Below are 144179 nucleotides of genomic sequence, written 5' to 3' on the forward strand. Positions count from 1 at the left end.
AATGTCAAAGAACAAGAGGGATTTGGTTCAGCAGAGGAAGAAATCCCTCTCTAACTTAAACAAACAAATTAGAGATCTTGCCAAGTCCTCCAAAGCTAATTATGAAGCAAAAATAGCCTCCCAGCTAAGGATAATCACACGGCATTCTTTAACTATGTCTGAAATCTAAAATGGAATACCTAGCTATGCACTGAACTGGTTGTGGAAGGCGCCAAACATACTTAAATGAAAGTAATAGCTAACCTGCTAGCTGACAGATTTGGAGCAAACTTCACCATCCTGTCCCCTCCAGTTATCCCCCTAAGTATACCTGCCACTATTCCTCAGCCTATTATCTCAAGAAATCAGGTCATCTCAGCGCTCTCCAAGGCCAAAAATATGGCATCAATGAGACCATACAACATCCCAGGTTGCCTTTTAAACAATTTAAACATGACCAAGCAGACCCACTTGGATCCCTCTTTAACCACATCCTGCAAACTAGCTATGTTCTGTCAGAGTGGAGTACAGCAGTGGTAATCCCCCTGCACAAAGGGGGACCATCAACTGACCCTGGGAACTATAGGCCTATAAGCTTGACTCGCCTCATCTACACAGGCATGGAAAGACTCATCATGGACCTTATTAACAAGGACATAGGTAATCTCCAAACTCTGTACCCAACCCAGTTCAGTTGTTAAACGTAGATCATGCCTGTTAAACATGGCTGACTTCCTCAGGAAAGAACCAAGCCCCTAGATGAGAGAAAGACGTTGTATACCAGCTACCTTGACCTGGCCAAGGCATTTGACACAATCTCCCACTCAGGTATTATAGAGAAACTCTCACAATTGGGAATTAACTCCTACATTACCAGATGGGTAGCCAACTGGCTCACTGATAGGATATGTACTGGAAATGTGGGTGACTTCACCTCTAGCAAAAGAGCAGTCACCAGTGGCATACCACAGGTTTCTGTGCTGGTCCCCTTAATATTCAAAATGTATTTCTAAGATGTCCAGACAAACTTGGACAGCCTGTGCATGACTAAGTTCACTGATGATTGCAAATTGGGAGCAATCATTGATTCTCCCGGTGATATTAATATACTGCAGATAGAGTTAATGCAGACAAATGACTGGTGCCAAAATCACGGATTAAAGCTAAATGCAAAAAATGCATTACTATTTGTTTGTGAAAGCTGAAATCCCTGCTAATTACATTATAGACAACAACCCTCTAAGTGTAGACACAGTGGTATGTGATCTGGGTACTCAGATTGATAGCAGCCTGAACTTTGACCACCATGTATCCATAGTAGGAAGGAAATCTTCTATGTGGTACATCTTATAAGTAAAGACATCACAACTAGATATAAAAATGCTTTAGTTCCACTATACTCAGCCCTCATCAGACCAATAATTGAGTACAATGCTCCCTTTGCATGTTACTCACCAGACACCTGCAGCAACTGGAGAAACCACATAGGTTTCTTATTAAAAAATTACAGGTTAAACAAAACAAGTCTTATGTGGAAAGACTGAAAACTCTGTCACTGTATTCTGCCTCCTACAGGTTGCTAAGGGGTGACCTGTGCCCAGCTTATAGGGCAGTCTCTGACCCAGCCCTGATTCAAATACTGCACATTGGTAAATCAAACTACACGAGTGTCACTTGCTCCAGAGATCTTAACCTAGCCTCTGACATGAGCAGATTCATCTGGAGAGATAGATGCATCTCCCAGAGACAAACACTTCTCTGGAAAAAGCTTCCAGTTCATGTGAAACAGAGCCCCTCCCTGACCATCTTCAAATGCAGCCTAGATCAATGGAATGGTGACCTCAGATTCACTCCTGGGGTGGCAGATATGTCCCTCCTGGACAGAGAAAGTCATTACTAACTATCATGCAAACTTCACTCACCTAACCACTGACAATTGGGGCAACTCAGGATAAATATGGCTAGGCTTGTAAGGGCTGTAGGGTCATTAGCATAGTAGCTTTCTATGAACCTATAAACATATGACACACAACTGTCAAAAAATACTTTTAGTCAAGGGAAATTATTCTGCTTCCATAGATGGTGCATTACCAGCTCACATAAGGAAACTCACCATATATGTAGTTTTACTCAATAACCATAGTCATAAACATCAGTTTGCAAGAAGGACAACTACTCTGTGGAAGTGGTCTCAGAACTTTTGTTTAAAACTGGTGAATTACACAAAGTTGAAAAGCACAGGCTTATCAGCATTTCAAAACCTTTATCTAGAATACCAGAATGACTCATTCACAGTCAACTCGCTCATGCCATGATAGCTGGTGACAAAACCAGACCAACACATCAGGGATTCTGAAAGTCATAGCACAGGATAATGAATCTATTTCTAGAATTCAGCAAAACATTTGCCATAGTAAACCACCATTTACTGCTACAGAAACTATAGGAATTAGAATGCATCAGTATTGTTTTAGGCTGGCTCAGATCATGCCTCAGTAATAATAGGCAGAATGCTCTTTGCAACAGGTTCATCACCGACATGGTAGTCCCATAGGATCAGTCCTGGTTCCTTTCTGTTCACCATATTTGTAAGCAATATGAATCACATGGAGATGTAACCACTTTAATATAGTATGCTGATGACTGCACAGTCATCCACAGTGCAGACAGTATCAGGAAACTCATGGGGACATTCAGACAGCTGTCAGTATATTATAAACTTGGCTCATTGAAAGCCAACTAATCCTAAATTAAAAGAAAACTAAGGTAATACTCTTCAACATCAACAAACATAAACTCTCAGTATATTACAAACTTGACTCAGTAAAAGCTACCTAATTTTAAGTTAAAAGAAACACTTCAGCAATGACAAACGTGAACTTACAAAGGAACAAATATCCTAAGTCTTCTTGAAAGCATTTCTGAGATTAAAATAGTACAGGCATTAGAACCATTTTGGAATAACTATTTATAGTTACCTCTCCTTCAAACAGTACACTAAAATGTCATAACATAACCCTACAAGATGAATGATAGTCTGAGGCACATCCAACTTGCATACATCTTAAGTAAATTTTCACAGAATGTCCAGATTTTTGCTTCATATTTTTGGTTTGTTCCTCATAAAATGTGTGAGTTTCTGGCAAGTCATTGAGGACTGAATCCATTAAATAATGGCATACATTTGAGTTTCCGGATTCACGTTTGTGAAAATGCATGTTAATGTAAAACAAATTGTTCTATCAGCATTTTACAGTTATAAGATCAATATTTATAATTTGTCCCTGATTTTGAGCCTTTGTCCATCATTATTTTTATCTTTGTCCAGATATCTTGCACTTAGAGGTTGAGAAGTATGTCTACATGCAATAGCAGGAAAGAAGACAATTGAAGCGTTGCTGTTACCAAACATATTATGTAGAATCTCTACTACTGGAAAATGAAGCAAAATCTTAACCAGTCTATGTCTACAGCCTACAACAAGGTAGAAAAATCTACCACAAACAACTTTAGCTTGCTAAACCCACACAATGGATGTTATACAGAAAAAAGTATGAATAACTAACACTATGCCCTAACCTTGCATCCCTAAACAGGTATAACCAATAAAAACAACTACAGTCTTCAAACAGCTTTCTGCTAACTGTAAAAGATACCAGCATCAAACATGGTGATAGCTCATAGAACACATTTTACTAAACAATGCAGTATGCTGTCAAATACCCTGAATGCAAAATGCAGTATCACTTAACCTGTATATTTCTATGATCTAGTCACAGCATAGCTATAAAGCTCTAGAAATGTTTAGCCTGATGAGTAGAAAAACAATTTTTGGTAGGTTTGTACAATCAGTCCAGTTGCTCCCACATCTACAACCACTTGTTCCATTCATTCCTCTGGTTGGGTGAGACGCCTAAAGCCCATTTGCTCTCTGGTGGCGATATGACTTGGGTGTTAGGGAGTAGGTCAATCTGTCAGTCATGTGGACTGTCCCATCCCCTTCCTTTGGCAGTGTGTGTGTTTGATTCACAGCTGCTGCTTTTGGGAGGTGAATGCATGTTAACATGCATACAGTACGTCATGAGTAAACAGCTCACCACAGCGCTGGGAGGTGAATGCATGTCAACATGCATACAGCACGGCACGTCATGGGTAAACAGCTCATCACTATGCAGTGTGAGCATGCTAGGCTTCTTGTTGTGAGTGCTAAATGTGTTGCCAAATCAGTGGGCTCCTTTCGGAATCAGCAAGCCACCATCAACTTTTCACTCCCATCCTCCCTGGCCTACGCCATCAGCAGCACCACTAGTCAAACATGAGTCACTGAGATGCAGTCAGGGCTTTATGTGTCTGTGACACAGGGCAGGGTAATAAAATAGCTAAACATAAATTTAAAGTCACTCACATATCTGTGCATTTATACTTGGTACACTTAGTGCATAATAATGCCTGGACCCTTACACCTTTGCTTTACAAGCTACATGTTTGAGTTAATCATGTACAGCTTGCGCAGTGCACTAGCAACTTCATATAACACAGTGTTTTAGCTCTAAGAACATTTCCACAAGAAACGTACAACTTAGAAAAATATATAATATATATGCAAGGTTGTTTTATGTTACTTCTATAATGTGCTATTTTATCTCACACGAAAAGTACATCTAACTAGTCTTGTAACTCACAACTCATGCTCAACCCTAAAACAAAAAAACTAAACTACTACTTTTTTTCCCACAAATCCCTCTTTCATGACAAAACAAACTTTAAAGTCCTCTCTCTTGATAATACAACCATTGAAGTCACTTCTCATAGCAAACTTTTTGGGATGATAGTGGATGATAATCTTAAATTCGACTTGCATATACAAAACTGCATAAGAAAAACTCATCAAATACTAGGGATGCTTTACAGAGCCAAAAACGTCCTCAACAACACAACTAAAACAACACTTGCCAGTAATTATCTCCCCCACACATCTTTATGGCGCTGACATACTTACTAACCTCCAGTTCAAAACTTGAACACTTATAACAAAGTTGCTAAATTTGCAGAAAAATACCCCTTTCAGAGCACACCATTGTATGACACTAAAAAGCCTAAATTTGTTATGACTACCCCATCAATTAACATATACACAGCTTCTTACCACCTATAAAATTATCCAGAATACATCTGTCTGTCTAGCACTAAATAACATTCTAGACAACTACAAGTATGTTACCATTTGGTCATTATGATCCAGTGACCAAAAACTCCTGTCTGTCCACAAACTTATCAAATCTACTGGGTATTGTCTATACTCATACCATGTTACTAAGGCTTGGAACTTCTTACCTGTATCCATCCTTCAAAACCACTCTGAAAGACTTTCTAGACAAAAGATGGCTCTCTTCTTGCTCAACACCAGGATAAACTATATCACTAAATGTGAAATAGTACCTATTCATACCGTATACCCCCTTACTCTCCCTTCTTCACTCACGTCCTTGCTTCTATCAATTTATTTTCCTTGGCTTTCTCTCTAAATATACCATAAGCCTACTTTTGTCTAACTTCAAATTGCAATTCCTGTTTATATTATTCTTACCTTTACTTTCTCCATAAACTGGCTAAAATGTCTCTAAATATTAAATCATTGTCATATAACCTGTGTTTATTCTTAACAAATGTTTTCATATTATACCTAATTTGGTATAATTATTTAAACTGTAGATGTTTTGTATTATTTTTGAAGATTGTGAAATTATTGTTCTTAAAATGTTCTTTAATACATTGGAGCTTTTCTCCCTCGGCCTCTGCTGAAAATGGAGTCCTACTCAGTCGGACTTTTCCAGTACTCAAATGTCAACAAACAAATAAATAATATAGTATTCTCTTTCTAAAACTGTATTGAATTCACATAATTTGGGGACTTTTCCTGTTTAAATCCTCTATAAAAAAGTCTTAATCCCACTAGGGCTAACTAAATTAACAAAGCATAAACAAATAAAATAATTGTTACTCCCTCCCCAACATAAATGCTACAAGTGTATATAATATATTGAGTAAGGAAAGATTCCAGTAAGTTCAAATGTCTTTAACAGACTTTGGGCAGGATTCACGAAGGCTTGCATGGAGTCTAAGAGTAGTGTAAGACTTCATGCAGCCTTCGCGATCCAGGAACAGCCCTAAATCCCGTGTAAGAGACCAGCTAAAACGTCTCTTACACGGAGTGAGTGTGGATATGCTAATCACCTCACTTGCAGCTGAAAGGCATGCAAATGAGGTAGATTAGCGATCCAGGAAGCCCAAAGCAGCCCGTGTAAGAGCCGTTTTAGCTGCAGAAATGTACTCAGTTGACAACTGAGTACGTTTCTGCAAAAAACACAATGGAGCCATGTCAGATCTAAATAAAGGGTGCATATGTGTCAGGCAGCATGCCAATGGCCAAATATGTGGCCATTGGCAAGGTACCCCGATGCAAATATGAGAATTAAATAAACAAAACATAAAAATGAAGGTTATAAACCCACAAATGTGGGTTTTATGCAATACATGGATTTACAATACAGGGACCAGCAGACCAAAAACAACATGGCCACCGTTTAGTGGTTGCTAAGGGGGAAAGCTGAGTCTAAGACATGTAACTAAGCATTAGTAGGCAATCTGATGTAAATGAGTGTTAGGATACTGAATTCCACTGTCACATAGCAAATGAGTACATTCTGAGTAGTGTAAGAGATGCATAAGGGGGAGGAATAGAGTAGGAGATAGGTGACATCACAGGGGGGAATGGTAGAAAGAAAGGCAGTTCATTGGAGGTCAGTGTTACACGACAGATGTCAGACACATATCATGGAAAGTGGAGTGCCACAAGATAAGCATGGGAAAGTCAAGAAATGGAAGGTGTACACTGTTGCTTACACCAAAGTTTCTTGCTGGGCGTCTGCGCCATGAGGCGAGTAGGGCAGTGTCTTGGCGTGTAAGGCAGACTGAGCATGTGGGAGCCTGTTGGCAGACTTGTAAGACTGTTTGCACTGGTGTGCGTGCGTTTTAACCTGAATAAGCAGATTCTGAACTGTGTAAGCCTGTGTGTGTGTGTGTAAGCCACTGTGAGCGTGTTTCTACTGGTATGCGCGTTGCTCCCCCCTGAGGAAACAGAAAGGAAAAAGGAAGCAACAGAATTAGTAGGAAGCTAGCAGGGAATACTGCTGGAGCTAGCAGGTGAAAACAATTAGAAGCAGGCAATTACACAGGCAGAATAGTAGCTCAGCCAAGCACTTAAAACTCTGCAAACAGCAGTGCAGGATGTTTCTCTCAAGAGACACTGCAAGACAGGAGTAAGCTATTAGAAGTGAAAACTGAAAAAGCTGAACTCAGAGCAGAAATGCTAAGGGCTGCCATAGCTGTCATAAGGAGACATAGGCTACTTGCTGAGGGTGGTGACAATGCAAATGGTGCCAGATAACCCACAGTGAGGAGACGGAGGAGAGTGTACAGGCCCAGGGTCACCTACAATGGGTTACATGAGCTGGAGATAGTAGAGCACTATAGAGTGGACAGAGACCTCCTGCAGCAAATTGTCGAGCTGTGCAGGCCACGCCTCACACACAGAACCAACAGAGGGGAACCCATCCCAGTGGAAACCAAGGTATGTGTTGGCCTAAGAATACTAGCAACAGGTACCTTCCAGAGACCAACTGGTGATATGATGGGGATATCACAGGCATCATCCTCCAGGGTACTGCACCAGTTCTTGGATGCCATGTCAATACATGTCAGTGATCATGTATATTTCCCCAATGCCCGTGAGGTATTGGCCAGCAATATGCATCTCTTCCAGCAAATAGCAGAATACCCTGAGGTAGTGGGTGCAATAGACTGCATGCACATATGCATCAAAGCACCAGCTGGTGAGCGGGGTAGGGCCTACATTAACCGCAAGATCTTCCCCTCCATCAACTGCCAGGTCGTCTGTGATGCCCAGGGCATAATAATGAATGTGTGTGCTGGCTGCCCTGGGAGCTACCATGATTCCCATATCTGGCATTTGACGCAGCTGTACCAGACATTTGCCAATGGGGACATCCCACATGGACACCTAGTGGGGGATGCAGGTTATGCACTAGAGCCGTGGCTGATGACACCCATCAGAAACGCACACACACCTGAACAGGAACCCAATAATGAGGCACACGCACAAACACGTAATGTAATAGAGCGTGTGTTTGGGCTGCTCAAGTCATGGTTCCAGTGTCTGGACACATCTGGTGGAGCCTTGCAGTACTCACCAACTACATGTACCCAAATTGTCATGGTATGTGCTATGCTACATAATATGATCTTGCGGAAACAGCTGCAGCAGGACCAGCATAAGGCCAGGCCAAACAGCCCCCCACCATTGCTAAGGCCATCACAGGCAGAGCGTGACTCAGAGGAGGAACAACCTCAGCCTGCCCCAGTAGGCAGAAGGAGGTGTGCCCAGTATGCCCTGGCCTTGGCAAAGAGGCAACGCATAGCACATACACTGGCTCAGTAGGAACCCTGGGAATGATACCCCTCTCTGACTCACTCATATAATAACAGGGATGCCTAAAATGACATAACCTGCTCTCAAACATGTACAGGGAGTGTAGTATGTGCATCTGACAGAGGCAGCCCTGCAGCATCACCCGAGGCATGAATGCCATGTGTTAAGCAATGTAACACCATGTAGTATATGCACACTTGATGACCCTGACTAACATCCTACCCTCACCAAGCATGATGCCACAATATGAGGATGAGATGATCAATTGCAATAATTGGCTGAAGTATTGCAGTTAGTCAAAGGGGATCCAATGTGTGGCAGCCTGGGATGACATGCTGAGCATGACATGATGCTCCACCTGCTAGAGGTGGCGTGCACCTATAAGTCCAGGCCTTATGGATACTGGCAAAGGCTGCTGTTACCCACAGCGTGCCCTGAATAGGTAAGGCTCAAAACACAAACCCACCTCCATAGGTATCACAAGGGATAAGGACCTAGATGTAATGCTACCCAGTGCCAGAAGTCTAAACAGCAAGATGCATGCAGTCTAAACTCCCCCAGTATGGAGAATGTTGATATCTGTCCTGTAATAGAAAACTGGGTCAAGGCTCACAACAGCACCGTAACACTACCAGGTTACACCTCATACTGTGCTGTACAACATGGAACAAGCTACATAAGAAGGGTGATTAGCAATAATTGTCAAGGATAACCACACCCCCATGTTGGTACCACAACAAGAAGCAGCATGGACTAGCCATGGTCAAGTAGCAGTGGCTAAAACTGCCTCCCAGTTTATAGCCTGCTACAGACTATCGTCCTAACACCAGGAAATGCACCTGGCCTATGTTGGAATACATGAATATATCAAGCCCTCCAAACCACATTATATTGGGTGACTGAAAATACCCAGACATAGACTGGGAGCATTATACTAGCTCCAACACTGTAGGACAAAAGTTCCTAGAATCCATAAACCAAAATGCCCAGGAACAACGTACCACTCCCACAAGAGGGTTAAGCATACTGGATGTGATAATCAGCAACATGGGTACTGGATGGCAAGATGAGAAGTGTATCCCTCACTGGTAAGACCAGACCATAGAGTAATCACACTGGATATACACATCCTGACCACAGTCCCTGGCCAGAAAACCACAGTGAAAAACATGTGTAAAGCAAAAGTTGCACTCCTCCAAACTGATGTGGAATCCATTAAAGGCCCTGTGCAGGTGCAAAATATGGGCCACACCTCAGAACCTGTTATACAGGCATTCCATGAACACTGCCAGGAATGCTTGGATTATGCAATTCCAAATAAAACCAAGACACAATGCCATACACACAGGCATCTGGCATGGTGGACTCCAGCCATTACCAAACCATGCAAGAGAATGAGGAAGCTACTACATGATAGAGCAAACATAAAAAGGGAAGTAATCACTGATCAGTAGTATGGCAATAAAATATGTCCACACATACAATCCACTAAGGCCAACTACAACAAGTTGAATCTGTGAATCTTGAGGCAATGTTACACCTGCCCCAAGTACACAGACAACCCTCAACTCCCCCCAAGAAATACAAATATATGTGAGAGATGCAACCATATATCCAAACCGGAGACTGAGCTCCCTCAACTCAGTACTGTCAAAACTAGTCAGGAGGAGAAGGTAACCACACACACCACAAACCCAGTCCCACATAGACCTATCACAACTGCAAACCAAAGACATAAACACAGAAAAACATTCCTGGAGGCCCTAATTACAAACACACCACACCAACAGAGGCCTCCAAAGCAGACACCCAAGCAACCACAACCTCCAAACATAGCACATGCAACACATAGTACACAAAGCTGGTGTGCCAAACAGTCACAGGCCAGAAGGAGAAACAACATGCCTGATACAGTTGTAATAGGTGACTCCATAGACAGACACACTGCCGTCCTGTTCACCAGACTGAACAAGGGAAAGGGTACAGTAAGCTGCCTGTAGGCTGCTACAATACGCCACATAACACAAGTATGCAGGTCACCCCAAAGTAAGTAGAAATATGATGCAGTCATTGCCCATGCTGGCGTGAATGACCTGAGATGTACCTCCCTGGACTACATGAAAAGAGACATAGATGAGCTCTTCAATTATGTAGTCCAGGCCGGTATGACACTGACCATTTGCAGCATCCTACCCTCACCAAGAATGATGCCACAGTACAAACACAGAATGATCAGCTTTAACAAGTGGCACAATTACTGGTGTCAGTCCAAGGGGATCCAATGTCTGTCTGCTTGGGATGTCATGCTTGACAAGCCACGCTGCTGTTCCAGGGATGGCTTGCACCTGTTACCCTGGGCGTCTGGATATTGGATAAGGCTTTTGCCACCTCCATAGAGCCTTTCGTAGGCAAGGCTGAAAAGACTAACCCACCACCCTAGAAAACATAAGTGGAAAGAAACATAAGGGTAATGCTGACCAATGCCAGATGTGTAAACCTCAATATGCATGCTCCCGAGGCCCTCCCCAGTATAGAGAACATTGATGTCCGTGCAGTGACAGAAACCTGCAGCAAGCCTCCTGACAGCACACCAGCACTACCAGGTTATACCTCATATCATGCATTATGGCCCCAAAACCTGGACCAAAACATGAAAGGAGGGGGAGTATCCATACTCAGCACAGACACCCATATGTCCAGGTAACTGACAATGCACGAAGCATCGGAGACCACCCATGTGCAACTAACCATAGGCAAAACTGCTGTACAGTCTGTAGCATGCTACAGACCACACTCTCACACACAGGAACCCCACCCAGCCGTCCTGAAGACACTGGACAGTATGAATGTCCCACCAAATACCAAACTAGGTACTCACAAATTACCACATAGGTGGTAAACCATTATGTATGGAAGGAGTAATCAGGGACCTAGGGACACATGTGGACAGTAACCTATTATGTGACACTCACATTGCCAACATGGCTAGGAAGACTGTCTATATTCGACACCATACCATGAAAGGATTCACATCCACATCAACAGAAGTCATTGTGCCCCTATACTGTTCTCTTATCAGACCCATAATCTAGTACAATGCCTCATTTGGGATGTACCTTACCTGACACCTGCAGCAGTTAGAAAGACCTCAAAGGTACCTCACCAAGAGGATAAAGGGTCTCAAATACATGTCATATGCTGCCTGGCTGTAGACACCCCAGCTGAATGCAGTCACAAGCTGCCTACACAGAGGCGTTGTATGCCTGTTGTACAAGGCCATGTCCAACACAGGAGTAATGGACATGCTCCACCCCAGGAAACCCAAAGCCATCGGAGCTGTGAGAGTGAGAGATGTCAACCTCAACACATAATGAAATAGGATGTGCTGGAGGGACAGATACATAACCCTGAGGCTCCCTACACCCTGGAACAGAATCCCACTCCATGTTAGGCAGAGCCCCTCACTGACACTCTTCAACAGGAATCTTGCCAAGTGGATGGATGATTGTAGATGTACACTGGGGGTCTTCACTGTGTCACGTCCAGACAGAGGCACAGTAAAGTAAATCATAAATGGCCATAATATTCACATAGCAAGGAATGGCGAAAGCCACACACACTCTGGCTAGGCTTATAAATGCCCTAGGGTGGATAGCCTAGTATGAACCTATGAACCTATGAAGATACAAATTGTACAGGACACTAAGGATAATCACAAGGCTTTCTTAACTGATGGTAGGAACCTTGTTGGGAATTCACAGATATGCTCTGAATCACTCAAATATTACAAACAACATACCAAACACACACACATATTGCCAACATCCAACCTGACAGGTGCAGTGCAAACCCCCCCCCCCAGAATGCAAATTATCTATCCCAGCAGAATGCTGGCCCCCTGACATTGCAGATGCTGAGGTAACAGCCAGCATCTACAAAGCAAAACACACAGCAGCAATGGTATGAGATGGTGTCCTGGGCTGAGTCCAACATGGACTCCAAGAAGAATGGAATGCCAAATCACACTACTGCTCAATGTCAGCCTTACCACAGGATATGTACCCAAAGAGCAGTGTACAACAACAGTGGTCCTTCTCAACAAAGGTGTTGCCTGAATGGATACTGCAAACTACCACCCCAGAATCCTGACAAGCTTGGTCTGCACAGCTATGGAAAGGATCAGCATGTACCGCAGATATAAAGATATTGGGGACCTACTGACACCGGACCCTACCCAGTGTGGCTTTCTTATGTGCAGATCCTGCCCCTTAAACATGTTTGACTCTTTTGAAACAGTCATTAAGGTCATTGATGAGGGCAATGTGGTCCACACAGCGTAGCTGGACCTTGCAAAGGCTTCCATACAATACCTCACGTGTTCATTATAGATAAGCTCACCAGCTTAAATATAAACCCCTATGTCAGTAGAGGGGTTGCAAACCAGACCAAGGACAGAACTGAGATGGTCAGACATGTTGCAACCATCAAAAGGGACACATAGAAACAGACAACTGGTGCCATAGCCATCTTAGCAAGCTAATTGCAGAAAAGTGTATAGTCAACCCCTGTGGATATACAGTAAGTGCCCACCAATTACCACATAGATGTTAACCCATTAAGTACTTAACATGTAATGAGAGACCTGGGGACACAAGTTGATAGATATCCTGCATTGGACAAGCATGTGGCTGTAGTGGTTACAGAAACATACCATATACCCACCTAATCATGAAAGTTGTCAGATCTACATAAGGGGAGGTCATTGTGGCTCTGCAGTCATCCTTCATCAGCGTTACAATTGACTACAATAGCCCCTGTGGGATGTACCTCAGCAGACACCTCCATCAACTGTAAAGTCCCCAAAAGTACCTCACCAGGAGTATCAAAGAGCTTGAACAGATGCCATGTGTTGCCTGATTAAACAAACTGCAGCTCCACACACTGCCATACTGCTCACCTAGAGGCAAGCTGTGCCTGATGTATAAAGCCATGTCCAAGCTGGAATCAATGAACATGCTTCACCTTGTACAATCTGAATGGCAGTGAGCTATGCACATGAGAGACCTGAACCCCAGCACTGACATACATAGGACAAGCTGTACTGAATGATCCATAACACAGAAGCCACCCCCACTCTTGAGTAAACTCCCAGTACAGGTTAGCCAGAGAGTCACTCATTGGCTCTCCTCAAGAGGAATCTAGATGAGTGGATGGGAGATGGTAGGTTTACCCTGGGTATCACTGTTATGTCACGTGTAGACGGAGGCACAGTACACTACCCATGACATATGTCATGGCAAACTCCACTTACAATGTGTGTCGAAGGACAAGCACACTCTCCAACTAGCATTAGAAATGGCCTAGGGCACATCGCTAGTGTTTGCCAATGTACACCTATGTTGTGGAATACACTACCAATGTTGGACAAGCCTGGTTTAAGTAGTTCATATCTGAACATAATGCAACAAGGTCAGATGTGCACAACTGGCCCCTAACCAGGCTGTTGTGCTCACTATGAAAATGTAAAGCAGTGATAGGACTAAAGCCCAGGATACTGTCCACCACAGTGAAAGTACTGAACCAGTACACTATACGGTACTACAGTGTTAGGTCAGTATGAAAGGATGTTGACAACTGTATGCAAAGTATCCCATGCAAACCCTGCAGGCACAGTATAATCCCTGTTGTGTTCAGACACAAAGCAGTTGGACAGTAACTACACAACATGACACACAACACACAACCCTAAACGTGAGATATTGTTGAAGTTCACACTCATCCACAAATGTGGTGGGCTGCAGAGTTCAACAAATGGAAAGCTCACACTGGGCATGCTCGCACACTTTCATAAATGAGACATATGTCAGACAACATGCCATGGAAAACCTGAACTGGGCATGCTCACACACTTAGGCCAAATCTCAGTTTAGCAGTTGGCCACACATATCTGGTATTTGTACGTGTTATTCCAGGAACCAACCACATTACAGCAATCTGCCCAGTGCACACAGTTAAATGACTACATAGACATATGTGATATAGTGGATCCCTCTCATATTCAAACATCTTCCACAGATACACAAGTTGTTCATTGCAGCGTTTTTGTGCATAGCGCAACAGCGGGCAGTGCCGCCTAATTGGGTTTAAACTATTCCTGGCTCCACAAAGTCTGCTCTTCACTTTTTCCCTTAGAACTGCTCTATCTCTTAATTTAAACACCATATTCTCATTCTAAGGCCCTTCACTGGTCCAATTAAGTAATCCTACAAGTTAGCACTATTAAACCATAAGCACTACTTACTCTTATACTCTCTACGATTACCCTGTCCTCTATTGGTCCGTCTTAAATTCAGTTTCCCTATATTACTCTAGCATGTCCAAAGGTCAGTCAATGGTTTCCTCTCCAGTCCAGCTGGTGAATCTGGGAATTTTGAGGCAATGTTACAACTGTCTCATGTACACGGACAACCCTCTCCTCCTCCAAACAGGTTCAAATATATGTGAGAGATGCAACTATGTAGCCAAACTGGAGGCTGAGCTCTCTCATCTCAAAACTGGTGTAACCAGTCAGGAGAAGGTAACCTCACACAACACAATTCCAGTATCACATAGTCCCACCACATCAGTGAACCAAACACATAAATACACAAAAACATACTTGGAGGCTCTAAATAAAAATCTACCTAAGCAACAGAGACCTCCAAAGCAGACATCCAAACAAACGCTACCTCAAAACAAAACACACACAACACATAGCCCACAAAGTCAGTGTGCCAAGCAGCCACAGCCCTTAAGGCTGAATAACACACCTGATACTCTTGTAATAGGTGACTCTATTGTCAGACACACTGATGTCCCGCTCAGCAGGCTGAATAAAGAGAAGGTCACGGTGAGCTGCCTGTCGGGTGCTAGGATCCGCCACATAACGCAAGCACTCAGGTCACTCCAAAGCAAATACAAATATGACTCAGTCATTGTACATGCTGGTGTGAATGACCTGAGACGTACCTCCCTGGACTACATGAAAAGAGACATAGAGGAGCTCTCTGATCATGTAGCCCAGGCTGGTATGACCCTGACCTTGAGCAGCATCTTACCCTCACCTAGAATGATGCCACAGTACAAAGACAAAATGATCGATTTTAACAATTGGCTAAAATTTTGATGTCATTCAAAGGGGATCCAGTGTCTGTCAGCCTGGGATGACATGCTCGACAAGCCACGTTGCTTCGCTAGGGACGGCTTCCACCTGTCACCACTGGGCTTTCAGATATTGGCAAAGGCTCTTGCCACCCCCATAGTGCCTTTTAGGCAAGGCTCAAAAGTCAAACCCACCCCCATAGACAGCACAAGGAACAAGAAACTAAGGGTAATGCTGCTAAATGCCAGAAGTCTTAACCTCAAGATGCATGCACTCGAAGCTCTCCTCAGTACAGAGAACATCGATATCTGTGCAGTGGCAGAAACCTGGTTCAAGGCTCCAGAGAGCACCCCAGCACTACCAGGCTATACCTCATATCATGCTTTTTGGCTCCAAAACCCGGACCGAACCACAAAAGGAGGGGGAGTTTCCATATTTATCAAGGATATCCACACCTCCAGGTTAGTGGCATTGCACGAAGTATCGGAGACCATCCATGTGCAACTAACAGTGGGCAAGACTGCTTTTCAGTTTATAGCATCCTACAGACCACCCTCTCAAAGTCAGGAATCCCACTCGGCTTTCCTGAAAACATTGGAGAACATGAAGATCTCTCCAAACACCATTATATTGGGCGACTTCAACTACCCAAACATTGACTGGGAGCACTACTCAAGCCCCAGCACCTTAGCCCAAAGGTTCCTGGAAATTATAAACTCAAATGCTATGGAACAACTAGTCACCACTCCCACAAGAGGAGACAACATACTAGACCTGATCATTACCAACATGGGGACTCTATGCTCCACACCAGAAGTATATCCCTCATTGGTAAGATCAGACCATAAATTAATTTCACTGGATGTCCACATCCCAACCCCACCCCCAGCCCAGAAAACCACAGTGAAAAACATCTCAAAAGCGAACTTCTCACTTCTCAAAACTGAAGTGGAATCCTTCAAGGCCCCAAGGCCATTGGAAACTATGGCCCAAACTGCAGAATCCTATATAAACATATTCTATGGACATCTCCAGGAATGCATGGATCATGCTATCCCAAACAAAACCAAGACCCAATCATCCAAAGGCAGGCGTCCAGTCTGGTAGACCCCTGCCATAAATAAACTGTACAACAGAAGGAGGAAGCTACTACATGATAGAGCAAAATCCCTAATAGGGAAGGCATCTCTGATAAGTACTAGCAAAAATTACGATCCCTCATAAAATCCTCCAAGGCCAGCTTCGAGAGAAAAATTGCACAGGACACCAAAGACAATCATAAGGCTTTTTTCAGTTATGTTAGAAACCTGGGATGCAGCTCCCAGACTTGTTCTGAGTTGATTCTTAACAACAATAAATACACTGAACCCACAGACATCACCAATATCCTGGCAGACAGGTTCAGTGCAAACTTCTCCACCCCTCCCCCAAAGAGCAAGTATCTATCCCAGCAGAGGGCTGCCTCCCAAACATCTCTGATGCTCAGGTGAAGGCTGCCCTCTCCAAAGCAAAAAACACTGCTTCCATGGGACCAGATGGCGTCCCAGGTTGCGTCCTACATGAACTCCAAGAGGAACTAATCCCTCAAATAAAACAGCTATACAATCTCAGCCTCACTACAGGATATGTGCCCACAGAATGGCATACATCAACAGTGGTCCCACTCCACAAAGGTGGAGCCACTACGGACCCTGGAAACTATCGCCCCATAAGCCTGACTAGCTTAGTCTGCAAGGCTATGGAGAGGATCATCATGGAGCTCATAAACAAAGACAATGGGGACCTACAGACACTAGATCCTACCCAGCTCGGCTTTGTCAAGGGCAGATCCTGCCTTTTGAACCTGGTTGACTTCTTCAAAACAGTCACCAAAGCCATAGATGAAGGGAAGGTAGTCCACACAGCCTATCTGGACCTTGCAAAGGCATTTGACACAACACCCCACTCGGGCATCATAGATAAGCTATCCAGCTTAAATATAAACCCCTATGTCACAAGATGGGTTGCAAACTGGCTCAAAGACAGAACCCACAGAGTGAGAGTTGCTGGAGCCATGTCAGACTTGAAACCGGTCACAAGTGTCATCCCACAGGGTTCTGTCCTGGGACCACTCTTGTTTGGTATATACTTTTCCGAGGTACAGGCAAACATGGGAGGACTATGGCTCACCAAGTTCGCAGACAACTGCAAACTGGGCACCATAATCAACTCTCCAGCTGACACAAACATCCTTCAAAAAGGTCTCACAGAGACAGATAACTGGTGCCAGTGCCATGGTTTAAAGCTAAATGCCAAAAAAATGTATAGTCATACCCTTTGGCAAAAGCAATGTGTCCACAAATTACCACATAGGCGGAAACCCATTAAGTACAGAGAAAGTTATTAGGGACCTGGGGACCCAAGTTGATAGCAATCTCTCCTTTGAAAACCACATTGCCAAAGTGGTTAGAAAGACCTTCTACATAGCCCACCTCATCACAAAGGGTTTCACATCTAGATCAAGAGAGGTAATCGTGCCCCTTTATTCATCCCTCATCAGGCCCATCATAGAATACAATGCCCCTTTTGGGATGTACCTTACCCGACACCTGCAGCAATTAGGAAGACCCCAAAAGTATCTCACCAAGAGGATCAAGGGTCTCAAACAGATGCCATATGCTGCTTGGTTAAAAAAACTCCAGCTCTACTCAGTTGCATACCACCTACTTCGAGGCGATCTATGCCTGACATACAAAGCTATGTCAAATCCAGAATTAATGGACATGCTCCACCTCAGTAAATCTAAATCCCTTAGAGCCACATGCTTGAGGGACTTGAACCTCAGCACAGAAATAAATAAAACTTGCTGGAGGGACAGGTTCATAACCCAGAGGCTCCCTTTGCTCTGGAATAGAATTCCAGTTCATGTGAGGCAGAGCACCTCACTGAATCTCTTCAAGAAGAATCTCGATAGGTGGATGGGGGATCGTAGGTTTGTCCCAGGGATTACTCCTGTGTCACTATTAGACAGAGGCACAGTAAACTAAACCTTAAAAAGGGCACAGTATACTCAAATCAAGGGGTGGCGTAAGCCATACAGAATCGGGCTAGGCTTATAATTGCCTCAGGGCAGATAGCCTAGTATGAACCTATGAACCTATGAACCTATGAACCTATAAACAGGGAATGCTATGGCAATAAAGACCTGCAAACAGTCTATCAGCAACAAATATTGTGCATCTGACAATTAAACATATTGGTGTAGAGGCCAACACTAGGCTGTTTGCCCTAGGGAATGACAGCTTAGCCAGAGTGTGCTTGGCGTCTGCCTCCCCAGTACAGTAGGCTTCTGTGCCACTGTAAAGTAGGTCACATAAGGCACCGTGTGAGGCTAGTGTGCTGTGCTTCTGTCAAGCAGGGACACAGTGGAGATCACAGGGGTTGAATTTGCTAAGCCACATCCATGTTGTTGGTGTGTGCTGGAAGAGGGTTGGTCAGGACCTCTAACAGTAAGTGGGTGTCAATAACAGACTGAGGGGAGCCTTATCTGCATTGTCTGGACAATTTCACTGTCAACACTTTGTCGTGATGATTATGAGGGATTGAAGTGTTGTGCCAGTACTGTTCAGAGATGTCCTCCCTCTGTGGGCTACTGCTTTGCAATGTATTAGCTCACTCTGTCTGTTGGACAGCTCATATATGGCTGGTGTACACCTGACAGGTGTCCTGTTGTGGAGCAGTCATGGGTATATTTGGGATAGCATAATCAATGCAAACCTTCCACATGCTCATAGAATGCAATTGTCAAGGATTATGCAGAGTGGCCTGTATACTCCCCCAGCATGGGTCCTTTGAAGTCTTCCACCCCAGTCTTCACAAGTGTAAAGTCTGCTTTTGATAAATACACTTTGTTTGCAGTGACAACCTTGCCTGTGGGTGGGGATGGGATATGGATGTCCAGGGAAAGGTGGGTATGGTCAGATATCAACAATGGTGGTCTACCTCTGGTGTGGAACAGTGAGTACTCATGTTGCAGATGGTCAGGTGCAATATGTATTCCCCCTTGTGGCTGTGGTGAGTAGTTTTGCCATAGCACATGGACTCACAAATGGTAGTGGCTGTAGGGTAATGTTGTAGAGGCCTGAGTAGTTCCTACACACAATATACCTGTACCTGATGTTAACAACTGGAATGGTGTATGTGAACAGCTGCATATCTTGGCACTGTTCCCAGGGAAGCAAAGTGTGTGTCCTGGATGTGGGAGGGGTGGTCCGAACTGGTTGTGTTGTGTGTTACAGGTCCTGTGGTCATGAAGCATGGTATAGAACATAACCTGCCAGTGTGATGTGCATATCTGACCCTGAAGTAGGTGGCTGCAAATGCATATATATGCTATCCCCCACCTGACAGGTAGTACTAGATGTACATACCTCTGTAGAAATAATGATGTCAGCACCCTATAAATACTGCAGGTGCAGAACAGATGTCCAGTAATTAGGAAAGTGCGCTCCGCTAATGCGTCTGTCTCGAGTGTCATAACATACTTGCGTAGGGGTTTAAATTTTGCAAATACTCAGTGTATGTGGAGCAGGGTTGGTGTGTGTGCAAGTATGTGGGAGGGAAATGTCCCTTTTGGAAACTGTGAAAACACACTACAGGATGCACATTCCCCTTTCTAAACACTGATGATGTCAGCACCCTATAAGTACAGCCGGAGAAGGGAAACCTCCCAGTAATGCGAATAGCATGCTCCGCTAATGCGTCTGTCTCAAGTGTCATAATATAGTTAAGTAGGGGTTTGAATCCTGCAAATGCTCAGTGTGTGTGGAGGGGGGGTTAGTGTGTGTGCAATTCTGTATGTGTGGAGGGGGGTTAGAGTGTGTGCAATGAAAGAAATGTCCCATTTAACAACTAGGAGAACACACTACAGGATGCACATTCCTCTTTCTAAACACTGATGATGTCAGCACCCTATAAGTACAGCAGGAGAAGGAAAACCTCCTAGTAATGCAAATAGCGCGCTCTGCTAATGCGTCCGTCTCGAGTGTCATAACATAGTTAGGTAGGGGTTTGAATCCTGCAAATGCTCAGTGTGTGTGCAGGGGGGTTAGTGTGTGTGCAATTCTGTATGAAAGAAATGTCCATTTTGGCAACTAGGAGAAAACACTACAGGATGCACATTCCTCTTTCTAAACACTGATGATGTCAGCACCCTATAAGTACAGCAGGAGAAGGAAAACCTCCCAGTAATGCAAATAGTACGCTCCGCTAATGCGTCCGTCTCAAGTGTCATAACATAATTAAGTAGGGGTTTGAATCCTGTAAATGCTCAGTGTGTGTGGGGGGGGTTAGTGTGTGTGCAATTCAGTATGAAAGAAATGTCCCTTTTGGCAACTAGGAGAACACACTACAGGATGCACATTCCTCTCTCTAAACACTGATGATGTCAGCACCCTATAAGTACAGCAGGAGAAGGAAAACCTCCCAGTAATGTGAATAGCGCTCTGCTAATGTGTCCGTCTTGAGTGTCATAACATAGTTAGGTAGGGATTTGAATCCTGCAAATTGCAAGTGTGTGTGTTTGGGTGAGGGGGTTTAGTGTGTGTGCAGTTCTGTGTGAGGGAAATGTCCCTTTTGGCAACTAGGAGAACACACTACAGGATGCACATTCCCCTTTCTAAACACTGATGATGTCAGCACCCTATAAGTACAGCAGGAGAAGAAAAACCTCCCAGTAATGCGAATAGCGCGCTCTGCTAATCCGTCTGTCTAGTGTTTCATAACATAGTGAGGTAGGGGTTTGAATCCTGCAAGTGTGTGAGTTTGGATGAGGGGGGTTAGTGTGTGTGCAATTCTGTGTGAGAGAAATGTCCCTTTTGGCAACTAGGAGAACACACTACAGGATGCACATTCTCCTTTCTAAACACTGATGATGTCAGCACCCTATAAGTACTGCAGGAGAAGAGAAACCTCCCAGTAATACGAATAGCGCGCTCTGCTAATGTGTCCGTCTTGTGTTTCATAACATAGGTAGGGATTTAAATCCTGCAAATGGCAAGAGTGTGGGGGGGTGGAAGTAGGGTGTGTGCAATTACATGTGTAAGAAAACCGACCCTTTTACCAACCAGTACAACACACCAGCTGCTGCATATACCAATCTCTACACAGAGATGATGTCAGCACCCTACAAGTACAGCAGAAGAGGGCAAATCTCCCAGTAATGCAAATAGCATGCTCTGCTACTGCATCTCTCACTACTGTCATAGCACAGTTAGTTATGGCTTTGAATTCCACACATGCCACGTGTGTTTTTGTCACACAGAATGCCCATGTGTGTGGGTTGTTGTTCACAATAATGCATGACTGAGTCATATGTGTCCATGCCTCTGACTGACCTGTATGCTTGTGTTATGTGGTGGACCATAGTGCCCCACGGGCATATCACAGTGACCTTCACCTTGTCCAGCCTGGTGAGCGGGACCTCACTGTACCGGACAATAAAGGTACCTAACACAACTGTAGCAGGTGTGTTGTCTAGCCGTACAGGCTGTGACTGTTTGGCACACAGGATTTGTGTGCTATGTGTTGCACGTGCTGTGTTCCGGCTTAACGTATGCCTGTGTGCCAGCTGCAGAGGTGTCTGCTGCTCAGGCAGGATGCTATTCTGAGGCTCCACGAATGGCCCAGTGTGTTCAGATGTTTGGATTGCTGTCAGTGTAGGTTTACATCAGACTGGTATTGTAGTCACTGTAGTATTTCATGCCACCTGACAGGTTATGCCAGTACTGGTTTCAGAGTGCTTAGTCCCCAGTTTGGCTATGTGGTTGCATCTCATACATGTGTTGTATATCCATGTGTAGGGGAGAGGGTTGACTATGTACGTGTGGCAGCTGTGACATTGCCACATGACCCACATATTCCACAACTGTACCATAGAGGTGACTGACAAGTGAATTTTGCACATGCTACCATAGTATTGTGATTGCCATGGTGATTAACAGCACATAGGGCCAATGGGGAACAAGGTACATAGGTTCATAGGTTCATAGGTTCATACTAGGCTATCTGCCCTAGGGCATTTATAAGCCTAGCCAGAATGTGTTTGGCTTTCGCCACCCATTTTAAATTTATTTTGCTATGCCCTTTTTCGAGGTTAGTATACTGTGCCTCTGTCTAACAGTGACACAGAAGTGATACCCGGGGTAAACCTATGATCTCCCATCCACTCATCAAGATACCTCTTGAAGAGAGTCAATGAGGGACTCTGCCTAACTTGGACTGGGATTTTATTCCAGAGTGAAGGGAGCCTCTGGGTTATGAATCTGTCCCTCCAGCATGTCCTATTTATTTCAGTGCTGAGGTTCACGTCTCTCGAGCACGTAGCTTGATGGGATTTGGATTTTCTGTGGTGCAGCATGGCCATTAATTCCGGGTTGGACATGGCTTTATACATCAGGCACAGATCGCCTCTGAACAGGTGGTATGCCACTGAGTAGAGCTGGAGTTTCTTTAACCGGGCAGCATATGGCATCTGTTTGAGCCCTTTGATCCTCTTCATGAGGTACTTTTGGGGTCTTTCCAGTTGCTGCAGGTGTCTGGTAAGGTACATCCCAAATGGGGCATTGTACTCAATTATGGGCCTGATGAGGGATGAGTAAAGAGGCACGATGACCTCCCCTGATCTAGATGTGAATCCCTTCATGATTAGGTGGGCTATATAAAATGTTTTTCTAACCACTTCGGCCACGTGGTTGTCAAATGAGAGTTTGCTATCAACTTGGGTCCCCAGGTCCCTAATTACTTCTTCTGTACTTAATGGATTACTACCTATGTGGTAATTTGTGGGCACTATGTTTCTGCCGAAGGGGATGACTATACACCTTTTGGCATTTAGCTTGAGGCCATGGCTCTGGCACCAGTTGTCTGTTTCTATGAGTCCCTTTTGGAGGATGCTTGTGTTGGCTGGAGAGTCGATTATGGCGCCCGGTTTGCAGTCATCTGTGAACTTGGTCAGCCACAGTCCTTCCGTGTTGGCCTGTACCTCCGAGAAATATATACCGAACAAGAGAGGTCCCAGGACTGAGCCTTGTGGGACACCACTTGTAACTGGTTCGGAGTCTGACATGGCTCCAGCAATTCTAACCATGTGGGTTCTGTCCTTGAGCCAGTTTGCAATCCATCTAGTGACATAGGGTTTATATTTAAGCTGGTGAGCTTATCTATAATGCCTGAGTGGGGTATTGTATCGAAGGCTTTTGCGAGGTCCAGGTAGGCTGTGTGGACCACCTTCCCCTCGTCAATGGCCTTGGTGACTGTTTCAAAGAAATCAACCAGGTTTAAGAGGCAGGATCTGCCCTTAACAAAGCCGAACTGGGTAGGATCCAGTGTCTGTAGGTCCCCAATATCTTTATTTATGAGGTCCATGATGATCCTTTCCATAGCTTTGCAGACCAAGCTAGTCAGGCTTATGGGGCGATAGTTTCCAGGATCCGTTGAGGCACCACCTTTATGGAGAGAGACCACCGTTGCTGTATGCCACTCTTTGGGCACATATCCTGTAGTAAGGCTGAGATTGAACAGTAGTTTTATGTTTGGGTTTAGCTCTTCTTGGAGTTCAAATAGGACACAGCCTAGGACACCGTCTGGTCCCATTGATGCTGTGTTTTTTGCTTTGGACAGGGCGGCTCTTACCTGAGCATCTGAGATGTCCAGGGGGCAGCACTCTGCTGGGATAAATATTTGCCCTTTTGGTGTGGAGGGGGTGGAGAAGTTTGCGATGAACCTGTCAGCTAGGATGTTGGCAATGTCTGTGGGTTCAGTGTATTTTTTGTCATTTTGGACTAATTCTGCGCATATCTGGGAATTACCACCCAGGTTCCTAACATAACTAAAGAAAGCCTTGTGATTATCCTTAGTGTCCTGTGCAATTTCTCTCTCGAAGCTGGCCTTAGACAATTATATGAGTGCCCTTAGGTTTTTGCTAATACTGATCAGTGATGCCTTCCCTTTTTGGGAGTTTGCTTCCTCCTTCTATTGTATAGTTTGTTTATGGCTGGGGTCCACCAGACAGGATGTCTGCCTTTGGAGGATTGGGTCTTGGTTTAATTTGGGATCGCATGATCCATGCATTTCTGAAGGTGTTCATAGAATGCGTTTATAAAGGATTCTGCGGTCTGGGCTGTATTTTCCGCAGGCCCGGGGGCTTTGAAGGATTCCACCTCGGTTTTGAGGAGTGTGAAATTTGCTTCAGAGAAGTTTTTCACTGTGGTTTTCTGGGCAGGGGGTGGGGTCGGGATGTGAATATCCAGTGAGATTAGTTTATGTTCTGATCTTACCAGTGAGGGATACACTTCTGGTCTGGAGCATAGAGTCCGCATGTTGGTGATGTTCAGGTCCAGTATGTTTTCCCCTCTTGTGGGAGTGGTAACAAGTTGCTCCATAGCATTTGAGTTTATAAATTCTAGGAACCTTTGGGCTAGGGTGTTGGAGCTAGAGTAATGCTCCCAGTCTATGTTTGGGTAGTTGAAGTCGCCCAATATAATGGTGTTTGGAGAGACCTTCATATTTTCCAGTGTTCTCAGGAAGGCTGAGTGGGGTTCCTGGGTTTGGGAGGGTGGTCTGTAGCAGGCTATAAACTGGAAGGCAGTTTTACCCACTGTTACTTGCACATGGATAGTCTCTGATGCTTTGTGCTTTGCCACCAACCTGGAGGTGTGGGTATCTTTGATGAATATCGATACTCCCCCTCCTTTAGTGGTTCGGTCCAAGTTTTGGGGCCGAAAAGCATGGTATGAGGTATAACCTGGTAGTGCTGGGGTGCTCTCGGGAGCCCTGAACCAGGTTTCTGTTACTGCACAGATATCGATGTTCTCCATGCTAAGGAGAGTTTCTAGTGCGTGCATCTTGAGGTTTAGACTTCTGGCATTGAGTAGCATTACTCTTAGTTTCTTATCCCTTGTGATACCTATGGAGGTGGGTTTGTCTTTTGAGCCTTGCCTAAAAAAGGCACTATGGGGGTAGCAAGAGCCTTTGCCAATATCCAAAAGCCCAGGGGTGACAGGTGCAAGCTGTCCCTAGCGAAGCAGGTGGTTCAACAGAAGGTGAGTATGTGAGGGTGCATTGCCTGTGATTAGTTAGCACTGGCATATATGACTGCTCACGTGGACAAATGCCAGGTAAGTCATATGCAATGTGTCACAGGCAATGTACATGTGAACAGGACAAACAGTGACGTTCTGTCAAGTGAGACATGGACATACATATAGTAAGCTATGCAGATGTCACTAGGAGTCCACAGAAGCTCTGTACCTCTGCATTGCAGGTGGGATCAGTGTTCCAAGGTAACTGCAAGCAAACATGCATGCAAACAAAGCTACAGTAAGCAGGGCTGCATGTAGTCCATTGTACAACAAACAAGCTGTACCACTTCCAGTAGGTAACAGTGCAAATATGCAGGCACTATACACATGTACATGGAAATACACAGGTCAGATGGCTAGGGTCCAGTCTCAGCACACACAAGTGTACAGACCATGTACCATCAGGATGTACAATAACTGGATGGAAACCCAGGTGCTCATACCTGCAGTAATACACATGTCAAATAACAGACACTGAGCCTTCACTCAGTGGTTCCATACTTAGTGGGATGTATGCTACCTGGCCTGCCACCACAGTATCCCTGACATTTATGGGGACTCTCCCTCTTGTGACAGTTAGTGTTGTGTGTTGGGGCTGTCTAGCATGGTATGAGATGTGAGCTTGCAGTGCTAGGGTGCTCCTGTGTGTCGTGTACCAGACGTGTAGTACTGCATACATATCAACATCCTCAAACATCTGCATTGCAGAGTCCAGTGTGGGCAACATGCCACCTGCAGTTTACATGTCCATCATTGCGTATCAATACTTTCATTACCTTATCCCCTGTGCTACCTATGTATGTAGCCTTCTGTTGACATACTTACCACCAGTATGCCAACATGTGCAGATTATACACTATGGTACTTACCATGGGTGTAGACAACAGTACATGACAATCATACCCTTACTGCATCAGACATGCTGTGATATACCCACAATTATGTCAGCACACAGTACTGTTAACAACATGATACTATTACTACACGTCTATGTAGTCACCCTGTGCATCAGCAACATGTTAACCTGTACCTGCACTGATGTTACAGATTGCAGGAGGTGGCATAGTTTCATCATATGCACAGGGTGTAAACCTAGTATACCTGAGTCTGCCACTGATACCACCAATTGACATGTATGTGTATGTGTGTTGGTGAGGGACAGCAGTAGAAGGTGGGGCAATGTTGATGCAATGTGTGCATGTATGCGGTAGCCCTAGGTGTTGTCAATTTGCATGTGTGTATGGATGCACACAGTTCCACCTCATGGCTGCCATATACTGGTGTTTGTGGACAGCCACAGACTGTACCTGCCAGGTCATACAGATCAGTGTCTCTGGCCATGGACATGGTACCTGTGCCTTGCAGGGGTGCTACAGACCGTATCCAGTACCAATCCAGACTGGGTACTGTCATCAGAAGCAGGTGTTCATTGACTGGACACAGATCCTTATCTGGCCTGTCCAGAGCCACGTGCACGTGGTCTCCTGGAGCGGTCTGATGACAGCACAGACCCAGCATTGTTGGGGCTGCTGCTGGCACTATGGGGGCAGCCGCGGCCCTGTTGTCGTCTGTGATGACTGCCAGCTGCTGCTGTTGCTGGCATACACCTACATCAATGCCTCAACCATCCACCATCACCCTGGCTCATGGACATGTAGTTGTGGAACCGGTCTAATATGTCCCCACAACGTCTCTCTATGACATCGGTGAAATTATGGATAGCAGCCTCAGTGTCACGCATACTGTCAGTCATGGCTGTGCGACATGCTGTCAGCTCCCTCAGACCCTGTCTGGTGTACCGTTCCATACGTGACTGTGCCTGCATGACAGCCCGAAACATAGCTGAGGTTGTAAGACCTCTGTGGGCATGTCTGACAGGGGCAGTACACCCACGGATGCTCCCACGAGAACCCCTGGACATCTGTCTGTGTGGTACCATCTCAGGGCCATGCCCATGGCTGCTGTGTGGGGAAGCATGTGCCACAGATACCACATTACCCTGGTCAATGCCCACTGTATCCTGTCCATCACCTAGGGACATTGGTGACAAAGGGTGTATTGGCAGGATAACTGTGCGCATTGATGGGGTTGACAGCTGTGTACTGTCAATTGGCTGACCAATGACAGACCCTAGCATACCTTCCTGTGCCATTACACAGATGTCATCATTATCAGTACCCATGGCACCTGATTCAGGTTCCCTGCTGCATGACACCAGAGCAGCACCAGAACCTGTGGGAGGGAAACAGGAAACACAGTTTACAATGTCTACACAATGTTACCAGTGATGCACACATGCATGCACACATGCACATATGCACACATGCACACATGCACACATGCACAGGTGCACACATGCACAGGTGCACACATGCACACATGCACAGGTGCACACATGCACACATGCACAGGTGCACACATGCACACATGCACAGGTGCACACATGCACACATGCACACATGCACACATGCACAGGTGCACACATGCACACATGCACACAGTTGCACACTTGCACACTACTCAGTATGTGAGATATCAACACACAGACACATACACACCTGCATGCATACACAGAGCACTACTCAGTGAGCCTAATATTACTATTACTATCAAGACTATTAAAGGTATTGTTAATACACACTCACCAGCATGGATAGGCTGCATTGCTGTTACACCGGAGGGACCTGCAGAGGTGAGGAAATTAATGTCAGTGGGCACAACTGTGCCATTGTTACTGAGTATGATACAGGTCAGTAGTACAACAGTAGCCTTTCACAGGTCAGCTGCTGATATTGAGAATATCACACTTGCACATTAAATACTATGATGACAGCTACAAACCAAGGACACACCTCACACATGCATTAACTACCAGTGTACACAACAGTCAACTATACATATGGCATATTACCTGCACGCTCATAGTCTTGCTGCTGTGTGGCTCCAGCCTCCATCATAATGCAGGTCTGCTGCTGTTGTTGTTGTTGGCGAGCTGGAGCCACAACACTTATGAGTAGTCCCTCCAGTCTGGTGAGTGGGGGATGTGTAGCCCCCCACCACCTGTGGCAACCTGTTGCCTGTGGATATCCGATGCACGCTGACAGACATTTCTGATTAAATCACTGCAGTGATGTCGTACCTGCTCATATGTCCTATTATGCGTGCCTATGTCATTTACCCGACGGACCAGGTCTTGCCACAGTGCAGCCCTCTCCTGCTGATTCTGGCTGGTGGGAAAAGAGTATTGCATAATCCCACACCAGGCTCTGGTGTATCTCCTCATCCTCAGCTGCAGAGTAAGCTGGATTGCGCTGGTGAGCCATGGTCCTGAAAAAGGAAATAACATGATATCAGCAAAATATGTCAGCAGAAATTGGCACACATACTACACATGCTACTCGAGTGTTGTGATACAACATATCTCACATATATAGCATCTGTCTATTGGTGGATACACATGTAAATGTCCAGGTATCAGTGCTCAGCCAACAACTGTGCAACAGTACCTGGCACACTCCATACGACATACTACCAAACCCCAGCAGTCAGAACACTGATTCAGGTCCAAAGCACCTCCTCACTCTGGGTGTTTGTATCGAGGTACTGTATGGGGTACATCATCAACTACTGTGAGCTGACCACAAACTAATTGCCCTGGATATACATATCCCACCTCCACCACCAGCACAAGCGACTACAGTGAATAACATTTCAAATGCAAACTTTACACTTCATAACACTGACATGGTATCCTTTAAGCCCACTGGGCCAGTGGAAGACAAGACCCACAATGCTGACCCCTTCACAAATGATTTCTACGGACATCTCCAAGAATGTATGGATCATGCAATCCCATATAAGACCAAGACACTCTCCACAAAGGGACAGCATCCTGTCTGGTGGACCCCAGCCATAGACAGATTGTATAACAAAAGATGGAAGCTACTGCAAGACAGAGCATACTTCCATAAAGGGAAGGCATGTCTGATCAGCACTAGTAAGGAGTTGATTTCTCTCATACAAACATCCATGGGCAACTTTGAGAGGGAAATCAACAGGGAGACTACAGATAACCACAAGGCCTTCTTCAGTTATGTTAGCAACCTGGTCAGAAACCCTCCAATATGCTCATAGTTAGTACACAACAACAAATAATTCACTGAACCCACAGATATTGGCAACATTGTGGCAGGCAGGTTCAGTGCAGGTTCCCCCCCTCCCTCTCCCCCAAACTAAGACATACTTATCACAGCTGATTGTAACCTCCCTGTCATCACAGATGTCCCTCAGAAAAGCAGAAAACACAACATGAATGGGACCTGATGGTATCCCCGGTTGCATGCTACATGAACTCCAAGAGGAGCTAAACACACATATAGAAGTGCTATGTAACACTAGCCTGCCAGCAGTGGTTCCACTCCACGAAGGAGGCACCTCTACATACCAATACAATACAACACAATACAATACATTACAATACAATACAATACAATATGCTATTGCCCCTGGGACTACAGCAGCATACTGTTCTGCTACCCTGACCATTGTGACACATGTGATGTGATGGTACCTGCTCCTGTCAAACAGTTACACAGGGTGACTCATATGGCATATTACCTATCTGACTAACATTCAGCAGGGGTATGTGTGACATGTACTCATGGGGAGTCTTGCTTCTTAACGCTGTGTGGTTTATTGCAGGGTATGTCTTATCTGTGGGTAGGAACCTGTACCTCCGCCATGTGCTCTCTACTGCAGTGTCATGGATGACACACAGCAGTCATTTAGGTTGTGGATGGTGTGAGGTGTTACTATGGTTGTTGGACATCTGTCATGGGTGTGTCTTAAGTATGTAAATCCAGGAGTGGTAACCTCTATGTGGGTAGTATGTGTACTCTGTGGTGTTGTCAGTCACTGTGCATTGGTAATGTGTTTGAGTGCATTGTCACAATGTTGTACATGTCACTGTGTCCTTCTCCATATCTGTAGCTGTCATGTGAGGTACATACCGTTGCAGCCATTGTGTGGTGTGGAGGGGTACACTGACCTACATGTCCATAGCTGACACACCATGTCTGCTGACACATACCATGTGCAGGTATTCCAGGAATAGTGTGCCACTGTGAATATCATTGGGGGGACTATTGTACACATTTATGACCCTGTTCACCGCCGACACATGCAGTGGTGGGCAGCCAATCACATATCTGGTGGTTACTGGTGTAGGTGATTTGAAATGGGGTATGGTACTCCAGTTTTGACACTGGTGTTCACTCCATGCCTTTGTCACCAGGCACCTGTTGCAATACATCTGTACACATGTGCCTCACTCAGAATATATATACATATCTCTCTCTCTCTCTCTATATATATATATATATATATATATATATATATATATATATATATATATATATATATATATATATATATATATATGTCTGTATACATATACACATATATATATTGATGTACATATATTGCTATAGATATGGAGAGAGGGGGGTGTGACAGAGAGGGGTGAGAGTGACAGAGGGGTGGGACAGGGGAGTGTGAGATCGTCATATACAGTCATACCTGTAGATAGTCAGATCTGTCTGTCTATGTATATGTATCTACATATATCTATATCTGTATGTGTGTATTACATATATATGTTTGTACATATTCTATCTATCTACATCTGTCTATGTATTCCTACATCCCTCTCTATGTATGTATACATATATGCATATTATATATATATATATATATATATATATATATATATATATATATACATACATACATATATTGACATATATACGTATCAATATGATAGATAGGTATATCAACATGTTTTGTTTACAAAACTGGATACACACACTAACATACTGCTAAACATACATAACTATGAAACCTACTTTGTACATTGCACTACATCCTACATTCAACCTACATTGATATGTGCACATAGATGCCCTCACATACATATGTATGTACAGCCTTCACTGATAGTTGTTGTATGTCCCCTGCCCTTTGCACATCTTCATATACATATGGATACAGACCAATGACACATATGGAGGGTTCACAGTATGTAGACTTTTATAGTATTACTTTACATTACCTGTGTTTGTCACAGCTGCTTGTGTTGCCATCTGGTTTTGTGTCCTGCTGCTCCACTTGCCAGTTGTCAGCTTTCAAGTGGTTGTTGCTGACTGTTTAGTTTGTGTATGTTTATTTTTATTTTTTTGCTCTCTCTCTCTCTCTCTCTCTCTCTCTGTCTCTCACTTCCTCCTCAGGGTGCAATGAAAGTATTGCATGTGTGGACTGGGAGTACAGCATGCTTTTGTAGGTATCTACATATGTCCATGTGATGGCCTCTGCACCAATTGTTAGCCAGCATTTGCTAATTGCATGCAGCCAGTTGTGTACTGATTGCAGTTCTCACTGTGATTTCAGAACAGTGCTATAAAAAGGTATGTGAGATAGGCGTAGCCCTTTCAGATTTTAAGGGCAGGGACCATGCTGGTATGCTGTGGACACTGTTCTGTGAGTGTAAAGGTTGGTATCTCTCTCATATTTCCGGCTGTGTTGTTGATTAACATTTCTCCATTCATTTCTCCATTTTCCTGCATTAAGTGTGTATGTACACTGACACCTAAGACTACTACTACTGTTAATGTGTGTGTGTGTGCTTTCCTGTGGGACATGTGGTGTAACTGGTGTATAGCAGTGGCTCTTGCACTTTGTTGCTATGGCTTCAATATTTGCCCTTTACATTCACTACTTGTATGCCTGCTAGGTGTCTTGACTGTAGTGTGTTGCTGTGTCTTTCCTATTTTCCATGTACATTCACACCTTGGAATGCTTGCTATATCTGCTAGGGTATTACTGCATGCAGTGTGGTCTGGCCATGGTGTGGGCCTTGACATCTATTAGGGTATTTGAGTATGCTGCTGAGCAGGCCCCAGAGACTCTCAGGTGCATCTTTTATCTGCCTCATGGAATGGTACATATCAGTGGGGTACACCCATTAAATTGTCTGGTATTCTGCAGTTGTGACTGTGGGATAGCATGTGCATATGTATTACTACACTATTTCTGCCGTGCAAGTGGTACATACTTTCAGTACTTCATAGTTACCATTGCATGTGTTGTAACACCTTTCTGCCTACTGTTTGTACATTTCACAGGGAGTCTGTGGGGCATCCCTGTAACTCAGTCACTGTTGCTTTGTCTAGGTTCTTAACTATTCAAATATGGCAGTGTCAGACCTCTCAAGTGTACAGATATTTGCAGGTTGTCCACATTTTTGCCTCATATTTTGTTCAATATCTCATAAACAGCTCTTTCTGGCAAATCACTCTGGGCTCAAGTCAGACTATAGTGACAAACATTTAAGTTTCAGACGTCATACCCTTCCAAACAGCCAACAAAATGCAGAACCTGTTACTCTCTGAAGTGTCTAAGTTTGTTGTAGCATTATTTGGAATGTATCCCTGTTTTTGGCCCTTTGCTCCACATTTTTTATTACTTGGTCCGGATGTGTTCCTGTAAGAGGTTGTGGGGTATGGGCAGTGATTATCCTGCTGTGAGTATGTGTGTGGCTTGCAAGGTGCTACAGTGACATTATTACCTACTAGCTACCAACTAGCATGGCTGTTTCTGTTCACACACTACTATTCTAGAAATCCACTACATTTGACAGTAAATATACATGACATGCTTTGTGTACTACACATCCTATATTCCCTTTACATTCATTCCTACTATTACATGATATATTTATTGTAGCACAATGTTCTTATATAACAGTCATGGCTTAGTGGTAAGTCATGCAGACTACTGTTTCCAAGGTCTTGAGTTCAGGACTGACAGTGGGATTTTATTTTGCTTTTGAGCAGACTACAGGACTTGTCATTCAGAGTGACTAAGGCACTTTTAAGCAGTTGTAACCAGGTTAGCGCTGGTTTGCGCGGAGCTCCCGCATGCGCACTGGCGTTCAGCTCCGCGCACACCCGCTTACAACCGCTTAAGAGTGCTTACTCTTGTGCACACCCGCGCTATTTTCTTTGAAAGAAATGAAAATGGGGAGACAAGAAAGTGGTGAAAAAGGGGTCACAAAGAGGGTAAGACAGTAGGGAAACAAGCTCGGGTTTTGCAGGAGGGATGTAGGTAAGGCCCATAGCTGCCCATTTCTTCATCAGCAACAGCTGTGCATTTGTTTGTAATTTGGTGTGACATTTGAAACCTTCCACCCCTGAGAGAGGTGTAAGGACAACAATAATACTTGTTGTACAGCCAATTGTAATTGACAGTTTCCATGTCCAGCAGACATGTGTGCGAAATGGGCAGCTATGTATGGGGTGTAATTTTTTTGTGGGTACAGAGTTCCCTTTTTTTTTTTTTCAGGTGAGAGTGGTATGTCAGGTACGGGAAGTCGGTATAGCTGGGGAGGTAGGTTGGGTAGGTTAACAGACAAGACAAACAAGGAGCATACAGGGGCGGTGTATGACACATGTGGGGGGGTTACACAATTGACGGGGATGGATGTTTGGATATCTAGAGCCCATGAGCCCACAGATGGCAACAGTGGAACTGATATCCTCAACCATGGGCAGTTGCCACTGTGCCTTCACGGCCCAGGATGGGGCTGTGCTGGGGGCTGTGTAGGCCGGGCAGCAGGCATGCCCGTTACTTGTGCCACCTGTGCCTCAAGCTGGCATAGGGACCCAAGAACAGTTTCCCGGATCTCCCTACGCACCACAGCCCGGACACTATGGAGGGTGAGTGGATGTTCTCCTCTGGCCACACTTGCAGAGGGGGGATGAGCCCCATCCCCTGCAGCACATCCACCTGCAGGTGGCACAGGACCACTGGAGGAGGGTCCGGACTGGGCACTACTGCCAGGTGCACTCGCCAGCTGAGGTGGGAGAGGTGGGTCCGCTGGAACCCGCCTTCCCTGTCGTCCTATGTTTTGCATTATGTCATGACAGTTTGGGTTAGTAACATACAATACCATTCACAATTAGTTGTAACAGCATGCATTAGTATTCCCATTAACCAAACACCCAGATATTCAAACCATTGAACAGCAAGCATAACACATGCATATTTTGAACAGCAATACACAGTCAAACAACATGCAGGGTTGATTGATGGCAACAGGCCATCAGGTTTGGATGTATGAACAGGGCACATGCATCAACGTACATGCAAATATGTATGACCCAAAAGGACAAATGTCCAGGGGTGTTAATTGTGATTGCACATACCAATTTCACGTGGAATGGATTATATGTGGTTATAGGGTAGGGTGAAGAAAATTTAATTAACACCTTCAAATACCAATACATATGCTGTACATGTCTAATAGCTGCAGATATATACACACTACAGTTCTACCTACAGTTTCCTATGTGATAACTACTTCAAGTTGGTGATAGGAATGTTACTGCTACATCAATATACATTTTCATTTTTATTCATACACATTCATATCTGGCTCTGTTCAGCTACATCATCCTGCTACATTTGCTTTGTATAGCTATAGACAACTGTGGATGTTTGGTATTTCAGACAACCATACTATCTGCATATTGCAGACTGAGAGCAACATATGCATATTTTGGGATACACATTCCAGCTGCTGTGACATTTTCAACACATTTTGCAGTTTGGTTCTCCTTGTCGCATTCATTTCATTCTGTACTGACTGCAGTATACTTTATTCAGGAGTTATTACTACTTTATTGGTGGATTCATACATCTTTCTCACACTCTCTCACTTGTTTTATTTTTACAATTCAGGATGGTACTTAATTCTAGGCTTTATTGACATGTTTTACCTGTAGTTATTACAATCCTTTCCAACAGTCTCACTTCTGTCATGTTTCTGTATTTCAACAGGGATATATTTCACACATGTGTTTTACTCAGCTTCTGCAGCTTATGTACTATTATATTACATGTGGGACATCTTTATTTCAGACTTTATTTCAGACTTTTTCATTTTTCTGTTTGAATTACAGACTGCATCACACTTTTGTAATCAAGCAATACTTACAAACCCTCTTACACTGTTACTTGCACATTTTATTACTTAGTGACTACACTGCACTCTTTTGCTAACTGTCATACTTTTATATTTATTTACAGTTACAGGGAGAGGATTACTGACCTGCCTGGTGGCGCAACTGTACCAGCCTATCGCCATAGGCTCTACGGTTCACAGAACGGACACCTGCAGCTGTAATATAAATAAAGTAATATTGGAATACACATCTCCATAATATCAGCTAGGTTAATTTCTTACATAAATAATTACATGTAACTTACTCAGTAGTGGGCATTGGGCATTTGCCAGGCCTCCTGGATCCAATGGTTCAGTTGGTCCTGCTTCCATCTCTTCAGGTCCGCATGGTGGTGACGGACCTGCTCACCAGTCCTTGGTATCCCTGTGGCACTGGTAAGATCATGAGCCAACCGATCCCACGCCTCAGCCCTATATGCTCCCCACAGGACCTGGCCCTGCATGAGTTGGGCCTCATGATTGTGGACAAGGAGCCAAACCATATATTTGGACTCCTCAATGCCCCACCTCTGTGCTTGAAAGCAATTACCCTCACCTACACCTGACATTCTGGCTGCAACTTGGTTCTACAATTGGTTATGCTGTGTATTCCCACCTATGGGGCTTATATATGCCGCTTTTTCCCGCGACTTATCTGTGATTGGCCATTTTGGAATTGTATCAGCTTCACAAAACCTGCTTTGTCATGCTCCTCTTTCTATTCATTCCTATATATTTGCTATTACTGCATTTCTAAGTGCAGCTGTCATGGCTTAGTGGTTCAGTACCTTGACTATGGTGCATGGTATCCTGGATTCAAACCTGGCCACTGCATTTTATGACTGTCTACACAGGCTAGGAGGTGTGTCTGTGTAAAGGCAGTTTTGTTACAGGTTGCTCAACATTGCCCGCCGGTTAGCTTGTTGGCGCCGCCAAGAGCTCAAGACAAACGGGTACGCTGGTTTACGCGTCATTTGGCTGTCAGCATGCATATTATGCTCAGCTCAGCTAGGAGCACACAGTTTCAGCATGTTAAACCACTGCTCACCTACGGGCACTCATTTTGCACCTGTTAAACCACTGCTCACCTATGGGCAGATGCACTCAACTTGCTAAACTGTAGCTCAGCTATAGGCACATCTGGCATTTTTTATTATTTTATCTCACATTTCTTCAAAATAAATGGCCCATTTCATTACATTTTACATAAAATATAATTTTATATGTGTGCATATATGTCAGGGACTTGTTTCGTGCTTATTTCACTAAAGATATAAATTGATGTTGGGGGGGCTCGAACCATGACTGCCTGCTCTTCAGCCAACGTCTCTACCGCTATGCTATTGCTTCTTGGCTTACTTTGCATATGTAGTTCTTATATGCTTTTCCACTGACTGCTAACTGTGGCTAAGCTACAGGCACGCCCGCGCAAACGAGCGCACTCACGGGCAAACATCTTTACAATTTAAAAAAAATGTCTAACATGTTCATTTATATATTTTATGTTCATAGTCTGTGGGGGCATGTGTTGTGTTGTGTTTATTCACATTTCCATGGACTCTGTCATGGGGGTTTACTTTTGGGACTTTTACTCTTCTGGGAGCGTGTCCATTTGCAGGGTTCGGCCTACGGACATGCCCCCTACTGTCTTCCATGGACCGTGTAAGCCTTAGGTGTGATTCAGCATGCCCTCATGCATATGCATGACATGCTGACGTCACACCATTTAACTGCAGCCTCCGTGTAAGCCTTGTAACTCTTACATGGAGGCTTCGTGAATCCTGCCCTTTGTAAGTTCTTAATTACATCTGCTAACAGTTTATGCATTTCATAGGTTCATAGGTAGATACTAGGCTATTGGCCCTAAGGCCTAAGTAAGCCTAGCCAACAAGGTTTCCTGGCTTATGCCACCCAAGAAAGTTAATTTCCTGTGCCCGTCGAGCAGAGCCACAGAAGTGATCCCCGGCATGTATTTCCTATTTCCCATCCACTCATCAAGATTTTCCTTGAAGAGTGCTAATGAGGAACTTTGCTTAACATAGATGGGTAGCTTGTTCCAGGTTATAGGAAGTCTCTGGGACAGGAATCCATCCCTCCAGCATGTCCTGTTTATTGTGGTGACAAGGTTTAGGTCCCTAGAGCGTGTAGCTCGGAGGGATTGGGATTTCTTTAGGTGTAGCATGTCCAACAGCTCTGGGTTTAACATAGCCTTATATGTTAGGCAGAGATCTCCTCCGAGTAGGTGATATGCTACAGAGTAAAGCTGGAGTTTTTTGAGATGGTCAGTGTACAGTATCTGTTTGAGGCAAGTAATCCTCTTTGTGAGGTACTTCTGTGGACATTCCTGATGCAGCAGTAGTCTTGTGAGGTACATTCCAAAGGGCTTCCTCACACTCTCTCACTTGTTTTATTTTTACAATTCAGGATGGTACTTAATTCTAGGCTTTATTGACATGTTTTACCTGTAGTTATTACAATCCTTTCCAACAGTCTCACTTCTGTCATGTTTCTCTATTTCAACAGGGATATATTTCACACATGTGTTTTACTCAGCTTCTGCAGCTTATGTACTATTATATTACATGTGGGACATCTTTATTTCAGACTTTATTTCAGACTTTTTCATTTTTCTGTTTGAATTACAGACTGCATCACACTTTTGTAATCAAGCAATACTTGCAAACCCTCTTACACTGTTACTTGCACACTTTATTACTTAGTGACTACACCGCACTCTTTTGCTAACTGTCATACTTTTATATTTATTTACAGTTACAGGGAGAGGATTACTGACCTGCCTGGTGGTGCAACTGTACCAGCCTATCGCCATAGGCTCTACGGTTCACAGAACGGACACCTGCAGCTGTAATATAAATAAAGTAATATTGGAATACACATCTCCATAATATCAGCTAGGTTAATTTCTTACATAAATAATTACATGTAACTTACTCAGTAGTGGGGCATTGGGCATTTGCCAGGCCTCCTGGATCCAATGGTTCAGTTGGTCCTGCTTCCATCTCTTCAGGTCCGCATGGTGGTGACGGACCTGCTCACCAGTCCTTGGTATCCCTGTGGCACTGGTAAGATCATGAGCCAACCAATCCCACGCCTCAGCCCTATATGCTCCCCACAGGACCTGGCCCTGCATGAGTTGGGCCTCATGATTGTGGACAAGGAGCCAAACCATATATTTGGACTCCTCAATGCCCCACCTCTGTGCTTGAAAGCAATTACCCTCACCTACACCTGACATTCTGGCTGCAACTTGGTTCTACAATTGGTTATGCTGTGTATTCCCGCCTATGGGGCTTATATATGCCGTTTTTCCCGCACTTATCTGTGATTGGCCATTTTGGAATTGTATCAGCTTCACAAAACCTGCTTTGTCATGCTCCTCTTTCTATTCATTCCTATATATTTGCTATTACTGCATTTCTAAGTGCAGCTGTCATGGCTTAGTGGTTCAGTACCTTGACTATGGTGCATGGTATCCTGGGTTCAAACCTGGCCACTGCTTTTTATATTTTATGACTGTCTACACAGGCTAGGAGGTGTGTCTGTGTAAAGGCAGTTTTGTTACAGCTTGCTCAACATTGCCCGTCGGTTAGCTTGTTGGCGCGGCGCGCAGCTCCGCACAAACGGGGTACGCTGGTTTACGCGTCATTTGGCTGTCAGCATGCATATTATGCTCAGCTCAGCTAGGAGCACACAGTTTCAGCATGTTAAACCACTGCTCACCTATGGGCACTCATTTTGCACCTGTTAAACCACTGCTCACCTATGGGCAGATGCACTCAACTTGTTAAACTGTAGCTCAGCTATAGGCACATCTGGCATTTTTTATTATTTTATCTCACATTTCTTCAAAATAAATGGCCCATTTCATTACATTTTACATAAAATATAATTTTATATGTGTGCATATATGTCAGGGACTTGTTTCATGCTTATTTCACTGAAGATATAAATTGATGTTGGGGGGGCTCGAACCATGACTGCCTGCTCTTCAGCCGATGTCTCTACCGCTATGCTATTGCTTCTTGGCTTACTTTGCATATATAGTTCTTATATGCTTTTCCACTGACTGCTAACTGTGGCTAAGCCACGGGCACGCCCGCGCAAACGAGCTCACTCACAGGCAAACATCTTTACAATTTAAAAAAGTGTCTAACATGTTCATTTATATATTTTATGTTCATAGTCTGTGGGGGCATGTGTTGTGTTGTGTTTATTCACATTTCCATGGACTCTGTCGTGGGGGTTTACTTTCGGGACTTTTACTCTTCTGGGGCGTGTCCATTTGCAGGGTTCGGCCTACGGACATGCCCCCTACTGTCTTCCACGGACCGTGTAAGCCTTAGGTGTGATTCAGCATGCCCTCATGCATATGCATGACATGCTGACGTCACACCATTTAACTGCAGCCTCCGTGTAAGCCTTGTAACTCTTACACGGAGGCTTCATGAATCCTGCCCTTTGTAAGTTCTTAATTACATCTGCTAACAGTTTATGCATTTCATAGGTTCATAGGTAGGTACTAGGCTATTGGCCCTAAGGCCTAAGTAAGCCTAGCCAACAAGGTTCCCTGGCTTACGCCACCCAAGAAAGTTAATTTCCTGTGCCCGTCGAGCAGAGCCACAGAAGTGATCCCCAGTGTGTATTTCCTATTTCCCATCCACTCATCAAGATTTTTCTTGAAGAGTGCTAATGAGGAACTTTGCTTAACATAGATGGGTAGCTTGTTCCAGGTTATAGGAAGTCTCTGGGACAGGAATCCATCCCTCCAGCATGTCCTGTTTATTGTGGTGACAAGGTTTAGGTCCCTAGAGCATGTAGCTCGGAGGGATTGGGATTTCTTTAGGTGTAGCATGTCCAACAGCTCTGGGTTTAACATAGCTTTATATGTGAGGCAGAGATCTCCTCAGAGTAGGCGATATGCTACAGAGTAAAGCTGGAGTTTTTTGAGACGGTCAGTGTACAGTATCTGTTTGAGGCAAGTAATCCTCTTTGTGAGGTACTTCTGTGGCCTTTCCAGGTGCTGCAGTAGTCTTGTGAGGTACATTCCAAAAGGGGCGTTGTACTCTATAATGGGTCTAATGAGTGCCGAGTAGAGGGGAACAATGACCTCTTTTTTCCTGGATGAGAACCGTTTTGTGATGAAGTGTGCCACATAGAAGGATTTCCTGACTACTGTGGCAATGTGATTATCAAAGGAGAGACTACTGTCCACCTGGGTCCCAAGGTCTCTTATCACACATTAGGCGATAAGTAGACTGCTGTTTATGTGGTAGTTCATGGGTACAGAGTTTTTACCAAAGGGGATGACAGTGCACTTTTTGGCATTGAACTTGGGGCCATGCCTCTGACACCATGCATCTGTCTCAGTGAGGCCCTTCTGTAGGATGTCCACATCATTTGGGGACTCAACTATGGCTCATAGTTTGCAGTCATCTGCGAACTTTGTTAGTCAGAGGCCTTCTGTGTTAGCCTGTATTTCAGAAAAGTAGATAAACAGGAGAGGTCCCAGGACTGAACCCTGTGGTACTCTACTTGTCACTGGTTTGAAGTCAGATTTGGAGTCCGCAACTTTTAGAGTGTGGGTTCTGTCAGTGAGATAGTTGGCAACCCATCTTGTGACGCAGGGATTTATACCTAGTTTAGTGAGTTTAGCTATAATTCCAGAATGGGGGATGGTGTCAAAAGCCTTGGTGAGGTCAAGATAGGCTGTGTGAACCACCTTACCCTCGTCTACGGCTTTGGTGACTGCCTCAAAGAAGTCGATCAGATTCAGAAGGCATGATCTGCCTTTCACCAACCCAAACTGCATGGGGTCCAGAGTTTGGAGGTTACCAATGTCTTTGTTTATGAGTTCCATGATGATACATTCCATGGCCTTGCAGACCCGGCTCATCAGGCTAACAGGGCGATAGTTCCCAGGATCAGTGGTGGCTCCTCCTTTGTGGAGTGGGATAACTGTTGCTGTGTGCCATTCAGTGGGCACAAAGCCTGACGTGAGACTATGATTGAACATGGTGCTTAGGTGTGGAGCCAGTTCGTTCTGAAGTTCATGTAAAACGCAGCCTGGGATGTTGTCCAGTCCCATGGATGCTGTGTTTTTGGTTTTAGAGAGTGCAGCTTTTACCTGCCTAGATGTGATTACAGGGACTCTGCATTCTTCCTGTATAGATATGGGCCCTTTAGGGGTTGAGAGGGGGGGTAAAGTTAGCACTGAACCTATCTGCCAGGATGTTGGCAGTATGAGTTGGTTCTGTAATTTTCATGCTGTTGTGCTGTACCTCAGAGCAGATCTGGGTGTTGCCTTTGAGATGCTTGACATAGCTATAGAATGCTTTGTGGTTGCCCTAAGAATCAGTGGTGATTTTGTTTTCGTAGCTAGCTTTGTAGGATCTTATAAGGGATCTCAGCGTCTTACTGAGGCTGACCAGGGAGCTCCTCCACTCATGGGATTTTACTCTATTTTGCAACAGTTTCTTTCTTCTGTTGTAGAGTTTGTTTATGGCAGGGGACCACTAGATTGGCTTCCTTTTTTTGGAGGATAGCATCTTGGTTCTGTTTGGGATAGCACGATCCATGCACTCGTGTAAGTGATTATAGAGTGCATTTTTGTAGGATTCAGCAGTCGTAACTGTATTGTCCATCTGCATGGGTGTCATGAAGTTCATCACTTCTGTCTTAAAAAGTATGAAGTTGGCTTTGGAAAATTTTTTTACCATGGTTTCCTTAATGGGGGGTGGGGACGGGATGTGGACATCTAGGGTGATTAGCTTATGGTCGGATCTGACCAACGAGGAGTTGACTTCAAGTATGGAACACCAGTCACTCATGTTGGTAATGACTGGGTCTAGGATATTGTTGCCTCTGGTGGGGGTGTGGATAAGATGATCCAGGGCACTGGAATTTATGAATTCCAGAAAGCATTGAGCGAAGGAGTTGGTACATGAGCAGTTTTCCCAGTTAATGGTGGGCTAGTGGAAATCGCCCATTATTAGGGTGTTTGGTTGAACCCGAATATTTTCCAGTATATCAAGAAAACAGGAATGGGAATCCTGGGGCATGGTGGGGGATCTGTAGCAAGCTACAGTTTGGATTGCAGTTTTGCCCAGAGTTAGTTGCACTTGGATAACCTCGGATGTATTATGCTGCGTAACTAGCCTGGAGGTGTGGATATCCTTAATTAATATGGACACACCTCCGCCTTTGGTGTTCTGGTCCAGGTTAGATGGCCGAAAAGTGTAGTATGAGTTATAGCCTGGTAATGCAGGGGTGCTCTCTAGAGCCTTGAACCAGGTCTCAGTCACTGCACAGATATCAATGTTCTCCATTTTAAGGAGTGCCTTGAGTGAGTGCATTTTGAGATTTAGACTTCTAGCATTGAGTAGCATTACCCTCAGTTTTTGCTTGCCTGTTCCTGTTATGGTGGTGAATTTGTCATTTGAACCTTGCCTAAGAAAAGGCACTAGATGGGCGGCAAGACCCTTAGCCAGTATCTGGAAACCCAGGGGCGACAGGTGCAGGCCATCTCTGGCAAAGCATCGTGGCTTGTCGACCATGTTGCCCCAGGCAGACAGATACTGGATCCCCTTAGAATGACACTAGAAGCTTAGCCAATTGTTGAAGTCAATCATTTTGTCCTTGTACTGCAGTATCATTATGGGTGATAGCAGGAAGCTACTCAGGGCTAGGGTCATACCTGCCTGAGCTACAAGATCGGAGAGCTCTTCCATGTCTCTTTTCATGTAGTCCAGGGAGGTATGTCTCAGGTCGTTCACACAAACATGGACAATGACAGAGTCATATTTGTACTTGTGGAGTGACCTGAGTGCATGGGTTATGTGGCGGATCCTGGCACCCAACAGGCAGCTGACAGTAACCCTCTCCTTGTTTAGCCTTGTGTATGGGACATCAGTGTGCCTGACTATAGAGTCACCTATGATCAGTGTGTTGGGTGCATTGTTTTGCTTTATGGGCTGTGGTTTATTGGCACATTGAGTCTGTGGGTTGTGTCATTGGGTTGTGTTGGGGGTGGAGGTTGCTTGCGTTTCTGCTTTGGAGGTCTCTGCTGCTTGAGCAGATTATTATTGAGAGCCTCCGTGAATGTTTTTGTGTTTCTATGTGTGGATTTTGGTGGTGTAGGTTTAGTGGAACTATGTGATGAGTGTGGTGTGGTGCAAATGTTTACCTTCTCCTCTTGACTGTCAAGTTCAGTCTTGGTTGGAGAGAGCTTTACCTCCAGTTTAACTAGATAAGTGCATCTCTCACAGGTTGTGGTGTTGGGTGGTAGGAGGAGAGGGTTGTCTGTGTACATGAGGCAATTGCTACATTGCCCCAAGATGCCCAGATTCATCAGGAGAGAACACTGGGAGCTGACCCTTGGACATGCCTGAATAAAAATCTACTTTCCTCTTGACAAGTGAGGAAAGTGAATATAATAGCTGTTTCTCTCTAAGCAAGTGAGGAAAGTAAGTACAAAAATTGTTTTCCTCTAGGTAAAGAGGAAGGTTGAGTGCTGTAGTAATTTGTAGCTTATTTAGTGCTAACAACAAGTTCTGAACAGGTGCTGTGCACAAATAAGCAAATTCAAGTGCTAAAACTAAGAATCTGTACCTGGATCTTGTGGTAGATAGGCTACCTAGTGCTTACCACTCCTATTGATAAGCTAGAATGCTTCCCTCCAACACAGAAAGGCTTGGGGGGGCTCAGAAGCTTACAAACATTCCTGGATACAGCAAATCTGTATCTGGACTAGACTAGTTACAGAAAAGGTGGGAAACAAGTGCAAGCACGGGCTTCTAAACCAGAAAGTTGAAAGAGGTGGAAAAACTGCCAAACAGCCAATAAACTACAATTTCTGGGCCAAAAACCACTCTTGTGGTAGATAGGCTACCTAGTGCTTACCACTCCCACTGATAAGCTAGATGACTTCCCTCCAACACAGAAAGGCTCTGGTGGGGGTGGGGATCAGAAGCTTACAAACAGTCCTGGTTACAGCAAATCTGTATCTGGACTAGACTAGTTACAAGAAAGGCAGGAAACAAGATTAGAAATGTTTTTTGGGGGTTTTTTGTAAAGTGGAAAGGGAGAAAGGAGAAACAGAAGATAATTCAAAATTAAGGACCTAAGTAGCTTCCCCTTCACAAATGTTCTCTCTGTATTAGGTAGAATGAGCTAGTGACACTAGACTGGAATAGAGCTGGGATAGAGCTGATCAGATGGGACTGGTAGGAGTGTCTGAAGTCAAAATATGATCTCACTGTACTCGGTTGAGTGAGCAAATGAGACAGACCCAGAAGGAGTGTTCAAACACAAATTTACAGGAGGGGTGGGCAATTCCAAAGCCACCAAGATTAATACCACGACAGAAACAGGGAGGGAGGGTGAGAAACTAACTGCAGAAAGAGAGAGACCTCAGTATTCCATGAAACAATTAAATAGAAAAATAAATAACTACAGAGAGACACAGAAATAGAAAAATAAATAACTACGGAGAGACACAGACCATAATATTCAATGAAACAATTAGACAGAAAAATAAAATGCAGTACAATCTTTAACACTGCAAGTTTGTACTTAACTCAGCTAGTAATGCAGTTGATTGTAGGTATGTAGCAGAAGCCAAACAACTCAGATATTGAGCAGTAATAAATTCAAAGATATGTGACTAACACTCATAAATACAGAGAAACCCTCTAGGCTAAGAGTTTAACACTGAATATCAATGAAGTAAAATGCTGCATACCTCTCAGCTGTACAACTGTACAGATTATCGCAGAATGTCCAGATTTTTGCTTCATATTTTTGGCCTATTTCTCATAAAATTGTAGTTTTCTGGAAAATCGAGGACTGAAGTCAGAAAATAATAACAAACGTGAGATTCAGACTCTATACCCTTCAGAAAAGTTACACTAATGTAAAACCTGTTATTCTATCAAGTTTCTAGTTTGTAAAAACAATATTTAAAAATTGTCCCTATTTTTGGCCATTTGTCCCCTCATTATTTATGGCTTTGTCCAAATTTCTTACTCTAAGAGGTTGAGAGGTAAATTGATGCTTAGTATATTAATGTCATGCTAAAAAGGCTAAGGGGAGGGGATTCACTTGTGAGGATAATAAACATTTAACCCATATTTCTTCCATGTAGGTAGTCATACATGATCTTTTTATTTTAAAGAAAGAAGCTTGTATGCCCTACACATTAGAATTTGCTAGTAAAATGTAATAGCTTGTCTTTCTTGTGATTTAAGGGCTGAATGTTTAAACTAGCATCTAACTAATTTGGGAAACCATATAATTTTAAAAATGTTATTATGGATAGTTTCTAAAAAATAAGTAAAACATTCATTCTGATGAGTGACACTTCAGAGAGTAAATAGACTTTTAGTAATCTCCAACTAGTTAAACCCTATTGAATATTATTCCAGATTTTTATGATACTAGATAAATTATAATTTATATTATTTTAGGAGAAGGTAAATAGTAGCAGAGTGGATAGTGGTATCACTTCAAAGAAGGTTTATCTGGTTTGGTTCTCAACTGGGGTGCCTTCTGTGCAGTCTTCCTGTTCATCCTGTGTTCTCATGAGTCCCCCCCCCCCAATTCCAAAGATATGAATTAGGTCAGTTGGCGACGCCTAAATTGTTCATGGGTGTGAGTTCAAGGGTTTGTGATACAGAAGACAGGCCTGGCAATTTACTTTTATTTCCTCCCTTGCCTAATAAACTATGTGAATGGTGGTGGCTATTCACAGCATCACTATAAGAGTCAGTTGCTACTCGTAAGCATAAATGGAATGGAATAACCAAACATTTTAAACATGTCGATATTTCAATATCTGCTGTATCAAAAGAGTGTCATACAGAAGGAATTATGTAGATTTATTGAGTTTAAGGTTGTAATTACAAAAAAAAGAGTTGATCACTGAAAGACCTTTGGGAATGTCATCGTGTGCAAATAGATATCAGTGAAGGAACTGTATGCTATTGTAATACCTTCTAAAGTAAAGAAACAAATTGAGAGATCTAATTTTAGAAAGTAAACTAAACAAATAAGGAAGGAAGGACACCATAGATGAGTCCACATCTAATTAGTATTTCATTTGTAATATGTACCATAATATAAAATCAAGCAGAGATGCTGGAATAAAGAATATAAGTAAGATGAATACATTTATCAGGGAACTCCAAATTCAACATAGGTTAGAAAAGAAAATCAAAACCAACCGAATCAAAAGCTTTTTATTTTAGGCAAAAACCAGAGCCAGGAGACGATTATTTTCAGGAGTGATCATTTTTATCAATGAAGACGTGACATTTTTGAATTTGTTAGCCAGTGTTTGATGCAAAGATTTTAACATTGGGTTAATCTGTACAACTTGTTGATAATGATTTGGATTGAAAGGGCCAGTATGATGTTTATGAAGAAGAATGGTTTTAGACTGACTGAGCTATAAATCAGTGGCCTTGTTAAAAAAGAAAACAATTAAGATGATGTTAGCTGGTTTAAAGCTGGAACCTCTGTGGAAGTCAGAGATGAAGCTAAAGGTAGCCCATTAGATTTTACAGTTGATATGATACCTTCTAATTCCCTGTTTAGTCTAAGGTACACTCAAACTTTGGCAAAGGTCAAGAAAGAGTTTAGGGAATGATGAATAATCTAAATATAACTGTAATTTAGATACAGAAGGTTTGATCATCTGAGAATTACACATTGGAGAAATCTTGTTTAAGTGTTTCAGTAATACAATAAGTGTCGTTCATCACCTTAGCCATAGCATTCAGGGAAGCAGTTCTTATAGAGTGTCTTTCAACTTGAGTAATAGATGTAAAGTATTGCTGACACTTGGGCCAAATCAGAACAAAAATGCAGTTGATGTAGAGCCACTTAGAGATAACCATGACAATCAGTCTACATTTCTGACTGTAGTTTTAATGAGAGAGCTAAAGCTCTAAGTTTGTTTTATGATGCCTTATGCTTCTGTTCATCTGCTTTTAAACTTTAAGTTTTGATTTTGTAAAAGCTGCCTTGAGAAATAAGATAACCTTTGATTTCAGCTTTGAGTAATGTTTGCAGTATATCCTAGTTGAACTGAGAAGAAGAAAGCTTTATCATAAAAAGGGAAGCCTGTATTTAATATATAGTCAGCAACTGTGTGATTATTGAATAAGGTAGACATGAAAGACAATTTCCAACCTTGATCAGATAAATAATTTAATTTGTTAAGCTCAATATGATGATTACTCCCTAAGGGATCAGAAAAAAATATATATCTAGGAGGAATTTTACATCTATTGACCAGAAGGGAGATTGAACTTGAAATCAAAAAGAAATGTATTCCAGATTTGGAACTATGTTTGCAAGTAGAAAAGACAAAGAGAATCAGTGACATTATATGTTTTGGATTCAGGCTCATAGGAATGAGATATTTCCCTGCAGTATATTGTGCTGGGGACACATGAGCGAAGTGAAATTCAGAGATATATGGCTGTTGCAGATTCACTTTGGGCACACGGCAGCATGCTGTGTTATGCCCAGTGATTCAATAACAATGTCTTTCATCTTCTCATGGTTAGGGGCCACCACAGGGGATTCTGGTCTGAAGACTGGTTTCCACTGGGACTTTTACAGTGTCAAGTTGCCAGCCCGGCGCTCAACCTTCACAGAAGGCACATGTACACACACACACACACACACACCTATGTGCAGGTCTTTAACACTCACTTGACTGCAGGGAGGACATGCAGACTCTGCACAGAAGGCACTCCAGCCAAGAATCGAACTGGAGAACCTCTTGCTGTTCGGTGACTATGCTAACCGCTGCACCATTGTGGCCTATGCCAACTGATTCAATAACTGACTGCACAAAAATGCAGTGAAGAATTCACATTCCAGCTGTCTTTTTTATGGAGTTGTGACTGAGCTCCTGACAGTTGAAGAGTAGAAACCAAGGGACATGTAAAAGTATCCAGATATTCTAATCATCCTATCTTTGTGAGAGGAGAGAAAGGTTACATATGCAAAAAGGTTGCATACAAACATGAGGACAACATCCATATTATCTCTTAATAAGCATCCTGAAAACCAGGTTTGAACCTAGTACTATAGAAATCTAAACTAGTTGGAGTAATGGTTAGGGTTTTTGCCAACCATGCATAAGGTGCAAGGTTCATTCCTTTCCACTGGCCAGTGCCTGTTTGGAGTTTGTATGTTCTCCCTTTATCTTTGTGAGGTTCCTCATACCTCTGAAAAACATGCTGAGTGTTTTCATCTCAAACCACCAATGAATGGAGCTGGGAGCAGCAACACAGACTCAACATGGTGCCCTATAGGGGGAAGAGTTGTGTAGATCAAACACTTTGGGCATCTTCTGTGGTGTGCAGTATCCTCAAAACAGGTGAACATGGATCACAAACTGTGCACTGTAGCAGGGCTAGCTGCTCAATGGTGTAAAATATGGCTTTAGGTGATTCAGTCATGTTGACTAATATTGCCAAATGGGCATGGGTATTTGCCAGTGATAAGTGGGTCAAGGACTCAGCCTACTGTAACCTACTCCAGGGACTCATGCTAATGGTGGAACTGGTGTATATGGTTCTGTTGGCCAGTGTGTGCCCACCATAATGCCCATCAGCCCTGAGTCAGTAAGCGACTGTTTGACCGGTGTCCAGTTATTCAGCTTGGGTTACCTGGGATTGCTCCATTGTGCAAAAACTGGATGTAAAACCAATCAACCTGCCAAACATGAACTAAGAATTGCTACAATCAGTGTAGGTTCATTGACAAGATTGATCTTGGAAGTGGATGACATGATGATATGGAGGAGGCTGGACATTTTATGTATCCAAGAGACAAGATGGAAGGGCAATGCAGCAAAGACACTTGATCTGGATCTAGAGTCTACTACTCAGGAAGAAGACAGGCTAGAAATGGTGTGGGAATTGTCGTGAGAGAGAGAGGCTTCAGATGGTAGTGAGGAATATCATCAGAATTAGTGACGGACTCATGGCAATCAGACTCAGGTATAATGATAGAGCAGTATTCATAATCTCAGCCTATGCCCCATAGCCGGGTTATGATAGTGAGGAAAAGAGTCCATTCAAACAGCAGTTGCAGGACCTACTAGATAACGCAGGACAACATGAATTGGTGTTGCTAATGGGTGACCTGAATGCATATATCGGAACAGACAGAACAGGACATGAGGACTGCCTGGGTCTATATAGGTGGGGCAACAGGAATAAATAAAGAGAGACCATTCTAGACTTCTTTCTGACAAATGGCTTGATAGTAGCCAAGATGTGTTTCAGAAAGTGAGACAGTCACAAAATCACATACAAGAGTAGCCAGCATGCAACTCAGACTTCCTCCTAGTAAGGAAAGGGCACTGGGGTAGAATCATTGATTACAAAATCACCCCTAGTGAAACAGTTGGCCCACAGCATAAACCACTGGTTGCCAAAATCAGATGCAAGCAATTTTCACAGAAGGCACTAAGGTCAACAGAGACAAGGCTGAAAACCTGGAGGTTGACAAGATAGAAAGCACAACAGTTCAAGGAATTACTCAGGGTTCTAGTACCCCAAGAAGAGGAGGAAATAGGTAGAGTTGAAGAAGAATGGCAGTGCCTCATAACAGCATGTGTGAGGACTAGAGAACAGATAAGCAGCCAGACAAGATATGTATAGAAATAAGGTACATATGGAAAGCTGGTGGTGGAATGCAGAAGTCCAGGAAGTGATCAAAAGAAAGGAGTGCAGGAAAAAGTGGGAGATAGAAAGGTGGACCAGGCTATGAAGGAAGTAGTCCTGGACCTCTTATATCTCCATAAGTCAAATGGTTATACCAGTACTAGAACCAAGAACTTAAATGTTTAAAAATGGATAAATACAACATAGTGGAAGGACAGGTTTATAATTCATCACCTTCCAAACCTCTGCAATAATCTCCAATTGCATGTTAAGATGTGCAACTAACTGTCTTCTTTAAACATAACATAACAGACATTCTAGCAAAATATCAGGTGGAGATTTTATGACAGGGATTAATGATAGTTGTGAGACGTGTGATTATTACTTGTCCAATGATAATACCAGTATTATAGATTGTGTAACTATGACAATAAAGACAACCCTGGGACATGTAACCATTGTTGGAGTGTATAGACCACCAAAGTCAACTGCTGATTATTATTATTATTATTATTATTATTATTATTTGCAGTTGGTTAACCAGGATAGTCCATTGGGCCAATAAGAACCCATTTTCAATGGAGTCCTGGGGAGAAAAGCTCCAAAACAAAGGTTACAAAAAGATTACAGCAGTTTACAATTTCAATCATTTGTAGGTTAAAGACAAAGTTTCAAAACAATGGTAACAAAAAGATTGCAGCAGTTTACAATTTCAGTCATTTGTGAGTTCAAGACAAAACAAAGATTAAGCAGTTACAATGCAATTTTTAAGTTTCATTTTGTAGAAAACCAAGATTTAAGCAGGTGCAATAAATTTTTTTAGGTTAAATTTTGTAGAAAGAGAAAGCATTGCTGTAGTAAATATATAGTTTCTTGAGTGGAATAGTAGGATTAGAGAATAATAAGAGGTTATTTACAGCTGGCTTATTATTTGGTTCTGGTAATATATGATATAGTTGCCTGTAGGAAGTGGAGAATAGGCTATGAGGGGTGGGAGCAGGAGCATTCCCATGAGGATGCTAGATGTGAGTGCAGTGATTTTTTAAAAGCAGGGAGGTTGGTGGTGATACGGATGGAGGGAGGAAGGGAGTTCCATAGGCGTGCAAGGGCAAAGGACAGGAGGTTTTGTCCTGGAGAGTGAAGGGGTTTGTACAGCTCTATCAGGTTTTGGTTATTAGATCTTAGGAGTCTTTGTGGCAGGTGCATTTTAAAGGTACAGCTGAGGGAGGGACAGAGGGAGGGATGAAAAATGAGTTTGTGAGCAAAAGTGAGCTGAGTATAGGAGAGATAGTTGGAAAGCTCTAGCCAGTTAAGTTTGTGAAGAGATGCACAGTGATGGGTAGATGATTTGTGGTTAGTGGCAAATTTGGCAATTTTATTATAATAAGAGGACAGTTTTGTTTTGAGAGATGATTGTAGGTTTGTTAGGAGAGGGGCACCATAAAGGAGGGAAGGGATGAGAAATGTAGTAGCAAGAGTCAGCTTAGTAGATGTAGTGAGGATTCGATTGTGTTGGTAGAGCATGCCAAATTTTTGGTGGGTTTTTTTATGTTTAGTTGTAGGTGGCTATTGAATTTAAGCTGGTCATCAATCTTGACTCCTAGTAGTTTGGTTTCAGATACCAGTTCAAGAGGTGAGTTATTCTGGCTAGTGATGGAGAATAGTTTTCTATCAATGGTGTTGGTATTTGAGGGGGTAAATACCATAAGTTTGTTTTTTGATGCATTGAGTGCTAGATGATTGTCCTTCATCCACTGTTCTGTGGTAGAGAAGGCATCTTGAGTCAGTTTTAAGAGAGCGGGGATGTATGTGGCTGCACAGATAATTGTAGAATCATCTGCATATTGAATAAGTTTAGCATGAGGAATTGAGTGGAAAAAATCATTTATGAATATATTGAAGAGGAGAGGACCCAAAATGGAACCCTGGGGGACACCAGTGGGTGTGTTAAGGAAAGAGTAGATGGCTTTTTTCCACTTGACAGCTTGTTGCCTGTTGGAGAGATAGCTGGTGAACCAATTGAGAGAGGAATGGGATAGGTTTAGGTTAGATAGTTCAGTTAGGAGAAGGTTGTGAGAGAGATAGTATCAAAGGCCTTAGAGAGGTCAAGAAGGAGGGTAGATACAGTAGAGCCAGAATCTCTGGCTTTATTTATAGTTTCCAGGAAGGTAAGGAGGGCAGTCATGGTGCTGTGACCAGGTCTGAATCTGTGTTGTGTGGAAGTTAGTAAGTTATTATCTAAGAGATAGGGAGGGAGTTGAAGATGGATAGATTTCTCTAGGAGTTTTGATACAGGAGACAGGATGGTGATGGGACGAAAGTTAGTAATATTGTTATTATTGCCTCCTTTGTGCAAGGGAATGATGAAAGCCCTTTTCCAGAGTTTGGGTACAAGACCTTCTTGGATAGAGCGATTGATGAGGATGCTGATGGGGAAGGCAATGGCTTTGGCAGCTATGCTGAGGAAGGATGAGGGAATGTTATTGAGGGCATTGGTGCATGGTTTTACCTTTTGCAGGAGTTTTCTTATGGTAGAAGTAGGAATGGGTTTTATGGAGAATGGTGGGAGTTGAGAGACTGGAGATGAAGGGGGTGACAAGAGGAGGGGATGCAGAAGTAGGGGGTGAGGTGTTACTAGAGAAGGATGAGGTTAGTTTGGAAATAGAGTCTATGAAAAAAGAGTTGAATTGTGTGGCCAGATCTATACCTAGTGCCTTTGGGTCTGGGCTTGGGTTTTTGCTGAGCCAGGTTTTAGAAGGGTAGTGATGCCTTTCCAGAATTTTTGAGGATTGGTTTTATGGTTGTTTTGGAGTAAGGAGAAGTAATTCTGTTGATCTGCTGTGATAAGCTTTTTAATTGTATTGCGAAATGTTTTAAATTCATTAAGGGTGGTGGGAGTTTTGTTTCTTTGGTAACGTGCCCAGGTTTTGTCTCTAAGTCGCATGGCAGTTAGTGTGTTTTTTGTTAGCCAGGGGGCAGTATTGTTTCTTAGTCTTTTGGTTTTTATGGGGGAAAAACTATCAAGCAGTTTTAGGAAAGTTGTATTGAAGTGTGCAACAGCATTATCCAGGGGTAGGGTTTTTAGGGGGTTCCAATTTATTGATTTTAGGGAGTCTGAGAAGGTTATTGGGTTGAAGTTTTTTAGGTAGCCAGTGCTGATGTAAGTTACTTGTGATGGAGAAGGAAGACGTCTAGTGAAAATGGGAAGGTGGTCACTGAGGGAATCAGGAAGAGTTCCACTATCAGTGTAGTAGTGTGGGTGAGAGACTAAGATCCAGTCTAGGGTACTGCCACTGGAGAAGTCTTTAGAGGGCCTGGTAGTGAGGTTGATGAGCTGAGAGTACTTATATAGGTTGATGTTTAGGGGATGTGTAGGGGAATGAACGGAAGACCAATTAATTTTCGTGTCTCCCATGATAATAGTTTCATTACTGATATTGGTAGAAAGCCAGGATAGGATATCCTCAAGTACTGAGATATTGTCTCCAGGGGGGATGTAAAGTGAGGCTATGCATATCTGTTTGTGTTTATTTAATTGAAATAGAGCTAATACTAATTCTGCATTGGAGAAGTGAGGAATGGGGTTGTTATAGGGAGTAATGGATAGGGTGGATGAATAAAGTAGAGCTAGCCCACCACCCTTTTTGTGGGCCCTGTCTTTTCTGATGATAGAGTAGTTTGGTGGTACTATTTCAGCATATTTTATATGAGGTTTTAACCAGGTTTCAGAGATAGCTAAGATGTCATGTTTGTTGTGGAGAAGCCAGGCATTGAGGTTGGGGATTTTGTTAGCTATGCTTTGGGCATTTAGAGAAGCTAGTGGGATGGATTTAGATGTAGAGGAAGTGGTGTATGGGCCTGGATTAGGGTGTATATCTCCAGATAGAAGTATGGTTGTTAAGTGTTGGATTATGCTGATGAGGTGTTTGGATTGCCTTGTTTGTATGTTGTATATTATCAGATTTGTATGGATAGTGGAGGTTAAAGAGGGGCTAGAGAGTTTATAAGTAGTGCTTAGTTTGTAGTGAAAAAATAGATGGATGTTAATGGGATACAGTCCAGGGGAGATTGAGACAAATGAGTGTAGGTGAGTTGAAGGGAGTAAGCTGGTTGTGTGAAGGAATGGTGTGTGATTTGTGGAGTTGGGTTGGGTAAGGTAGTGGATATAAGTAAGGTTCAGAAGAAGTAGTAGTTGAATTGAGAATGATATAAGTTTTGTAGGCATGTTTGAGGCTTTTGATAAAGTAGAATATATAGTGTAGGGAAAGGGTTAGAAATAGATATTGCGTTATTAAATATGAAGGGAAGTGTGAGGAGATAGGTTATAGGGGAGGGGGTAGGAAGAAGATGGTGCTGAAAGGGGTGGAGTGTAATAGGTAGAGAGGAAGTAGGAGGATTGTGGTGTGTATGGGAGGGGTAGGAAGAGTATGGTGGTGAAAGGGAGGGGTGTAATAGGTAGAGAGGAAGTAGGAGTGGTTAGGTGGTATAAGTGTAGATGCACTGGGGTGGGCAGAATTTGGGGGTAGGGTAGGGAGTTGAGTGAGCCCGCAGGGCAAATGGAGCAGGTTACACCCAAGGAAGGTAGGCAGCAGGACAGTGTGAAAAAACAATCAGTCTGGTGAAGGTAAGTACAGAGGAAGGTAAGCAGGGTGGATTAATGGGATTCTTCTGGTGCAGTACGAAGGGAAAGGAGAAGACAGATTCCAGAGGTGGAGATGGGTAGAACTGTTACTTAGCAGTTAAGAGAGAGAAGACTATTAATATGTTATATTGTAGTGCGTGGGAAGGTGTGAGGAAAAAGGGGTTATAGATGGGTAAGCACTGCCACCTAGTGGACAGAACCTGAGATTGTAAAGAGAGGAACCACTAAAGCAGATCGATAGGTGTAGGGAAGAAGGCAGCTCTGATATAGAAAAAAGGAGCCAGGGATGAGGCAGGTATGAGGAGTTTACAGTAAGAAAGGTATGGCTGCAGGTGATTCTGGCTGGGATCCTTTACTAGCACCAGGCAAGTGATAGAACAATTACTCAAGCAAACTGCAGTAGGGATAGTAGCATGTTACATACTTTCTTTAATCCTTTAACTCTCTCTTCTGGGAGAAAGATAGGACTGTCCCTGTAAGGAGTCAGGCAAACAGAGTGAGACTTGCTATCCTAAGAATGGCCTTGGATATCCAGGAGGGCTGGGCCAGTAGACAAAGCAAGCTTAGGAGAAGAAAGTTGAAGAGCTGGGGAAAATAGAGAGGAAGACGTTTATAAAATTAAATAGTAGGTTAGGCAGTAGTTAAGGATAATACATAATTTACAGATTATGAAATGTACAGATTAGGCAGCAGTGAACATATACAAAACTAAGCACCAATGCATCATGAACAATGACCTACAGGAATTCATTATTTCTTGCATGAAACACAGGAAGGAAGAATAATAGTGGCTGGCGGCTTAAATGTACCAGAAACTGACTGGAATAATATAGTAAAGAAATTATTCACAATGCATATTCAGGAACAACAGTTGTTTCAGATTGTAAAAGCCTACCTGGGAATGAAACATACTAGAAATTTTTGCTTTCCTAAAGAAATTACAGCCACTAAGTCAAGTTTTACCACCATTGATGTACAGTAATCATGGTTATAAAAGTGAATTTGTTGTTTGATAATTCTTCCAAACTGAAATCTAAACCAATTCAGAGATTAATAACAGATTATATAGAAGCAAAACTACTGAAATCTGTAAAACTAGTTGGAGGATCCATTCAGTGGAAAAACATGGAAAGAATGTGGAAAGTTTTGAAAGGGATATAGTTTGAATGCAAAAAATGTTTAACAGCAGGGTCTAGGCACACAACATCAGGAGGATATATTTCCATGAGAACAAGATACTGGATTAAGGTGAGAGACAAAAAGTGTAAGAAATGGAAAACATATTTGATTACAACTTTGAAAGCTGAAATAAACAAGCTAGACAGACAAATTAATCATAGTGTGAGACAATATCAAGAAACATTTAAATAAAATGCATATAACAATATTGTGCATAACAGGGAAACATTTATAGATACATAAAATGTAGAAGGAATAAAGGCATACAAGTTGATAAACTGTCTATAGTCTAAATTTTTTTCTCAGACACAATAGATATTATATATATATATTGATGTACAGTAATCATGGGGTTATAAAAGTGAATTTGTTGTTTGATAATTCTTCCAAAATGAAATCTAAACCAATTCACAGGAGATTAATAAAAGATTATATAGAAGCAAAGCTACTGAAATCTGTAAAACTAGTTGGAGTGATCCGTTCAGTGGAAAAACTGCGGAAAGAATGTGGAAAGTTTTGAAAGGGATATAGTTTGAATGCAAAAAATGTTTAACAGCAGGGTCTAGGCACACAACATCAGGAGGATATATTTCCATGAGAACAATATACTGGATTAAGGTGAGAGACAAAAAGTGTAAGAAATGGAAAACATATTTGATTACAACTTTGAAAGCTGAAATAAACAAGCTAGACAGACAAATTAATCATAGTGTGAGACAATATCAAGAAACATTTAAATAAAATGCATATAACAATATTGTGCATAACAGGAAACATTTATAGATACATAAAATGTAGAAGGAATAAAGGCATGCAAGTTGATAAACTGTCTATAGTCTAAATTTTTTTCTCAGACACAATAGATATTATATATATATATATATATATATATATATATATATATATATATATATATACATATACATAAATATATATATATATATATATATATATATATATATATATAAAATCATATGTAAAGCAGTTTGACTCCACAAAGGGGGTGATAAATTGTTTGTGACATCCATGTAACCTCAGATACTGAAATCAAATTAGAATGTGTATTGAAAAGATCTATGCAAATTGAATCCAAGCAAAGCAAAGGGAGGAGATGGAATTAGTAATAATGACCTAAAACTTCAGCAATAACTTATAGTACCATTATATCTTTTATTTACATTGTCATAAAAATATGTGGAGATTCCTCAAGATTAGAGGCATTCACTTGTTAAACCTGTCTTTAAGAGAAAGCAGAGTAGGACAAACCCAGAGTCATACAGACCCTTGTCTACTTTCATGTTGTGGAACAATAATGAAGTTAATATTGGATACGTTATTGTCAGAACTGGATAGGTTGGGACTTGAAAGGATCTATCAACATGCATATGTTAAACATAGATCTATTACTACCTGTAACATGATGTTCTAAATCAATATGATAACAGCTATAAATAAAAAATTGTGCTGTGATGTAATTTATATAGATTTAACATCAGCATTTGACAGGGTCAAGTGTTACACAAAACACTGATCAATAAATTAGAATTACTAGGTATGGATGAACTTAGAATTAGGACATAGCAAATATACAACAACTGGGCAGGTGAAATTCATGGCTACAGTCAGGGTGTCCCACAAGTTTCTGTCCCACGCCATTACTTGTTTAGCTTGTATCTTTCAGCTCTGCCTTTTTCATCTGAGGTGTTCTATAGTCTGTATGCAGATGATTTGAAATTAGATAAACTGATTACAAGTCTTACAGATAGGATATGTCTGCAAAATAACTTGACTAAATTGACCATTTGATTACAGAGAATAATATGCTAATACATACATCAGAAACTAAGCATTTGGGAGACATAAATTTAAAGGTGATTATTTAATACAGCACATAGTGATTGAAACTGTGGAGATATTTAAGGACTTGGGTATATGGGTATATCCAGCATGTAATGACAGTTATAGGTTGTATAAAAAGATTTATAAAGTCTAGGAAATCAGAAATGGTGAAGTCATTGTTAGCTACATTAGACGCAAACTAGAGTACAGAACAGCAAATAGGGCAAACCTTATAAGAAAACAAGCATGAGTAAACTGGAAAGAGTACAGCAGAAATATATCAGGGCACTGATCCACTGATGTAAAACATTAATTCATTATGAAAGACTAAAATATCCGAACTTGTACAGTGTCTCATACAGATATTTAAGAGGAGACCTTATTCAAGTATATAGGACTTTAAGTAACAACTACCTCTGGGAATGTTGGGATTATCAAAATAGTAGGGAATCAACAGACAACCTACTCATACAATTTTATAGGATGAGAAGTGTACCAAAATCCAGAGAGCAAAGGAGAAAGCGAACTGTTCAATCTGTAGCTCACTGCCAAATTTATTCAAAATAAAAGATGAAAAACATATGAGATCAAGCGCTTTCGCCTGGATCAGTACCAGTATCAGACGTCTAGTGAAAATGGGAAGGTGGTCACTGAGGGAATCAGGAAGAGTTCCACTATCAGTGTAGTAGTGTGGGTGAGAGACTAAGATCCAGTCTAGGGTACTGCCACTGGAGAAGTATTTGGAGGGCCTGGTAGTGAGGTTGATGAGCTGAGAGTACTTATATAGTTTGATGTTTAGGGGATGTGTAGGGGAATGAATGGAAGACCAATTAATATTCGTGTCTCCCATGATAATAGTTTCATTACTGATATTGGTAGAAAGCCAGGATAGGATATCCTCAAGTACTGAGATATTGTCTCCAGGGGGGATGTAAAGTGAGGCTATGCATATGTGTTTATTTAATTGAAATAGAGCTAATACTCATTCTGCATCGGAGAAGTGAGGAATGGGTTTGTTATAGGGAGTAATGGATAGGGTGGATGAATAAAGTAGAGATAGCCCACCACCCTTTTTGTGGGCCCTGTCTTTTCTGATGATAGAGTAGTTTGGTGGTACTATTTCAGCATATTTTATATGAGGTTTTAACCAGGTTTCAGAGATAGCTAAGATGTCAGGTTTGTTGTGGAGAAGCCAGGCATGGAGGTTGGGGATTTTGTTAGCTATGCTTTGGGCATTTAGAGAAGCTAGTGGGATGGATTTAGATGTAGAGGAAGTGATGTATGGGCCTGGATTAGGGTGTATATCTCCAGATAGAAGTATGGTTGTTAAGTGTTGGATTATGCTGATGAGGTGTTTGGATTGCCTTGTTTGTATGTTGTATATTATCAGATTTGTATGGATAGTGGAGGTTAAAGGGGGGCTAGAGAGTTTATAAGTAGTGCTTAGTTTGTAGTGAAAAAATAGATGGATGTTAATGGGATACAGTCCAGGGGAGATTGAGACAAATGAGTGTAAGTGAGTTGAAGGGAGTGAGCTGGTTGTGTGAAGGAATGGTGTGTGATTTGTGGAGTTGGGTTGGGTAAGGTAGTGGATATAAGTAAGGTTCAGAAGAAGTAGTAGTTGAATTGAGAATGATATAAGTTTTGTAAGCATGTTTGAGGCTTTTGATAAAGTAGAATATATAGTGTAGGGAAAGGGTTAGAAATAGATATTGCGTTATTAAATATGAAGGGAAGTGTGAGGAGATAGGTTATAGAGGAGGGGGTAGGAAGAAGATGGTGCTGAAAGGGGTGGAGTGTAATAGGTAGAGAGGAAGTAGGAGAGGATTGTGGTGTGTATGGGAGGGGGTAGGAAGAGTATGGTGGTGAAAGGGGAGGGGTGTAATAGGTAGAGAGGAAGTAGGAGTGGTTAGGTGAGTATAAGTGTAGATGCACTGGGGTGGGCAGAATTTGGGGGTAGGGTAGGGGAGCGGAGTGAGCCCGCAGGGCAAATGGAGCAGGTTACACCCAAGGAAGGTAGGCAGCAGGACAGTGTGAAAAAACAATCAGTCTGATGAAGGTAAGTACAGAGGAAGGTAAGCAGTGTGGATTAATGGGATTCTTGTGGTGCAGTACGAAGGGAAAGGAGAAGACAGATTCCAGAGGTGGAGATGGGTAGAACTGTTACTTAGCAGTTAAGAGAGAGAAGACTATTAATATGTTATATTGTAGTGCGTGGGAAGGAGTGAGGGAAAAGGGGTTATAGATGGGTAAACACTCCCACCTAGTGGACAGACAAGAGTTTGTAAAGAGAGGAACCACTAAAGCAGATCGATAGGTGTAGGGAAGAAGGCAGCTCTGATATAGGGAAAAAGGAGCCAGGGATGAGGCAGGTATGAGGGGAGTTTACAGTAAGAAAGGTATGGCTGCAGGTGATTCTGGCTGGGATCCTTTACTAGCACCAGGCAAGTGATAGAACAATTACTCAAGCAAACTGCAGTAGGGATAGTAGCATGTTACATACTTTCTTTAATCCTTTAACTCTCTCTTCTGGGAGAAAGATAAGACTGTCCCTGTAAGGAGTCAGGCAAACAGAGTGAGACTTGCTATCCTAAGAATGGCCTTGGATATCCAGGAGGGCTGGGCCAGTAGACAAAGCAAGCTTAGGAGAAGAAAGTTGAAGAGCTGGGGAAAATAGAGAGGAAGACGTTTATAAAATTAAATAGTAGGTTAGGCAGTAGTTAAGGATAATACATAATTTACAGATTATGAAATGTACAGATTAGGCAGCAGTGAACATATACAAAACTAAGCACCAATGCATCATGAACAATGACCTACAGGAATTCATTATTTCTTGCATGAAACACAGGAAGGAAGAATAATAGTGGCTGGGGGCTTAAATGTACCAGAAACTGACTGGAATAATATAGTAAAGAAATTATTCACAATGCATATTCAGGAACAACAGTTGTTTCAGATTGTAAAAAAGCCTACCTGGGAATGAAACATACTAGACATTTTTTGCTTTCCTAAAGAAATTACTGCTACTTCAAGTCAAGTTTTACCACCATTGATGTACAGTAATCATGGGGTTATAAAAGTGAATTTGTTGTTTGATAATTCTTCCAAACTGAAATCTAAACCAATTCACAGGAGATTAATAACAGATTATATAGAAGCAAAACTACTGAAATCTGTAAAACTAGTTGGAGTGATCCGTTCAGTGGAAAAACTGCGGAAAGAATGTGGAAAGTTTTGAAAGGGATATAGTTTGAATGCAAAAAATGTTTAACAGCAGGGTCTAGGCACACAACATCAGGAGGATATATTTCCATGAGAACAAGATACTGGATTAAGGTGAGAGACAAAAAATATAAGAAATGGAAAACATATTTGACTACAACTTTGAAAGCTGAAATAAACAAGCTAGACAGAAAAATTAATCATAGTGTGAGACAATATCAAGAAACATTTAAATAAAATGCATATAACAATATTGTGCATAACAGGGAAACATTTATAGATACATAAAATGTAGAAGGAATAAAGGCATACAAGTTGATAAACTGTCTATAGTCTAAATTTTTTTCTCAGACACAATAGATATTATATATATATATTGATGTACAGTAATCATGGGGTTATAAAAGTGAATTTGTTGTTTGATAATTCTTCCAAACTGAAATCTAAACCAATTCACAGGAGATTAATAACAGATTATATAGAAGCAAAACTACTGAAATCTGTAAAACTAGTTGGAGTGATCCATTCAGTGGAAAAACTGCGGAAAGAATGTGGAAAGTTTTGAAAGGGATATAGTTTGAATGCAAAAAATGTTTAACAGCAGGGTCTAGGCACACAACATCAGGAGGATATATTTCCATGAGAACAAGATACTGGATTAAGGTGAGAGACAAAAAATATAAGAAATGGAAAACATATTTGACTACAACTTTGAAAGCTGAAATAAACAAGCTAGACAGAAAAATTAATCATAGTGTGAGACAATATCAAGAAACATTTAAATAAAATGCATATAACAATATTGTGCATAACAGGGAAATGTTTATAGATACATAAAATGTAGAAGGAATAAAGGCATACAAGTTGATAAACTTTGTCTATAGTCTAAAATTTATTGTCAGACACAATAGATTATATATATATATATATATATATATATATATATATATATATATATATATATATATATATATATATATATATATATATATATATATATATAAAATCATATGTAAAGCAGTTTGACTCCACAAAGGGGGTGACAAATTGTTTGTGACATCCATGTAACCTCAGATACTGAAATCAAATTAGAATTTGTATTGAAAAGATCTATGCAAATTGAATCCAAGCAAAGCAAAGGGAGGAGATGGAATTAGTAATAATGACCTAAAACTTCAGCAATAACTTATAGTACCATTATATCTTTTATTTACATTGTCATAAAAATATGTGGAGATTCCTCAAGATTAGAGGCATTCACTTGTTAAACCTGTCTTTAAGAGAAAGCAGAGTAGGACAAGCCTAGAGTCATACAGACCCTTGTCTACTTTCATGTTGTGGAACAATAATGAAGTTAATATTGGATACGTTATTGTCAGAACTGGATAGGTTGGGACTTGAAAGCATCTATCAACATGCATATGTTAAACATAGATCTATTACTACCTGTAACATGATGTTCTAAAACAATATGATAACAGCTATAAATAAAAAATTGTGCTGTGATGTAATTTATATAGATTTAACATCAGCATTTGACAGGGTCATACACAAAACACTGATCAATAAATTAGAATTACTAGGTATGGATGAACTTAGAATTAGGACATAGCAAATATACAACAACTGGGCAGGTGAAATTCATGGCTACAGTCAGGGTGTCCCACAAGTTTCTGTCCTACGCCATTACTTGTTAAGCTTGTATCTTTTAGCTCTGTCTTTTTCATCTGAGGTGTTCTATAGTCTGTATGCAGATGATTTGAAATTAGATAAACTGATTACACGTCTTACAGATAGGATATGTCTGCAAAATAACTTGACTAAATTGACCATTTGATTACAGAGAATAATATGCTAATACATACATCAGAAACTAAGCATTTGGGAGACATAAATTTAAAGGTGATTATTTAATACAGCACATAGTGATTGAAACTGTGGAGATATTTAAGGACTTTGGTATATGGGTATATCCAGCATGTAATGACAGTTATAGGTTGTATAAAAAGATTTATAAAGTCTAGGAAATCAGAAATGGTGAAGTCATTGTTAGCTACATTAGACGCAAACTAGAGTACAGAACAGCAATAGGCAAACCTTATAAGAAAACAAGCATGAGTAAACTGGAAAGAGTACAGCAGAAATATATCAGGGGCACTGATCCACTGATGTAAAACATTAATTCATTATGAAAGACTAAAATATCCGAACTTGTACAGTGTCTCATACAGATATTTAAGAGGAGACCTTATTCAAGTATATAGGACTTTAAGTAACAACTACCTCTGGGAATGTTTGGGATTATCAAAAATAGTAGGGAATCAACAGACAACCTACTCATACAATTTTATAGGATGAGAAGTGTACTAATTGGAGAGAGCAGCTGATGCATGGAAAAGACTACCAAATTATATTAAAGCAAGCACTAGTTTAGATATTTTTGAGAATAGCCTGAACACATTATGGGAACAACTGTTTTGAAATATTGGCAGGCTAGAAGGGCATTAATGACTGTGCTTCAAATATTTGTATGTATGTATAACCTAGCTGACTGGCTGGGTATTCACAAATTTACTCTAGGATTGACTGATATGGTCCTGTTAGAAAAAAGAGGTGTGGCCTGAGGGAGGTTACTGGCAAGACATAAAAGACTTACTGACTTTGGAATATCTATGAAATCTATGAAATATGGTGTATGTGCAGTCAAAGTCTTAAAGGAAAACTCCACATTGGAATTCAGAAAAGTGTTTTCTTTATGTTTTTTTTTTGTTATTGTATTGTTTTCTGAGCTACTAAAATAACTGCAGATGATTCTTATAAAATGTTAATATGTTTTTCAACAAAAAGGTTGAGAGTGGGCTTGAAATATTAAAGTGAATTTGTTTCAGTGGGTTCTTGTCTTCTTCCCAGAATACATGTCAAGTCCCCTTTATATGAGTCATGCTAGACATAATGAAATTATGTTTTCCTACTCCATTAAGAGCAACAGTGTGAGTCACAGGCAATTTACACAACTTCTACAACAGGAGTGTACGAATGGAACAGCAGCAGCATAACTCCTGTAACAGAGAGCAGCACCAACGGAACAGCAGCAGCATGACTCCTATAACACAGAGCAGCACCAACAGAACAGCAGCAGCATAACTCCTGTAATACAGAGCAGCACCAATGGAACAGCAGCAGCATAAGTCCTGTAACACAGATCAGCAGCAGAATAACTCCTGTAACACATAGCAGCACCAACGGAACAGCAGCAACATAACTCCTATAACACAGAGCAGCACCAACTGAACAGCAGCAGCATAACTCCTGTAACACATAGCAGCACCAACGGAACAGCAGCAGCATAACTCCTGTAACACAGAGCAGCACCAACAGAACAGCAGCAGCATAACGCTTGTAACACGGAGCAGCACCAACTGAACAGCAGCAGCAGCATAACTCCTGTAACACAGAGCAGCACCAACAGAACAGCAGCAGCATAACTCCTGTAACACAGAACAGCACCAGAGGAACAGCAGCAGCATAACTCCTGTAACACAGAGCAGCACCAACGGAACAGCAGCAGCATAACTCCTGTAACACAGAACAGCACCAAAGGAACAGCAGCAACATAACTCCTATAACACAGAGCAGCACCAACAAGACAGCAGCAGCATAACTCCTGTAACACAGAACAGCACCAGCGGAACAGCAGCAGCATAACACCTGTAACACAGAGCAGCACCAGCAGAACAGCAGCAGCATAACTCCTGTAACACAGAACAGCACCAATGGAACAGCAGCAACATAACTCCTATAACACAGAGCAGCACCAATGGAACAGCAGCAGCATAACTCCTGTAACACAGAACAGCACCAGTGGAACAGCAGCAGCATAACTCCTGTAACACAGAACAGCACCAGCGGAACAGCAGCAGCATAACTCCTGTAACGCATAGCAGCATCAATGGGACAGCAGCAGCATAACTCCTGTAACACAGAACAGCACCAACGGAACAGCAGCAGCATAACTCCTGTAACACAGAACAGCACCAGCGGAACAGCAGCAGCATAACTCCTGTAACACAGAGCAGCACCAACGGAACAGCAGCAGCATAACTCCTGTAACACAGAACAGCACCAGCAGAACAGCAGCAGCATAACTCCTGTAACACAGAGCAGCACCAACAGAACAGCAGCAGCATAACTCCTGTAACACAGAACAGCACCAACGGAACAGCAGCAACATAACTCCTATAACACAGAGCAGCACCAACAGAACAGCAGCAGCATAACTCCTGTAACACAGAACAGCACCAGCGGAACAGCAGCAGCATAACACCTGTAACACAGAGCAGCACCAGCGGAACAGCAGCAGCATAACACCTGTAACACAGAGCAGCACCAGCAGAACAGCAGCAGAATAACTCCTGTAACACAGAACAGCACCAGCGGAACAGCAGCAACGTAACTCCTATAACACAGAGCAGCATCAACAGAACAGCAGCAGCATAACTCCTGTAACACAGAACAGCACCAGCAGAACAGCAGCAGCATAACTCCTGTAACACAGAGCAGCACCAACGGAACAGCAGCAGCATAACTCCTCTAACACAGAAGAGCACCAGCAGAACAGCAGCAGCATAACTCCTGTAACACAGAGCAGCACCAATGGAACAGCAGCAACATAACTCCTGTAACATAGAGCAGCACCAATGGAACAGCAGCAGCATAACTCCTGTAACACAGAGCAGCACCAACAGAACAGCAGCAGCATAGCTCCTGTAACACAGAGCAGCACCAATGGAACAGCAGCAGCATAACTCCTGTAGCACAGAGCAGCACCAATGGAACAGCAGCAACATAACTCCTATAACACAGAGCAGCACCAACTGAACAGCAGCAGCAGCATAACTCCTATAACACAGAGCAGCACCAATACGACAGCAGCAGCATAATCCCTGTAACACAGACCAGCACCAATGGAACAGCAGCAGCATAACTCCTATAACACAGAGCAGCACCAATACGACAGCAGCAGCATAATCCCTGTAACACAGACCAGCACCAATGGAACAGCAGCAGCATAACTCCTATAACACAGAGCAGCACCAATACGACAGCAGCGGTATAACTCCTGTAACACAAAGCAGCACCAATGGAACAGCAGCAGCATAACTCCTGTAACACAAAGCAGCACCAACAGAACAGCAGCAGCATAACTCCTGTAACACAGAGCAGCACCAACGGAACAGCAGCAGCAGCATACCTCCTGTAACACAGAGCAGCACCAACGGAACAGCAGCAGCATAACTCCTATAACACAGAACAGCACCAACGGAACAGCAGCAGCATCACTCCTGTAACACAGAGCAGCACCAACAGAACAGCAGCAGCATAACTCCCGTAACACAGAACAGCACCAGCGGAACAGCAGCAGCATAACTCCTGTAACACATAGCAGCACCAACGGAACAGCAGCAGCAGCATAACTCCTATAACACAGAGCAGCACCAATACGACAGCAGCAGCATAACTCCTGTAACACAGACCAGCACCAATGGAACAGCAGCAGCATAACTCCTATAACACAGAGCAGCACCAATACGACAGCAGCGGTATAACTCCTGTAACACAAAGCAGCACCAATGGAACAGCAGCAGCATAACTCCTGTAACACAAAGCAGCACCAACAGAACAGCAGCAGCATAACTCCTGTAACACAGAGCAGCACCAACGGAACAGCAGCAGCAGCATACCTCCTGTAACACAGAGCAGCACCAACGGAACAGCAGCAGCATAACTCCTATAACACAGAACAGCACCAACAGAACAGCAGCAGCATCACTCCTGTAACACAGAGCAGCACCAATGGAACAGCAGCAACATAACTCCTGTAACACATAGCAGCACCAACAGAACAGCAGCAGCATAACTCCTGTAACACAGAACAGCACCAGCGGAACAGCAGCAGCATAACTCCTGTAACACATAGCAGCACCAATGGAGCAGCAGCAGCATAACTCCTGTAACAGAGAGCAGCACCAACAGAGCAGCGGCAGCATAACTCCTGTAACAGAGAGTAGCACCAATGGAACAGCAGCAGCATAACTCCTGTAACACAGAACAGAACCAATGAAACAGCAGCAGCATAACTCCTGTAACAAGATCAGCACCAACTGAACAGCAGCAGCATAACTCCTGTAACACATAGCAGCACTAACAGAACAGCAGCAGCATAACTCCTGTAACACAGAGCAGCACCAACGGAACAGCAGCAGCATAACTCCTATAACACAGAGCAGCACCAGCGGAACAACAGCAGTATAACACCTGTAACACAGAGCAGCACCAGCAGAACAGCAGCAGCATAACTCCTGTAACACAGAACAGCACCAATGGAACAGCAGCAACATAACTCCTATAACACAGAGCAGCACCAATGGAACAGCAGCAGTATAACTCCTGTAACAAGATCAGCACCAACTGAACAGCAGCAGCATAACTCCTGTAACACAGAGCAGCACCAATGGAACAGCAGCAGCATAAATACAGTAATATAGAGCAGCACCAATGGAACAGCAGCAGCATAACTCCTGTAATACAGAGCAGCACCAACGGAACAGCAGCAGCATAACTGCTGTAACACAGAGCAGCACCAATGGAACAGCAGCAGCATAACTCCTGTAATACAGAGCAGCACCAACGGAACAGCAGCAGCATAACTCCTGTAATACAGAGCAGCACCAACGGAACAGCAGCAGCATAACTCCTGTAACACAGAGCAGCTCCAACGGAAGAGCAACAGCATAACTCCTGTAACACAGAACAGCATCAGTGGAACAGCAGCAGCATAACTCCTATAACACAGAACAGCACCAGCGGAACAGCAGCAGCATAACTCCTGTAACACAGAGCAGCACCAACAGAACAGCAGCAGCATAACTCCCATAACACAGAACAGCACCAGCGGAACAGCAGCAGCATAACTCCTGTAACACATAGCAGCACCAACGGAACAGCAGCAGCAGCATAACTCCTATAACACAGGGCAGCACCAATACGACAGCAGCAGCATAACTCCTGTAACACAGAGCAGCACCAATGGAACAGCAGCAACATAACTCCTATAACACAGAGCAGCACCAACTGAACAGCAGCAGCATAACTCCTGTAACACATAGCAGCACCAATGGAACAGCAGCAGCATAACTCCTGTAACACAGAGCAGCACCAACAGAACAGCAGCAGCATAACTCCTGTAACACAGAGCAGCACCAATGGAACAGCAGCAGCATAACTCCTGTAACACAGAACAGCACCAGTGGAACAGCAGCAGCATAACTCCTGTAACACAGAGCAGCACCAACTGAACAGCAGCAGCATAACTCCTGTAACACATAGCAGCACCAACGGAACAGCAGCAGCAGCATAACTCCTATAACACAGAGCAGCACCAATAGAACAGCAGCAGCATAACTCCTGTAACACAGAGCAGCACCAATGGAACAGCAGCAGCATAACTCCTATAACACAGAGCAGCACCAGTGGAACAGCAGCAGTATAACACCTGTAACACAGAGCAGCACCAGCAGAACAGCAGCAGCATAACTCCTGTAACACAGAACAGCACCAATGGAACAGCAGCAACATAACTCCTATAACACAGAGCAGCACCAACGGAACAGCAGCAGTATAACTCCTGTAACAAGATCAGCACCAACTGAACAGCAGCAGCATAACTCCTGTAATACAGAGCAGCACCAACGGAACAGCAGCAGCATAACTCCTATAACACAGAACAGCACCAGCGGAACAGCAGCAGCATAACTCCTGTAACACAGAGCAGCACCAACGGAACAGCAGCAGCATAACTCCTGTAACACAGAGCAGCTCCAACAGAACAGCAGCAGCAGCATAACTCCTGTAACACAGAGCAATAAGAGAGCAAGAGCAGCTAGTTTAGTTAAACTTTTGCACGTAAATCCACATTAACGTGCAACGCATGGACCCTCCTTTAACTTCTGAGCGTGAATCCATGTTAGCATGAAAACTCCACTTCATTAATTTTTCCCGACAGGTCTTGCAGTTGTAAAAGTGGAGGAGGGTGCCCCCTCCTCCCTCGCTCTACGGTTCTGGCACCCATGGGGGTGTTTACATTTTACTCCTGAATGACCATGATATACATTTCTGTCAAACCCTGTTGCAAGCCACTCAGAGCGATTTTACAGCTCTAGTGAAAAAGCTGCTAAATTCCAAGCTTTTGTAAGAATTGTCATTTTGTAGTTCTGTGTTAGAAGCACTTAAAGATATTCTTCTTTATGAAATGTCAATGCTAGTACTGTAATGCAGGAGCTGTTAACACTTAAAAGGATATGTTCTTCTACTTACTAGTGTTTGCAAACATAAGAAGATTTTGTTGTTGTTGTTGTTACCCTGAATGTTGGGGAAATGTGGTAATGTGCTTGCTATTTTTGCTCAAAGTATTTTACAAGCACAGTAAAACAAATTACAACTATCTGTTCTTCAATTTTTTTTCATAGAGGCATAGATGCCTTCATACATTACATCTCTTCATTGCTACCCCTTGATTCCCTTGATTTATATCATCCACTTTATCAAAACTATAATTCTTGAGCGTGGCATCCATAGTTCTGTATACAAGTCTTAACACTGTCTATAATACTGTTACATTTACAGAAAATATCACTTATAAATGGATCACTATACAAACTATGTAGTCAGCAATGAGGGTTGCTGTCTTTTTAGATGCTCAGTGGAAACATTGTACTGAAACTTGAGCTTATGCAGGACAAACCATGCCATCATCAAATGAAAATAATTATTTATGCTCATCTTATTACCAAAATAAAGACTCTGATATGCAATGTTGGTTGTATATGCTATTTTACACATTAAAATAGACTTAATTATAGCATCAAAGAGTTCTACGGCATCTAGAGATAAGTCAGAAAGTATTTTTCTTGTAAAGTATCAACATATTCAGCATTTTCATGTCCCCTCCCCCCACAAGGCAAAGCTGCCCATATTAGGACTGATGTGAATACAAAGACAGGTGGCAACCCTATCACCTGTGTGTAGTGATACTGCTTTTCTTCCTCTCTGCAGTACTGCAGTAAAGAGAGTGGAAAATAGTTTCACATGTATGTTCTTTTTTGTATAGCAGCTGCTGAGCTCTTGACATCAGCAGGACTAATTAGTACTTGACAGGTAAGCTACAGATTTGATATTGCCTTTTCTGTCTGGGCTCAAATTGTGGGATGTCGGATCAGACTCAGATCTGATGCCAGCCAATTTCAAAGATTTCAGCCTGCTAGGTATTGTCTCGTCTACCTGTAACCCCTTGCTGGATCAGAACTACTTTAGATCTAGTTTGCCAACATTTCACACAGCAGTTTGGTCATGTGCTTCATGGAGTATATCTGTTTCTGGCTAGTTTTTTGATAGTGTTAGCTTCCTTCTCCTCTACCGTAGTGTTTTTTTTGCGTGAGTTAGGTTAGATTATTAGAGTTAGTGTGTGTGTGTGTGTGTGTGTGTGTGTGTGTGTGTGTGTGTGTGTGTGTGTGTGTGTGTGTGTGTGTGTGTGTGTGTGTGTGTGTGTGTGTGTGCTTTGGTTCAATGTAGGTTTAGTGGCTTGTTGAATAGTTTTTTTTCCCCCATGGCTGTTCTTGCTGTATTTTTGTGTGGTAAGAATAATGTGGGCACAAGCTTCCTTCTTAGGTCACCCATGAGCAGTAGGTCTTGTTTCAGGGCTGCTCATCTTGAGTCCCCTTGTGCTTTTTGTGAGGGCTTTGTTTGTTGCACCATTAATGAGAGGAGGGCCAAATTGATGCTGAAGGGTCTCTTTCCCTCAAGGAATTTTTCTTCTGCCTCCCCTAGGAAAGAGGAAAAGTTTTTTCAAAAGAAGGCCACTAAGGACCCTGAAGTCTCTAAGCAGGACCAAACGCGGTTAGCTCCCTCTTCTGCTGTTGTTTTTCCCAAGACCATCTGATCACATGGCAGCCTCATCTCTGCCATCGGCTCAGATACCCTGAAGCCATTTGCTTTTGCAGCACGTGCCTCAGAGCTAAACTCCTTCAGCTCCCCTGCATTGAAGCTGATGTCCTTCATCTCCCTTACCTCAGAAGTCGGTCTTTTTCAGGTCTGGTTGTGGGCAAGACTCTTTCCCCTGACATTAGTGTGCTGAGTCCTTTCTTGGCAAGAGGGGCTCTTTCAGGGCAGACTTTTCTCCTTTTTCCTCTTCAACTCCACAGGAGTCTTCACTGCAGTCCTCCCTGTGTCTGCCTTGTATAAGAGCTTCAAAAATCTTAACCACGTGAAAACAGTTCAAGCAAGCCTTCCAGAATAACACCATGGACCATAAACGAATCAGATGAAAAACAGATTGCATTTAATATAAAATATTGTAAAATTAAGCACAAACAAAGCTTTTCGTTGGTTAAAACAACTTCCTCAGAAAAAAAACTTTTTACAGGAAACAGAGTTTAAATTCCCTTTTCCTTGTCACATGCTTAAAAACATTGATTTAATAGGTTAACTAAAACTTTAGTCACTCATGAACCCCTCCCCAACCATACATACACTAGAATACTACGTATTGTACTAGTGCAGTTGACAATGTAAAATAATAGCAAAACATCTTAGTAGAACATGTTTTTCAATTCACATAAGAGCTTCTCTGGCCCAGGTCCATAAGCTGGAGCTGCTGCCTAGTTGATGATTTTCAAATCCTCCTTCTGTGGATTCCTCAGCTTGGTCATCTCAGTCCATTAGGAACTTGAAGACCTCTGAATTGGAGCAGTTGATGTGGTCCCTTTCACAGCAGCAGATGGAGTTAGGCCTCAACCGATTGGCTGCAAGCCCTTTTCCCAAAGCTACAGCTCCTTCACTCTGGTTTCCTCCCCTCAAGCTGTGTGGAGCCAACATCTTTGGAACTAGTTGTCTTCCATTCCTTAGGAATGGATCCAATGGCCTGGCCAATTTTGACTTCATAGGATCATAGGAGGTTGCTAGGCTATTGGCCCTGAGGCCCTTATAAGCCTAGCTAAGAGTTTAGCCCGTGTTTAGACAAATCAGCAACCACTGCCCCTGTCCAGCAGGTACATGGGTGGAATCTCAGGGGTATATTTTCTGTTTCTCATTCAGTTATCTAGGTTCCACTTAAAAAGGGGAAGAGAGGTACTCTGCTTGATATGGAGAGGGAGTCTATTCCATATATGAGGGAGTCTCTGGGACACAAATCTGTCCAGCCACCAAGTTTTCTTGATGTCACAGACTAGGTTGAGGGAGCTCGTGTGGGTTACTCGAGTGAAGCTTGACTTGCGGATATGCAGCAGTCCTATCAAGATAGGGTCCATGATCACCTTGTATGCCAGACAGAGGTCACTTCTGATGAGTCTTTATGAAACTGAGTAGAGGGATAGGGCTTTTAGCCTATCTGTGTATGGTAGATCTTTGAGGCCCTGGATTCTCCTGGTGAAGAACATCTGTGGTCTCTCCAGCTGCTGCATGCTCTACCTTGGTTTTCTTATCTATGGCGGTGTCTGAAGCAGGCTGACTTTGGGGCTGATAGGTCAAGGTGGCAGTCTGTGGGTCAGGTTCAACAATTCCTGTTTCAGTCCCATTCTCAGCATCAGGGCAAGGCAGAGTGGCTCCTGATAACAGTGCATACTTGGGGTCTTTGGACCCTAGGTCAGCTGGCTTTGGTTGTCCTGCTTCTGCTACTGCTTTCCACATTGTAGAAAGGATATTCTACTGTCAGTAGGAGAGGGAGTGGGCAAGTACAACTGCTGTCTTCCCCACTTCCACATATGTACCTATAACCACTACTCAGCTTGCTCTAGGACAGCTCGTCCCAGGTGGCCCTCCAATCTGCCCTCCCTGTAGGGCCCCACCTTCTTCATTTCTCCTCTGCAGTCTCTGGGGAGGGAAGTTTCAGGTAAGAGGCAGTGCAAGAGGAACCATCTGGACTCAACTGAAGAGTCCCTTACTGAGGATACCCACCTAAGGGAAGGAGAAGGGTCACACAAATCCCCTGTAAAGATAGCTGTTTTGGCAATCTTTTGGAAGTTTTTCACCAATGCAGGGGTTGGACTGGCAAAGTCCCTTCATTGGAGGAGTTGGTGCTTTTGGAGGCTTTCGGAGTCAGCCCAGCCACATCCTGGATGGTCACCCCTCCGAATACACTTAGTGACCTGGTGTCTGGAAGCAATCCTGAAAAAGCCTGACAAGATCCTGTCTCCTCCTAAGGATTGGCAACAGTGGAGTAAAGGTCCTACCATGGATTCAGTCTTAGTGCTGGCAGCAGCAAAGAAGGAAATTTTAGAGGAGAGTTCCTCAACTCATTCCTTGAATAGAGAGTCTTCTGTGTTGGACCACTTAAGGAACTGTACCTACACCTTGGACCACTTAAGGAACTGTACCTACACCTCAGCCACATTCACATTGAGGGTGTTAAACTAAGTAGCTCACTTGATCGGGCTTCAACAAGACATTGTGTCAGAAGTGTCAAGAGTGGTTAAGACACAGCAGATTCCAGACACTGGGAAGACTCTAGAGAGTCAGCAGTCCACCCTGCAGTCCATCACTAATGTGTCTATGCATCTGCTTTCCAACACAGCTAATGGCATGTTCCAGGCAGCTGGTGCCGGCGTCACTATATGTTGCTATGCTTGTATGAGGTTTTGTGACTTTGTGGACTGCTTTAAGATTTCTTTTGTCAATGCCCCATTTGATCTCTTTTCAGGCCAAAAGTTAAGAACACATTAAGCAGAAGTGAGCAAGATGGAAAGATGCCATCAGCCATTGGAGTTTGTTTTGGTTTGCTACCCCTCAATGGACCATCTCTTGAAATCAGAAGTGGAGAAAATGTCTCTTTTTCAAGAAATCATATTAGTTTCTTCAAAAGGCTCCTTCTAAGACTTCCCCCTGTGGCAGAAGGAGGTGAAAACCACAACAAAGCCACCCTGCAGTAGGGATGGTCCACAGAAGCAGGGCTTTTGCAGAGGTTTCTCTGGGATGCTCTTTCAACAACTCTGAAGGGTTGCCCAACTGTCCTGATCTAGAAGCAGTTGGGGGTCGAAAGACTATACACTGCAAGCTTGGGAGGCCATCACCTGGGATGCATAGGTGTTAAGACTCATATCCAGAGGCTATTCATTTCCATTTTTACAAGTTACAAGTACAAATCCCAAAAGGTTCCAGATGTGCCACAACTTCAAAGAAGAGCAGCAGCCATCAAAATTCAGATGCTGCTAGTAAACTGAGTCATCCAGGAAGTCCTACCAGACCAGTGAGGCTCTGTGGACTACTCAAGGTTCTGTTTAGTTCAAAAGAAAAACAAGAACCTCAGGCCAGTCCATGATTTAAGCAAGAAGAATCAGTTTGTGAAGCAAACCAAGTTCCAGATGCTCATGGTGCATTCTGCCTCTGTTGAAGAAGGACAACTGAATGTGCTTAATCGATCTTAAAGTTTATCATCATATAAAAATTGAGAGGTGGTCTATGTGATTTCTGTGCTGATGACTGGGAGATGATCACCACCAGTTCAGATCACTATCATTTGGTCTCACTACTGCCCCTGGATGTTCACCAAATGTATGGCAGTACTAGCAGCCTGGCTAAGGTTGCAGGGGCTCCAGGTCTTTCCTTATGTGGACGATTAGCTCCTAACTGCTGTCACAAGAGCATCCCTAGTCAGGGCCAGAGACACATTACTTCAGCTATGCAGTTCCTTAGAGATCATGGCTAACTATGAAAATTCCAGGCTCCATCCCATTCAAACCCTAGAGTTTATAGACTGCCACTTGAACACCACCTCTCACATTGTGAAACTACCAGAGTCCAGAGTATCAAACCTTTGGTGTCTGCCAGGTTTCTTGCTTTCTTACAGGAAGTCTCCAGTTTTTCTTCTTCTCAGGTTCTTGGGCTACATGGCAGCTGCCATCTGTTTAGTTTCCTTGGCTAGGTATCACTTGGGGGCTCTGCAGTGGTCTCTGGTAGTACAGTGGTCATACTTATCTTATCTGATGAACTTTCCCATTCTTTTGACGAGTGTTTGTCAAGATCAGATTAAGTGGTGGTTGGAGTCTTCCTTAGTTTCCACTGGAAGACCATTTGTTCTTCTCTCTCTGTAGGCCATGGTTGTGATGAATGCTTCTCTTTTAGGGTAGAAGGACATTTTGAATGGAAGACACTCCAGTGGACCTTGTCTACTACCGAGGACAACCTGTACATCAATGTCTTGGAAATGAAGATGGTCCTCCTTGTGCTGCAGACTTTTCAGGACATTCTGCCCAAGGTTGTAATTTCTGTCCAGACAGACAATATGTCAGTGGTCTGGTACCTGAACAAACAAGGGGGATCCCATTCTTATCCCCTTTGTCTGGAGGCCATGAGGATACAGCAGTGGCTGATTTTCTCTTGGTGGTTTCTGATTGCAGTGCATATCTTGTGGAAATCCATCATCTAAGTGAACATCTCCTTCCTCACAAGTGGTCCCTGAATCCAAGGGTTGTTGCTTGGATTTTTTGGCACTGGGGATGATGGGAAATCCCATATTGTGACTTGTTTGTATCCTCATCCATTACCAAATGCTGCAGCTATTATGCCTTAATTCCCCCTCAGGGGCAATCACCCAGGGATGCTGTCCTGTATGGTTGGCCACAGGTCCTCTATATGCATATTCTCTGACCCTGTTAATAATAAAGTTTCTTCAGAAAGTGGCCTGTTGTAGAGTGATTTTAATCTTCATTGCTCCCTTCTGGCCTAACCAGGTGTGGTTCCTGTTTCTTTGGCCTCTTCTGATGTAACCTCCTAGGGTCCTGGATCCCATTCCAGATCGGATTTCTCACCCAGTGAGCCTGGATCAACCCAACTTTCAGACACTCAGGTTAACCACATGGCTTCTCCAAATTCCTTGACGGCCAGGAATCCCAAGCTGTCAGACAGAGTCATACATATCTTAACTTCTTCCCAGAAGATGTCTATTAGTAAGGTGTATCCTAGTAAGTGGAAGCGCTTCACCTTGTGAGTTAACTCTCAGGGCTTGGATCCTTTTTCAGCTCTGTTGGAGGCCATCCTGGACTTTCTCACAGATTTCTTTAACTCGGGATCCAGTTATTCTGTTATTAAAGTGTAATTTTTTTATTTATTTGCAGTTGGTTTACCAGGATAGTCCATTGGGCCAATATGAACCCATTTTCAATGGAGTCCTGGGGGGAAAAGCTCCAAAAACAATCAAGGTTACTATAGGTTTTTGATTATAATTTTACAAGTGTCATAGATCCGAGCAAACATTAATTGGCAACTATATCCAATTTTCACATGGATAATATGCCTTTGGCTGTCGTTAAGATCTCAAGTGTTTTTTCTCAAGGGAACCTTCTTGCTTCACCCTCCTGTCTGGGACCCTGTCCTGCCTTGGGACTTGTCTTTCATGCTCCAGGTTCTGGCAGCGCCTCCTTCTGAGCCTTCTATCACTGTCAGTTTGAAGTTGCTGCCTTGGAAGACTCTTCTTGGAGGCCCTTACTTCCTGTAAATGTACGTCAGATCCACAGGCCCTCTCTTCATTTCCTCAATATTTGGTCTTTCATAGAGACAGAGCATCTCATAACAGATTCTGCTTTTCTGCCTAAGGTGGTATCAGAATATAATTTGAACCAGTCCACTCATCTGCCTATATTTTTCCTGATTTCTCCAACAGAGACTAATAGCTACTGAATTGTCCTGATGTCCATAGGTAACTGAGGTTTTATCTGGACATTAGAAAGCCCTTTAGAAACTCCAATCAGTTAGTTGTTTCCTTTCCTAAGACTTGACTGGGTGCCCTTGTGTCTAAAGTCATTCTATCTAAATGACTATCTGATTGTATCTCCTTTGGGTATAGTCTGAAGGGGAAAGCATTATGCCACAAGCCCAAAGGTCATTCTACCAGAGCAATGGCTACTTTACAGTTTCTGAAGTCAGAAGACTCAGTCTATTGAGAAGTTTATTATTTTTTTTTTACTTTTTTTCCTTTTCTCTGGGTTTGCTTGACCTCCATGTTGGGGATAGAAGGGGAGTGCAGCCCCAGTAGAAAAGTTATTGTAATTTGTGTTGATATGTGTTTTGCTTGTATTATTTTAGTTGTAGATTTTTCAGTTGCATTATTCTCAGTCTTGCTTAATCAAGACTCTGTATTCCATTATAGGTCCAGTTTGAGAAGAGGGCTGAAATAACATGGAGAGAATAACAGAGTAGTTTGGAGTGTGAAAATAATGATAAAGACAAAGATGGAGAAGAATGGAACAGAAAAACAAAGATGGAGAAGAATGGGGCAGTTCTTAGGCAGAGTAAGACAAGGAACTAGAAGGACATGCTAGAATGGTGAGCTGGGATAAAATATAAAGGAGAGAGCAGGAGGATTTTTCTCCCCCCACAGGCATAGATAGGGTGGCCAAAATGAACAGCAGGGCTGGGTTCAAAGTGTAAGGGGATGCAATCAGCAGATACCACTTATTACTGACATTCAGAAATCAATGCTGATACTGCATTTTTAGTCAGGAGTAAAGCATTTCAGTGCATCATGTGTGGTATTTAGTTGTAGCAAGCTGCTTTTTAGATTTCTACCAAGCAGTTTGCTATAGTTTTCAAATACGTTTTGCTGTTTTAAAACTCATCAGTAAGCCCCATTTGTACTTTGTTCATCCAGTCTTGAATCTGATCACAGATTTTGACCACACAGTTTTACTAATATAGATTTTTTTATCAGTAGCTTAGATACATGCCCTGCACTGTAAAACCAGGTGGAGAATATACATTCCTCATTACCAGTCCATGCCGCAAACTGATTCCACAAATGTATCTGCAGTGATAATAGATTTATACAGCAAATTACCAATCTATTTAACTTCATAGATACAAGCAGTAAAATGATTTTAGTCACATTAGTTTTATGCACAGGTCAGGTATATTTTTATTAACCAGAAGAAAAGTTGTGGATGGTAATTAAGAAAGAGGTGGTGAAGGATTTTATCTGGCAGGGAAAGAGGGCAAGAGTTAAGTGGGATAAGCTGATCCTTCCAATGGAACAGATGGTTTAGGATTACATGATTTGAAAGGATATTTTACAGTGGCACAGTTAAAGCTCTTATATATAACCCAAGCAGAAAGCTGCTCAGAGTAGAAAGAGATGACAATGAAGCAGGGAGATAATTAAAGAAATAACGTGAGAGTGGGATTTTGGATGTAGATTCTTAAGGAGAATAACAACAGTCATAAAAATATTGTATTCATAAAGTAGCAGAAAATATTCTAAGAACTAAGCCAAAGTGGGAATGTAGAAAGGAGATTCAGTCAATAAGGATGGCTGAAATTAAGGGTACAGAGAATAAGCAAAAGGAGGCTGGAACTTACTGGAGGAAACTGGAACCAAAGTGTTGGGAATAAATACATAGAGAGTGAAAGGTAACAGAATGGGATGAGTCCAAGAAGACATTTGGACTGCAGGCTAGAGACTGCCTTCCCTATCAGGGACTGATATCAGAGTCTAGGCAAATAGAAAGGGATAGGGGAATCCTAAGTGAAAGACCCACACTGGTTTAGTTTTTAGTTGGCTCTAGAACAGAAACTGCTGTTAAAAACAAGAATTAATAGGGCTTACGAAATACTGGACAATAACTAGAGGAATCAATCAGAGGAGGTTAGAAAAGATTGGGAAAGGAGATTGGATAAACAATTCACAAAGAAACAATGGAAGGACATACGTGTGACTCCCGCATATGCAACAAAGTCTAGAAGATTTAGGATATTTGCTTGGAAGTGTTTGCATAGCTATTTTTATACCCCAAGCAGACTCCAAAGAATTTTCCCTCTGGTAGATGGGAGATGTTGGAGGTGCGATGGGGTGGGAAGAGGTAAATGGGAACACGTGTGTTGGTAGTGTACTATATCATAAATACTGGGTGATCAAATGGATGTAACTTAGGAAATAATTTTTTTGAGCTGGGATATGGGATCTAAATTGTAAGGCCTTGTTAGGTTTAATGCTGGCGGCTGCCAAAAAAGCAATTACCAGAAAATGGAAATCAAAGTCTAACCCAATTGTATTTGAAGTAGTGAATATTGTATTAGAGATAAAATACATTGGAATGAGATCTTTAGAAAAGGCTAGGAGCAAATTACATAACAAAATAGAAATTGTGAGAACAATACATGCAGAAAATGTTTTGGAGGAGGAATGAGGTTTAATGGAAGACCGAAATTGACAAGTTTATGTAATGTTGGATTGATTCTATTGTACAAAAGAATATAAGTGATGTATAGTGTTTGTAATTGTGAACAAGTTAGTATGGTTCGTTTTATTTTATATAAATGTCAGTTTGCCTGTGTCACAAGTGATAGTTCAGTGAAGGTGTAAAAAAATGTTTAACTTCTGCCCCACTTAAGGTTGACAGCCCACTCACCATGAAAATCTCTTGCTGCAGTAGGAAAACATATATGGCAGCATCACCATCATGTGATCACACATAGTAACTTATGCAATCTTTTCTCTTAAACCATTTCGAATATGTGGGACACTTATAAGGTTTCTCATTTAAGTGGGGCATCTTGTGCCTACTGTTTATTCAGATGGTAGACATGTCTTCCCACACATCTTGCAAGCATGGTTATTATGTGTCCTCTTCCCAGATGCCGTGGCTGTGACAAAGCCTTCATCAGTAGTGATGCTAGTACTGACTGAATTAGGTATTTATATAAGGCTAGATGGGCTGCTGGTACAGAAATAGTCAGCAAGCTTAGGGGTACTTTTGTGGGAACCCTTATTTTCTATAAGTTCATTGGTGATTACCAGGCTAATGACCTCCCCCCCGAGAGCATTTTTTAAGCCTAGGTATGCTTCCCAACTTAAAGTTGAAGGGCACAATAAATCAGGGAACAACTTTCAGCCCTAGGATAGCTAGCTATGGTTCTGTGCCCCCACGAAAAGTTGAAAGAGAATAGTTAATAATTTAGTGTATACTGATTATAATAACTGTGGGGAAGGTGTGGTACCAAGGACGGCACCAGAATATTTATGTTCATATAGTTGGTGAAAGTGTTTTACTTGTAGCTGGAATTTAAATGTCAAATTAATTAAACCATATTAAATAAATAAATACATTTAAATAAGGAAAAACAGACAATGTGAAGAAGTTTGTGCTGGTCTCATTTACTCATCTGTCTTCGAGTATAGAGTTCCACTGGGTGGTTTTGTTGCAAACTCAAAATGTTTATGACAAAAATTGTAGTTGTCTTCTAAGTAGCCCACATTTTAAGTGATACAATAGTTTCGATACAAAAGTGACTTTCTTACAGCCATAGATGGCAGTCATATAAAATGGGCTATTTAGAGTTAAAAAATCACACCTGATATATATGGCTGCAGGCCATGGTGAAAGGCCTACAGTATGTCAAATTATAACTGAGAATGTTAGGGAACTAAGTACAGGCAGGTAACAGTGTTAATGTAAGTTTGCCTGAAAAAGCAAAGAGGAACTCCTTGGCAATGGCTCCCACTGACTGGTTAATTGAAAACTGACTGAAGGTGGGTGATTCTTGCATAAGTGCTTGTTAAAGTATTTAATGTTAACATGCAGGCAGGCAGCTTCAGGAGTGAAGGAGCTCAGTACATTTACCATCATGACTAAAGGCGTGCGGTCCCTGTTAAAGATTATATTTTTGACTTGAAAGCAAACAGCACCAACAATCTGTGCAGAAATGCAGTTTTACATTTATTATTTGCCATCTCCATAGCATGAGGAATGAGTCTCTGACTGCTCCTCAGAAAACCTAGGTTTGATTAATGGCCTGGGCATATGAGGAGCCATTAACAGGGCAGAGAGGATGCAATGAGACATTTCATGCTTGCCTCTCTTGGGGGGAGGTTGTGGGGATATGTTGGAGGCTGAAGGTCATGGGCTGTGTTGGAGACTGAAGTGGGGGTTAGGTGGTTGAGCATTTGAGGGGTACATCAACGTGTAAGCAGGAGCCATTGCCACTGCCCGCTTCAAGTCATCCAGTCATCTGTCATGCTGAAGGGGAGTTGGGACTCATTTGAAATGTCTGTGTCAGCATGAATGACACTGCAGGCAGAAGGCTGTCATCTCCTATCAGTGACCTCAAGTCCACTAATCATCTTTCATTGCACCATTACAGTAATAATTTGAAATGTCAGGAGTTGCTAGAACAAGTCCCAAAATACGGAGACTGAATGGCCTAGAGTGCTCTTACACATACTAAGTCCGAGATACCATTTTACAGAATATTCCCTTTTTGCTGAGGTATGGCGAGATCAGAGTTGGTATATATAAGTTTGGGGGGACTTGCCTTCCTCACAGAGGAGTACTGCAAAGCGAAGTTTAAAGGAGAAGACAGATTTGTTGTTCTCCTATTCACTAAAGAGCCCAGTAGTACGGTTAAACCTCAGTCCATAATGGTTGTACTTAACATGGAGAATGGAGAGCAAAGAGGACCTATAGCCTACAGCTGCTAATTGTGCTGCCATTAAGGACCCCAAGGGAAAAAAAATAATTCCTAACATGTAGGCATGCTATGAGACAGAGGAGGCAAATTTCAAATGGAGGAGGAAACTTCAGAATGTTTTAAAAACTTAAAAGGGCTGAGGAAACCTCAGAATGTCTTATTAACCGTTACTCGAACTATTCTGGCGAATACTTAATGACAGAAGATGGTGGTAAATGTGAATGTGATTATATAGGAAGGAAAGGAAGACCGTTACTCGAACTATTCTGGCGAATACTTAATGACAGAAGATGGTGGTAAATGTGAATGTGATTATATAGGAAGGAAAGGAAGACCGTTACTCGAACTATTCTGGCGAATACTTAATGACAGAAGATGGTGGTAAATGTGAATGTGATTATATAGGAAGGAAAGGAAGACCGTTACTCGAACTATTCTGGCGAATACTTAATGACAGAAGATGGTGGTAAATGTGAATGTGATTATATAGGAAGGAAAGGAAGACCGTTACTCGAACTATTCTGGCGAATACTTAATGACAGAAGATGGTGGTAAATGTGAATGTGATTATATAGGAAGGAAAGGAAGACCGTTACTCGAACTATTCTGGCGAATACTTAATGACAGAAGATGGTGGTAAATGTGAATGTGATTATATAGGAAGGAAAGGAAGACCGTTACTCGAACTATTCTGGCGAATACTTAATGACAGAAGATGGTGGTAAATGTGAATGTGATTATATAGGAAGAAAAGGAAGGGAATAGCCTGAGGGGTAATAAAAGGCAAAAAGAAAAATAAGTGTGAACATTTTGTAGGAGGCAATATTGGCACTAGAAAGTTAATCATAAAGTAGTGATGTACTTTAACAGATAAATGTGCTTCTCTAACATCTTAATTTCAAGTCAGTGTGTCATTCACTTTGTTTATTTGTATTTGCTGCAAATTTGAACAAAAGGCAACGGAAAGCTAATATTTAGAAATGGCTTTAATGCAGCGGTTTCTCCTTTTACATTGTTTAAAGGATGCAGATCGCAAGGAATTTGCTGCAGTTTTACAATTATTCTCCATTCATTTGGGTATAGTGCATGTTCTGTTTATTTAAGTATGCCTTTGCTAACCACTAGCAGGTTTAACAAGATAACTTACTACTGTAATTGTTTCCAGGCTGAGACACTACATGATACCTGCTTCATTTTTGTTGCAGGCTATGAAGACATTTCCATTAAGCACTTACTTACACTGTCCCTCTGTGGGTGATTTGGGCACTCATTCCATTGGATGATCTTCTATTCACTCCCCTGTTATGTGCATGTTCCCACCTCTATACTTAGAGAGTCACCTTCACCTGCTTGGTAACACCAAGCCCCCATCATCAGTCTTCACTACCAGCACCCTCAAGAATCCAGTTGCAAGTAGCAAGTGCGGCAGACCAGAACCACCCCTCCTCCCCAAGGAAAAGCGAGCCAGAGCTTGAGATGCTTCACAGACTTGGATCATCGTCAGGGCTTTATACCTTTATACCATGGAGACAGGTCAGACATATTTGCATACTGGGTTTACTTGGTTACGAATAACAGCAGCAGCTGTAATATAACATTGCATATCAGAGTACAGGCAAAGAGAAAGAAATAGGGGGGTTCTGAATGAAAGACCAGCACTGGTAGAGTTTTTAACAGAATCTACAAGAGAAGCTGCCATTAGCAAATAAAATATCACATGATAACTATAAGAATCAACAGAGGAGGTTAGAAAGGATTAGGAAGACAGACTGAATAAGCAATTCACAAAAAACAATGGGAGGATATATATATGTCTCCCAAATATGCAACAAAATCTAGAAGATTCACGATTTTTGCCTGGAAATGTTTACATAGATATTTTTATACCCCACTTAGACTCCAGAGAATTTTTCCTCAGGCAGACAGCAAATGTTGGAGGTGTGAAGGGAAAGAAAGGGGTAATTGTCCTTCATCCAGGCAATCCCTGCTCTCCCCAACCTAATCCCACAAATACCCCTCTCCAAATTGCTACAAACTTTAACTCCTATTTTATAGACTGCATTAGCAAACTAACCAACCATTCTAATTCCAAAACCGATACTACTCCACCCACCACCTCTCCCATACCCTCCAACACCTCCTTAGGTTTCTGCCTGAAAACTGTATCCACCAGCTATATTAAATCCCTGCTTCTTAAACTTAAACCTTGCTCCCCCTCAACAGATGGTGTCCCTCCACTCTTCCTCAGATAGCTGCCGACTCTATAGCTCTACCCATCTCTATTCTCATTAACCGATCCATTACTGAGGCCAAAGTCCCTGCAATCTGGAAAATAATTCTACACCTTACCCATCCGTAAAGGAGGCAGCTCTACTAAACTATCCAACTTTAGGCCCATTGCAATTCTATCACCCCTCTCTAAGATCTTGTAAAAATGTGTACACAAACAAATCCTACAATACCTCATACAGGAGAACCTAATCACCCCCACCCAACATGGCTTTCTCCCTGGTCATAGTACCTCTACTGCTCTCATCTCCTTCTTCAACACCATCTCTCAAGCCAGAGACCAGAACAAACTAGTCTTGTGCTCTTTCTTGACCTCTCAAAAGCTTTCAACACCGTTTCTCACCCCCTTCTCCTAAATAAAGTCTCTGAACTCATCCTATCATTTATATAAATATATGGTTGCCTATGTAGTAAGTGATGGTTTAATAAAGATGTCTCTTGTTTAAAAAAGGCAGGGATTGAATAATTTATGTAATATTGCTTAGGTTGTATGATATATAGCAATATATAATGTTTATGTTAATACAGTTTGATTACTTTTATATGAATGTAAATTTGCCTATGTCACAAGTGATAATTCATTAAATGTGTGTGAAAAAAATAATAATATTGCATATTAGATGGTATGCAGTATGTGCTTTGCCTTTTTCAGATGGAGATGCAACTTTTATAGCAAAATATTAAAAATACAACTAAGAAAAAAAGAAGTACTTGTACACACTGGTAATTTTATTTAAAGACTTTGTTTTCGTGAGAACAAAGAAATAGGGCAAAGAGTGGATAATTTATACCATTTCCATAAACTTGCAGTAAATGCAGTAGAGATATGGCTTATCTCTGAAGAATGTGGTGCTAGTCACTGCCAGTAATTAAAGGTAAATCACTTGTTGCTTGTGCACATCTGTATCTGATGCCTGCATAGAAGAACAGATGACCTTTGATATCTTGTTTTCAGAGATCTGAAGCAAAAACAGATCGTTCTTTAGCACATTGATAAAGAATAGTGAACTCATTTAGTCCTGGGCTGCTGTAGGTTAGTCTATGAATTACTTTATTCAATAAACTGAACAGCTTGCTATATTAAAAAAGTGATCCCATCTAAAAGGTGATTTCTCTCTGCAGCCATAAAACCAAGTTACTGAAGGGATTTGGGAAGTTGTTGTCTTTCAGCTTTTCCTGGTTAGGGGTCTCCAGAGTGGAACTCTGGCCCGCTAATGATTGGCAGTAGATTTTGACGAATGCTGAGGTGCCAGCTCAACGTTCAACGATGGCACGCCCATTTATGCATGTCTTTCGAACACTCACGCAACTGCGGGGAGGACATGCAGACTCCACACAGAAGGCACTTGATTGGCTCTTTAACCCATTCAGTTTGTTTGCATTCTGGGTATATATAATGATCTTTTTGAAAAGCATTTCATTTATGACCCGAAAATGCTTAACAGGAAAATGGTTAATGCACAAGTACAAAATATACAAAATAAAGCATTGTTGAGATACAGCTGCAAAACAAAATACACCAATGACATTAATCACACCTCTTAACCTCTTAGTGCAAGAAATATGGACATAGCCTAAAATAAGGGAAGGACAAAGACAAAGAAATAAGGTCAGATTTTAAATATTGATCTTATGAACTTAGAAAGTCATTAGAATAACAGGATTTGTGTTAGCATACATTTTTCTGATTTATTTTTTATTTATTTATTTATTTATATTTGTTGACCGGGAGTGTCTGACTGGACGTAGGTCCATTTTCAGCTGAGGCCCGGGGAGAAAAGCTCCACAGTTAAAATAAACAGACAGTAGTTGCATTGGATTACATAGCGATTAACAATTTACATAGCAATTACTTACAACATATTTACAGATGAAGAACATAGTGCATCAGTAGACAAACTAGAATCTTTATCTGTGAAGACATAACAGACATTAACAAATGTTACAATAAGAAGTTCCTGCTGTATAATAAGTACTAGGCTTATGAGCATCTGAGCTTGCTATAATTAAGGCAGTTAGTGGAGTGGAAAGAAATGTAGTGGTTGGATGGGGTGGGTGATATTAGAGTGGAAGTTGCAAGGGCATAGCCAGCATGTTTTTAGGTGCACTTTTAGTAAAGTTTTGAAGTGGGTGCATGATGGTATGGCGGTAATTATGGGTGGGAGGGAGTTCCATAATTTGGCTATGGTGCAAGAGAATAGTGCTTCACCAGCAGAGTTATTGGTTTTAGTGATCTGCAAGTGATTTTTGTTGCTGGATCTTAGTGGTCTGATGGTGCAATAGGTTTGGAGTACATTCTGGAGGGATGGGACATTTAGTGGATGGTTTACTAGTTTGTGGGCGAGTGAGAGTTGATACCATTGAAGGAGGTGAGGGAGTTCAAGCCAGCCCAGTTCAGCAAGTGAGAGACAGTGGTGATTACGGTAGGATGCCCCTGTGGTGAATTTGGTGATTTTGTTGTAGCAGGTCTCTAGCTTGTTTAGATCGCATTGCCTTAGGTTGGTATATATTGGAGAGGCATAAGGTGGGAATTTGCTATTGAAATCTTTGCTGCTTTGGTGAGAAGTTGCTTATTTCTGTATAACGCTCCTAGTTTTTTGTGGACTTTTTTATGGTCATGGATATGTGAATGGCAAATTTTAGTTTATTGTCTATTTCCACTCCTAGCAATTTGGTGTGTTCAGTTGGGTATATAGTGGTGTTGTCTTTTGCTGTGATGTTAAAGTGAGAGTTGTTTTGATTTTGATTTGTTTCCTGAAGGACATGAAGTCTGAAATTCAAATGTATGTCATTACATAGTGACTTCAATCCCCAGAGATGGGCCAGAAAATCACAAATTTTATGACAAACAGACAAAAAATGAGACAAAAATGTATACATTTTTTAAAAGCTGGACAATTGAGAGGTATGCCACATTCACTGACGTGGCAAAATTTGTAAACATTCAGAGAACATGGCTGTGAATAAAACAGCGTCATGGGAGAAGCCATACTCTTCTGAGATATACAGACAAAGAATCTAAATGTTTACATAAGGCAGCCTGCTTTGGGAGATTCTGTACATGCCAAGACCTTAACACTTACAGATCATGCTTTTAATAAGACATGGTTTTAGATCTGTATGGAAAAGGGAGAGACAAAGCTCGGTTTTGAGCAGAAGATTATTCCTCTGCCCATATGTCTTTATAGAGAAGGCTCTATTCCTATATTTAATTTGGGAGGTGGAATAAATTGTGAGTTTTAGGAGGAAGCTAAAGAAAGTATTATTCTGGTGGCATGACAATTTGCGACTTAGGAAGGGGACACTAATTACAAAGAAGGAGCTTGAAAATTAGGGAGCAGGGAAGGTAAAGTGGTATGCCTGTCAAGAGAGGGCTATTTAGTTTTCTGCAAAGATGTCACTGGAAGTGATGATAAGAAAAGCTAAACAAATGTGCATGTTTAATTAAGATCCACCTTAACCTTGGTTTGATGATGGTTGAGTAAGGGGTAACTACTGGAGGCATAATGAAGTCTCTGCAGAAATGAAACTGCCAATGTCAGAATGTAGGTTAGAGGTTACATAAACTGATGCCATGTGAGATGGCATTTTGGTATCCCGATAATCTGCAAGAACATAAAGTGCAATGACTGGATGCAGCCAAACTCCAAAGTACTTATATAGTGGACCAGTAGTTTGTCATTTTGTGGTGACATTTAAGATGTGCAGTTGGGAGCTGTTCCAAGTGTTTTCATTTATTTGTATTTGATATTGGAACAGAACACTGATCTACAGTGACTTTTTTCAGACTCAGCCCAAGAGCACTGTCTGGTTAAGTGACTTGATCAGAGTCACACACTTATGTAAATAGAGGCTGAGGGAATCAAACTCTGGAAGTCAGGGAGCATCTTGTTAACATCTCATGGTGTAATCTACAGTGCCAAGGGCCAGGCTGGTATGAAGTGTTTAATTTTGAATGGATGAGTCATAATTGTAAAGTTTAACATCAAGTCAGATGGAATCAGCAGTAATTTTAATGAGTACTTGTTTAAAAGTCAGAAAAGTGGAATGGGCCAGATGATTATGTGTTCCTATAGATCCTGAGCCTATTGGACACAAGAGGTACCAATCATCAGCTCGGGGCCAAATATACCAGGGTATAGTAAGTGATGCCAGAGCTGTGGGTGGTCAGATTAGCTCAATCCAGCAGGTTTAGAGAATAGTTATCGAAATTATTTCCTAAATCAAGAGCAGGCACATGGCATTTCAGAACACAGGCCCACTACAGGAAAGTGGTTAACAGAGATGAAGGAATTCCTTGTCAAATTTCCACACAAGAAGAACAAACTCTCATTTTTGGTAGTGGGATGGGGGCTAACATTTTACAAAGCCTAGCTAGGTCATGGAAGGACCAGTTAGTATTGCCTGTGACTAGGGATACTAGTTTACTGTTCTCAAAAAAAATAAATTGTGTTTTTGTAAAATGAACCCCAGGAATTATACCTGTGATTTTTAAATATAATTTCTGATCATTATTATGATTTCATTATAATTTTCCACTATATATATATATATATATATATATATATATATATATATATATATATATTTTTTTTTTTTTTTTTTTATATATATAAATGTGTGTGTGTGTGTGTGTGATGATATGAGGTAGTGCCATCTGTACCAGGGAGAGTAGGGCAGTGCATATGTTACATATGTCAGCATAACCAGCTGGAGTCTTGTAAAGAATTTTATGTCATTTGGCTATCACACTGATTTGTACAGATGCTTGTGTTAAAAATGTATTTGTAAAGTTGCTTATGTTAAAAATGCATCAACAGTGAGTCATGGACAAAAAAGAGATATACATGTATGTCAGGCAGTATTATTATAACTGATTAAATGTATATATTTTAACAGAGAATTCTGGAAGGGAAGAGGTTAATCTCAGTAATGCTAATTTTGAAAAATAGGTTGAAATTAAATGGATTGGTTTAGACCATAAAGATTTTATCTTACAGGTTTGACTGCATCCAGAGACAAACATGTCTGGGAAAACCAGGGCTAGGAATCTTACTGTATTGTCTTTAGGGGTGAACTTTTTTTATTTATTTATGTTTTTTTTATTTAACATTTGTTGACCGGGAAAGTCCGACTTGGCTCCACAGATCCTGTTTTCAGCGGAGGCCTCGGGACGCTCCAAAGCATGTCTTTAGAATTATATTATATTATTATATTATACTCAAATTATACTTTTATAACTACATATGTTACAACAGATTTTAGCAAATCTCTGGGTGTTTATTGTATGAGAGTCAGGTGACCAGATGTAATGTCATTCTATAACCAGCACTGAAATGATTCTTTTGATATTACTGAGGAGATATGCGATGGAACTCTAAGTAGCAGCACTTTGTTTTTCAGAACCTGACAGGAAAGGTCTTTCACAGAATACTCTCAGACAACCACAAATAATCTTGCCTTCCTGCTTAGTAAGCAACTCAGCATTCATCACCTTGCCTTGCTGTAGTAAGTAACTTAACTAGGGAACAGTAATTCTATAGTCAGTAGGAAAATATAGTGAGATTAGTTAAGTAGGTTAAGTATTGTTTTTCTGTATCTGTGTAAGTCTATCCAACTGTGTGTTATTTTTTATATCTCCTGTGAGATAGAAACTCCGGTGTTTATTGTAACTTCATTTTCAGTATTCTCATGTTTTCTATTTTATTGTTTATTATTAAATATTTCTAACTACCTTTCATTGTGGCTGGTCTTTAGGAGAGAATACTTCTAACATCTTCAGGAGTAGTTATAACTTATCTTAGTGACACTGGGCCACTCACTGAGAAGCCTTGGCACACATTGGTCAAACTCTACCATTTTGTATTAAGTATTAATATTACTCAGTATAATTAAAATGCCCACTTGTAATAGAGCTTTTAGAATAGCTGGACTGGGTGGTACTGTAATTATCTTATAATAGTCTGGGCAGAGGGAGTACCCAGCTAGGTAAATCTGTGACAGCTCTTTCCCAGGTGTGTGTGTGTGTGTGTGTGTGTGTGTGTGTGTGTGTGTGTGTGTGTGTGTGTGTGTGTGTGTGTGTGTGTGTGTGTGTGTGTGTGTGTGTGTGTGTGTGTGTGTGTGTGTGTGTGTGTAAAAGTGTATATGTGTGTGTAAATCAAATATCCAAGTGTGTATGTCAGCTACTTTGGAACAGGGACATAGGATCTCTTAAAAGTGGTTAGTGTGTGGAATCTCAAGTGTTTGGGGCAGAGAGAGAGAGAGAGAGAGTATGAGAAAGAGTCCAGCCTCAAGTCTGGTGTGTTTCCTGTATGTGCTCTTAATGGAAATTTTGCGGGTCAAGCAAGAGAGCTGCATCTGAAAATACTGTGTGTATCCATGTTTTAGTCCTATTGGCACATCCCTCACCAATGTCAGTGGTGAGGATTGAGGCTTCCTGATTACTTTGGCCCAGAGTAGGGACACAATCCACATATGGGTGGCAGCCTGGGTGGAATTTTAATTGAACTTCAGTAGCCTGGGAGTAGTTGTAACTGAGTGTGTGTGTACTGTCACAGCAGCCACAAGGTAAACACTTTACAGAGTTTCATTTTTCATAACAGTTTTATTTATTTTGTTATATAGCATTAGTTTAGTTTAGTCGATCCAGGGAAATCAAACTGGCAAATATGTCAGCAGATGATTATGGCAAACTGACAAAGAACTAGTTGGCCAAGGTGTGTGCAAAGCCAAAGGACTGGGTGTATGTCAGCCTGAGCTAAAGAGGAAATTATTTCAGTCTTAATCACAGCTGCAGCACAGCACTGCAACCAAACCAGGAAGACAAACAGCCCAGTGAGTAGGGGATTTTAGGCAGCGCTCTCAGAAAGCTCAGAACACAGTCCACACTTGCCTTTTCCTCAGAGGACTTAAAACCCCATCTGGAGTCAAAGAGATTTAAACTTGAGGACAAATATTTAGAATTAGAACTCCGCAAAAGAGCTACCTGCACTTCATTTGGGAGTCCAAAGAAAAGGAGACAACAGTGCCAACATGAGAGGGAGATGCAGACTCTTTGGCAGAGGTCATGGAGATCTTTTGGTACATATCCTGTAGTAAGGCTGAGATTGAACAGTAGTTTTATGTTTGGGTTTAGCTCTTCTTGGAGTTCATGTAGGGCGCAGCCAGGGACACCCCCTGGTCCCATTGATGCTGTATTTTTTGCTTTGCAGAGGGCAGCTCTTACCTGAGCATCTGAGATGTCAGGGGGGCAGCACTCTGCTGGGATAGATATTTGCCCTTTTGGTGGGGGGGGGGGAGTTTGCGCTGAACCTGTCAGCTAGGATATTGGCAATGTCTGTGGGTTCGTGTTTTTTTGTCATTTTGGACTAATTCTGAGCATATCTGGGAATTCCCACCCAGATTCCTAACATAACTAAAGAAAGCCTTGTGATTATCCTTAGTGTTCTGTGCAATTTTTCTCTCAAAGCTGGCCTTAGACGATTTTATGAGTGCCCATAGTTTTTTTTCTAATACTGATCAGAGATGCCTTCCCTTTTTGGGATTTTGCTCTATCATGTAGTAGCTTCCTCCTTCTATTGTATAGTTTGTTTATGGCTGGGGTCCATCAGACAGGACGTCTGCCTTTGGAGGATTGAGTCTTGATTTTATTTGGGATTGCATGATCCATGCATTCCTGAAGGTGTTCATAGAATGCGTTTATAAAGGATTCTGCAGTCTGGGCCGTATTTTCCACAGGCCCAGGGGCTTTGAAGGTTTCCACCTTGGTTTTGAGGAGTGTGAAATTTGCTTTAGAGAAGTTTTTCACTGTGGTTTTCTTTGCTGCTTTTGGTGAGAAGTTGCTTATTTCTGTATAATGCTCCTAGTTTTTTGTGGACTTTTTTATGGTCATGGATATGTGAATGTCAAATTTTAGTTTATTGTCTATTTCCACTCCTAGCAATTTGGTGTGTTCAGTTGGGTATATAGTGGTATGGTCTTTTGCTGTGATGTTAAAGTGAGAGTTGTTTTGATTTTGATTTGTTTCCTGAAGGACATGAAGTCTGAAATTTAAATATATGTCATTACATAGTGACTTCAATCCCCAGAGATGGGCCAGAAAATCACAAATTTTATGACAAACAGACAAAAAAATGAGACAAAAATGTATACATTTTTGAAAAGCTGGACAGTTGAGAGGTATGCCACATTCACTGATGTGGCAAAATTTGTAAACATTCAGAGAATATGGCTGTGAATAAAACAGTGTCATGGGAGAAGCTATACTCTTCTGAGATATACAGACAAAGAATCTAAATGTTTACATAAGGCAGCCTGCTTTGGGAGATTCTGTACATGCCAAGTCCCTAACAGTTACAGATCATGCTTTTAATAAGACATGGTTTTAGATCTGTAGGGAAAAGGGGGAGACAAAGCTTGGTTTTGAGCAGAAGATTATTCCTCTGCCCATATGTCTTTATAGAGAAGGCTCTATTCCTATATTTAATTTGGGAGGTGGAATAAATTGTGAGTTTTAGGAGGAAGCTAAAGAAAGTATTACTCTGGTGGCATGACACTTTGTGACTTAGGGAGGGAACACTAATTACAAAAAAGGAGCTTGAAAATTAGGGAGCAGGGAAGATAAAGTGGTATGCATGTCAAGAGAGGGCTATTTAGTTTTCTGCAGAGATGTCACTGGAAGTGATGATAAGAAAAGCTAAATAAATGTGCATGTTTAATTAAGATCCACCGTAACCTTGGTGTGATGATTGTTGAGTAAGGGGTAACTACTGGAGGCATAATGAAGTCTCTGCAGAAATGAAACTGCCAATGTCAGAATGTAGGTTAGAGGTTACATAAACTGATGCCATGTGAGATGGCATTTTGGTATCCCGATAATCTGCAAGAACATAAAGTGCAATGACTGGATGCAGCCAAACTCCAAAGTGCTTATATAGTGGACCAGTAGTTTGTCATTTTGTGGTGACATTTAAGATGTGCAGTTGGGAGCTGTTCCAAGTGTTTTCATTTATTTGTATTTGATATTGGAACAGAACACTGATCCACATTGACTTTTTTCAGACTCAGCCCAAGAGCACTGTCGGCTTAAGTGACATGATCAGAGTTACACACTTATGTAAATAGAGGCTGAGGGAATCAAACTCTGGAAGTCAGGGAGCATCTTGTTAACATCTCGTAGCATAATCTACAGAGCCAAGGGCCAGGCTGGTATGAAGTGTTTAATTTTGAATGGATGAGTCATAATTGTAAAGTTTAACATCAAGTCAGATGGAATCAGTAGTAATTTTATTGAGTACTTGTTTAATAGTCTGAAAAGTGGAATGGGCCAGATAATTATGTGTTCCTATAGAACCTGAGCCTATTGGACACACAAGAGGTACCAATCATCAGCTCGGGGCCAAATATACCAGGGTATAATAAGTGATGCCAGAGCTGTGGGTGGCCAGATTAGCTCAATCCAGCAGGTTTAGAGAATAGTTATCGAAATTATTTCCTAAATCAAGAGCAGGCACATGGCATTTCAGAACACAGGCCCACTACAGGAAAGTGGTTAACAGAGATGAAGGAATTCCTTGTCAAATTTCCACACAAGAAGAACAAACTCTCATTTTTGGTGGTGGGATGGGGGCTAACATTTTACAAAGCCTAGCTAGGTCATGGAAGGACCAGTTAGTATTGCCTGTGACTAGGGATACTAGTTTGCTGTTCTCAAAAAAAATAAATTGTGTTTTTGTAAAATGAACCCCAGGAATTATACCTGTGATTTTTAAATATAATTTCTGATAATTATTATGATTTCATTATAATTTCCACTATATATATATATATATATATATATATATATATATATATATATATATATAAATGTGTGTGTGTGTGTGATGATGATATGAGGTAGTGCCATCTGTACCAGGGAGAGTAGGGCAGTGCATATGTAACATATGTCAGCATAACCAGCTGGTGTTTTGTAAAGAATTTTATGTCATTTGGCTATCACACTGATTTGTACAGATGCTTGTGTTAAAAATGTATTTGTAAAGTTGCTTGTGTTAAAAATGCATCAACAGTGAGTCATGCTGGACAAAAAAGAGATATACATGTATGTCAGGCAGTATTATTATAACTGATTAAATGTATATGTTTTAACAGAGAATTCTGGAGGTTAATCTCAGTAATGCTAATTTTGAAAAATAGGTTGAAATTAAATGGATTGGTTTAGACTATAAAGATTTTATCTTACAGGTTTGACTGCATCCAGAGACAAACATGTCTGGGAAAACCAGGACTAGGAATCTTACTGTATTGTCTTTAGGGGTGAACTTTTTTTATTTATTTATTATTTTTTTTATTTAACATTTGTTGACCAGGAAAGTCCGACTAGGTTCCACAGATCCTGTTTTCAGCGGAGGCCCGGGGAGAAACGCTCCAGAAGCATGTCTTTAGAATTATATTATATTATTATATTATATAATTATCTTTTATAGCTTACATATGCTACAACAGATTTTAGCAAATCTCTGGGTGTGTATTGTATGAGAGTCAGGTGACCAGATGTGATGTCATTCTATAACCAGCACTGAAATGATTCTTTTGATATTACTGAGAGATATGATGGAACTCTCGTAGCAGCACTTTGTTTTTCAGAACCTGACAGGAAAGATCTTTCACAGATATCTCAGACAACCACAAATAATCTTGCCTTCCTGTAGTAAGCAACTCAGCATTCATCACCTTGCCTTGCTGTAGTAAGTAACTTAACTAGGGAACAGTAATTCTATAGTCAGTAGGAAAATATAGTGAGATTAGTTAAGTAGTTAAGTATTGTTTTTCTGTATCTGTGTAAGTCTATCCAACTGTGTTATTTTTTATATCTCCTGTGAATGAAACTCCGGTGTTTATTGTAACTACATTTTCAGTATTCTCATGTTTTCTATTTTATTATTTATTATTAAATATTTCTATACCTTTCATTGTGGCTGGTCTTTTAGAGAATACTTCTAACATCTTCAGAGTAGTTATGCTTATCTTAGTGACACTGTGGCCACTCCTGAAAGCCTTGCTACATTGGTCAAACTCTACCATTTGTATTAGTATTAATATTACTCAGTATAACTGGGTACCCTTGTAAGAGCTTTAGAATAGCTGACTGGTGGTAGTGTAATTATCTTATAGTCTGGGCAGAGGGAGTACAGCTGGTAAATCTGTGACAGCCTTTCCCAAGTGTGTGTGTGTGTGTGTGTGTGTGTGTGTGTGTGTGTGTGTGTGTGTGTGTGTGTGTGTGTGTGTGTGTGTGTGTGTGTGTGTGTGTGTGTATGTGTGTGTAAATCAAATATCCAAGTGTGTATGTCAGCTACTTGGAACAGGGACATAGATCTCCAAAGTGGTTAGTGTGGAATCATGTTTGGGGCAGAGAGAGAGAGTGAGAAAGAGTCCAGCCTCAGGTCTGGTGTGTTTTCCCTGTGTGCTCTTAAGGGAAATGTTGCTTGGTGCAGATAGCTGCATCTGAAAATACTGTGTGTATCCATGTTTCGTCCTATTGGCCATCCCTCACCAATGTCAGTGGTGAGGATTGAGGCTTCCTGATTACTGGCCCAGAGTAGGGACAATCACATATTGGTGGCAGCTGGGTGGAATTTTAATTGAACTTCAGTAGCCTGGGAGTAGTTGTAACTGAAGGTGTGTGTACTGTCAGCAGCCACAAGGTAAACATACAGAGTTTCATTTTCATAACAGTTTTATTTATTTTTGTTAGTTTAGTTTAGTTTAGTCAGGGAAATCAGGCAAAGATGTCAGCAGATGATTATGGCAAACTGACAAAGAACTAGTTGGCCAAGGTGTGCAAAGCCAAAGGACTGGTGTATGCCAACTTGACTAAAGAGGAAATGATTTCAGTCTTAATCTCAGCTGCAGCACAGACCAGCAACCTGGAAGACAAACAGTCTGGTGATGGGGATGTGCAGCCTTCAGAAACAAAACAGTCCACCTTTTCCTCAGAGGACTTAAAACCCCATCTTGAGTCAAAGAGATTTGAACTTGAGGTCAAATATTTAGAATTATAATCGGCAAAGAGACTGCGTCATTTGGAGTCCAAAGAAAAGGAGAAACAGTGCCAACATGAGAGGGAGATGCAGACTCTTTGGCAGGGTCATGGAGATAATGTGTAAGGGAATAACTGAACCCCCAAAGCAATAAAGGTCAGTAAATTTCTTCCACAGTTTACAGAAGGTGATCATTTTGATAGTTTTATTCATATATTTGAAAGAATATGTAAACAGTATAATGCTGACCAAGGGATCTGGGCACGGTTCCTGACCCCTTACTCCATGCTAAAGCTGTAACTACTGTTTCTAAATTGTCTGATACTGATTGTTTAAACTATGATAAAGTTAAACAATGTTTATTGGAATATTTTAAGTTAACACCTGAAGCTTACAGAAAAAAGTTTCTTGAGCATAGACGCAAGGTGGATGAAAGTGTATGTAATTATACTGCTGAGTTAAGCACTTATTTTCATAGGTGGACGAGTAGGCATCAGGTCACTGCTTTTGAAAGGCTGGCAGACCATTTGATGAGGGAACAAGCCCTTAGCACTTTGCCTGAGGACATGAGAATCCAATTGGCAGACTGAGAGTGTAACTCTACAGATGGATTCGGAAGAAAAGAGGAGCTCTACTTAGCAAGCAGGGCACTAAAGCACAAGAAGTAAATACCCAGTGCTGCACATGGATATAAGGGAACCCATGGTGGGAAGCCTAAACCACTCCAATAGAGTCCACCAGTAACAGGAAAAATCACTAGTTCAGGTACACTGTCAGGATGAAGGGTTAGATGTTTTAAATGTAACCAGAGGAGCCATGTAACATGCAAAGGTCCACTGAAGCAAGGTGGGGAACAAAAGTTGTGGGAGCCAGCAAGTGGGAATAACAGAATGCCAGTGGTAAGTTGTGTGGAGAAAACAGGGGTACCATCACCGGAGTTTGTATTATATCTTAGTGGATGGAAGACAGGCCACTGCTAAGAGAGACAGCTTCTGACATAACCATTATGAAGCCTGCAGTGGTTAAAGAGGAGCAGTACTTGCTTGGGCAACCCACTTGAGTCAGAATTTTAGGAGGGACCCCATTCCAAATACCTTTGGCCAGGTTTCACCTTGACTGGGAGAGTTGAAAAGGAAGCAAACAGGTAGGTGTGTTTCAGGATATCCCTGCAGTTCTTTTGATAGGGAATGATTTTGATAATGCAGTACCTTGTGTGCATGTAATTACACACAGTCAGACTTGGAGACAGGCATGTGGATCTGGTAGCCTGAGGGAGATGCAGATAGATCCCACACCTGAAGCTGGGGCTGTTGATGTGGCTGTTTCAGGGAGGGAGATACCATGTAGCAGTCAGCCTGAAAGTTAGCCACAGCTGCTGTTAGGTACTGATGTTCCCATGGACAGGGCGACTGCAAGGACAGAGGTGAGTGGTAGTACCCATACTGACAGTGAGGCACCACTGTCAGAAGATACCAGGCTTCCTGTAGAATGGGAGCTAGAAAGGGTCATAAAGTTAGAGTTGAGACAGGCTCATTTTTCAGACCCTTCCTTATGAGGCTTGAAGGAGGTAGCTAAGGAGGCACCTAATTCTCAAGGAAAAGGGGAGTCTGTTTACTGGAGCAAAGGGTTACTGTATAGAGAGCAGATCCCTGAGGGAAGGCTAGAGGGTGAAGCAATACAGCAGTTGGTAGTGCCCAGAAGAGCCTACCATCTGGCACTTCTAGCCATAGCCCATGATATTCTTTTTGCAGGTCATATAGGCATAAAGCATACCAAGATATGTATTATGCAGAACTTTTATCGGCCTGGGATTGCAAGGGATGTAACAGGGTACTGCAGGACCTGTGAGCAGTGCCAAAAAGATAGGTATGGCAGGAGACAAGGTCAAAGCTCCTTTGATACCTTTGCCTGTGATTGAAGAGTCATTTCAGAGGGTAGTTATGGACATTGTGGGCTTCTCAGTACCCCAAGGTCCACAGGGAAGAAGTATATCCTGATTGTAGTAGATTATGGTACTAGATACCCTGAGGTGGTGGCTTCATCCTCCATCGAGGCAGTGAAGGTGGCAAATGCTTTGTTAGAGATTTTAGGCATGGTAGATTTATAGGTTCAATGGTAGGTACTAGGTTATTGGCCCTAGGGCCTATATTAGCCTAGCCAAATGGTACCCTGGCTTTTGCCACCCAAGAAAATTATTTTCCTGTGCTCTTGTCAAGCAGAGCCACAGATGTGATCCCCGGGTTGAATTTCCTATCTCCCATCCAATCATCAAGATTTGTCTTGAAGAGTGCTAATGAGGAGCTTTGTATGATATAGAGAGGTAATTTGTTCCAGAGAATGGGAAGTCTCTGGGACAGGAATCTATCCCTCCAGCACGTTCTGTCTATTGTGGTGACAAGGTTTAGGTCCCTAGAGCATGTAGCTCTGAGGGATTGGGATTTCTTTAAGTGGAGCATGTCCAACAGCTCTGGGTTTGACATAGCTTTGCATGTTAGGTAGAGATTGCCACTGAGTAGACGATATACAGCAGAGTAAAGCTAGAGTTTTTTGAGACTGACTGACAGAGGGGCCAATTTAATGTCATACCTGCTGGCTTGTTTGTAGAAGTGCTGCTGGGTGAAGCACCTAAAGACCGCCTCCTACCACCCTCAGACTAATGGTCTTGTGGAGAGGTTAAACTCTACACTAAATAAAGACCATGCTATGGGCATTTGCAGATCAGTTTAAGAAAGAGTGGGACAAATATTTGCCCCATCTGCTGTTTGCATAAAGAGAGGTACCCCAGGAATCCACAGGTTTTTCACATTTTGAGTTGCTGCATTGGCATAGGGTAAGGGGGCTTTTAGAGTTGATTTATGATGAGTGGAAGGGTGAGTGTGAGTCCCACAAGGAGTCTGTTCTGGGATATGTCCTAAACCTCAGTGACAAGGCTTAGGGAGCTCATGGGCCTGGTCCAGGAGAAACTGGCTGGAGCCAAACAGTAGAAAAAATTCTGGTATAACAGGAATGCTCGAGTCTAAGAGTATGCTGTGGGATGTGTGACAGCAGGTTATGGTGCTCACTCCTGTCAGACACAATAACCTGCAAGGAGCTTGAGAGGGACTTTTTGAAGTAGAAAGTAAGGTCAGTGATTTTAATTACATGGTAAACCTGCTAGGCAGGAGCACAAACTGTACATTGCTAACATGATGAAGCCTTACCATGATAGGGAGGCCCTGGTGCTAAGTATTTGCAGGGGATGGCAGGAGAAGTCTGAGTGGGATCTGGTGACTGATCTCTTCAGTGAGGCTCTGACTGACACCTCAGTGGAAGGGGTAGAAATGTTGCAGTGGCTATTCCCTACCCAGGTTTGAGAAATCCAAGCAGTGTTGCAGACGTTTAGGGGTATGTTCACTGGGAAACCTGGGTGTACCCACATGATGCAGGACCATGTGAATACAGGACTCCAAAGGCCTATCAAGCATACCATTTACAGAGTGCCTAAGTGAGTCAGACTCTGAGGGATGAGATGCAGGAAATGTTGGAATCGGGGGTAATCCAGAAGTCCAGCAATCCCTGGGCATCCCCAGTTGTACTCATACCAAATAAAGATTGCAGCATCAGGTTTGATGTGGACTACAGAAAACTAAACAGTCACACAGAGACAGATGCTTACCCCATGCCTAAGACACATGAAGCCTTAGAGCAGCTGGGTGGGGCTAAGTACCTGACCACTATTGATCTGACCAAGGGCTACTGGCAGATGCCCTTGACTGCCACCACTAGAGAGAGGTCAGCCTTTGTGACTCCTTTCAGACTATACGAGTTCAGAAAGATGTGCCCTTTGGATGAAAAATGCCCCAGCTACCTTCCAGAGACTGGTAGATCATATCCTAACAGGAGCAGGAGATTATGCCTTTGCTTATCTGGGCAATATTGCTATTTACAGCCATTCATGGCAAGAGCCCCTTCAGCATATCAGGAAAGTCCTGGGTAGACTGCAAAGGGCAGGGTTGACCATTAACCCCAATAAATGTCAGAGGGTATGGCAGAGGTCTCCTACCTGGGACATAGAGTGGGGAGTGGTAAGATCAGGCCAGAACCTGCCAAAGTGGAAGTTATTCAGGCATGGCCTGCCCTTGTTACCAAAGAGTAGGTGTGGAAATTCTTGGAGACAGCGGAGTACTATAGAAAATTTGTTCCCAATTATAGTACAATAGCTGCTCCCTTCACAGATCTGATGAGGAGAAACTGACTAGATAAGGTAGTGTGGACTCCAGCCTGTGAGCAGACATTCCAAAAGCTTAAAGGGGCTTTGGGAGGACCCCATGTGTTAGACAGTCCAGATTACAGCAAATAATTTATTGTGTAGGTGGCTGCTTCAAACCATGGGGTGGGGTCTGTACTCAGCAAGATTTCCTCCAAGGGAGAAGAGCAGCCAGATGTATATCTCAGCTGTAGACTCCAACCCAAGGAGGAATGTTATGCAGCTGTAGAAAAAGAATGTCTAGCCATAGTATGGGCACTGCAGAAACTTCAGCCCTATCTGTATGGAAAGAAATTCATTGTGATTACAGACCACAGTCCCTTAATGTGGCTACATTGTGCCAGCCAGCAAAATGCCAAGTTATTAAGGTGGAGCCTAGGCTTGCAGGAATATGACATGATAGTACAGCACTATAGCAGGGTCAGCACTGCCAATGCAGATAAGCTCGCAAGACAGTGTATAAGTTAATGTGTTCTCAGAGATGCCGATTTCTTTCAAGCAATATTTTTCCAGAGTCACTTGAAAAACTAGCTTGAGTCTACAAATGGGGGAGACATGTGATGATATGAGGTAGTGCCATCTGTACCAGGGAGAGTAGGGTACTGCATGTGTAACATATCCTAGCATAGCTAGCTGGAGTTTTGTAAAGAATTTTATGTCATTTGGCTATCACACTGATTTGTACAGATGCTTGTGTTAAAATGTATTTGTAAAGTTGCTTGTGTTAAAAATGCATCAACAGTGGGTCCTGCTGGACAGAAAAGAGATATGCATGCATGTCAGTCAGTATTATTATAACTGATTAAATTTATATGTTTTAACAGAGAATTCTGGAAGGGAAGAGGTTAATCCCAGTCCAGCTAATTATGAACATAAATGGGCTGGTTTAGGCCATAAAGATTTTATATCACAGGTTTGATTGCAGTCAGAGACAACAATGTCTGCAAAAACCAGGACTAGGAATCTTACTTTATTGTCCTTAGGGGTGAACTACTTGATTCCCTGTAAGGGTAGAAGTTTTTGAAATTGTTTTATAGCTTTCAGATACTGCAACAGATCTTAACAAGGCTCTGGGTGTATATTGTACCAGTATCAGGTGACCAGATGTGATGTCATTTATAACCAGCACTGAAATGATTCTTTAGATGCTAGTGAGAGATATGACTGAACTCTCACAGCAGCACTTTGTTTTTTGGAACCTGACAAAAATGATCTCTCATGGATATCTCACACAACCCCACCTCATCTTGCCTTGCTGTAGTAAGCAACTCAACACTCATCATATTGCCTTGTTGTAGTAAGTAACTTAATTAGGGAACAGTAATGCTTTAGTCAGTCAGGAAAATATAGTGAGATTAGTTAAGTATTGGTTTTCTGCATCTGTGTGAATCTATCCAACTGTGTTATTTTTTATATCTCCTGTGATCAAAACACCAGTGTTTATTGTAACTAGATGTGAAGACTGTTAGAGAAGGGGTGAGGGCTGCCAGCCTAATCAGATAGAATTTGATACATGGTTCTGGCATTTGTAGGTATGGATATAAAATACAAGCTTGTTTCTTAAATGAAAGAAAACACTGTAAAATGTGAACTTCAAGATTGTAGCAACATTGCCATCTGCTGTAAGGAAAACTAAGCCAAGCATTTCAAATGTTGTTTGCAATTAAAATTATGTTTTGTATGTCCTTTGAGGTTAGAATTTGGAGTCAATGGGTCTGGAGTGGCCATCATGCCTGTTGTTTTGGGGCTAGGATTGATGACCAGGGTTTGCATAGGGAATGTCATTTGTTGCTCTAAGTGTAGGGGAATGTGGGTACAGTTTCGGTGTGGCCTTTGAACCAGGAAAGTGTAAACAAATTATGTAATATTTTATCAGAACTGCAGTTACGATTTAAACAGTGAGAACCAGAGATTAAGCATTTTGATCTGACTATTCAGCTCAGCACTGACTTGCTCTATGTAAGTAAGTTACTTTAGAAGTATGTTTTCTTGTAGAAATAGCTAGGAGTATAAAGTTTAGACTAAGTGTTTTTCTGTTATGTCAGAACTGTGCTACGGAATTATTTTAAGTTTCTGTGTGATCTCTGAACTCTTGAGTAGCACTGTGGTGTAGTGGTATTGTCTTGTGTTTTAATTATTTATTATTAAATATTTTAAAACCTTTCAACTGTGGCTGGTGTATGTAGAGATAATTAAGCTCTAAACTACATTGCATATTTATAGAGTTTATTGTACAAGGCCACTCTAATAAGCCTTGACTGATTAGTCACATTACCAATTGGATGATAATATTGCACAGTAATAATTGGACACCCTTTTAAGGGCCTTTGTGTAGCTGATAATTATTAGCTGGTGGTGGCAGTAATTACTACCACATAGTCTGGGTAAAGGGCCACAGCTGAACAATCTGTGTCAGCCTTTCCCAGGAGTGTCTGTGAAGTTGTATAAATACTTATCTCAAAGTGTTTGTGTGTGTGTGTGTCAGCTACTTGGGCAGGGACATGAAGCACTGGTTGGACAGAGAGAGTACTAGAGGTTAGCTTTCCAGCTAGGCTGAGATGTAGACCCTATAGCTGTGCCAGTGGGGATCTTATTGGGGACCTGGGGAGCAAGGGAGCAACCAGCCCCAGACTGACTGTGATCTCTGTGTGCACTTAAGGTAAATTGTACTTTACTGTGTGTATTTGTTATCCTTTCCTCTTATATGAGGTGTTAGTGGTGTTAGTGGTGAGGATTGAGGTTCCTTGATCGCTGGGCCAGGGCACAGGCATCACACTAGATATTCAGTATTCTCATGTTTTCTATTTTATTATTTATTATTATTAAATATTTCTATAACTGTTGTTATACTTATGTTTATTTTAGTGACACTGTGGTCACTCCTGAAATCATTGCTGCATTGGTCAAGCTCTACCATTTGCATTAGTATTAATTTTACTCAGTGTAATTGGGTACCTTTGTAAAAGCCTAGGAGTAGCTGACTGGTGGCAGAGTAATTACCTTATAGTCTAGGCAGAGGGGGCACAGCTGGAAATCTGTGCCAGCCTTTCCCAGGTGTGTGTGTGTGTGTGTGTGTGTGTGTGTGTGTGTGTGTGTGTGTGTGTGCGCATGTGTGTCAGGTACTTGGATCTGGGACATAGAGCTCCAAAGTGGTCAGTGTGGAGTCTTATTTGGGGACTAGAGAGAGACAGTTCAGCCCCAGGTCTGGAGTGTGCTTCCCATGTGCTTGAAAATACTGTGTATCCATTTTTGTTCCTAGTGGCCGTCCCTCACCAGTGTCAGTGGTGATGTTTGATGTTCCCAGATTACTGGCCCAGATTAGTGACTGTCACAAGGTGTACCACTTACAAGCAAAAACACCTAAAACTGACTGTATAAACATTGACCACATATGGTCGAAAACAGTGAAGGTAACACATCAATACTTATGCACCGAGAAGTAGCCTTGGTGCATGCAATCTTGATTTTTTAAAAATTAAATAAAATATCAATTCTTACAGGGGGCAAGCCTCTGCACCCCCCATGTAAGGAGACCTGCACCCCACACACCTCCTGCTAATTATATATACCAACTTTCAGATCGCACATACATGGGCTAAGGGCAAATTTCCCTATCTGCAGTCAACTAGACAGCTGTCAACCTACAACTCATTTGAATGGTTTATTAGTACCCATGTGTGCAAAATTCAAATTGATGTACTTTAAAACATTTAAGTACAACAATATTGAATGGTAAACCATTGATCCAAAAGGACTGAAATGCAAAATATCAAAAAAAAAAAAAAAAAAAGCACGCACACAAAACTTTTTACCAACTCTGTAAGTGCACAACAGTGGGGAAAGGCCAAAATCCCACAACCATGATCTCCCACAAATTAATGTTGACAGAAGTGATTAAATGAATATTCAATCTTTTGTGCCATCAGTAAACACATTAAATATTACAAATGTTTGATTACATGGAATGTTTCCATCAAAACAGATTCTAAGTATAGAACAACCAATAAAACAACAAAGTGATAATATTATTCGTAGTAAATACAAGAATTACAGGCTTTATTGATTGAATGCTCTGCCAACAGTTGCCATTTCCATGAGAATCCCAGATTTTTCCATTACTCAGACAGTCCAAACTGGGAGTTACCACTATTTTTCCCCAGAAAAAATAGAAACTCAGTGTTCCTGCCTATGAGTTCATATGCAGATATTGGGTGTCTTGGGTCTTTCGGCTTTTCCCGGTTAGGGGTCGCCACAGCGGAACTCCGGTCCGCTAATGATTGGCAGTGGATTTTTACGTGCCGAGTTGTCAGCCCTGACGCACAACCTTCAACAAAGGTACGCCCATTCACGCATGTCTCCACAAGAAGATGCTTTGCTGAGAATCGAACAGGACGTCTTACTGTGAGGCGACAACTCTACCTCAGCACCACCACCACAGTATTGTATACAAATTGACAGCATGCACATTCATCATCATAGGCACCTCTGGTCTGCAAATGCAATGTTGTGCCCAATAGAGTATGTGTGCCTACAATGTGGCTGAGTCTGTTTCACACTTTTTACTATGTCTACCACAAGGTTATTGTATTAGCATATGCATGTGGGTTTACCACAGTGTATAGTCTATTATGAATTCACAGGTTCCAGTGGTATGCAATGTCATCCTAGCACAGATAAGTACTTTAAACTGACTTTTGTACATATATAAGATATTTAAGAGTACTTCTGCTGAAGTTTTGAATTATGTATTGCATTTTCCTGCATTTTATCACCACAATGTGCCTATTTTCACTGACCTTGCTGCTGGTTTCTCTGTGTTGTAGTTGTTTTAAAAGTGTGTGCATTTCCAGCTAGCTTATGTGATTGTCCTGTTTGAATTCACTCTGGTCTGACTGTAATGTGGTTTTGCATTCAGTGGGTCTGCAGTGGCACTTCTAGTGGTAGTAGAAGGTGCCCTGGTCTCTCTAAGCTTGGAATTGCACAGGAAGGCATTAATTCAGACTGCTTAACTAGTCAGAGAATTATTTGCTTTGTTTACTCAGTTTTCTGTGCCCAATTGGCTTGTTTGTTAAGTGCTGTTCATTATGGTTAGTAGTGCCCATTGTGTGTGTGTGTGTGTGTGTGTGTGTGTGTGTGTGTGTGTGTGTGTGTGTGTGTGTGTGTGTGTGTGTGTGTGTGTGTGTGTGTATACTGCACTATAATTTCCATAGTACTTATTTGTGCAAAAAACAAATAGTTTGCATACTAAGAGGCACCCCCATCCCCCATGAATCTGGTCTTATATAGTCATAACTATTGTCTATATTCTTATAGCAACCAAGCTAGCCAGCTGTAAAGCAGTCTTGTACCACCTCCTTGTAGAACACAAACTAAGGATCCATAGTCATGGAGATACACTTTCCTGCTATCTAAGCAGCCAGCCTGGTGGATATGAGCATCCTGAGGCAGGATAGCAATTGTCTCATGTTTACTGACAAGCACTTAATTCTTAAACTGATACAGGTGTGTGACAGATGTAGTTACATCATGTCACTGGAGACAGGGCTGTCACATAGAAGTACCTGTAATAACAGATGGGTTGTCAGTATGACAAACACATTACACCCACATTCCATAGTATGGACCAGACACACATAAGCTGAGGTTCTTAAATGTAATTTCCCTAAACCCGAAAGATCTCACAGACATTGCACAAATAAAAAGTATACTCAGCAACCTCAAGAGCCTTCTACAAAAGCAGCACCTGCCACAACACATACAGCCACATACAGCCACATCCCACAGAGGCTCAGCTTCAAAGCTTGTAAAGCACACTACCACACAACCCAATATTTTGCTCAAAGGAGACTCCTTTGTAAGACACACACATGTTCTTCCCACCAGGCTAAGTAAGGAGATAGTTATGGTCAGCCATCTGACAGGGGTCAGGATTCATCAGATCTTGCACACATTTAGGGAGTTGAACCACAAGTACTTGTATGACTCAGTTATAGTCCGTGTGGGCATTAATAACCTGAGACATACCTCTGTGGAATACATGAAGAGAAACATGACAGGGCTTTTTATAGAAAAGGAGGACAGATGCACACTCCCAGGACCTCTGATGCCACTCATGTGAGGGGACTATGCATAATGTATGATGACACTGAGTCTGTATGACCTGGAGCAGCAGGAAGAGGTTAGGAATTAATACTGGTGCTCTTTGGACCAAGAGGCTGTGGCTCATCTGACCTCAACTATTATTTATTTACTTATTGTTATTATAAAGTATTAGTGATCTGGCTTCCAGTGGCCTGGTTCCAGGTCTGTACAGTGCATGGCTGTACACCCCTTCTCCTTCTTGGTACAGTCCTGTAGTATTCACGGCATCAGGCAGTTATATGTAGGTGTGTAACACTGGAGTATGGCACTCCATTGGAGTGTATACCTTTGTGTTTACCACATTGAAAGAATAAGAACGAGAAAAGATAGTTGGGGAAGACTCTGAAGGAACGCTATGCTTAGTGTTGAGATTTGTCTCGTGTAGCTTTGGCTGTCTCTTTGTACTTATGCTGCATGTATTTATGGTCTCTGTTTATGTGGGAGAATGTCTAACTGCAAGCACACCAGTGACCACCCTTATTAAATACCAAGCACTGTGTAGGTTGTATTAACTATCTTGGTCATTTCTCTCTCTGCATCCAATCCTTAATCTTTGCTAATATCTCTTTGTGGTATACTAACTTTCTTCAAATCCTTGACTGCCATGCACCTTATCGCACTACTAGAATAAGAACAAAATCTGCGCCATGGCTCACAAAACAAACTAGGCAGAAGATACTCCTTAGAAATAAAATCTGGGCTAAATGGAGAGCTACCAAATGCCCAACAAACCACCTTCACTATAAACAGCTAAGAAATGCCACCAAGAAGGATATTCTTAGAGATAAAAAAGATTTCTACCTTCAACTACAACAAACCAGCCAACAAACTCCACAAAAATTTTGGTCTGGAATAAACACACTTCTTCAGCCAGGCCACACCACTACTCCAGACCCAACTGGTTTCAACCATAATAACTCCAACCAGATCCCTGATGCCTTTAATAACTACTTTACAGAAGCCATTCTAACCCTGGCCAATTCTTTACCACCTTTCAGTACTTCCCAAACAAATACCTGCAATACTTCATTGCCTACCTTTCAGATAAAACCTGTATCTACATCCCTCATCTGTAAGCTACTTCAAAAACTGAAACCTTGCACCCCTTCTGCTGACCATCTCCCATCTGAATTCCTACAAATATCCGCAAAAGCCATAGCCTATCCCATCTCTATCCTTATTAACAGAACTATCTCAGAAGGCAAAATCCCTGCTCTATGGAAGATATCTCACATCATCTCTCTACACAAAGGTGGACCTTCTACTGAGCTTTCAAACTATCGCCCTATTGCTTTACTCTCCCCTTTAGCTAAGATTATGGAAAAATGTATTCACAAACAATTACTTAACTACTTACTACAAAATAACCTACTTGCAAACTGCCAACATGGCTTTAGACCATTCCATAGCACATTGACTGCCCTCTTATCCTTTACCGACTCTATACATAAAAATCGTAACAACAACTCTTTTTCCTCTGCACTATTTATTGACCTGTCGAAAGCCTTCGATATGCTTAAACATAACTTACTACTAGACAAACTAAATGCCTATTCTCTTAACCCTCAAGCTATACAATGGTTTAGGTCTTATCTGGAAAATAGACAGCAAGCAGTACTTTGGCAGAACAATCTGTCTTCTCTACTCCCAGTTAATATTGGTGTACCCCAGGGCTCCATCTTAGGTCCCCTTCTTTTTTCCTTATTTATTAACAACTTACGCATGAACATACCTCAAGCCACCTGCATTCAATATGCAGACGACTCCACCTTAATCTGTACAGCCAGGAATACAGCCTCTCTCCACTCCCTCACCCAAACTGTTTTTCAGAATGTTGAAAACTGGTTTATGCAACACTGCCTCCTCCTACATCCCAAAAAAACAAAACTACTGCTTTTTACTCCTACTCATAAATCACCTATTCCTTTCTTCTCTATAACCTCTAACAATGGTACCAACATTATCCCAGAAACTACAACCCACCTGCTAGGTGTAACAATTGATAATCGTCTCAGCTATGATGAACACATCAACTCCACTATAAAGTCTGTTAACAAAAAACTTGGCACCCTCTATAGAATCAAACCCTTCCTTACCCCTTCTGCTAGGAAAACTATTGCCCAAACCCACCTCATTTCTACCCTTTTATATGCCTCTGTTACATATACTAACCTATCAAAAAACAACCTCTCTAAACTCTCCACCTGTTATAATAGCATAGCTAGATTTATCACAAGCTCCCCCTTTAAAACTCACCACTGCCTTAACCTCAAACAACTAGGATGGCTAGAACTGAAAAACATTATACTCTGTCAACAATTACTTATTACTCAAAAGATCCTATACCACCCTAACAACACCCCTATCCTCACTAATCTAATTACACCATATACAAATCTATCCACACTATGCTCTGATAATAAGCTTCTAGTTTCCTCAAATAAAGCTAATAACAAAGCTGGTGATTCACTCTTCTCAAACACCACAGGAAAAATCTGGAACCAGCTTCCCTCAGAATTATCTACCCTTGCTTCTACTTCTCTTTTTAAAAAACATCTTAAAGAAAATAAAAAAAACTCATTGGCTTTGTCCATGCACTAATCCAGACTGATATTTTTCTTCAATTTTACTCTTACCCCTTTTCTTACTCCTGAAACCTATGTCTCCAAAACTAGTTGCTACTCTTTCTTTGATTTATGAGAATAACATTTATGTTCATAGGTTCATACTAAGCTATCTGCCCTAGGGCATTTATAAGCCTAGCCAGAGTGTGTTTGACTTTTGCCACCCATTTTAAATTAATTTTGCTATGCCCTTTTTCGAGGTTAGTATACTGTGCCTCTGTCTAACAGTGACACAGAAGTGATACCGGGGGGTAAACCTATGATCTCCCATCCACTCATCAAGATTCCTCTTGAAGAGAGTCAATGAGGGACTCTGCCTAACCTGGACTGGGATTTTATTCCAGAGTGAAGGGAGCCTCTGGGTTATGAATCTGTCCCTCCAGCATGTCCTATTTATTTCAGTTTTGAGGTTCAAGTCTCTCGAGCACGTAGCTCGATGGGATTTGGATTTTCTGAGGTGCAGCATGTCCATTAATTCTGGGTTGGACATGGCTTTATACGTCAGGCACAGATCACCTCTGAGCAGGCGGTATGCCACTGAGTAGAACTGGAGTTTCTTTAACCGGGCAGCATATGGCATCTGTTTGAGCCCTTTGATCCTCTTGGTGAGGTACTTTTGGGGTCTTTCCAGTTGCTGCAGGTGTTTGGTAAGGTACATCCCAAAAGGGGCATTGTACTCAATTATGGGCCTGATGAGGGATGAGTAAAGAGGAACGATGACCTCCCCTGATTTAGATGTGAATCCCCTCATGATTAGGTGGGCTATATAAAATGTTTTTCTAACCACTTTGGCCACGTGGTTGTCAAATGAGAGATTGCTATCAACTTGGGTCCCCAGGTCCCTAACTACTTCTTCTGTACTTAATGGATTACCACCTATGTGGTAATTTGTGGGCACTTTGTTTTTGCCAAAGGGGATGACTATATACCTTTTGGCGTTTAGCTTGAGGCCTTGGCTCTGGCACCAGTTGTCTGTGTCTATGAGGCCCTTTTGGAGTATGCTTGTGTCAGCTGGAGAGTCGATTATGGTGCCCAGTTTGCAGTCATCTGCGAACTTGGTCAGCCACTGTCCTTCCATGTTGGCCTGTACCTCCGAGAAATATATACCGAACAAGAGAGGTCCCACGACTGAGCCTTGTGGGATGCCACTTGTAACTGGCTTGGAGTCTGACATGGCTCCAGCAATTCTAACCATGTGGGTTCTGTCCTTGAGCCAGTTTGCAACTCATCTAGTGACATAGGGGTTTATATTTAAGCTGGTGAGCTTATCTATAATGCCCGAGTGGGGTATTGTATCAAAGGCTTTTGTGAGGTCCAGGTACGCTGTGTGGACCACCTTCCCCTCGTCAATGGCCTTAGTGACTGTTTCAAAGAAATCAACCAGGTTTAAGAGGCAGGATCTGCCCTTAACAAAGCCAAACTGGGTAGGATCCAGTGTCTGTAGGTCCCCAATATATTTATTTATGAGGTCCATGATGATCATTTCCATAGCTTTGCAGACCAAGCTAGTCAGGCTTATGGGGCGATAGTTTCCAGGATCCGTTGAGGCACCACCTTTGTGGAGAGGGACCACTGTTGCTGTATGCCACTCTTTGGGTACATATCCTGTAGTAAGGCTGAGATTGAACAGTAGTTTTATGTTTGGGTTTAGCTCTTCCTGGAGTTCATGTAGGACGCAGCCCGGGACACCATCTGGTCCCATTGATGCAGTGTTTTTTGCTTTGGAGAGGGCGGCTCTTACCTGAGCATCTGAGATGTCAGGGGGGTAGCACTCTGCTGGGATAGATATTTGCCCTTTTGGTGGGGGTTTGCGCTGAACCTGTCAGCTAGGATGTTGGCAATGTCTGTGGGTTCGGTGTATATTTTGTCATTTTGGACTAATTCTGAGCATATCTGGGAATTCCACCCAGGTTCCTAACATAACTAAAGAAAGCCTTGTGATTATCCTTAGTGTCCTGTGCAATTTTTTTCTCGAAGCTGGCCTTAAACAATTTTATGAGTGCCCATAGTTTCTTGCTAATACTGATCAGAGATGCCTTCCCTTTTTGGTATTTTGCTCTATCATGTAGTAGATTCCTCCTTCTATTGTATAGTTTGTTTATGGCTGGGGTCCACCAGACAGAACGTCAGCCTTTGGAGAATTGGGCCTTGGTTTTATTTGGGATTGCATGATCCATGCAGTCCTGAAGGTGTTCATAGAATGCATTTATAAAGGATTCTGTGGTCTGGGCCGTATTTTCCACAGGTCCGGGGGCTTTGAAGGATTCCACCTCAATTTTGAGGAGTGTGAAATTTGCTTTAGAGAAGTTTTTCACTGTAGTTTTCTGGGCAGGGGGTGGGGTTGGGATGTGAATATCCAGTGAAATTAGTTTATGGTCTGATCTTACCAGAGAGGGATACACTTCTGGTCTGGAGCATAGAGTCCCCATGTTGGGGATGATCAGGTCCAGTATGTTTTCCCCTCTTGTGGGAGTGGTAACAAGTTGTTCCATAGCATTTGAGTTTATAAATTCTAGGAACCTTTGGGCTAGGGTGTTGGAGCTAGAGTAATGCTCCCAGTCTATGTTTGGGTAGTTGAAGTCGCCCAATATAATGGTGTTTGGAGAGACCTTCATATTTTCCAGTGTTCTCAGAAAGGCCAAGTGGGGTTCCTGGGTTTGGGAGGGTGGTCTGTAGCAGGCTATAAACTAGAAGGCAGTTTTACCCACTGTTAGTTGCACATGGATAGTCTCTGATGCTTCCTGCTGTGTCACCAACCTGGAGGAGTGGGTATCTTTGACGAATATTGATACTCCCCCTCCTTTTGTGGTTTGGTCCAAGTTTTGGGGCTGAAAAGCAAGGTATGAGGTATAACCTGGTAGTGCTGGGGTGCTCTCGAGAGCCTTGAACCATGTTTCTGTTACTGCGCAAATATCGATGTTCTCCATGCTAAGGAGAGTTTTGAGTGCATGCATCTTGAGGTTTAGACTTCTGGCATTGAGTAGCATTACTCTTAGTTTCTTATTTCTTGTGATACCTTATGGAGGTGGGTTTGTCTTTTGAGCCTTGCCTAAAAAAGGCACTATGGGGGTAGCAAGAGCCTTTGCCAATATCTGAAAGCCCAGGGGTAAGAGATGCAAGCCGTCCCTAGCGAAGCATCGTGGCTTGTCGAGCATGTCATCCCAGGCTGACAGGCATTGGATCCCTTTTGAATGACACCAATACTTAAGCCAATTGTTGAAACTGATCATCTTGTCTTCATATTGTGGCATCATTCTTGGTGAGGATAAGATGCTACTCAAGGTCAGGGTAATACCAGCCTGGGCTACATGCTCAGAGAGCTCCTCTATGTCTCTTCTCATGTAGTCCAGGGAGGTATGTCTCAGATCATTCACACCAGCATGGACAATGACTGAGTCATATTTGTACTTGCCTTGGAGTGACCTGAGTGCTTGTGTTATGTGGTGGATCCTAGCACCCGACAGGCAGCTCACCATGACCTCCTCCTTGTTCAGCCTGGTGAGCGGGATGTCAGTGTGCTTGACGATAGAGTCACCTATTACAAGTGTATCAGGTGTGTTGTTTAGCCTTAAGGGCTGTGACTGTTCAGCACACTGGCTTTGTGAGCTATGTGTTGCACGTGTTTTGTTTTGGGGTAGTGGTTGCTTGGGTGTCTGTTTTGGAGGTCTCTGCTGCTTAGGCAGATTTTTATTTAGAGCCTCTCCGAGTATGTTTTTGTGTGTTTATGTGTTTGGTTTGCTGTCGTGGTAGGTTTATGTGAGACTGGAAATGTAGTGAGTGGGGTTTCCTTCTCCTCCTGACTGGTTACGTCAGTACTGAGTTGACAGAGCTTAGCCTCCAGTTTGGCTATATGGTTGCATCTCTCACGTGTTAGAATTTGTTGGGAGGAAGAGAGGGTTGTCTGTGTACATGAGGCAGTTGTAACATTGCCTCAAGATTCCCAGATTCACCAGCTGGACCGGAAAGGAGATTGACAACTGACCTTTGGACATGCTAGAATGGTATTGGGAATTCCTTTATAGTTGAAAAAAGGGCCAATGGGGAACAAGGTACTCAAGGGGAGTTTGTGAGGGTGTAGTGCTTTTAATTTTTTAGTGCTGACTTATATAATTGCTTTAGTGAGCAAGTGCCAGGTAACTTAAATGCAATGTGTTACAGGTAACTTAAATGCAAAAATGACAAACAGTAACTTTCTTTCAAGTGAAACAAGGAAATAAGTACAGTAAGCAATGCAGATATCACTAGGGATCCACAGAAGCACTGAAAAGCCGTGTTTTAGGTGGAATTAGCATTTCAGGGAAATAACAAGCAAACAAACAACAAGCATACAAACAAAGCTAGATTCAGCAGGCCTGGATCTAGTCTATGCTACAGCAAACAAGGTGTACCAATTTCAGTAAGAAACGGTTCAAATATGCAGGCACTATAAGCCTTTAACCAGAAATTCCCAGCTCAGAAGGGCAGAGTCCAGCCTCTCCTCCCACAAGAGTGCAGACCACAAACCTTCTTAATGTAAAATAACTGGCCTGAAGCCCAAGTGCTTAAACCAGAACTAATACACTTTTAGAATAACAGACACTGAGCCCTCATTCAGCAGTTCCCAACTTAGAAGGATGTAAGCTACCTGTCCTGCCACCACAGTGCAGGCCACAAACCTTCCTAATGTAAAACAACTGGTCTGAAGCCCAAGTGCTTAATCCAAAAGACTTAGAATGATAGCTCCACTTTAATCAAGCTACTACCAAGCAGTAATAAATACAATTGAATACTTTAAAGACTGCCTGGATTAGTGCTCAAGTTATACAAACAAAGCTAGATTCAGCAGGCCTGGATCTAGTCTATGCTACAGCAAGCAAGGTGTACCAATTTCAGTAAGAAGCAGTTCAAATATGCAAGCACTATAAGCCTTTAACCAGAAAATCCCAGCTCAGAAGGGCAGAGTCCAGCCTCTCCTCCCACAAGAGTGCAGAGTACGAACCCTCTTAATGTAAAATAACTGGCCTGAAGCCCAAATTCTTAAACCAGAATTAATACACTTTTAGAATAACAAAAACTGAGCCCTCAATCAGCAGTTTCCAACTTAGAAGGATGTAAGCTACCTGTTCTGCCACTACAGTGCAGACCACAAACCTTCTTAATGTAAAACAACTGGTTTGAAGCCCAAGTGCTTAAACTAAAAGGCTTAGAATGAGTTACACCAAGCAATAATAAATACAATTGAGTACTATTAAGATGACGCAAAAGCAAAATAAAGTAGGAAGAAACACGAATACAGTAAAAGCAGATACAATTCTTTTTTTTTTTTTTTTTTTTTTTTTTGAGTGAGCAAATGAGATGAGCCCAGGAGTTACAGGACAGAAACAAGTGCAAATGCAGGTCTTCAAATCAGAAAGCTGAGAGAGATAGAAGACCGCCCAAACTGCCAATAACTACAAATTCTGGGCCAGAACCACTCCTTATGTGGTTACCTAATGCTTACCACTCCCACTGATAAGCTAGAAGGCTTCCCTCCAACACAGAAAGGCTTGGGGGGCTCAGAAGCTTACAAACAGTCCTGGATACAGCAAATCTGTATCTGGAACACTAATTACAGGAAAGGTAGGAAACAGGCTTACAATTTTTGTACGTTGATCATGGTCTGATCTTAACAATGACAGTTCTACCTCTGGTGTGGAACATAGAGTCCCCATATTGGTGATGATCGGGTCCAATATGTATACCCCCTAGTGGGTGTGGTGACTGGTTCTGCCATAGCACATGGATTCACAAATTGTAGTGGCTGTAGGGTGATGTTGAGGGCTTGAGTAGTATCCCCAGTCAATATTTGTGTACCTGAAGTCAACCACTATAATGGTGTGTGTGAAGACCTTCATATCCGACACTGTTCCCAGGAAAGCCAAGTGTGGTTACTGGGTATGGGTGGGTGGTCTGAACTACACACCAAACCAAAAGCCAGTTTTGCACAATGGTAGGTGTATATGTATGGCCTGTCATGCTTAGTGCAGTGGGACCAACCCAGAGTTGTGTGTATCTGTGATGTATATAGATACACCCCCTACTTGTGTTCTGTGTCACAAGTCCTGTGGTCACGAAGCATGGTATAGAACATAACCTGGCAGTGCCAGTGTGCATATGTGACCCTGAACTAGGTTTCTGTGAATGCACAGATATTGTTATCCCCCATACTGAGGGACAGTTACAGATGTACATTCTTCTTTGGAAACACTGATGATGTCAGCACCCCATAAATACAGCAGGAGAAGGGCAATTATCTAGTAATGCGAATAGTGCATTGCACTAATGCATCTGTCTCAAGTATCATAACATAGTTAGGTAGGGGGTTGAATCCTGCAAACGCTGTGTGTATGTTTGCAATTCTTTGTGAAAGGAATGGCCATTTTGAAGACTGGGATAACACACTAAAAGATGTACATTCTTCTTTGGAAACACTGATGATGTCAGCACCCTATAAATACAGCAAGAGAAGGGAAATCACCCAGTAATGCGAATAGCGCGTTGTGCTAATGTGTCTGTCGCAAGTATCATAACATAATTAGGTAGGGGTTTGAATCCTGCAAATGCTGTGTGTGGGTGTGTGAATGTCTGCAATTCTTTGTGAAAGGAATGGCCATTTTGAAGACTGGCATAACACACTAAAAGATGTACATTCTTCTTTGGAAACACTGATGATGTCAGCACCCTATAAATACAGCAGGAGAAGAGCAATCATCCAGTAATGTGAATCGCATGCTGTGCTAATGCATCTCTCTCAAGTGCCATAACCTAGTTAGGTAGGGGTTTGAATCCTACAAATGCCATGTGTGCATTTGTCATACAGTTTGTAAATGTGTTGTGTGTTTTGCTTTCATTATTGTATGACATATTATTATAACAGTAATTGCCATGCACACATCAGGTATGAGTTTGCCACATACAGATATGTACCTGTGACCTATAATAGTTCTATGTGTGAAGCCTGCCCCATATGAATACAGTTGTTACCTTTGCCGCCATGTGCTGCAGCTTACCAGACCTTAGGCCATACATGTATGTTGGTGACAATGCAAGCTACTGCAGTGATCTGTGTCCTACGCCAACTATGTGACACACACCCATGAAAGCTTTGATAGATTAATGTGGGTGACGGTTCATGTCTGCAGTATATGTCAGACATGTTAAAACACAGCAAAGTCTGTGAGTGATGGCCATCCAGTGTAGGTGTATGGCAACTGTTGCCGATATGCATACAGACACCTTCTTGCTTAGGTGATACACAGAGGGTCTGCAGAATACCTTTGGAAATGTGAATATCACAGGATAGACAAGATAACACCTGTCCACATGTAGGACACAAACTAAAGTTCAAACGTAAACCAACGACCAACAAGTTGCTTCACTACAATTCTCCGCACCAGTTCAAGAAGAGATTTTTGTGTATGAACAGTTGTTAAATCCACTTCAGCACGTATGAATGAATGCAAAAAAAGAGATTTTCACAGTTTTAATTAAGCGCTTTTCGTCGCTCTCACATAAAGCGACTTCTTCAGATTAAAACTTCACATGCAAAATGAACAGAATAAAAGGTGTTTCATTAATTGCAGTAATGTCATGTGATACAATTAACCAGTTAGGTTCTACATCTCATTTCCAGCCTAACTAAGCAATATGCTGATCTACACTTTATAATTACTGCAAGATAATTGACAAAGCCACAAGTGTTTTTAATGCTTTGTCAGTGTTTTAAAAAATTCTCAACGTTTCCATCATAAACACGTTATATTCATTTTAAACCCCATTAAGAACAGTCAGTTAGTATCGCCTAAAATAGTTTTTAAACCTCAGATATTCTATATATAGTGTAATATATTCAAAAACATTTCATACTACATTTTATGGTGTTAAAGAAACTATACTTGTAATAGAATAAGAAAAATAAAAACATAACAACTTATAATCATGAATCACAAAGTTGTTTTATGAATAAAAAAGTTTTTCCGTATGTATGTGTATATTAAAGTCAATTATTTATATTATTTTTAACTTAAATATACATATTACTTTTGATATTCATAATGTGTTATTTATTTTTAGTATATATTATTATTATTAGTCAAAGTAAAAAGCTAACATATAAGCTAAGAAAGTATAATGTGTATATACTTTATGTTTAAGTTTCCATTATATAGTAATTTATAAATAATGTGATTCCGTACCACCTAAGGGTATCACATTTGTAAATTGATAAAAAATATATATATTTTACCTTTTTATGCTCCTTAATTTCAGTAAACATTTAATATTGCATCCATCATTCAGACCTGGTTCACTAAATGCATTTGTTCTAAACTGCCATTGGAGTTCACGTTCCTCAAGTATTAGGTTGAACGGTCCACCCCTGAGATCATGACTTATCTGATCTATAGGTTTGAAGGAAAATCTGTGTAATGGGTGAATTAAAATATGCTTTGCTAGTGCATTACTAGTATTATTGTTGTTGATTGCATAAATATGTTCAGACACTCTTTCTTTCAGTCTGCGCTCAGTTTTTCCAATATAGAACGCTGCTACATGAACATTGAGCTATATAAACAACCATCTTAGAGTTGCAGTTGAAATTATGTCTTAAGCTATAATTGACATTATTACAACTCCATGAATAGCCAATGTTCATGTATTTACACAAATTGCAATTTCCACAAGTTGTCATCCCTTTCAAATGTAATGGGATATTATTGTAAATGGTCGGTCTCCATGATTTGTTTCAAGTTTTTACCTTTCCTAAACACTATGCTAGGTCTTTGATCAAATTTACCTATCAAGGTTACATCATACTTCAATAATGCCCAATTTTTATGGATTATCCATTTGACTATTTCACTGTCTCTACTATAAGAAGTGATAAATGAAAGTTCAAATGTGTTTCCATTTGTTTTGTTTTCCTGTTGTTGATCCTGTATTAGATTGTCAGTAAAACTAAAATTGTTGTTTTCATTAGTCAAAACATCATCTATTGAGTAGAACATATAGGGAGCTTTTCTCAAAATAGGAAATAAATAACCACTATTCCTTTTAGTAAGGATCTCTTCCAAAATTGGCTGAATAAGTGGCAGGGGTTACCCTTTGTAAAAACATTTCAACAAGTAATTCACATTCATCTAAAAGTCCTTATCGCGTGATGTCATCCTTGCTGCCCTCACCATTTGCCCCTTGATGATTGATCTTTTTTGGTGCTTTGGATGTGAACTTGTAAAATGCAGTAATGCGTTACAATATGTATTTTTCCTGTGTATTTTAGAACAATATTGGTTGTTGTCATTGTCTTTAAATAATAAGACATCTAAATAATCAATACTAGTCTCTTGATAGTTATATGTAAAGGTTAAAAAGTCAGTTGTGGAATTTATGTATTCTATAAATTCCTCAGCTGATTGTTTGTTACCCTTAAATAATATAAAGATGTCGTCTAAAAATCTTGTATAATACATAATGTTAAGCATCCTTTCTGTTTTATTAAATAAAAAGTTCCTCTCCCAATATGCCATTACTGTGTTGGCAACATTGTTCTACAGGGGGAGCCCATGGCTACCCCCTGTTTCTGGAGATAGACCTCGTTGTTAAATATAAAAAAGTTATTTGTCAATATGATTTCTAATAGTACTTCAACCAGGTATATATCCTGCTTTGGTGCTTTATTAGTGTGTAGGAATAAACTGGTCCATTCTACCCCTTCACCGTGAGGTATAGATGTATAAAGATCTTTAACATCTACGGTTAAAAAATTATACTGTTGGTGGTATTGAAGGGAATTAATATTTTCTAAGAATGTCCATGAATCCTTACACACTTGTTTTTCACTAACTAGATGTTTTTTTAATATTTCATCCACTACTTTCGCACATGGGTATGTGATAGACCCCCTACCATCTATTAGGGGCCTAAATGGTGGGTCTTCTAGATTTTTGTGAATTTTCGGAATTGCAAAAAGAACTGGAGTTTTTGGCCACAACATATTCATGTAATTGAAGGTATGTGTGTCTATTTTTGCATCAATGAGTAAGTCATTGATGTACCCCTTAATGCGCTTATACGCTATATTCACTTCATTCACAGAAGCTTTTAAATATGCTTCAGTGTTTAATAAATTTTCTACTCTTTTAACATATTCGGTTTGATCAAACAGGGCAATTCCACCTCCCTTATCTGGTTTAATTGCTCGAATTTTTAGCTTTGTGAATAAGTCTAAAGCTGCTTGTTCTTCACTATTAATATTATTAGGTGCTCTATTCTTCTTGTAGGAAATGTTCTTAGTATAGTGCCTCAGATCTAATTCAGTTATTAGTTCGAACATATTAAGTAAGGTGGAGTGGATTAAAAGTACTTGGAATATGGAGTGAAGTGAGAAAATCTGGTTCATATGGTGTTGTATTACCAAGTAAAACTTTTAAATTAAGTTTTCTTACAAACAATTTTAAATCGCTGATTGTGTGAGCAATGTCCATGTTCCTACTTGGTACAAAAGTGTACCCTTTCGCAAGCACTTCAACTAAAACTGGGCTTACTTCAATAGATGAATAATTATAGATACTGAAGTCACCCTTTTTATTTTTGATAATAGTCATTCTATTGTGAAGTGTTTCAGTTAATTCCTGCGTTTGTTGTTCCTGCGAAATTTGTTTTTCGCTTGACCTCCAAATTTCTTCGGAATTGCCCCTGAATTGGAATCCTTGTGAAAATTCAATGAATTTTGGTTGTGAGTGAATGCTACTGTTGGTCCTTGATCTGGTGGATTTCTATTGTTATTAGCTCAGAAGTCACGCTTCGCGTCTCACGGTGTTATTAGTGACATAATTTTCACCTTCAACCAGTTCATTGACCGATTCAACATTAAGTTCTTCATTATTTTGGTTTCTTGTGCTTGCCCTTCCTACCTGTGACAAGGGTGGTTGAGGGTATGCTACTCCGTTGTCATAAGCAGCACGATCCCTATTTAATTTTCTCACTTTATTAGCTTTAAGCCTTTCCAGTAGTTGTTCAATGCTGGAAAAGCATCTTTCATGTTCAAATCTGTATCTATTAAAGTCCATATGGTCAGTAATTATTGCATTCAGCTCACGGACATCCTCCGAAAGCTCAGATATCTGGATATTGTAGTGTTTTACTATTAATTCCATTAAAGCAATACCTTGTTGGTCGAAAAGGCTAATGAGTTCCAAATGAAATAATGAGTCTTTTAGAAGGCCTGTAGGATAAACATGCCTCCGCAAACCCTTTGGTACTAACTGTTCACGAATACATTCTTGGAAGTAATTTACTTCCAACTGGAGTTTTTTCAGTTTCAACAGTTTTACATCTAGTAGTTTTAAGTTGCATTCATTCATTCATTCATACGTGCTGAAGTGGATTTAACAACTGTTCATACACAAAAAACTCTTCTTGAACTGGTGCGGAGAATTGTAGTGAAGCAACCTGTCCACATGTACACAACATTACCCGTTCAACATGATGGTTGCTACCACCTACATGGTACTGTTGGAATACTATGTTAACTACATGCTGATGACAATGCCACAGTAGCATTACAGCAATATACCATGGCTTGGAAAACAGGTATCTGTCCGTATGATACCCTTGTGGTGGTTAGGTGTGTCGTGTAGAATGCATTGTAGGCCACTGTCTGTATTTGCAGTCATGGATGGACATATCCATAGTGTGTTGGCATGTACATGAGGCTGCTATATGCCAAAGGGTATTGTTCCCAGGGATGTGTGGGGCTCAGTAACAATGGCTACTGGTATAGTGTAGTATTGCAGGGATATCACTGACACCAGGTTCCTACATCTGCGTATCAGTTGAGGAGACACCATGCAATGACCACTGGATGTCAGGCTATATAAGCTGTGTATACTACCAGAATGCAGACCATTGACATGTGGAAACCGTATCACCCACAGCATACTGTCAAACCATGTCATGTTCCACGCTGACCATGTTCACAAATGTACACCTGCAAATCAGTGATGCAAACATCACACATGTACTGTCCACACCTCAACACATGCAGGCACAGGTACACAAAACAGCCATGTGGCACATGTGCAGACAGTACACTTTGGGAATTAACACTGGTGTATACAAAACTGCAATGACAAACACAGTTAATGCATCATGCATGCTCGAATCTACCCACAACAATATCATTACACTGTACTGTTAACAACATGATAATATTACTACAGTGCTATGTAGTCACCCTGTGCATCAGTACCATGCTATCCTATTCCAGCATCAATGTTACAGATGGCAGGAGGTGGCACAGTTTCATCATATGCATAGGGTGTGTACTTGGTTTGCCAGAGTCTGCCATTGACACATCCAATTGACATGTATGTGTGTGTGTGTTAGTGAGGGACAACAGTACAAGATGGGGCAATGTTGCTGCGATGTGTGTGTATGTGTTAGCCCTAGGTGTTAGCATTATGTGTGTGTATGCATGCACACAGTTCCACCATGTGGCTGCCATATACGGGTGTTTGTGGACAGCCACAGACTGTACCTGCCAGGTCATACAGGTCACTGTCTCTGGCCACGGACATGGTACCTGTGCCTGGCAGGGGTGCTACGGACAGTATCAGGTACTAAGCCAGACTGGGTACTGTCATCAGAAGCAATGGGTTGTTGACTGGACACATGTCCCTGCTGGGACTGTCCAGAGCCACGTGCACGTGTTCTTCTAGGATGGTCTAATGACAGCACAGACCCAGCATTGCTGGGGCTGGTACTGGCACTATGGGAGCGGCTGCAGGTTTGTTGTCTGCGACGACTGGCAGCTGATAATGTTGCTGGCAGATGTCCACGATGACGCCTCAACCATCCTGCACTGTCCTGGTTGTGGAACTGATCTAATGTGTCCCCCCAACGTCTATCAATGACCTCGCTGATGTTACGGATGGCAGACGCAACATCATGCATAGTGTCATTCATAGCGGTGCAATGTGCTCTAAGCTCCCTCAGACCCTGTCTGGTGTACCGTTCCATATGTGCCTGTGCCTGCATTACAGCCCAGAACATAACTGAGGTTGATAGACCTCTGTGGGCATGTCTGGCAGGGGCAGTACGACCACGGATGCTCCCACGAGAACCCCTGGACATCTGCCTGTGTAGTACCATGTCAGGAATCTGGCCATGTCTGCTGTGAGGGGATGCATGTGCCAATGATACCACACTACCCTGGTCAATGCCCACTGTATGGTGTCCCTCAGCTAAGGACATTGGTGACAATGGATGTATCGGCAGGATGACTGTGCGCATTGATGGGGTTGACTGCTGTGTACTGTCAATTGGATGACCAACGACAGACCATGTCACACCTCCCTGTGCCATTACACATGTATCATCATTAGCACTATCCCCAGTAGTGGCTTCAGGTTCCCTGCTGCACTCCACCACAGCAACATCAGAACCTGTGAGAGGAAGATAGGAAACACAGTTTACAAATGTTTAAATATTAGCACACAGGCACACATGCACGCATGCACACATGCATACAGGCACACATGAACACAGGCGTACATGCACATAGGCGCACATGCACACATGCACACAGGCGCACATGCACACATGCACACAGGTGCACATGCACACAGGCGCACATGCACACAGGTGCACATGCACACAGGTGCACATGCACACATGCACACATGCATACAGGTGCACATGCACTCAGGCACACATGCACACATGCACACAGGCACACAAGCACACAGGCACACTCCTCAGTACAGCAGATACAAACACAGACACACCTGCAATCCAACACATACACAATACTGTTTTAGGGTGGGTGACCGTTTCACAAGGAAAAACATCACTGCACATGTGTCAGCATGCAGGTTATGTGTTGCACAGGAACATGCAGTGCAAGTGTAGACAGCCCTTGTTAATAACAGTATACGTGTACTTGATGCTTGTGTGTAGTTGTTCAGTGATTGTCTCCACCCTGGGACACAATGTGTACAAGGACATAACAATGTTGTGCAACTGTTACAAGCTGTGGGTGCATAGATTTGCACACACACACACACACACACACACACACACACACACACGCACACACGCACACACACACACACACACACACACACACACACACACAACACATGACGGTGCTACACAATAACAGCTATGTGTACTTTTGTGGTCAGTGGAACTGGATGTGGTGTAGTAACGTGAGCCATGATCAACATGCTTCTTGTGGTCAGTCAACAATAATAATGTGTGCAGACAGGCAGCTAGCATGCTGTACCTGAAGTGCAGTAACATGATTACATCCACAATTACACAGCCACTTGTTACATGGGTGTGTAAGGTGGCCAATAGTGAGCATTGCCTAACATGAATGTATTATTTGTTCCAGACTGTTGCACAAAGACATGATAGGCCTCTACCCCTCAGGTATATTATGTGTGCTGCATAGATAAGTGGGATGCTGAAGGCTGGCCATACAGCAGATGTCATAATTGGACATGTGTAGCAGGCTAAGGTGTAGTGTGTATGCCAAACATATGTGTGTTGTGTACATGTGTATCTGGTGTGCCTATACAATGTCCAGTACTTTGTTGTCACACATGTGTGTCATGCTCTGTGTATTGCATGTGAGTGAGGCAGCTACTGAGAATAATGGGATATGCATAGTCTCACAGCAAACATGCACAGCATGCATTATGTGTAGGTGTGTTACATGTGCACACACTACACCTCCATATGACATGCACATGTCATTAGCAATAGTATTGCTATTCCACACTCACCAGCATGGATTGGCTGCCTTGCTGTCACTCCAGAGGGACCTGCAAACATATGAGAGAGATTGCCAGTGGCCACAACTGTGCCTTTGATACTGTGAGTATGATAAAGTACAGTAGTACAACAGGTGGCTTTCACAGGTGTACAGATTATGCTCAGAATATCAATCTTGCAGAAGAATGGGCAGGTGAACAGCTACACAAACAGTACACATCTCACACACGCATAGACTACCGGTACAAAGAACAGTCAACTACAGATATGGGATTTTACCTGCACACTCCATTTCAACATGCTGAGTGGCTCCGGCCTCCATGATGACACATGCTTGTGGATGTTCTTGTTGTTGGCCTGGAGCCACAACACTTAGGAGGTGCTCCTCCACACTGGTGAGGGGGGGGGGTGGATAGGTACCCCACCACCTGTGGCAAGCTGTTGTCTGTGGATATCAGACGCACACTGCCAAACATGTCTAATTAAATCACTGCAGTGATGGCGTACCTGCTCATATGTCCAGTTATGCATGCCTATGTCATTTACCTGATGGACAAGTTCTTGCCACAGTGCAGCCCTCTCATGCTGGTTCTGGCTGGTCCTGGAAAACAGCACAGAGTAATTATGCACCAGGCTCTGGTGGATCTCCTGATCCTCTGCTGCTGTATATAGTGGGTTTCTCTGATGTACAATCACCCTGGAAGGAAGGAAAAGAAAAATATGTGAGCAAGTCATGTGGCACACTTAATATTCAAATGTACTGATATCACTTCACTGCCATATATAGCATCTGTCGGTCTATCAGGGGATACACATGTTCAATACCACATATCAGTGCTCAGCCCACAACTGTCTGACAGTGCCTGCCACACTCCATACAACAAACTAGTATACACCAGCACTCGGCACACTGTTTGGGATACAATGCACAACCTCACACTGGGGGTATGTATCAAGCTAATGGATGAAGAATATTGTAGCCCCGTGTAATGAATGCAATACACATGTACAGTTTCAATGGTAATCCACCCTAGTCTTTGATGCCATACCCCTACCTGACATACATGCACAGTTGTTACTAAAGCCAGTATACTGCTGTCACAGAGTATACATGCTGCCAGGTACACACACATACCCTGTAACACACATGTGATTGCAGCCATGGTACAGGCATCATTACACACACATTACACATACATACAACACACAAATGTATGACAACACAGATGAGCATTAACTGTGTACCTTATAGTACTGTGTGCCCCTACTTATAGATACCTATGCATGAGGTATGTAATCTGTGCAGACTACAGGTAACACACTAAACAGTGTTACCAAAGAATGTGAACATACACCATACTGTAGTGTTTAGGCCTACAACATCAGGTAGTACAACAGTTCATATGTGAGCTGGATTCAACAGCAGTACCACTTACTAAGCATTCATGTATTGCTTCTGCCTATGATGGGACACCGCAGTCGTACACAGGGAACTACAGCACAACATATGCCAATCTACTATGTTTGCATCCTAATAACTGACACATCTTTCTCTGGCCTCACACCAAGGACACCAACTACCATGACAGACACAAACTCACGCTAAGCTATCACACCTTTACAGACCTTGCACACAGTCAGTGTCACACTCATTCAATGTCACATAGCTGGTATTGCACTGAGTACATGTTTGTGTGCATTGTGTCATAGGTAGGTACTATGCTATTGGCAATGGGCCTAGGGCAGCCTAGCCATATGCTACCCTGCCCTTTGGTACACATGTAGTGTGATTTTACTTGCTCCTGTGAAACGGTTACACACAGGTGACTCACAGGGCATATTACCTATCTCCATGACATTCATCAGGGGTATGTATGACATCTACTAATGAGGAGCCTTGTTTGTTATTGCTGGGTGGTTTAGTCCAGGGTATGGCATATTTGTGTACAGAAACCTGTACCTCCAGCATGTGCTGTTTAGTGCGGTGACAGGGATTTGGGCCCTAGGTCATGTAGGCTGGAGGAATTGTGAGGTGTTGCCTTGGTGGTTGGCCAACTGGTATGGGTGTGACATAACTCTGTATGTCCAGCACTGGTAACCTCTGTGTAGGCAGTATGCAAGGCACTCTAGCTGTGGTTTTGTGAGTCAGTCTGCATAGGGAATGTGTTTGTGGCCATTATCACTCTTTGTTAGGTATGTCTGTGGCCTTTCCATTTGCTATAGTTCTCAAGGGAGGTACATACTGCATAGGATATTGTGAGGTGTACAGGGGTACACTGACTTACATTTCCCTAGCTGACACACCTTTTGTGATGACACGTACCATGTACAGGGATTGCAAGACTAGTGTGCCACTGTGGATATCAAAGGGGAGGCTATTGTACACCTGTGTCCCATGTTCCCTTCTGACACCTGCAGTGGTAGGCAGGCAACCACCTATGTGGTAGTTAGTGGGTAACATGTTTTGGAATGGGGTATGGTACTGCAGTATCAACACTGGTGTTCTGTCCATGCCTTGGTCACCAGGCACCTGTTGCAGTACATCTGCCCCATGTCCCCTCTCTCACTCTCTCTTTATATATATATATATATATATATATATATATATATATATATATATATATATAAATATATATATATATATATCAACATATACATATCCCTCTCTCTCTCTCTCTCTCTATATATATATATATATATATATATATATATGTGTGTGTAAATATATATACATATCCACATATATGTATATATGTCTATATACACACTGCTATATATAACCATATATATATATATATATATATATATGTATATGCATATCTATAGACCTTCATATCTATCTGTATACATGTATGTATCTAAATTTATATCTATATATGTATTTGTCTGTTATATCTATATGTATATACATATTCTCTATCTATCCATATATCTCTATGTATCTATACAGACCTCTCTGTCTATGTATACACACATATATATATATATATATATATATATATATATATATACATATATATATATGTAGATATATAGATATATATATGTATATCGATATATATATATATATATATATATATATATATATATATATATATATATATATATATATATATAACATCCATTGCTGTACATATACATGCACATGTAGGTACATGGACTGCCCACCTTTCATGGTGGGAATATCACTTCTGCAACAGTTGTGAGACATACCATTCTGTAATGATATTGCACACTGTTGTGCATAATGCATTATGCTGTCCTTAAGCCATATAGCTGTAGCAGGCCTTATTGGCTCAGTCCCACAGAAGTTCACCACCACATGACATATACCTGCACTGCATGCTGTTTTCAATGCCACACACTACAACCTACATTGATATGTGCACATAGCAACCTCCAACTACATATGTATGTCCAGCCTTCACTAACAGTTGCAGTATGTCCCTTGCCCTATGCACATCTTCATATATATATAGACACAGACTGCTAACACATATGGACGGTTCACAGTATGTAGATTATTAGATTATGTAGTTTACATTATCTTTGTCTCTGACAGCTTTTTTTTTTATTGCTGTCTTGCTAGCTTGCTGGCTGGCTGGCTGGCTGGATGGCTGGCTGGCTGCCTGGATGGCTGGATGGCTGGCTGAATGGCTGCCTGGAGGGCTGGCTGTTTGCCTGAATGGCTGTCTGGCTGGCTGGATGCATGGATTGCTGGCTGGCTGCCTGGATGGCTGGCTGGCTGCCTGGATGGCTGACTGGCTGCCTGGGTGGCTGGGTGGCTGATTGGTTGCATGGGTGGCTGGATGGCTGGCTGCCTGGATGCCTGGATGGCTGGCTGGATGGCTGCCTGGATGGCTGGCTGGCTGCCTGGATGGCTGGCTGGCTGGTGGCCTGGATGGCTGGCTGGCTGCCTGGGTGGCTGGATGGCTGGCTGCCTGGATTCCTGGATGGCTGGCTGGATGGCTGCCTGGATGGCTGGCTGAATGGCTGCCTGGATGGCTGGCTGGCTTGGTTTTTCTTTTTTTTTTGTTGTTTTATTTTGGTCTGTCTCTCTGTCTATCTGTCTGTCTGTCTGTCTGTCTGTCTCTCTCTCCCTCCCTCCAGTTGCTGCAATGATATTATTGCATGTGTGGACTGGCAGTACAGGCTGCTTTTGTAGGTATCTGCACATGTGCATGTGATGGCCTCTGCACCAATTGGTGGCCAGCATTTACTAATTGCATGCAGCCTGCTGTGTGGTAGTTGCAGTTCTCACTGTGATTTCAGGACACTGCTATAAAATGTTAGGTTAGGTTAGGTAGGCATAGGCCTTTCAGTTTTGCAAGGTGGGGACCATGCTGGTTTGCTGTGGACACTGTTGTGTCAGTCAGAAGGTTGGTATGTCTCTCATATCTAAGGCTGTGTTGTAGCCACTAAAATGCATGTTGTACTGAAACCTGACTGTTGCTTTTTCCATTTCACTCTTCTCAGTGTGTATGTTAACTCACACCTGCTAATGCTAACACTGTTTACATGGGAGTATGTACTTTCCTGTGGGAGTTGTGGATTAACTGGTATACAACAGTAGTTCTTGCAATGTGTTGCTATGGCTTCACTATTTTCCCTTTACATTCACTCCTTGAAGGCCTGATATTTGTCTTTACTGGAATGTGTTGCTATGGCTTTCCTATTTTCCATTTACATTCACTCCTTGTAATGCATGATATATTTCTTTCAGCAGTAAGTTCTTATATGTTTGCTGTGGCTTGGTGGCACTGCATGCAGTCTGGTGAGCCCAAGGTCTGGGGTTTGACACTTACAAGGGTATTTTATTTTGCTGCTGAGCATTACTAGGGCCTTGCATTTTGTACTAACAATTATGAATATCAGGCACATGCAGTGCTTGTAAACTGCTATACTGTCATTAGTTTGTTAGATGGCTACATCCTTTGATATTTCTGTGTTGTACTCCTACATGAGGGTGTGTTTGTGGGAGTAATTCTACAGCTATTCACAGAGTGTGTAACAGCAGACAGGCTGATATGCCTGTGTATTTCTGACACTTGCAGGCCTCAGATACTCTCAGGTATATATTTGACCAGCCTCAGGGTAAGGTACATATCAGTGGGATACACCCGTGATATATTTCAGATATTCTGCAATTGTGACTGTGGGGTATTTTGAGCATATGTATTACTACACCATTTCTGACATGCAAGTAGTGTCTACTTTAACTTATTGACAGTCACCATTACGTGGGATACCCCACTTTTCTGCCTACTATTAGTACATTTCACAGGGAGTCAGTGGGGCACAGGTAACATTTTTTTGCAAATCAGGGACATCCCTGTATATCAGTCACAGTTGGGGAGTCTGGCCTCATACCTATTCAAATATGGCAGTGTTTATCCTGCTCTGATACTGTGTGGGGTGTGTAGGGTACTACTGTAACATTATTACCTCCTAGCATGGCTGTTTCTCTTATCACACTAATGTAATGCAATTCCACAAGAATTGCCAGTAAGGATTCAGGGAACAAGCTTTATGTAATGGCCTTCCTATATTCCCTTTACATTCACTCCTTGTATTTCATGATATATTTCTTTCAGCACCAAGTTCTTATATACCTGCCGTGGCTCAGTGGTAATTCATGCAGACTAGTGTTTCCAAGGTCCGGGGTTCTAGACTGACAGGGGTATTTTATTTTGCTGATGAGCAGACTACAGGCCTTGCCATACAGAGTGACTAAGGCACTTTTAAGCAGTTGTAAGCGGGTTTGCGCTGGTTTGTGTGATGCTTACACATGCGCACGCTTGCTTAGCTGAGCACACACTCAGTTAGCTAAGCGCACACAAGCGCACACCCGCTGACTACTGCTTAAAAGTGCTTACTCCCGCTAACACCCGCGCTAATTTCTTTAAAAGAAAAGAAAATGGGGAGATAGGAAAGTGGTGTAAAAGGGGGCACAAAGAGGGTAGGACAGTAGGAAAACAACCTCGGGATGTGCAGGAAGGATGTAGGGAAGGCCCATAGCTGCCCATTTCTTTATCAGCAACAGCTGTGTATATGTGTGAAATTTGGTGTGAAATTTGTAACCTTCCACCCCTGAGCAAGGGGTGAGGACAACAAAATATGTTGTACTGCCAATTAGAATTATCAGTTTACATGTCCAGTGGACATGTGTGCGAAGTGGGCAGCTATGTATGGGGCGCAATTTTTTTGTGGGAACAGAGTGCCCTTTTTTATTTTTTTTTCAGGTGAGAGTGGAATGTGAGGTACAGGAAATAGGTATATTTGGGGAGGTAGGTTGGGGAGGTTAACAGACAAGACAAACAAGACGCATACAGGGGCAGAGTATGACACATGTGGGGGGTAAACACAAATGACGGGGATGGATGTTTGGATATCGCAAGCCCATGAGCCCACAGATGGCAACAGTGGAACTGAAATCCCCACCCATAGGTAGTTACCACTGTGCCTTCACAGTCCAGGCCGGGGCTGTGCTAGGGGGGGATAGGATGGGCAGGCACACCCATGAGTTGCGCCACCCTTGCCTCAAGCTGGCATGGGGGATCAGTCACAGAACGCCTGATCTCACTATGCACCACAGAACAGAGGGTGAGTGGAGGCTCTCCTCCGGCCAGGCTTGCAGAGGGGGGACGAGCCCCATCCCCTGCAGCGCTTCTACCTGAAGGTGGCACAGGGCCACCGGAGGAGGAGGTCCTGGCCTGGGCACTGGTGCCAGGTGTACTCGCCAGCTGAGATGGGAGAGGTGGGTCGGCTGAAACCCACCTTCCCTGTTGTCCTATGTTTAGCAGTATTTTATGGCATTTTGGGTTAGTAACAAACAACACCATTCAAAATTAGTTGTAACAGCATGCATCAGTATTCCCATTAACCAAGCACCCATGAATTCCGATCATTGAGCAGCAAGCATAACACATGCATATTTAGAACAACAGTGCACATTCCAACAGCATGCAGGGTTGATTGGTGGCAACAGGCCATCAGGTTTGGATATGTGAATGAGGCACATGCATCAACGTACATGCAGATATGTATGAACCAACAGGACAAATGTGAATACACATACCCGGTTTGGTGTGGAATGGCATCATTTGTGAAAATAGGGTAAGGTGGAGAAATTTTACATTAACAACTTAAACTACCTATACATATACTGTACATTCCTAGTAGATGCAGATATATATCCCCTACATGTATTAGTACAGTTTCCTGTATGTAACCTTAGGAATGTTGGTGATGGGGATGTTACTGCTACATTAATATACATTCCATTTTGTATTCATATATGTTCACATCTGGCTGTGTTCAGGTACAGCATCCTGCTACATTTTATTTATATGGGTCTAGACAACTGCGGATGTTCAGCATTTCATACAACCATACTATTTCCATAATGCAAGGGTACAGCAACATATCCAATTTGTGGGACTGACACAGTCCATGTTCTGTATTTTATTTAACACATTACACTCTTTGGTTGTGGCTGTGTCATTCATTTCATAATGTAGTGACTGCAGTATACCTTTATTCCAGACTTATTACAGCTTTCTTGGTACCTTCAAACTGTCTTTCTCACACTCTCGCAATTATTTTATATTTACATTTCAGACTGGTACTTAATTCTAGGCTTTATTAACATTTATTACTGGTTTAAAACAACCCTTTCCAGCTGACTCACTTATTTCATATAGCAGAATTTGTAAGGATGTATTTGACATTTGTCTATTCTTTGTTGATTGATTACCACTCATTTTCTGGCTGCAGCAGTTATCTGATATTACAATACAGGTGGAAACTTCTATTTGAGACTTGTTTAATTTTATTACTGGATTGCATTACACTATTTTCCAGGCTGCCTCACTTATCTAATCTTACAATACTAGCAGAATCTTTCTTCTAGGCTTATTTGACCTTTATTAGTGGGTTACAACACTGAACTCTTTTACAATCTATCTCACTTATATTCTATGACAATACCAGCTAAATAATTACTAACCTGCCTGGTGGCGCAACCTCAGCAGCCTATCACCATAGGCTCACTGATTCGTGGAATGAACACCTGCAGCTGTAATATAAAGGAAGTAATATTGGAACATACGTCTCCATACTACAGGCTAGGATAGCATTTCTTACATACTTAATTACATGGATACTTAGTAGTGGGGCGTTGGGCATTTGGCAGGCCTCCTGGATCCAATGGTTCAGTTGGTCCTCCTTCCGTCACTTCAGGTCCACATGGTGGTGACGGACCTGTTCACCAGTCCTTGGAATGCCTGTGGCACTGGTGAGATCATGTGCCAACTGGTTCCATGCCTCTGCCTTGTACGCACCCCAGTGAACCTGGCCCTGCATGAGTTGTGCTTCATGATCATGGACTAGGAGCCAAACCATATATTTTGACTCCTCAACACCCCACCTTTGTGCTCTAAAGCGACTTCCCTCTCCTGCACCTGCCGTCCTGACTGAAAATGGGTACCACAATCAGTTATGCTGTGAATTCCCGCCTATGGGGCTTATATATGCCGGTTTTCCCGCACTTATCTGTGATTGGCCATTTTGGATATTTATCAGCTTAAAAAATCCTGCTTTGTCATGCTTCTATATTCATTCATTCCTATATATATATATGCTAATACTGTCATGGCTTAGTGGTTCAGTAGTTTGACTATGGTGCACAGTATCCCAGGTTCGACCCTGGGCATTGCTTTTTTTATTTTACTACTGTCTAGACAGGCTAGGAGATGTGCCTATGTAAAGGCGGCTTTGATACAGCTTGCCCAATGTTGCCCGCCGGTAAGCTGGTTGGCGTGCTGCGCAACTCCACACAAACGGCTTATGCTGGGTAACACGTTATTTAGCTATGAGCACTCATATTATGCTGGGTGAAGTGCTGCTGAACTATGGGCACTCATTTTAATTGTGGTAAAGCACTGCTCAACTCCGGGCACTCATATTAAACCTGTTAAACCGCTGCTCACCTGCGGGCACTTATATTAAGCTTGTTAAAGCGCTGCTCACCTATGGGCACTCATATTCAGCTTGTTAAAGCACTGCTCACCTACAGGCAACCATATTCAGCTTGCTAAAGCCTTGCTCAGCTATGGGCAACTCTGATCCTTTTTTTATATTTTATTATGTCAGATTTCTTTGAAAATACATGGCCCATTTCATTACATTTTACTTAAATTATAGTTTTATATATATATATATATATATATATATATATATATATATATATATATATATAAATATCGTAGAAACTTCCCAAAGGTAAAAGAAACAGAAAAATGTGCAACGAAGCCACCCCGTATCAGCAACAAGTACCAGAGAACTCTGACACCAAATCAGAAATTCCACAGTGAGCAAAAGGAATTACAGTCACCGTATCTAAATAATTCCAGCAACAAAAGGAAACTACGTATCCCTTAACCACAAACCTTGTAGCAGCCTTGTTTTGAATTCAAAAGTCCTGTCAGAGGTTCGGCAGTTGCCGTTCACCAAATAATCTCAGTAATGTTACTGCATGTAACAATGGACTAGGAACCAAACGTTGCACCAGCTTTCAACGAACTCCAATACAATCGTCTATTGTCCAAAAAGTAAATGCAGCTCATCTAACAGAGACTCCAACGTCAAAAGCACCAACACAACTGCTTCAGAGATGTTCATAAACAAATCCTTGAAGAATAGATAACACCTTTCGGTTCTGAGTAAAAGTAGTTTAATAGTAAGCGCTTTCACGGCAACTAAAAAGCCGCTTCATCAGACAAACGGTGATGCGCTGTTTAGGCGCCATATTTAAACATTAACAATGCATACATCACAGCCAATGAACAAACACTCTTAATTTAAAAATATACGATCCTAAAAAACTTGTTAAAACTGGTACAAAGGCTAACCTATGTACACCTATATACTTACGATAAACTTAATAAAACTAAAAAACTAAATAAACTAAACAAAGCACAACTCTCGAAAAGGAGACTAAATTATAAAAATAAAAGTGTGTAATAGCGCTAAGATCATAATAGATGAATAATAATAGAAAAATACATATTGACACTTAATTTGGAAAACGCTAATAATTACCATGATGAATAAATAATGTTTAACTAATACATTTCAACACTTGATCTAAACAACGCTAAGAATCTTGCCGACAGTGGAGAATAAACAAACCACATATGATTAAAATCAAAAACTCCATCCAACTTATGATGTACAACCCTAATGTAGATGCAACTACAACTACTAATACATACAAAAAGTACATAGAGCAAAAAGACATAAAATGAAAACATAACCAAAAGATGGTAATGTACAACACTGTAAAAAAGGATACTGTAAGCATAAACATACAAGGCTGTGGAGAACATCGACCAAAACTATTGATGGATACAGCGATGCCTAATCAAAACTCATGTAAAAATGGGGCATAACAAAGCGTAATGCAGAAATACCATCGGACTAACATGGAGCTCTAAAAAAGACTCCAGTGATTGTAACAGTAACCAACCAATAAAGGCACTTAAACATATGACAGTAGAATACTCCACTAAAATAGACACAAACGAAGGTGCACATAAGATGGACAAAATGGTTTAACCAAAGAAAACGAAGAATGAACAATAAAGATCAATAATGTGAATGTACAGAATGTCAAACATGTGTATGTGTACACCTGTAACAGCATACACACATACATGAACACATGCACACACATACACATGCAAACACACACCCCTTCACTCATGCACATGCACAAATGTGCACATGCCGGCATGTACATGAGCATACATGCATGTAACTACATAATCCTAGTATGTGAATCAAATGTGTATAAACCTAGGGGAAGCAGAATACGTCAAATGAAAACAAAGTGGGCAGAAGTGCATAGACGAATCATCTTATCTAAGGGGTTTACCTTTCAATAAAGGTTTGATTGAGAGAACCTCATTCAAACCCTTCTCCCTATGAGCTGCTAATCTGCAGATCCATCTAAGTTCTGCCTGCTCAGTTACATTAACCAAATCACCTAGTCTATCTGTGTTCTGTATAACCTGCAGTACCTGAAATAAAAACGTATGTGAATCACCTTCCCGCATAGTATGCTTGGCTGATGCACTGTATTCTTGACCTCTAGCTAAACAATAGCTGGTCGCGTATTCTCTCCCTTAATGTTCTGTTAGTTTTTCCTACGTAAAAGGAAAAACATTGAACACAGTGCGCAATATAAATGACATTCCTGGTGTTGCAACTGCTATCACATTTTATAGTCCAAAGGTGACCTGTAGTGGGATGTCTATAGTAATGCGATTCATCTATGAATCGACATTGTGGACAAGAATTACACTTATGGGTCCTTTCGGATCCCGTACTAATCCTCTCACCGACCGCTCTTGAGCCACATAGTATCTTCTTCAAATTAGGCATATTACTAAAGACAAAAGAAGGGACTTGCCCCACCAAGCCAGCGATAGTATCATCAGCTGTGAGTATATTCCAATATTTCTTAACTGAGGTTTGAATTGTATCCAAGCCTCTACCAAAGGGAATAATAAAACTTAATGGTCTCTTATCTCTTGTAGTGTTAGAGTCATAATAGATAGCATTAGTAGGATCTGAGTAAAATGGTGTAGCCCTAGTACTTCTAAGGTGATCCATTTCTCTGGAGACCCTTTCAATTTCCTCCTCAGTGTAGCCCCGTACAGAAAAACTATTACAGAGATCATCCATCCCTTCCTGGAAATCAACAGACTGGGTAGATAATCTAGAAATACGCATCATCTGACCCTTGAGTACATTCTTAAAAATTCTGGGATGATGCATGCTGTCCCTATGTAGAAAACTCGCTCTATAGCATTCTTTCCTATGGACTCTCGTATGAATAGCGTGTCGTACCTTGAAAATAGTAACATCTAAAAAATCTATTGTGTTCACATTGTACTGTATAGTGAACCTAAGAAAAGAACTACTTGAGTTGATAACCTCATAGAAATCAATCAATTCTGCCAATGTTCCTCCCCATAACATCAGGAGGTCATCCACGAACCTTTTGTAAAATAGAATTCGTGGATGATGGATAATGTAGGCATTCTCGAAGGTCGCCATGACCAAATTGGCATAGCTGTTCGCACAGCTAGTGCCCATGGCGACCCCTTTAATTTGCCTGTAAACAATCTGATCATACAAAAACAAATTATTATCTAAGACCATCTCTATAAGCATAGATATAAACTCTATTTTGCCACTATTAAAATTGGAGTACGAAGTCAGATATCTCTGTACAAATTGTACTCCATCTGAATTCGGAATGCAGGTGAATAAGGATTTAACGTCAAGTGTTACAAATATCATTGAATCAATGACTGCAGAGTCGAAGGTTGTTACTTTCGAATATAGTTCCCTCAGTAGATGTTCCGAGTCCTGTAGAATTACCGATGATGACTTTACAACGGCCTTAAGTTCAGCATCTATGTACATGGACAATGGCTCAGTGAGCCATCCAGAGCCCGCTACAATGGGTCGAAGTTCTGGCATGGATGCATTTTTATGGATTTTAGGAAGTCCTGATATCGTGGGTATTAAAGGCTGATCAACCCGTAAAAAATTCAGGAGGTCATCTGTTATGAGGCCCACTGATCTACACTCCATTAATGCATTATCGATACCTGTTTTCATGATGTAGACTAGGTCCTTATCCACCACAGCATAGGCATCGTCCTTAAGCATATCAAGCATCTTGCTGTTATAATACGTTGTATTCATAACCACCATCGCTCCTCCCTTATCAGCAGGACGTATGGTAATGCCTGCATTACTCTTTAGGTTTGCCAATGCTTCTATCTGTTTAGGGGTTAGATTGTTAGTAAAATCAGGTGTGTTAAATCTAGGCGAGTTATACAACTCTTTCTCTACTGCTTTCATGAAAACATCAACATTGATATTCATAGGTGGCATATATGTACTGTTCCTCTTAAGTGATGTAGTAATACTTCTTTCAGTGTCACCAAATTGTAATTTGAGACAGATATTTCTAGCAAAAAGTCTTAATGCTAGTATCGCCTGACTGGAATCTATATTGGAAACAGGTATGAACGAAATACCTTTATTCAATACTTCAAACTCCGCTGCAGTGAGGAGATGAGAGGAGATGTTGTGCACCAAGCCATTCATCCCCAAAAATTCTGAAGGGTTTGCTGAGGTGGTTCCTTCCTCTTGGCCCCTCTCAAGTTCTCGTTCTCCAGGGATCTCTTTCTCCCTAGACGTATGGGAAAAGGGGCTGTAATAGGATTATGTGTTTCTAACTTCTCTAGTTGTATTCTCCTTCTAACCACTCCTGCTAACCCCTGCTGGATCGCCGAGGTAGGTGCTTTGTCAGTGTTCGAAGCAGTATTGGCACTGACTTCCTCATTAGGAGTGGTATATACAGAAGAAACCACATTAGCACCAGGAGAGACCAGATTCTCCAGAGCATCTGCAGCTAATCCATTGTCAATGATAGATGGCCCCTCTATCACCGGACCTGAATTCGATTTAACAATGGTATTGTGGTTATCAATCTCAACTCCCAAGTTGGAATTAGATCCAAATTCATTGACTCCAGGGCCATTGGTGCAATTCACTACCCTATTGGTAGAGACAACATTATTAAACGATCTTGGCCGATTGCCTCCAGGTCCCCTCCCTGTGTTCATATTGGATTGTTCCATAGTTGCCGTACGTGGCCACACAAAGACATGCTGTTCTGCAAAGTCTTTGATATCCCTACATATTTTCTTCTTTTTACTGTTCAACAGTCCAGCTTCATAGCGGCTGACCCTATCAGATAATTCTTGGACGTAAACCTCAGTTGCTTCCTCTCCTAAGGTTGTGGTCAACCGTTTTTGAATGTTTACCACATTCGCCTTACATTCGTCCTCAATCGGACGAAAAAAGTCAATAATTAATTGCACATATGCACGACTTGCATTCAAATTAATCTGCTGCCAACTACGAAGTAGGGCTGGATATTGATTACCGTAAGTGGGCATATTGAGTATTCTCAATCCCCTGGGTATGATATTCTTGGTTATACATGCCTCCATGTGGTATCTCTGGGTCTGTAGACGTTTGAATTTGTATAGTTCGTTATCCATATCTCTTTTTAATGATCTCACAAGTACTTCATTCTCTGCATTAAATTCAACAGCATGAGCTGTATCAGTCCCATCAAACGTATCTAGCGGATTGGTGCTATCCTCTAATAAGCCTGAAAGACGAATACTGGTAGAAAATGAACGAATACCCCCAATGGATTCCGTCTCCACTCCAGCCATATCCCCAAAATGTCGTAGAAGCTTCCCAAGGGTAAAAGAAAAATGTGCAACGAAGCCACCCCGTATCAACAACAAGTACCAGGAAACTCTGACACCAAATCAGAAATTCCACAGTAAGCAAAAGGAATTACAGTCACCGTATCTAAATAATTCCAGCAACAAAAGGAAACTACGTATCCCTTAACCACAAACCTTGTAGCAGCCTTGTTTTGAACTCAAAAGTCCAGTCAGAGGTTCGGCAGTTGCCGTTCACCAAATAATCTCAATAATCATGTTACTGCATGTAACAATAGACTTGGAACCAAACGTTGCACCAGCTTTCTACGAACTCCGATACAATCGTCAATTGTCCAAAAAATAAATGCAGCTCATTTAACAGAAGCTCCAACGTCAAAAGCACCAACACAACTGCTTCAGAGATGTTCGTAAGCAAATCCTTAAAGAATAAATAACACCTTCCGGTTCTGAGTAAAAGTAGTTTAATAGTAAGCGCTTTCACGGCAACTAAAAAGCCGCTTCATCAGACAAACGGTGATGCGCTGTTTAGGCGCCATATTTAAACATTAACAATGCATACATCACAGCCAATAAACAAACACTCTTAATTAAAAATATACGATCCTAAAAAACTTTTTTAAAACTAGTACAAAGGCTAACCTATGTACACCTATGTACTTACAATGAACCTAATAAAACTAAAAAACTAAGTAAACTAAACAAAGCATAACTCTCCAAAAAGAAACTAAATTATAAAAACGTGTAATAATATTAAGATCATAATAAATAAATAGTAATTGAAAAATACATATTGACACTTAATTCTTAATCTGAAAAACGCTAAGAATTACCATAATAAATAAATAATGTATAGATAATGCATTTCAACACTTGATCTAAACAACGCTAGGAATCTTACCGACAGTGGGGAATAAACAAACCACGTATGATTAAAATCAAAAACTCCATCCAACTTATGATGTACAACCCTAATGTAGATGCAACTACAACTACTAATACATACAAAAAGTACATAGAGCAAAAAGACATAAAATGAAAACATAACCAAAAGATGGTAATGTACAACACTGTAAAAAAGGATACTGTAAGCATAAACATACAAGGCTGTGGAGAACATCGACCAAAACTATTGATGGAAACAGCGATGCCTAATCAAAACTCATGTAGAAATGGGGCATAACAAAGCGTAATGCAGAAATACCATCGGACTAACATGGAGCTCTAAAAAAGACTCCAGTGATTGTAACAGTAACCAACCAATAAAGGCACTTAAACATATGACAGCAGAATACTCCACTAAAATAGACACAAACGAAGGTGCACATAAGATGGACAAAATGGTTTAACCAAAGAAAACGAAGAATGAACAATAAAAATCAATAATGTGAATTGAAAGGGTCTCTAGAGAAATGGATCACCTTAGAAGTACTAGGGCTACACCATTTTACTCAGATTCTACTAATGCTATCTATCATGACTCTAATACCACAAGAGATAAGAGACCATTAAGTTTTATTATTCCCTTTGGTAGAGGCCTTGATACAATTCAAACCTCAGTTAAGAAACATTGGAATATACTCACAGCTGATGATACAATCGCTGGCTTGGTGGGGCAAGTCCCTTCTTTTGTCTTTAGCAATATGCCTAATTTGAAGAAAATATTATGTGGTTCAAGAACGGTCGGCGAGAGGATTAGTACGGGATCCGAAAGGACCCATAAATGTGGTTCTTGTCCACAATGTCGATTCATAGATGAATCGCATTATTATAGACATCCCACTACAGGCCACCTTTGGACTATAAAATGTGATAGCAGTTGCAACACCAGGAATGTCATTTATATTGCGCACTGTGTTCAATGTTTTTCCTTTTACGTAGGAAAAACTAACAGAACATTAAGGGAGAGAATACGTGACCACGGCTATTGTTTAGCTAGAGGTCAAGAATACAGTGCATTGGCCAAGCATACTATGCGAGAAGGTGATTCACATACGTTTTTATTTCAGGTATTGCAGGTTATACAGAACACAGATAGACTAGGTGATTTGGTTAACGTAACTGAGCAGGCAGAACTTAGATGGATCTGCAGATTAGCAGCTCATAGGGAGAAGGGTTTGAATGAGGTTCTCTCAATCAAACCTTTATTGAAAGGTAAACCCCTTAGATGAGATGATTCGTCCATGTATTTCTGCCCTATTTGTTTTTCATTTGACGTATTCTGCTTCCCCTAGGTTCATACACATTTGATTCATACACTGGGTTCATGTAGGTATATGCATGTATGCTCATGTACATGCTAGCATGTGCACATATGTGCATGTGCATGAGTGAAGGGGTGTGTGTTTGTATGAGCTCATGCGTGTGTGTGTGTATGTGTTCATGTATGTGTGTATGCTGTTACATGTGTATACATACACATGTGTGACATTCTGCACATTCACATTATTGATTTTTATTGTTCATTCTTCGTTTTCTTTGGTTAAACCATTTTGTCCATCTTATGTGCACCTTCGTTTGTGTCTATTTTAGTGGAGTATTCTGCTGTCATATGTTTAAGTGCCTTTATTGGTTGGTTACTGTTACAATCATTGGAGTCTGTTTCTTTCAGAGCTCCATGTTAGTCCGTTGGTATTTCTGCATTACGCTTTGTTATGCCCCATTTCTACACCAGTTTTGATTAGGTATCGCTGTTTCCATCCATAGTTTTGGTCGATGTTCTCCACAGCCTTGCATGTTCATGCTTATAGTATTCTTTTGTTACAGTGTTACACATTACCACCTTTGGTGATGTTTTTATCTTATGTGTTCTCTTTGTTTTATGTGCTCTCTATATGTACTAGTAATTGTAGTTGCATCTATATTAGGGTTGTACATCACATGCTGGATGGAGTTTTTGATTTTAATCATATGTAGTTTGTTTATTCTCCACTGTCGGCAAGATTCTTAGCGTTGTTTAGATCAAGTGTTGAAATGTATTAGTTAAACATTATTTATTCATCATGGTAATTATTAGCGTTTTCCAAATTAAGTGTCAATATGTATTTTTCAATTACTATTTATTTATTATGATCTTAGTATTATTATACATTTTTATTTTCATAATTTAGTTTCCTTTTGGAGAGCTGTGTTTTGTTTAGTTTACTTAGTTTTTTAGTTTTATTAAGTTTATTGTAAGTACATAGGTGTACACAGGTTAGCCTTTGTACCAGCTTTAAAAAGTTTTTTAGGATCGTATATTTTTAAATTAAGAGTGTTTGTTTATTGGCTGTGATGTATGCATTGTTAATGTTTAAATATGGCGCCTAAACAGCGCATCACCGTTTGTCTGATGAAGCGGCTTTTTAGTTGCCGTGAAAGCGCTTACTATTAAACTACTTTTACTTAGAACCGAAAGGTGTTATTTATTCTTTAAGGTTTTGTTTATGAACATCCCTGAAGCAGTTGTGTTGGTGCTTTTGACGTTGGAGCTTCTGTTAGATGAGCTGCATTTATTTCTTGGACAATTGACGATTGTATTGGAGTTCGTTGAAAGCTAGTGCAACGTTTGGTTCCTAGTCCATTGTTACATGCAGTAACATTACTGAGATTATTTGGTGAACGGCAATTGCCGAACTTCTGACAGGACTTTTGAATTCAAAACAAGGCTGCTACAAGGTTTGTGGTTAAGGGATACGTAGTTTCCTTTTGTTGCCGGAATTATTTGGACACGGTGACTGTAATTCCTTTTGCTTACTGTGGAATTTCTGATTTGGTGTCAGAGTTTCCTGGTACTTGTTGTTGATACGGGGTGGCTTCGTTGCATATATATATATATATATATATATATATATATATATATATATATATGTCGGGATTGTTTCATGCTTATTTAAATAAAAATGGAAAATGATGTTTTGGGGGCTCGAACTGTGACTACCTCCTCTTTGGCCAACGTCTCTACCACTAGGCTATTGCTACTTGGCTTAATTTACATATTTAGATCTTATATTCTTTTCAATGTCTCCTAACTGTGGCTGAGTGGAGGGCATACCCACGCAAACGAGCGCAACTACGGGCAAACATTTTGGAAATTATAAAAAAAAAAATTAAACTGCTATTTTTATGTTTTACATTACAGTTGGGTTTATAGTCTGTGAGGGCATGTGGTGTTGTGTTCCTTGACATTTCCGCGGACTCGCTCATGGATGTTTACTTTCTGGACTCTGACTCTTCTGGGGGCGTGTCCCTTTGCAGAACTCGGCATTCGGACACGCCCCCTACTTTCCTACACGGATCGTGTTAGCCTAGGGTATGATTCAGCATGCCCTCATGAATATGCATGGCATGCTGATGTCATACCATTAGACTGCAGCCTCCGTGTAAGACATATTAACTCTTACACAGAGGTTTTGTGAATCTGGCCCAGTGTGTATATATAATAATATTACTATTACTTATAAGTTTCCTTATTATTTTATTTAAATCCTCACAAACATTATTTTGTAACATAGAGAGTAATGTGTATTGGGGTATATATTAACATGTTTAACTAATCCATTAAATTTATATATATTTTCTATACATAATTTCAAGTACTCTGGGTTTTTTTATTATTCTATCTGGTGATTGTGGTTGTATGTGATAAGCTTTATCTATGTGCAGTGGGTGCTGTGTTGAGTGGTTTTGGCTGCATGAAAATCATTTATATACATTACTTCACTTTCTTTTAATAGGTTTAACTTGTGTGGTGTTTGTTCATTACTTGGGCTTTTATTCAAAGAATTAGAGATGTTATTGACTGTTGGTACATTTATTTATATAAGTATTAAGTCAATTTTTAAAAAAACAGTGCTTGTTATTAAAAGTAGAAAAAATGGCTTTCTCTTTTACTCAAGAGTATTAAACATGGTCACAAGCTATTTTTTACAGTAACTGCTTCTTTTCTGTCCCTTTTCTTGCCTAATGTTAAATTGCTTTAGAATGTTTTTTCCACATACCTCAAGCTGTTTTTCAAGTTATAATAGTCTAGATTTCATGTTCAAGCTGCCTGTGCTGCAGGAAATGCATTTTGAACTTTAACCCTCATTTACAGGAAGTGCACTCTTAGTATGTTAAAATGAGCAGGAGAACACAAAAAAAAAAACAGAAATTTTAAAATTAATCTAGTTTATTTTAAAACATATCTGTGTAATTGTTGTGCTCATTATCTTTTAAAATGTGGAATAATTTTAATGAAAAGAAGAAACGGAAAGAATAACACAGTGGGAAGAAGAAAAAGAAGACATCTGCAGACTTAAAGATACCTGATACTAATTTCTGTTTAGTGACATCTTGTGGTCATCCTAATTATAGTTCAGTGAAAGTTGTATCCTTTATATAAGTATAGTGTAAAAATAATATACTCATCCTTTATATAAGTACAGTGTAAAAATAATATACTCATGCAGCAGATCATCACAGTACAGAGGAATATTTCATTTATAGTGATGAAAATACTTGTTTAAAACAATACTACTGGCTTTGTATCATGAAAGAAGCTGAAAAACTAATATAACTTTAATAATAATGAATTAGACAGTTACTGCTATGCAGAATACTTTTGATAAACAAAGAAGTACTTATTACAGTACTGGAATTTCCTCTATAGTTTTTCTGGTTCTGTAACATGCTACCTGTTATATTGTACACACAAATATGTACACACTGTCAGGCTGGATTTTTGATTATTCAGTCTAAATATTTCAGGACTGGGCATTGTGTAGTTATATTTTAAAAGGTTACTTTACTTAACTGATCCATTATTGTCACTGACCTAATAT

The sequence above is a fragment of the Protopterus annectens genome, chromosome 3.part1 (assembly GCF_019279795.1).
Source record: "Protopterus annectens isolate FY-2018-M chromosome 3.part1, PAN1.0, whole genome shotgun sequence".
In the NCBI taxonomy this organism is placed as follows: domain Eukaryota; kingdom Metazoa; phylum Chordata; order Ceratodontiformes; family Protopteridae; genus Protopterus; species Protopterus annectens.